The sequence below is a fragment of the Ahaetulla prasina genome, chromosome 8 (genome assembly GCF_028640845.1).
Source record: "Ahaetulla prasina isolate Xishuangbanna chromosome 8, ASM2864084v1, whole genome shotgun sequence".
NCBI classification, from domain to species: Eukaryota; Metazoa; Chordata; class Lepidosauria; order Squamata; family Colubridae; genus Ahaetulla; species Ahaetulla prasina.
Window position 1 is genome coordinate 29,001,247 of NC_080546.1, and position 144,179 is coordinate 29,145,425.

General features: G+C 40.1%; 1 protein-coding gene across 1 annotated transcript; it reads right to left on the reverse strand.

The window, feature by feature from the left end:
* Positions 1-55,040: 55,040 nt before the first annotated feature.
* Positions 55,041-119,114, reverse strand: LOC131203266 (collagen alpha-1(XXV) chain-like). The gene is made up of 3 exons (XM_058193291.1): positions 118,076-119,114; positions 116,166-116,235; positions 55,041-55,089 (listed from the first exon to the last, which is right to left on the reverse strand). The coding sequence occupies exons 1-3, from the start codon at positions 118,397-118,399 to the stop codon at positions 55,055-55,057; spliced, it is 429 nt and encodes a 142-aa protein (XP_058049274.1). The 5' UTR covers positions 118,400-119,114; the 3' UTR covers positions 55,041-55,054.
* Positions 119,115-144,179: the final 25,065 nt, after the last annotated feature.

A 144,179-nucleotide genomic window follows, 5' to 3' on the forward strand; every position in this document is an offset into this window, starting at 1 on the left:
ATCTGAGTCCAGCTGTAATACTTGAGGAAAATACTGACCTGTTTCCAGAATGCTTATGATAAGATTTTTTAGTCTGTTTGACACAATGCAGAAAACTACACATTTGTGCTTATAACTGCTGTGAGGTATATCAGAAGCCACCTCTTTTTATAGTTTTTCTTTCTTTTCTAATTTTGCCTTGTTTCTTTTCTTGCATTTTTTGCTTTTTCATTTCTTTCTTTTATTTTTTTTCTCTTCCTTCCTTCCTTCTTTTATATTGGTTTATATTAGTTTTTATCTTCTTTAGAAGTTTTAATAAAAACTATATTTTACCAAAAAAAAGGAACGTAGAAACCTTTGTTAAGAAAGAATACAAAGAAATCATTGGCCTAAGCTATTGAATAAATATAGAATTTTGTTTTGATTAATGTTAATTTAAAGCAATTTATTTTGGGATTTTATCACGGAAGTTCAATTTCATACATTACAAGTTTCTTTCATGCCTGATTTTTTGTTATATAGCCCGTTACTTGTAAAAGAGCCACTGTTGTTAATCCAATGAGAATGAACACAGTGAGCCAATAGTCAAGGAGTTGTATGTGACCTATTTATTGACCCAAATGACTGTCCATGAATTGGTGTCTTGACCTCTGAATGAGCTGAGAGAACACTTACCATGGTCATTATGATTAATAGTTTTTCCAGACAATCCTTAATGTTTCAACTGGCTAGGAGGAAATTAAACAAATATTCTTCTACACTTTTCCCTGATGTTTTTCTCATCATGGGATTTAAATTACAGCCAGTTCCTTTAGCAGACTGGAAGGCTGTTGCATTAAATATTTCAATTACTGTATTAAAATAAGTTTCCATTATGTAATTATAATCAAGTAGTTTATGTTTAGAGCAGATAATGTGCTTTCAGCAAAGGTAAGGAAAAGAATTGAAATTATGTATTCTCATTGTTGGTTTAACCACCTTTAAGTTTCTATCCTCCAATCTGAATTCTAATTTTCTTTTTGCAAGAGTTTTCAAAGCAACTGTTTAAAAATCACAGCCTCATCTACAGAAGATAAATGTGAAGGAAACATCTTGGGAGGTGGGCGGGGGGAAGGGGGCGATGGGGATAAAAAACCCCAAAGGCTGATCAAACACTTTTCATATGCAAAGAGACATTCATTTCAATATTAAAATGTATAACATTAGGAGGAAACACTATCAAATTATTTTGAAATTAGGCATCTTCAATTAAGCACAAACAGTACAGACTACCCCGCAGACATATCTAATTATATTGCCATTTATTTTAGAAAATAATAAGGCAGTTGTGATTTTAGTTTCAAACTCTGTGTTTCTTAATAATATAAAATATCATGCCTAATAACAGCATACTTAGTTAGGAAGGCTTGCAAGTCTCCATAGTAAATGAACATATATTTTATATCATATGTAAGACTTTTGATACCAGAAAAAACTTTGGAAGGCACCCTTTTTTCTTCAGATAAAGTTTAAAGAATATAAATAAAAAGCCTGTGAGAAATACCAAAGTCGCTCCCCCCTCTACTCTAATACACTTGAGAGAACAGATAAATCGCCACCTTCCCCAGGGAGACGATAGACAGAAAAATATCCAAGCTTTGAATCAGTTCTTGCAAGATGACTGTGGATATCTAGAAGGATGGAGAGATGAGTACCTTGAATTTCTACCCCAGACTTTTACAGACATTTTTTCTTTGTTCTGATTCTTTGGAAATCCTTTCCTTTCCCTTCCTTTCCTTTTAATTCCTTTCTCCTTTCCTTTCTCCTTTCCTTTCCTTTCCTTTCCATACCATACCATACCATACTCAGATACCCAGGCCAAATGGCAAATGTCAGATCACACTCTGATCCCCAGATCATCTGGAAGAGAGAGTATTGATCCATATGGCACTCCACAATTTCAGGTCTGAGGACACGATCTTTTGCCCCCAGTCAATACCAATTGAAACTGGCCACTTCTGATCAAAAGTCAATTGTTAAGAGATGTTGTGGTTCAACTTGTATTAAAAAGGTCTGAACAACAAGTGCTTCAGAGATATTCACCACAGAGATCTATGACTTTGGGGAATGAGACACAATTGTTTGGAAAGATCCCACTTAAAAAGTTAAGAAAAAGTTTTATTGTTAAGAATCAATCAAAGATATTTGATCTTGGACAGGTCAGAGACAATGACTGTGTAGTGGTTTATGGTAGATTAGAAACTGTTGTGGAATTTCTGTATATGAAATACAATATTAGATTGTTAACGGGAACTTTGAAGTTTAGCTTTATTATTGGTTTTATCTTTGGAAATAAAATAAAATAATTATCAAAAAAAAGAAACTGGCCATTAAAAAAGTAAGAGAACCAGCTGAATAGAGGACCATCCACTGACAATCCCCAGCCAGTCCAGAAGGATATCATGGTGGATAGTACTGAAAGCCTTTGAAAGGTCAAGAACAAGAAGTATACATGCATTAGCCTCATCCTGCTTTTGCCAGAGGTCATCAAAAATCATAATAAGATCCTTCTCTGTGGGGGCCCCCACTCTTTGGAACGAACTCCCCCCTGGTTTACGCCAAATACCTGACCTTCGGACTTTTCGCCGCGAACTGAAAACATATCTGTTTGTTCGTGCGGGGCTTTCTTAAATTGTTTAGTTTTAACTTCTAAATTTCTCTTTGGTTTTAATTGGGGTTTTTTAGATTCTTAATTATTTTAAATTCGGCCACATTGTATAATAAGTTTTTTAACTGTATTTTAACTGTATATTGCTTTTTTTAATTCTGGCTGTACACCGCCCTGAGTCCTTCGGGAGAAGGGCGGTTTATAAATCTAATAAATAATAATAATAATAATAATAACCAATGCTGTTTCTTTCCAATATCTAGGCCTGAACCCTGAGTAAAAGGGATCCAAATAATGGACTTCATCCAGTGAAGCTGTTGCACAACCACATTTTCAATAATTCTTTTCTAAAGAGGGAAGATTGTATGGTGGATAAAAATTGTCCAGAATGGTTGGGTCATGTAATAGCTACTTGAGGAGATGACAAATTAACACCTTTTTAATGGTTGCTAAGTCCACTCACTCTTCTCAAAGAAGAATTCACCATCAGTGAAATCCAAACCAATGTCATATCCATGGAAGCTTTTGCCAAACAAGAAAAATGGCTGAGCTTATAAGGACTCCATCCACTTGCTTGGGACTATCCAGTTCAAACTCCTCCCAGATAACATGGCAAGATTGTGCCCCAAGCATCTCCAGAAGACTATACCAAGATTGGCATCCAGCTGAGAACAAATTCAAATGATTTTGTCCAACAGATGCTCTCCTCAGGTGGCTCTGAAAATGTATCCCAGAATTCCCTCTATCTAAGAGCGCTGTGATCACTCCACCATTCACTATATGTGGATACAATAAAGCAAGGTGCCAATGTTTCAGCATCCTTACTGCCACAAGAAGACAGTAATAGTGGCTCTCTCCCATGTTTGGACATCTATGCTCCCCATCAGCAGCATGCTAAGCATCTTTTAATCCACTTCGTGTACTGCAGCTCTTCCATAAACCACAGAGAATGAGAGGATTTATGAAAAGGGGAGAAATCTCCTAGGTAAAATCCAACCCAAGCTTTGGGTGCCTTCCTAGTAACAACCAGGGCCTCAGTTCAGACCACACAACAGACCCTCAGGAATAACCCCAACTCCCTTTGAAACTCCTCAGGGTCTATCAATCACTGGGGGCAGAGTGGTTCAAATGGTTCCTGACTCCCTGAGGTAGGGGTGAAATCCAGCAGGTTCTGACAAACCCTGGAGAACCGGTAGCGGAAAATTTGAGTAGCTCGGAGAACCAGCAAATAACACCTCTGGCTGGCCCCAGAGTGGCATGGAAATGGAGATTTTGCAGTATCCTTCCCTTGGAGTGGGATGGGAATGGAGATTTTGCAGTATTCTTCCCCTGCCACACCCACCAAGTCATGCCCACAGATCCTGTAGTAAAAAAAAATTTGAAGTGCGTGGTAGCATTGAAAAATCCCATGATTAACAGATGTGATCTTACAGGGAAGCCACAGCGATCCCCCCACAATTCCAGAGCACATTGACACTGCAACAAGAAAACCAGATCAGGTTTGTAATATCACATTGGGATAATGTGGCTGTAGGCAGGAGCTTTACTGTCCTGTTTTATTTCTTGGTTTTCTTTTCTTTTTTTCCCTCCAGATTTTACACACTGGAAGTTCTGCTTTAGAAAGAATGGCTGAAAAATGCTATAGAGTTCCCAGCATGCCCATTTAAATTTTACATTATCAACTTGAGCAGGCAGAAGTATAAGCTGACCATACTATACAAAACTTTCCCCAAAACTTTTTCTCTTCTTCTATCCTAAGGGTCTATGCTAGCAATCAATAGCTAAGCTAAATCTGTGATGAGTCCCAGGCCTACAAAATATAGCAGATCATTAGTTTTAACATTACAATAAGCGTGTTGAATTTGTTTTCAAACCTGTTTTTTAAAAAAAATCCTACAAATAAAAAGACAGCAGCTATTGAAAATATAATTTTAACAGATTTGATGATTTGCAAATTCATGTTTGTGTGTCTCAGTGATTCTAAGGACACTACTGGTCCCCAAAGTTGATTCCTAATTGTCACCAACAGAAACTAATTCAACAATATCATGTTGCAGAAATTTGTAAAATTTAACAATTCTTACACCTAATGAATCCAATGCAAATGACCAATCAAGAACAGTTTTATTCATGCAATTTTTTTATTATGATAATGGCATTAATACCAAAAATTACATAGCACAGATTTAATACAGGTTAAGATAAGTATTTCATCTTTCTAAACAGTACAAAAATGTATTGTTTCATACTTCTGGTAGGTTTTCATGTCATGCCTTGAACAGCTGTTCTGTGCTTTGTAACATGACACTGGCCCTGAAATTCTTATAGGTCAGAGACACACAACTTTTAAAAAAAATACAAATATCAATAGAGATCTGGGGTTTTCTTCCTCCCTACTGAAGTCCTGATTTCCCTCAAGAGAATATAGTGGCTTTCCTAAAATGGGTGCTGGTTGCTGGATGAATTCTTTTGAAATTTAAGTTTGACTGGGAATATAGAAAACTGACCAATAACTTAAAACTACAGCATCAGTTTGAAACCAGTCTGAAATGAATACACAATTGAAAGTACTGAAGCTACATTATGGCTTAACACACAGTCTGTACCCAGACAAATGTCTCTGCAAATAGGTAAAATAATCCGTTCCACACTCTGTCTCCCAATGCCACAAATAGCATCTAACAAGCTGAAAGTAACAATAGATGAGAATATATTTTAAAAGGTAATAGTTCTTTCAATAGGAATAGTATTTACTTACTTTCCCTACCGGTTCGCAAATGTGAGCGTGTGCTCGTTTCACTCGTATGTGCCACTTCCGCGCATGCACACAGCCTCAAAAATGTGCCTAACTAGGACAATATAGCACCAGGGCAGGTGGGCAGAGCCACCCACGATTTCTGCTACCGGTTCGCCCGACTTGTCCAAACTGGCTGAAAACCACCTCTGCTTTCAATGTATATTTAATTTATGGATTTTACTTCCATAAATTGTCGTGAAGCTTGAGGTTTTAGATAGCCTTAAACTAAAATACCACATATGTGGTATTCCACATAGTCAGGGTGGAGAGAACTATTAGTGCCGTAGCTAGTTTAAGAGATTTCGTACCTGAAGTTTAAGAACTATGAGTCAAAGAATAATTCTGGAGTTATCATAGTTGCAGCCCATCATCTTTCTTTGAAGTGGTGTTTTGTCTAGTTAGTGATATGGGTGATTCTCATTAGATTACCTACTGGGTAAGTTGTTTGAGGACTATGCCCAGTAGAGATGTCAAGCTCTACCTGTAGTTCCTTGGGCCCTTTTTCTTTACATTTTTAAAAATATGAATACAGGTAGGCCTCGACTTATGACCACAATTGAGCACAAAATTTCTATTGCTAAGTGAGGTAATTGCTAAGTTAATTTTGCCCCATTTTATGACCTTTCTTGCCGCTCTTGTTAAGTGAATCACTGAAGTTATTAAGTTAGTAACAGGGTTGTTAAATGAATCTAGCTTCCCCACTGACTTTGCTTGTCAGAAGGATGCAAAAGGTGGTTACATGGCCCTGGGACATTGCAACCATCATACAGAAGAGTCATTTGCCAAGCGTCTAAATTCTGATCAGATGACCATGAGGATGATGCAGTGGTAGTTAAGAATGTGAAAAATGGTCATAAGTCACTTTTTTCAGTGTCATTGTGACTTTGAACTAAAGGAACTTTTGTAAGTCGAGGACTACCTGTATTCTATTTGCATACGGATCTTATGCCTCCATGGAAAAACTAGGCTCTTAACCATAGTACTAAATTGGCCCTGTATTTAATAGAAAGTGTGATAGTAGTGCATTTTTTACTGAAACTCCATTATGTTTTGCCAGTGCCTATTCAGGAGTTGGCTTCTAGCCATCTTTCATTACTGAACATTTTCAGTAATAGGAAGCAAGATTTGGTCATGGTACATTCATCCTACTAGTACCAGGAGTACATTTTACTTCTGGAAGACTGTGAAGACCTAACATATCCTCCATTGGGCTAAAATGGGGGTTGAGCTAAGGAGGGTTATTGGTCTGGAACCTTTCGTTTTTAATTACGTTTTAAAGATTGTTGGGAGCCACCTAGAGTCATTACATGAGGCAGCCATACATGCCCTGCAAATAAATAATAAATATATAAGTGCCATATAGGTGCTTAATGTTTTACTTGTGAGTTTAAAATAATATTTTAAAATTATATTTCTACACTAGAGATGTTTGGTGTTGTATCTGCTTTTATAAAGGAAAACAATCATTTACTATTATATCTAAACCAGGCAAATATTGTAGGTACCATTTGCTTTCCTCATTCTCTGTTTTAGTCTAACTTTATCTTATGAGCTAACTATAGCTGACAAACCTGGCATTCTGTGAATTGTCTGTGCATGATGATTTAAAACAGATCCATACTAATAAGGATGTGACAGCTCCTAACTAAAAACATTTTTTCTAAATAATTGAAAACTTCAGAGCTTGATGTGGCAGATAATGTGATTCATTGTTTAATTACCAAACACACAGCTATTATGCTTCCATGCATTCCCAACAAACATTATTCAACAGTAGTTTTTTTTTAAAAAAACCACTGCCTGCTGTCAAAATTAATTTCATAAATAATGCAAAAAGAGGAAATCTATTAAGGTTGTATTAGAAGAAAGCCAATGTTTGCCTTCCTCACTATAGGAAACCAATTCAATAAAGCTTAATTGTACCTGAAATATGTGACTCTTCCAAAATTAAGAGAATATAAGCAAAATGCAATTAAAACAAAACAGTTGCGCTTCCGAATATAAACACACCGTAATGTTTATTTACTTTGTTTATTTATTTATATTTCATTTCTTAACTGCCCATCTCCTCGGAGAAGGGAGATGTAATGCTCACTATCTAAAGGTAAAGATTTCCCTCTCACATATGTGCTAGTCGTTCCTGACTCTAGGGGACGGTGCTGATCTCCGTTTCAAAGCTGAAGAGCCAGTGCTGTCTGAAGATGTCTCCGTGGTCATGTGGCCGGCATGACTCAATGCCAAAGACACATGGAACACTGTTACCTTCCCACCAAAGGTGGTCCCTATTTTTCTACTTGCATTTTTATGTGCTTTCAAACTGCTAGGTTGGCAGAAGCTGGGACAAGTAACGGGAGCTCATCCCATTACACGACACTAGGGATTCAAACCGCTGAACTGCTGATCTTTCGATCGACAAATTCAGCATCTTAGCCACTGAGCCACTGCATCCCACCGCTCACTAACTACACAATGATAATAAATATCAATATCAATAAATATCAATCCTTTCAAAAAAACATTTTTCTTGAATATGAAAATCAGGCTTCCTGTGAATAAGTCATGTAGCTTGGACAAAAGTAATTTTAAACCATCTGGAATGATGTTCTAAGACTGTAATTCAAAAGCACGGTAAAGCTTATCCTAAGATAACCTTTTCTAACCCTTTTTATTCAACTTCCAGAATTTTCAGCAATGATTAGGTGGATTGTGGAATTCTGGGACTACATGCACACACATCTAGAGAGTACTCAATTTTTGAAAAGCTGGGCCAATGAAATTTGAGATTGCCAACGAAATGTATGTGCATTTTCAATGCAGTTTTTTTTAAGCAAAAAAAAATTATTGCAACCGTGTGAAAAAGGGTAAAGCATTTCCATCCCTTCTTATTAAGCCAGAGGAAAAACGTATATTTGATGTGGGTGGAAGGAAAATGTCAGTAGCTGGACAGTTAAATCTTCATTTAGTATGCTGCTGCCAAGAAACACTGAATTGCCAAATTCAGGGAAGAAGAACACCTCACTGAATAATCCTAACCACTGCATTGGTCACTTATTTTCCTATGTGAGCAGCTAGAAATTGACTCCAGATTCCTCTTTGGATGGCCTTTTGAATAGTGAAAACACTTTTATACCAGATTCCAAAATCTAGACACATCATATTCTGTTCCTTAAAACAGAGTAAGTGATATATAGCTTTAAGCACATGGTTTTCAGATTCTTTTAAAAAAATATATCAAAATCTGGTTAAAGCAAATTTGTTGGAAAGATGTAGGCATAAAATGTTATTACTGTACCAGTGCTCTGTCACAGAAATGCTTGATTTTTTTTTTAATGTTATCTAATCAATTAGAATATAGGAATCAGTCTAACAGAGCTTCTCTAGGTTCCAACAACAAAATTGATCAATGGTTAAAGATGAAAGTAATTTCCTAACCCTTGATTATGTTATTACAATACAAATTATTTATTTATAATTCCTGGAAGATAATGGTGACTTGCAACATAAAATAGCACAACAGCATTATTTAATATGAAATAAAATGAAGCCAAGATTCTAATGATGTATAAGAATATGGAGAAGGAATGAATGAAACATCAGCATAGCTTCCGGAAGGGAGAGGGCATCCATGTAATGGGAAGAAGAAATAACCTTTAGGAACAGGAAGAAGAGCCACAACTAAGATAACAGTCAGATAAAAGTAATCCCAGCCTGAGCCCTGTCAAGAGTTTGCAGCAATCCAACCAGCACACAAGTAAATAATTCAGCAGGATTCATGTATAAAAAAAACTTCTTTATATACAGTAATATAAAGCATGATGCATGTATACAATATCAATGCAGTAGAATCAGAACCAGAACTAGTAATTCAGAAACACAGAATTAATATAATCACAGAAGCAATAATGCAAGGACAAACCAACTCTTTTATACATAACAGTCAAGCTAAGCCACACCCAGGCTCCAAACTGTCTGAGTCACCAAACAGTCCCCATTGGCTGACCTGTTGCCAAGTATATTCCAATTTATGAACTTTTATACACTGACAAACCCCAAGAAAGCATCTCAGGCAAGACCTTCAGGAAGAAAAAGGAGCAGAGGGAGGAATGCTTTCCAACTTTCAAGATTTTTTTGCTACTTTATAACTTTATAATCAAGTAGTATTAGCATCAATGACTTTGGTTTCCTAGTTTGGTCTACCCTGAAGAACTGATAGTGAGAAAGAAGCTCAAGACAATTTAACTTTGTTGTTGTTTTACTTGAGAAAAACAAAGGGAAACTGTCAGGGTTTCAAAATTATTTTATTATAGCCTGTAACTATTTAATAGAGAGGGCATGCCAGTGGTGGGTTTCAATTTTTTTTACTACCGGTTTTGTGAGTGTGGCTTGGTGAGCGTGGCATGGCTTGCTGGGCGTGGCAGGGTAAGGATACTGTAAAATCTCCATTTCCACCCCAATCTAGGGGAAGATTACTGCAAAATCCCCATTTCCTCCCGATCAGCTGGAATTTGGGAGGCAGAGACTAGATGGGGATGGGGCCAGTCAGAATTTTTACTACCGGTTCTCTGAACTACTCAAAGTTTCCGCTACCGGTTCTCCAGAACTGGTCAGAATCTGCTGAAGCCCACCTTTGGGGGATGCCATACAGATACCTGCAAGTATCTCGTCACCAAGTCATAGAAGGCTTTGTAGATTTTTGAATTGTTTTCAGATTCATATTGTTAATCAATGCAGAACCTGGAGCACTGTTGTTATGTGTGAGTAGTAACTCTTACTCACCAGCAACTAGAATCACACATTTTGCACTAACTGCAGTTTTCCACTAATCTTTAAAGGCAGCTCCATGTAGCCTGCATTGCAGTAATCTAGTAATCTATAAAACAATAAGTGTGTGAGTTGCTGTTCCCAAGGCCTTCTTCTCCATAAGGGATCATAATTTTTCCACTTGCTGCAGCTCAGAAAAAGCTCATTTAGTCACAGCTTCTAGCTGCCTATCTAGCAGTGTTTATGACAATACAAAATCATAGTATTGATGATACCTCACCCCAGGCTGACAGATGACCCTTCCTAGAAGCTTCATATAAATGTCAAAAAATAAAAAATAAAAAACAATTCTGCAATATTTCATACTGGACTAGCTGACAAGTTTTCACACGAGAGTCGCTGTGAGCGAGTAGGCAGCTATATAAGATTTCTAACTAACTAAAATAAATAAGTTTTCACAGATTTTGCTAGCTGACAATGATACTGCACAGTCAGGGGTCTCATACAACTGACATGCCCAAATTAAAACAACACTTGGATTTTTAAAACAATGCTTCTTTTTCTTTTAACTACTGGAAAGTAAAGAAAAATCCTAAAAGCAAAAAAGCAAAGGTAAATACTTTTTTGTACGACTGCCAAGAAAATTACATGAAGGTGTCTATAAAGTCACCAAAGGTTGAGGCTGACTTTAAGAAACTTTCCCTTTTTATTTCAGCTATTGAATTAATACTGAAAACTTTGCTCAGATTTATTTTACATCGTTCCTGTAATATACAGTCAAATTAGACCAGCCTTCTTATTTAGTGCATTCCACTATTGAGGAACACTGTAATAATGATTTTGCACTTTGGTTTTGCATACTGTTTCAAAGCCCATTCTTTGTTGTGGATTGCTTAATTATTTCCTATTGACAACTATTTTATTTTGTCAACACGTTAAACTATATATCATAGTTTATTAAGCTCAATGTTGCTTAACAACATTGTTAAGCCAAGGAAATCTTATTATTTTGCAGTTCAATGTGTGGACCAATTGTATATATTATTCTCCATATTTTATCCACAGAGATGATGGGATGCACGAGCAGCGAGGGAGAGTTTTGATAATACAGAGCTTTCTTAGCTTAAGTGACTGTGCAGTCCTGAGCTGGATGGGTGAAGAGCAAAGAGGTTCAGGGTAGCCACACCCTAGAATCTCTGAGACTATATCTAGTAAGTAAGAAACTTAGTTTTCGTTTGTCAAGATTTTGTCCATTAGGTGGATTGGACTTGATTGGATCTTGCTGTCTTGTTTCTGGGCTTCAATCTGATACCAGAAATGCTTCAAGAAGAACCAGGATACTTACTTTTCATCTTAGATTTCATTTTTTAAAATGAAAATTAAGGTTATAGGAAATGGCAACACATTTAGTGGTATATTATTCAGCAAAAGCCAGTAAGCATAGCATGGCTACATCAGCTTACATTTTTATATATTTCTCACATTTACATACAACCACTATATGCTTAGCTGTTCAAAACATCAAAAGATGCTCTTCCTCCTTGTTTACTTTGAAAACAAATACTTGAGCAGCACATAAGTAAATAAAACTTTTTGCAGTGGTATAGACACGTGGGTTAATAAGCAGCAGTTTGCGGAAATAGAAAGTTATTGGCCTGACCTTTTATATTCCCATTACTCTGACGTGGCAAGCTTAGATATTTTATTACATACTTTAGTAGACAGAAGCAAGCAACTCTTAGGGATTATATAACTACCACATATAGAGGAACTGGTTGTGTAAGTGAAACTCATACTTCCGCCATGTTTATTGGCCATATGCTGTTCTTATAGCAGGTGCTACAATAAAAAATTGTTGGTCAGCAAAAAGATTTCATTTGTTCCCACTTCAATTCAGTGTATTACATTTTTAGTAGCAGCTAGTGCCAGATTTGGAGCTCACCCAAACCATTCAGGGAATCCAAATCAAGGAAGTTCCAGCCCAGTTCCTGATAATCTCCAGCTTTTATTACCTGCAACATGACTAATGTCACTTTTTTTAATCATTTATAAAAAGAAGATTGGCAGTTGACATTCTCAGATTGTCTTTTTCCATCCTGGTCTAGGAATGCAGAGAATCATATCCTTAAATCCTTCTCAGCATGTGCCAAAGACTCCAACTTTGCTCTGAGTACATCATGATCACCAAAGGTGATGCCAACTGCATCTTGCTAGATTGATGTCTTGGGCATCCGAGCTTGGAATTTCTCCAAGCTGGCAAGAGCAGCACATCCTCCATCACATCATAGCTGGCCTTCCAGACAATTTTGTTTAACTAGACTTTGTAGCACCGGACACAACTATTTGGACAGCTCCAATCAATCTCCTAGTTTCCAAACCCTTTACGGCTGAATTATGCACATGAGTTTCAACCTGATTTCATTGCAGTTATATGAGCTCTGCTGTGTTATTCTGACCTTAAAAACATACTGCAATCTCTTTTTACTTTATAAGCATCTGAATATGAAAACTAAAGATATGCCTGTAGATATAATTTATTTTATTTAATTCTTCTGAGAACTATGTTGCAATGAATTCAGATCTTTGCTTCATCTATAAAAATGGTTCTTATAGATTTTTTTAATCATAATTTTGTGACTAGGAGTAAAAAATACTCTTAAAATATTTACATGTTGTATTCCTAGTTAAATTACATGGAACTCAGTTTTTATACTACAGCCCTTCATGCAATATTTTTTATTATAAACTGGATCACAGCTTCCTAATCTGGAGGCAGGGCTGTAGAGTTATTCCAGGGGATCTGTGATAAACAAAAAACATGAAAAGGAACTAAGCTAAAAACTCTTCCAAAATAGATTCTAATCAAACAATATTTCTCTTCCTGAGATAAGGTAATAGAAAGAGAAATTCCCAACTGGCCTAGGAGGAAACTTGGAAGGAACAATACCAGCTGAATTGAAATAGTGTCAAGGTTCCAGAAATACCTCTTCTGCGTAAAAGAAACTCAGAGGCATTTTTTCTTTTTCTCAGAGTCCTTTACTAGCATGAGGAGACTGGCACACGATGAGTGCAATTCCCAAAACTGAAGTTCCGGATTCGTTCCCCCAGTTATACAAACCCCCATAGTCCCACCCCCCTGACCCCTCTGATGATCACACGGTCCCACGTTCTTCCAGTTCATTCGAGTAACTTCTTGCCACTCTTCCTGCAGACGTGAACACCATCCGACCTTGACCGCTGGAAGAATGTTACCATACCCCTCAACCCCCCCTCCTCCCCTCAGGATAAAAATGTGGCAGCGTCTGGAAACCTAAAGTTTAATATGGTTTCCAGGCCTGGCCGGCATCCTCTTAGAAAAGAAACTATATCCTAGGAAAGAAAAACAAAGAGTTGATAAAGAAAAGTGCCAATGGTCCACAATTCCCTTCTACCCCCCCCCCCTCTCCAAGAGGTTTCTTAGGTTTGTCAGGGAAAGTGTCGTGAAATTGTTTAATTAAATTGTCCGCATTCACTTTCCAACTTTTGACCCAAGTAGATTCAGATAATGGGTATCCTTTCCAGTGGACTAAGTATTGTAATTGACCTCTGTAGAGTCTAGAGTCAAGAATTTTCTTGATTTCATAGTGAGTTTCACCTTGGATTATCAAGGGGGGTGGGGGAGCGGTAGGGTGAGGCCTTAGGCGGGATTGTTTAGCAGGTTTTAGTAAGCTGGTATGGAATACCGGGTGTATTCTTCCCAACATGCGAGGGAGTTTGAGTTGGACGGTAACGGGATTAATAATTTTTACAATGGGGAAAGGACCCAAAAATTTTGGACCGAATTTCCTGCTGGGTATTCGTAATCTTAGATACTTAGTAGACAAAAAGACTTTATCTCCAATGCGAAAAGGGGGTTGAAGGGAACGGTGTTTGTCAGCTTGGGCTTTGTAATTTCGAGCTGTTACAGCTAAAGCCTTTTTTGTATTTTCCCAACCTTTTTTTAATGAATTCATCCAGTCTGTTAGGGAGACTGAAGTGGGGGGTTGAATGGGGAGTTCAGGCATTGGAACGAAGTCCATGCCACTGGTTACTTGAAAAGGGGTTAACCCCGTGCTACTGTGTACCGCATTATTATATGCAACCTCTGCAAATGGTAACAAGTCGGACCAGTTTTCTTGTTGGTAATTTACGTAACACCGTATGTATTGTTCCACCATGGAATTAAGTTTTTCAGCCGCTCCGTTAGTTTCCGGATGGAAACCAGAACTAAGTCCTTGAGACGACCCAATGGACCGTAGGAATTCTCTCCAGAACTTGGCTGTGAATTGAACACCCCTGTCGGATATTATCCTTTTAGGAACTCCATGTAGTCTGTAGATGTGTTTGAGGAAGAGCTTTGCTAATTTTCTAGCCGATGGCAATCCGCTGCACGCAGTGAAATGGGCCTGTTTAGAGAATAAGTCCACTACGGTCCATATCACTGTATTTCCTCCACTAGGTGGGAGTTCAACAATAAAATCCATGGCAATCTCTTCCCATGGTCGGGTGGGTTCGGCTACGGGTTGTAGGAGTCCCGGGGTTTTTCCTGGTCTGAACTTCATGGTGGCGCAGGTAGCACAGCTCCTGACGTAGTCTTCAACATCTGATTTCATTATCTGCTACAATGTACTTCCTATCAATGACTACTTCAGCTTCAACCACAACAATACACGAGAACACAATAGATTCAAACTTAAAGTGAACCTCTCCAATCTAGATTGCAGAAAATGTGACTTCAGTAACAGAGTTGTTAATGCCTGGAAAGTGCTACCTGACTCTGTGGTCTCTTCCCAAAATCCCCAAAGCCTTAACCAAAGACTATCTAGTATTGACCTCACCCCATTCCTAAAAGGTCTGTAAGGCGTGCATAAGAGCACCAGCGTGCCTACCGTCCCTGTCCTAATGTTCCCTTTAGTTGTATTCCTTTTATGTATTCAATTCATGCTTATATTTATATAATTATTTAATATGTATTTGACAAAATAAATGAATGAATGAATGAATGAATAGAATAGAATAGAATAGAATTTTATTGGCTAAGTGTGATTGGACACACAAGGAATGAATGAATGAATGAATGAGTGAGTGAGTTACTTCAACAACATTGTCTCACAGAAATTGACAATACAACTGCAAGCATGAAAATGAGTCCTCCTTTAGCTTCCAAGGGACCAGGGTGCCTCTGAAGGTCAGTGCTCTAAGCACTAAGAACCCAGCACAAATCTAAGCCTGTATGCACACCAATAGTGAAAATACCCTGCACAGTGTCTCTTGGCAGAGAAGGTTAATTTTCATAGACGTTGGGGTGGCTCTTTTTTTTTTTGGCAGGGCAATAAGGGTCTCTAATATCATTAAACCCAAGTGTGAGGAAAAAGACAGCAGCTAAAATGTTAAGGCCAGTTGTGTGACCTTCTCCAATACAGTTGGCCTGGCTGTTTGCCAAAACTTAAAACACCCTCCCATCCCCCCTCCCTGCTAAAGCTTCTTTCTTAAAACAATTGTGGTCTTTGCCTTTCATTGTGCCAATCGACTTTAGAAGTCTGTGTGTGTGTGTGTGTGTGTGTGTGTGTGTGAGAGAGAGAGAGAGAGAGAGGGAGGGAGGGAGTGCAAAAGGGGGAAGGTGGATTCCCAGCTCTAAACAAAGAGAAATCCCGGAATGCCAGCGCGAAAGGCGGTGCTCATGTTCCTCCTCCCTTGCTCAAAAGCCCCAACATGATATTGGAATTGGATGCCATTATATACCTGCTGAGGGGATAATTTGAATAACTTGAAAGATATAAAAGCTCTAAACATATTTGTTTAAAAATCTAAAATCTATACTTAAAATAAATGAATATAAAGTAATAAAGTTCTTTAAAGTTGTAATTCACTTTGCTGCTGAAAAAGAAAAGAAGCTTAACACCTTAAATGGTATTTATTAACTGAAATATCATCAAATCAAATATATAATGAGGTATATTATAATGACCTTTGTTTTCAGAAAGAAGCATGATGGAAGTTTTTCAATAAAGGGGGAAATATAGAAAAAACTTAGTGTCATGCTCATATATCATCTTTACAGATGTTGTTAACACTATACTATGGCAGCATATGATGGTACAATGTTTCAATCAATTTCAGGATGAAAACTCATCAATGAGGAGGAGGAGTATAATTTATTAACCTTGTATGATATCAGTTTCTCAAGGACTCTAGAAGGACCCGAGGAAGAAATCTCTGCCCCTCCCACTTTCCCTTTCCAACCCAGCCTTCCAAGGGACCTTTGAGGAGAAATCTCTGCCCCTCCCACTTTCCCTTTCCAAGGCAGCCTTCCAAGAGGACCTCTCGAAAAGAGCGAAAGCTTTCTCCTGGCCGTTTACCACCACCACACCTCCACGCCCGGCCATGGCACGAGCTCAGATTGCCGGCTGGGGATGATGGGCGCTGCAGTGCGATCTCGGGAGAGACTAGGGGAAGAAAGAATGACTGTTTCCCACACCCTAGTATTCGAGTAAGTACACCTCGAATGGTTCTTTCGCCCCTTCAAGGAAGTGCCTCCAGGAGAGGAGTGCCCAACATACCGCAAAGGCTTCCTTTTCCCAAACTGCCCATCTGCGTTCAGTGTCCATCAATTTTTTAGACACGTACGCGCAGGGCATAAGGTTGTTCTCGGTATTCTGTTGTAATAAGACAGCGGCTATTGCTACATCACTTGCATCAGCTTGGACCACAAAAGGTTTATTTGGATCCGGGTGTTGAAGAATCGGTTCCATCGAGAAGAGGCATTTCAGGTGTTCAAAGGAACGTTGGCAGTCCATTGTCCAAGGTAGGGGTTGGTTAGGTTTGGGTTTAGTGGGTAATGGTCCAGTTTTTAGTAATTCCGTTAATGGTAGAGCTACTTCTGCAAAAGAAGGAATGAATTTGCGGTAAAAATTTGCGAATCCCAAGAAACTTTGAAGTTGCTTACGTGTGCGTGGCGGTTGCCAATCCAACACTGCTTTTACTTTGGCTGGGTCCATTTCGATACCTTTGTTTGATATCCGGTAACCTAGGTAGTCCAGGGATTCCTTATGGAATTCGCATTTGGAAAGTTTGACATATAGCTTGGCGGCTAGGAGCTTTTAAAATACTCACATCAATATCCAGACCTGTTCTTTCACACTTCTTTATTTTCTTTATTTCATAAATACTGACACCTGAAACCTAAACCTAACCCACAGAGCTGCTCAAGTGGCTTCCCCAAACCATATCCACACTGAAGGAACCCGGATTAGAGGCAGCACTGCAAATGGACCATGAACAGACCTTCAGGAAAAGGGCCAGCTTTCTCTTGGACTCAATAAACTGGGTGAAGCAATTAAGTATTCCCTTCAGTGCACTGCAGTAGAGGCAGCACTGCAAATGGTCCATGAACAGACCTTCAGGAAAAGGGCCAGCTTTCTCTTGGACTCAATAAACTGGGTGAAGCAATTAAGTATTCCCTTCAGTGCACTGCAGTAGAGGCAGCACTGCAAATGGTCCATGAACAGACCTTCAGGAAAAGGGCCAGCTTTCTCTTGGACTCAATAAACTGGGTGAAGCAATTAAGTATTCCCTTCAGTGCACTGCAGTAGAGGCAGCACTGCAAATGGTCCATGAACAGACCTTCAGGAAAAGGGCCAGCTTTCTCTTGGACTCAATAAACTGGGTGAAGCAATTAAGTATTCCCTTCAGTGCACTGCAGTAGAGGCAGCACTGCAAATGGTCCATGAACAGACCTTCAGGAAAAGGGCCAGCTTTCTCTTGGACTCAATAAACTGGGTGAAGCAATTAAGTATTCCCTTCAGTGCACTGCAGTAGAGGCAGCACTGCAAATGGTCCATGAACAGACCTTCAGGAAAAGGGCCAGCTTTCTCTTGGACTCAATAAACTGGGTGAAGCAATTAAGTATTCCCTTCAGTGCACTGCAGTAGAGGCAGCACTGCAAATGGTCCATGAACAGACCTTCAGGAAAAGGGCCAGCTTTCTCTTGGACTCAATAAACTGGGTGAAGCAATTAAGTATTCCCTTCAGTGCACTGCAGTAGAGGCAGCACTGCAAATGGTCCATGAACAGACCTTCAGGAAAAGGGCCAGCTTTCTCTTGGACTCAATAAACTGGGTGAAGCAATTAAGTATTCCCTTCAGTGCACTGCAGTAGAGGCAGCACTGCAAATGGTCCATGAACAGACCTTCAGGAAAAGGGCCAGCTTTCTCTTGGACTCAATAAACTGGGTGAAGCAATTAAGTATTCCCTTCAGTGCACTGCAGTAGAGGCAGCACTGCAAATGGTCCATGAACAGACCTTCAGGAAAAGGGCCAGCTTTCTCTTGGACTCAATAAACTGGGTGAAGCAATTAAGTATTCCCTTCAGTGCACTGCAGTAGAGGCAGCACTGCAAATGGTCCATGAACAGACCTTCAGGAAAAGGGCCAGCTTTCTCTTGGACTCAATAAACTGGGTGAAGCAATTAAGTATTCCCTTCAGTGCACTGCAGTAGAGGCAGCACTGCAAATGGTCCATGAACAGACCTTCAGGAAAAGGGCCAGCTTTCTCTTGGACTCAATAAACTGGGTGAAGCAATTAAGTATTCCCTTCAGTGCACTGCAGTAGAGGCAGCACTGCAAATGGTCCATGAACAGACCTTCAGGAAAAGGGCCAGCTTTCTCTTGGACTCAATAAACTGGGTGAAGCAATTAAGTATTCCCTTCAGTGCACTGCAGTAGAGGCAGCACTGCAAATGGTCCATGAACAGACCTTCAGGAAAAGGGCCAGCTTTCTCTTGGACTCAATAAACTGGGTGAAGCAATTAAGTATTCCCTTCAGTGCACTGCAGTAGAGGCAGCACTGCAAATGGTCCATGAACAGACCTTCAGGAAAAGGGCCAGCTTTCTCTTGGACTCAATAAACTGGGTGAAGCAATTAAGTATTCCCTTCAGTGCACTGCAGTAGAGGCAGCACTGCAAATGGTCCATGAACAGACCTTCAGGAAAAGGGCCAGCTTTCTCTTGGACTCAATAAACTGGGTGAAGCAATTAAGTATTCCCTTCAGTGCACTGCAGTAGAGGCAGCACTGCAAATGGTCCATGAACAGACCTTCAGGAAAAGGGCCAGCTTTCTCTTGGACTCAATAAACTGGGTGAAGCAATTAAGTATTCCCTTCAGTGCACTGCAGTAGAGGGCAGCACCAGACAGCTCCGATACCACTTATAGTATCAGAAAGTGATTGCGTCATGATGGGGGAGTAATATGTTTTCTTCAATACAGATAACATTGTCACTTCTCCTACAGAAAATCAAATCAGGCATATAACCGCTATTATGTGTTGAGTTCTCACTGATCTGAGATGGCGTTGATTAGGCTTCTTTCTGATGGGTATAGATGTTACATTCATCCTCGCTAAAAACATCTGATAAATCCATGTATGCTTTAGGGATGCGGGGTTCTTTAGGAGATGGCTTGGACATGGTGGTTGTTGGTTCCATCTGGTGGTCATTTTGGGTAAGGGTTTTTTTTGTTAGCGGGGGGGGATTTGGTCTAAGGGTCCGAAGGTCCATATAATTTTCCTGAATCCATCCTCCCATTTAATTGTGGGTTCCCATTTGTCCAACCAAGCTAAACCCAGGATGATGGATTCTGACATTTTAGGAATTACTATGAATCTTATAAGTTCATGATGGGCACCAATTTCTAAGCGAACCAGTTGTGTGACTCGGTTGTTGGAACGCCACCAATCAAGGTTCCATCTACTTGGTGGAATTTAATTGGGTGTTTCAAGGAAATGTTTTATATGGAGTTGGGCGACTGTGGAGGTTGAAATCAGGAATATCATCTAAGTAGACAAGAACCCCATTGTAGAGATGGGGTGCAGGGGTTTAGCTGGCCTGCTTGCGGCTGCAGAGGATTTGCGGGGGTGGGCTGCTGCTGTTGTAGCTGGCTGTTGGGTTGCAAAGGGGTGGAATTCTGGCTGCTGAGAAGAAAGTCCTTGAAACGCTTCAGCAGATGAAACACCATCGCGTGAGGCCCACAGGAAAGGAAGGGCTGAACTAGCTGGTTGCCATTGATACTGAATCCACCCTTGTCCCGGATAGAACGCCCACCCAGGCGGGATAGAAGCTGCTGGAGGCAGCGAGGCCTCTGCTGGCGGGAAAGATCAATTGAGGGGGAGTTGCGATCCCCAGGCTTCTGGTGCCGCCTGAATTCCCTGCCATTTGAAAGAGGGAGGGGGGGTTCTCTTGCGTTCATCGGAACAGCTTCGAGCTTCAGTAGTTTCTCTCTCTCTGGTGGGAGGGAAGGTGAATCTAGGCTGAGCTAAAGGCTCTCGAGGTCTCACCTCCAGCTGCTCAAAAGTTTCAGGGAGGTCTAATAGAGACTGGGATTTCAGGGGGTTTCTCAGGTCCCAATCCAGGGACTCTTCCGATTCTCCAGGTTTTATTACCCTCCAGTGAGGTTGAGAAGAGGGAGGGGGTTCTCCATTCCCCCCCCGGGGAAATGTTTTCTCCCGACTGGCAGCTCACCCATGAATCAGAGTCCTTGGGGCGTGCTCCAAGCGGACAAGCAGGCTCTTCCTTTTCGGGGCTTCGGGTCCTGTCGTCAGATGGGAAATAGGTGACTTCTACTAAATCGTTAGAATCCTGTTTCGTGGCTCCTTCTACGCTTTCAACTTGCTGCTCTTCCATCTTCACTGGGTCTTTGCACCGCTGTGGAGGTTGCGGAGACTGGGGCCCAGCACCCCTCTAACGGGCCCCCTCTGAGAGGAGGAGAGAGTACCATTAGCAAAAGAAAGTTTTTAGAGTTTTGGGAATAATGTCAAGGTTCCATCTACTTGGTGGAATTTAATTGGGTGTTTCAAGGAAATGTTTTCTCCGACTGGCAGCTCACCCATGAATCAGAGTCCTTGAGGCGTGCTCCAAGCGGACAAGCAGGCTCTTCCTTTTCGGGGCTTCGGGTCCTGTCGTCAGATGGGAAATAGGTGACTTCTACTAAATCGTTAGAATCCTGTTTCGTGGCTCCTTCTACGCTTTCAACTTGCTGCTCTTCCATCTTCACTGGGTCTTTGCACCGCTGTGGAGGTTGCGGAGACTGGGGCCCAGCACCCCTCTAACGGGCCCCCTCTGAGAGGAGGAGAGAGTACCATTAGCAAAAGAAAGTTTTTAGAGTTTTGGGAATAATGTCAAGGTTCCAGAAATACCTCTTCTGCGTAAAAGAAACTCAGAGGCATTTTTTCTTTTTCTCAGAGTCCTTTACTAGCATGAGGAGACTGGCACACGATGAGTGCAATTCCCAAAACTGAAGTTCCGGATTCGTTCCCCCAGTTATACAAACCCCCATAGTCCCACCCCCCTGACCCCTCTGATGATCACACGGTCCCACGTTCTTCCAGTTCATTCGAGTAACTTCTTGCCACTCTTCCTGCAGATGTGAACACCATGCGACCTTGACCGCTGGAAGAATGTTACCATACCCCTCAACCCCCCCTCCTCCCCTCAGGATAAAAATGTGGCAGCGTCTGGAAACCTAAAGTTTAATATGGTTTCCAGGCCTGACAAATAGCTCTTCTCTTCTCCAACTCAAGTATTTCTCTTGTTTTCAAAATATATAACATTTGCATACCATTACTTACATTTTGCCTTTCACATAAGTTGCTTTTAAAATACTCACATCAATATCCAGACCTGTTCTTTCACACTTCTTTTATTTTCTTTATTTCATAAATACTGACACCTGAAACCTAAACCTAACCCACAGAGCTGCTCAAGTGGCTTCCCCCAAACCATATCCTCACTGAAGGAACCCGGATTAGAGGCAGCACTGCAAATGGTCCATGAACAGACCTTCAGGAAAAGGGCCAGCTTTCTCTTGGACTCAATAAACTGGGTGAAGCAATTAAGTATTCCCTTCAGTGCACTGCAGTAGAGGGCAGCACCAGACAGCTCCGATACCACTTATAGTATCAGAAAGTGATTGGGTCATGATGGGGGAGTAATATGTTTTCCTCAATACAGATAACATTGCCACTTCTCCTACAGAAAATCAAATCAGGCATCTGGTGCATCCTGTGTCCACAATAGCGTCTAAAAGTTTTTGGCCCTCCTGGAATTATTAAGTTTACTTTGATGGCAAAAGGAGGAATAGGTGCACTCACCATTGGGTCGTTTTCTGGTTGGGTTGAGTCGTCGGCAGGCGAATTGGACGATGGAAGGTCAGTGAGGAGGTCTGTGGCTTGCCTCGCAGCGACTGGTATTAGGATTCTTTCGAGACACACGCACACACACGCACACACACAAAAAGGCCTTTCCACGCCACTCCTCTTGCACGCCTCAACCCCCACACAGCCGGCAGCTCCGCTTCCTCCCACCTTCCTCCTTGCCAAAGTCCGCGGTGCCCGGCGTTCGCTGGCTCGCCGCCGCCTCCCAGCGCAGGAGATCGGAGGACGGAGGCCAGGGCGAACGGGAACACTGCACCACCAGGGCTTCCCCGCGCCAATGCACAGCCCGCCAAGTTTGCGCCGTCCGCCCACCAGACACGGGAATGGGGGCCGGCCTGGGGGCGACAAATCCCGCGAGACCTCGGCGGGCCCGCTCCCCGTCCCTCCCATGGGAGTCCGTTCGGTACCCCCTCCTGTGCGGGGTTCCTGAAGACGTAGACTCGAGTATAAGCCGAGGGGACGTTTTTCAGCACAAAAAACGTGCTGAAAAACTCGGCTTATACTCGAGTATATACGGTAAGTTGCTTTTAAAATACTCACATCAATATCCAGACCTGTTCTTTCACACTTCTTTTATTTTCTTTATTTCATAAATACTGACACCTGAAACCTAAACCTAACCCACAGAGCTGCTCAAGTGGCTTCCCCCAAACCATATCCTCACTGAAGGAACCCGGATTAGAGGCAGCACTGCAAATGGTCCATGAACAGACCTTCAGGAAAAGGGCCAGCTTTCTCTTGGACTCAATAAACTGGGTGAAGCAATTAAGTATTCCCTTCAGTGCACTGCAGTAGAGGGCAGCACCAGACAGCTCCGATACCACTTATAGTATCAGAAAGTGATTGGGTCATGATGGGGGAGTAATATGTTTTCCTCAATACAGATAACATTGCCACTTCTCCTACAGAAAATCAAATCAGGCATATAACTGCTATTATGTGTTGAGTTCTCACTGATCTGAGATGGAGTATTTCTGTCATGATGACCATGGTCTCCTGAACTACTCCAGAATCTGTGCTCAGAGAAGGCAAGTTTAAGTCCCCCTGGATCATAAACCTGGGGACCTCCATTGACAGCTACAAAGTCCAGTCACTTCTGCAAGGAGGATACTACAATGCAGGGAAGCTGACAACAATGACAACTGATCCCTAAAGCCCAACCCAACACTACCTCAACCTATGGAACAGTTACTAGAAATTCTCAGATAACCATAGTCATTCCCTCACCATGCTATGGATTCTTGGCTAAACCACAAGTGGGCGTATCTTAAAGAGGGGAACACTTCTCTTAACCAAGTTTCCTAAAATGTTTTTATTGTTTTATTTTTTCCTTCTTTTTTTGTTTATTTTCTTGATAATGATAATACATCTGATGGTTAGATGTAGATCACTTGCTCTTTCCTTCATTATTTTGTGAGGAATTAAAACTGGAGGGAAAATGGAATTTAATATAGCTACATCTGTTTATATCACTGCCCTATCCATCCCATTGCATTGCCCTTCCCAGAACAATTCCTGGCCATTGAAAGGCTACAAAGTGACCCTTTGCTTGTTGTCAATCAAGCCTGACATTTCAAAAAATGCTTTCAGAACATAACAATCAAAATAAATTATAAATTTGTCATTTATTTAATATGATATAGTCTATAACCCAAATTATTATTTGCGTTTAAGGTCTATTAGGCTTATGATCTCATATGCTTCCATGTTGAATTAAATACATCCTCAGGGAGGAAGCTGGATATCAAATTGACCAGTTTCAAGGTATCTGGCACTCTAAGCTGCATAGGACAAAGTTCAAAATTCAACCGAGACCTAACTAAAATGTATAGTTTTGCAGAAACTGTAATCCTGAATACTTCATGACACACAGAAGCCAAGGAAAATAAATGAAGTTCATGTTTTACTGGGTCCCACATGCTGTGATATTTTCAACCCTACTAACATCAGCATGAAACACTCAAAATTCTGGATTCAGCAAACAAATCCATAACAAGAATGGTGTTATGACTCAACAAGTCATTCCATGTGTTTTTCATCTAGCTAAAGTCTATAGGGGAAGTGAATATGGCATAAGATATGTTTGGTTCACATGTTGTAAACCTCCAACTTTTTCCCTTCCCAGGGCATCTCATGTATTTAGCATAGTCTCTTTCTATCTCAACTACCTTACAATTCCTATATAATAGAAAAAAAGGGGGGGACACCAAACTCAGAGGACACAATCATCTGGATTTAAATGTTCTGCTCAAAAATATACATGTGTTAAAACAAAAGAAGTCTGTTTATATATCACACACAAATGATGGATGGATTGTTTAAATCAGCATTTCTTTAAGAGCTGGAAAAATTAGGAACCACATGGAGTAGAAGCAGAGATTAAGGAAAAGTAAAGAGGAAGACAAAATCTCTTTAGGACTTTGAAATTGCAACTATTAGAATGGAAATAGGATTTGGAGGTCACCCAATTTCTACCATGTGGAGAGAGTCTTTGACATCATTTACATAACAATATAGATTATGCAAGCAGAGAACCCACATTTATTTTTATTTATTTATTTTATTTGTCACAACAGTATATATAAGCATAAGCATGAAATAACTATACATATAATAGAGGGAAACAATAGGACAGGAACGGTAGGCCCGCTTGTGCTCTTATGCACGCCCCTTACAGACCTCTTAGGAATGGGGTGAGGTCAATAGTAGATAGTTTTTGGTTAAAGCTTTGGGGATTTTGGGAAAAGATCACAGAATCAGATAGTGTGTTCCAAGTATTAACAACTCTGTTTCTGAAGTCATGTTGTCTGCAATCAAGATTGGAGCGGTTAACATTAAGTTTAAATCTATTGTGTGCTCTTTTATTGTTGCAATTGAAGCTGAAGTAGTCTTCAACAGGAAGGACATTGTAATAGATGATTCTATGAGTTAAACTAGGTCATGTTAAAAAGACCTCTAACAACACATTACCAGACAGTGTTTTCACCTGATTTGCATTCTATACTTAACAATGCAATAAAGAGTTACAATGCAGTAAAGACTAGATTACTTCGTAGCCAATAAGGAGAAGCATATTGCAACTGGAAAGCATTATCCTAGGTGGAATTAGAAGTCTTGGGTGTCAATTACTTCAGAATCTGATTGTGATTGCTAGGTTTTAATTATTCCAACAAATATAGCTAATCTTTGACATGTGACCATTTCTTCAGCAGCCGTTTGAAATTACAATGGCACTGAACAAAAAAACTTACAAAATCTGAAGTTATGGCTGCTCAGTACCCCAAATTACATAAACAAATTTCAGTGTATATAGAGCATGTGTGTTTCCATCTTGGAACCAGGTGTCATTTTGGGAATGGCCATAATTACAAGAGAGAGAAAGAGAGAGAGAGGGAGAGACAGAGAGAAAGAAAGAAAGCATGCACGCAGGGATTGTGGTCATTAAATGATCACATTTAATGTATTATAGATAACAGCATATAAAGCCAAGAGTTCACTTGGTTATTTAAATTATACATTGACACCAGTGTATTAATGGTATGAGAAAAATCAACTTTCTTTCCCATTAAAAATGAACAAATCAAATACAGATTATCCTCAACTAAGGTGTGCTATAGTCTTTAATTATACTCTGTACTCTTTTCTCTGGAGTTAGTTGGGTCTCAGCTCTATAATATGTTTGCTATTGTCTTTTGTTCTGATGTTCAACCTTGGGAAAATATATTGGTAAAGAGGCTGGTGGTTACAGAAGGTAGATGAGATTAAGAATGGCTCAGAATATGTTTTAATTGTAAAGATTCCAGGACTCTCACACAAATTGTAACAAATTTATAAATTCTATATTCTAGTTTAGTCAGCAAGATATGATACAGCTTCCATATGACAAAATAAGATATGCATTTATAATTATAAAGGAGATTGATATATTTTTACTGATTAAATTATATAATAAACAAATGGAAACAGAAGTTTAGCAATTACAGCATCCAGCAATTAATCTGCACAATATAAGCAAAAACACCTCACAAAATTCTTATAGATATGGATATGGTAAAAAATACAGGCAGATTACTTTCTTTTTGAATTCAAGACTTTAATAATAGATAAATACGATAAAATAATTATTGGTTAAAAAAAATACCAAATATTATAGTGAAATATGCTTTCATTGAATAGGTAACACGCAAAAGTTAGAGAAATAGTAGTGAATAATGGTTTCTATAGTGCTATATTTTTGGCATAAATATCTTTTTTGAGCCTTAGAATTTGAGCAAAATTATTTATCTGCTATATATCTGCTCTAGATACATTTACACCTGAAACCCAAAGAGATTACAGAACATGGGATGCTACAATAAACTTTTCCTTTTAACACTTAAAAGTCCCATGAAAATAAAATGCTGGGTCCCCTTAAGCAATGAATCTCATTCTCAATATCAAACTTGAACAAATCTTGGGGGAAAAATGGACATATGGTATTGTAATACAGCAGGCAAATTACATTCCCTCTACTCAGTATATATCTTCATTTATCTGTTGAATGTTTATCTTCATTTTCTCCTCCAAAAACTGGCTGTTAAAAATCCAAACTACAAATTTGGCATTCACTTTTTTAGCAAAGCAAAAATGAATGACCGATACCCCAAATTCTGCCCTCTATTGTCCCAATCTTTCCAAAGAATTCCAAAGAGAATATAGGCTAGTGGTAGTATGTGTAATGAAATGGAATAAATGCTGTTTTATTGAAATAATTGATATTCCCAATGATACAGCTTCTATAGACTGACAACACATTTTCGTGCTTCCTCAGATAAACTATATAGGTGGTCCTTGTATAATAACCACTTACTCAGTGACTGTTTGAACTTGCAAAAGCACAAAAAGCCATTCTTAAAGTTCTAACCATCACATCCCTGAAGTCATGTGATTGTGAATGAGGCATCTGGCAATTTGTCCAGATTTCCACTGCTGTGTCCCAAAGTGACATGGTCATGCATTTATTTATCATACTGTGCAGCCCTGTCCTGCCCCCCAAATACACACATATATACAACAGGAGTTCTACAAGTATTTATTCAAACAGGTCTTCGGAAGGCACCTCCTTGTGCAGATCCAGACACTGGGTAATTGAGTCCAATGAGCACATACAAAGTCCAAGAAAGTAGTCCTTGATTCTAATGATCAGGATACAAGCACAAAAGGCACAGAACTGGGCACATTGTTCGAGCAACTCTCCAGTCCTCAGGGAAGGATTAAGTAGGCAACGCCAGTGCAGCTTTTCATGAGAGGCAAGGTTGCCTCCTAATGTAGTCTAGCTGACTGGCATTGTGTCTGTCTCCTCTCCTTGGATTAGGAGGAGGTATGGATTCCACCTCCTCCTCATTGGTAACTGGTAGCAACTGCTCCCAGTTCTCACCTGAAGCCTCCTGGCCAACTTGCTGCAGCTGTGGCTCGCCTCCCTCAGCCTCAATCTATCACTTCTCCAACTGAAGCTGCTCCATCAGGCTACCATTCTCTGACCCCAATACTGACCAATACGCGCTTTCCTCTGCAGACTCAAACTCACTCTCCTCCGCTGAACTCACAACTGGAGAGGGATGCAGGGGCAGATCCATGGCACGTATTTAGAAACCATCCATCTCCCTCACAGATTTACAGGAGATTGATCTGCAACTTTCCCTGCCAACTTCCCACTAGCAAAGTCAGTGGGGAAGCTGGCAGGATGTCAGAAGTCATGATCAGGTGAGGCTCTCACTTAAAGATCAACATTATCATCATTTAACAACAGTAACTGGGAATTGCCAGAGCTGTTGTCCCTAGGAGTGTGGTCATGTGACATCACATTTTATGACCACATTACTTAGTGATGGAAGTTCTGGTTCCAATTATTATAATTAAGGAAGGACTAACTTTACCTGCCTACTGTTCCAAAAGGTCTTAGCCTGCATAGCTGCACCTGAATTAATATGTACATATACTTGAATAAAACTCAAGGGAAGCTCCTCAAGACATTTATATAATCTTAATTTGGAGATTAATAGTATTTTTAGTCTGTTACTTAGGTGTGTTAGGCAGCAATAACAGCAAATAAACAAGTATGTAAAGTGCATTGTTATTTACACCTAACTAAAGTTAGTGTGTAAAATTATAAATGCCTTATTCATTTGTATTTGATTTTTTTATCTTTGCATTTTTAAAAAGTGTTTTAATGTTCAATAAACAAAGAATTGATATACTAAAAGGAACATTGTAATAATGAAGTCCTAGCTAAGAAGGGATAGGAAAACTGATCCCAGAGCATTTGAATTCCTGTTTGAACTCTTTTTAATATTTTGTAGCCAATATTCAGACTAATTCCATTTATTAGCTGTTCTACAGACTGGTCCAGCATCTGCTTAAGAACTCCTAGATAAAGAACAGCAGATCATAAATGTTTGAATCAGCAGTTCTATCTTGATGGAAAATGTCTGCTTCCCAGCAAAGATGTCTACATTTTCACCCCCAATCCTGAAATGAGTATGGCTAACTCCCCACTAGAGAGTTACAGTATATTCACAGAATCCTTCAGTTATTGTTGAGGTGATAGAAAGCCTGTCCACATGACAGCTGCTTTGACAACAATTGATGCATGATTCCACCAGTTACTATAAGTCATCACTTGGAAATGATGTATATGTGCATGCTTTTTCTCTTCTCGCTTTTGACTTTCTATTCTGCGAAATACTATTCTGAGAAAGACAAGCATCCAAGTCTCCTTCAAAAGCTCCTCCTGCCTATTATTCAAGAGACTCCTTAACCTGGTTTATCTTAATTCTCAAATTTTCTCTACTCCATCTAATCTTTCTCAAACAATTCCAACTTCCTTGATTGCCTCAGATCTCAGTAAATAATGAAAGCTTGAGAGACCCAACATGCTTTAGAATTTTTAATTTTAGAAAATATTTTTTTCTCTTTATACTGCTCTTGATTTTCTCTTGATTTTACACAATTGTTACACAATTGTAAAAAGTAAATAAATTAAGCATAGTATTCATAAGTGGGAGTGATCTTGGAAGACCAGAAGAAAAGTGATACTACCTAGGGCAGGGGTCTCCAACCTTGGCAACTTTAAGATTTGTGGACTTCAACTCCCAGAATTCCTCAGCCAGCAAAGCTGGTTGAGAATTCTGGGAGTTGAAGTCCACAAGTCTTAAAGTTACCAAGGTTGGAGACCCCTGACCTAGGGAACAATCAGATAAAAGAGGGAAAGAGCCTATAATTGCATAAGGGCAGAGAAAAAACTTAAAATCCACCCTAATTTACCAGGCTGTAAAAAGAGACAGTGGAAGAGTTGCACTTTCGGACTTACAAGATTGATTAATGTAGCCTTGCAATAAAGTAGAAGTATTTCATCTGGTCTGTTTTCTGTCCAGTCTTCCTGAGAAGGTTGACAGGTACCTTCAACAATTCCAGACTTTTAAACCTTTTATTTCAGAGGCTTGGGAACTTCAGAAGTTTGTGAGTTCATAAAAGAGATTCTTTTCCAACCCATAACTCAGTACCTTGGCTATATTCTGCTGACATCATGATTTGCAAGACCCTTATAATACTGCGTATTTTATGTATATTTGGCAATAATCAAATTTACAGGCCCTTTATTTTTCTTCCTTTTCTCTCCCAATACAGGGTAAATGTGAAGATTTGTTCACATCAGCTTTTGCATTTATTTAGTCCTTTTTGAAGAACTTAGTCAAAATGATAGTTAAAATAATTTTAGTTAGCCTCTCAAGTGAAATGGTATATATAAAAGTATATAAAGATGGAACAAGCCACAAAATGAAAAAGAGACACCAGAAAATATTGAAGCTATCACTGCCTGGCACATAAAACATCTATCATTCACTGAACTGAGGAAATCTAGACTGAAGTTTGAAGATCAGATAAGGTATCTTTCCCTAGGCCATAATACATAAATAAATCAAAGTGACTATAAATGGCAGTAATATTATAGAATAATGTTGACTTAATGAAAATGATTATAATCATTTTCCTCATTAATAGTTTACAAACATAAATCCTGCTTATCTGCTTAAAGAAGACAATGACTATAAGTAAAAGTAAAGGTTCCCCTCGCACATACGTGCTAGTCGTTGCTGACTCTAGGGGGCGGTGCTCATCTCCGTTTCAAAACCGAAGAGCCAGCGCTGTCCGAAGACCTTTCCGTGATCATGTGGGCGGCATGACTCAACGCCAAAGGTGCACGGAACGCTGTTACCTTCCCACCAAAGGTGGTCCCTATTTTTTCTACTTGCATTTTTACGTGTAATGACAATGACTATAAAATATCGCATATCCTATGCCAAATATCACACTTGGAAATAAACATATCCTTTTCCCTCAGCTCACATAATGTTACCCAGAGGATTATACTTCATTGAATCACTTCATTAAATTCATTGGTAAAATAGAACAGAATAATTTCACCGCCAATCACAAAACCTCTCTTCCTATAGATATTGACAGTGTATGCCATGATTCAATGCAGTGGGGTTAGTGGAATCCATGGCAAGCCATGATGGCATCAAACTGACAATACTTTCAACATGACACATCAGTCAAAGAGTAATTTAGTACTTGTATCACTGTGTCTGCAATGGAATGTAATCCAGAGTAATAGGATGGAGAGGCCTTTCACAGGCAGCAAAGAGACAGCAAAGCTTGAAGACCACCACATTATCTGTCATACGTTCATAAGTTGCTTTATTTCATGTCATCATGTATATGTTATCATGCCTCCCCTTGCCTCTCCCCATAAATATTCATCAGTGAGACTGACATGTTGGTTTTCTAATTTCATATTGAAAGTGTGATATTGTGCAGATACAAATACTTTGTTCTCTTTGTTTTTTTACTCTTCCCCACAAGTTGACTAGGATAGACATTTTTTGCAGTGGTGACACGATTGTTAGATTCCTGCTGTTTTTCTTTATTTAGTAGTTTGATCAGAAGCAGAGAACTATTTCATCACATGTTTACATGAGAAATATGAACACTGATATGTCTATACCTCTGAAGATCAGCCATCATCATGAACAATATTTTACATTGTCATATACAATGTTTTTGTAACTTTTCACTCCAGCAATACATCAAGATGCTCTTAATATTTGTGGCCATTTGTAAAAAAAAAGTGCAATTCATTTTTAAAAATAATTTACTTAATATACAACAATTTAAAATGTTTACAATACAGTGCTATGTAACTTGGGAATATAAAACCAATATCTTTAACAACAAAAAGCTACAATAATCTTATTTAACATCACCTAAAGCAGAGTAAAACATTTACATTTTATATACAACACTTCCTAAAATTAACTTGCCTTCCTGAGTTGATTGCCCCATGGAAAGAAGCCAGCTGAAATTATTCCCCAAATGTTAAGAAGTTGGAAAGAAATATATTAGCATAATATATTAGTATATATATTAGTGTAGTAAACCCTTGATTCAACATAAAGGATTTTAATGTTATAGTCAAAATCTGAGTCCAAATACCTGTCCATAATAAAGGATAAATATGCAAAATATGCAAACTATATAACTTTTTTTAGAGAGTGAGATAAGATGTTTTGGTTACTAGACTTGAGAAACATCAGTATAAAGCTTCATTGAGCATTCAAGTAACTTATACATAATTCTCCAAACTAAATAGCAATAGCACTTAGACTTATATACTACTTCACAGTACTTTACAGTCCTCTTTAAACAGTTTACAGAGTCAGCATATTGCCCCCACCAATCTGGATCTTTATTTGACCGATCTTGGAAGGATGGAAGGCTGAGTCAACCTTGAGTCACTCAGAATCGAACTCCTGGAGTGAGCAGTGAATTCACTTACTTATAATCTTTTAATTTCTTTATTTTTAATATAGATGAATCACGACGGTTTTGTTGTTATGACATGCAGAACCCACAAACCAACTAATCAAATTTTAGCCTATTGTATTGTGTTAACCAAGCCTGTAATGTTAGCTTGTGGTTCTACATGAACCTAGAAAACAGGAATAATTCATTAATTGATTGTTATCTTAACAATTGATAGATTTGTTGTGCAGGCGCAAACATTTCCTTTTCCTACAACTCTGTGAAGGAGTTGTGATTGATGATATGGCCAAGTAAATATGAATCTTTTGTATTTTTGCATATTTGCCTAATAATAAAGTATTATTATTATTATTAAATAATAAAATATTTAATCATTGGTTTAACTCAGTATTAAACTACTGGGGTGAAATGCTTTATCATACTCTTATGTTTTTATCAGTGCCATAGTTGTTTTTAGTGACATTGTTTATCATTAGATTTGACACTTAGATATTTTACTGTCATTTCAAAGCCTTTCAAATGTCTGAAGAATTTAGCTTCCCACATTTTGTTCTTGAAAATGCAGCATTAAATACGTCATTAGTGAATTCAGTAAAAGAAATACTACTTAAACTTTCACATTTTCTTTCACAGCTTCAATAGGTTGGATTTTACTGGATTTTTTTTTTTTTAGTATAAGTCAAATTAAAAAAAGAGAAAAAGAAAGAAGTTTCCTTCTTTTCTACTGCCATTTAAACTTCATGTATCATTGAAACTCTAAAGCTGAATTAGATATACATCAAAATATACATCTGGGATCCATAGATTTCCCTGCATTGCATTGCTTTCAACAGAAAGTAGTTTGATTTGCATCCTGCTATGAATAATGCACTGCAGACAGGCAACACCCCCCCTTTATGATGAAAAAATTCATACACTTCCTAGTATCAATGACAGAATGGGACTCTCATCTTGTATAATGCATACCATTCCTCCTTTCCATAGTCCTGCAGATTCCTCAGAGGAATGTTCCTTTTTTATGAAAACACGGTTATAAATATAATATAAGTAGAAGTGATATCAAGTTACAGAGAAACTCCTTAACTTGAACTGCTGTTTATATAACGGCCATGTTATATTTTTTATTGGTCTTTTGTGTATGTGATTTCACATCCAAGCCTAATACTTCATTTATCAGCCACTGTGTTTATTTAAGTGGATTTCATTATTGTTTGAGGAGGCAATAAAGAGAAATTAGATTATGTAAATCCTTTTCAACTCTACTTTGAAGTTGTCCACTCTATACAAGTGTATCAATCTAGCTACCATTCACTAAAAGCTAAATTGAATTTGTCTTTTGTTTTCTGACTTCATCCTGTAAACCATTTTGATATACTTTTATTGTCATTATCCCATCTACAGTTGCTTCTATAATATTATTCACCAACTGTTCATGGAAAGAGGCCAAAGAAGGTAGGTGTCAGGCCTGGAAACCATATTAAACTTTAGGTTTCCAGACGCTGCCACATTTTTATCTTGAGGGGAGGAGGGGGGGTTGAGGGGTATGGTAACATTCTTCCAGCGGTCAAGGTCGGATGGTGTTCACGTCTGCAGGAAGAGTGGCAAGAAGTTACTCGAATGAACTGGAAGAACGTGGGACCGTGTGATCATCAGAGGGGTCAGGGGGGTGGGACTATTGGGGTTTGTATAACTGGGGAAACGAATCCGGAACTTCAGTTTTGGGAATTGCACTCATCGTGTGCCAGTCTCCTCATGCTAGTAAAGGACTTTGAGAAAAAGAAAAGATGCCTCCGAGTTTCTTTTACGCAGAAGAGGTATTTCTGGAACCTTGACATTATTTCCAAAACCGTAAAAACTTTCTTTTGCTAACGGTACCCTCTCCTCCTCTCAGAGGGGGCCCGTTAGAGGGGTGCTGGGCCCCAGTCTCCGCAACCTCCACAGCGGTGCAAAGACCCAGTGAAGATGGAAGAGCAGCAAATTGAAAGCGTAGAAGGAGCCACGAAACAGGATTCTAACGATTTAATAGAAGTCACCTATTTCCCATCTGACGACAGGACCCGAAGCCCCGAAAAAGAACAGCCTGCTTGTCCGCTTGGAGCACGCCCCAAGGACTCTGATTCATGGGTGAGCTGCCAGTCGGGAGAAAACATTTCCCCGGGGGGGAATGGAGAGCCCCCTCCCTCTTCTCAACCTCACTGGAGGGCAATAAAACCTGGAGAATCGGTAGAGTCCCTAGATTGGGACCTGAGAAACCCCCTGAAATCCCAGTCTCTATTAGACCTCCCTGAAACTTTTGAGCGGCTGGAGGTGAGACCTCGAGAGCCTTTATCTCAGCCTAGATTCACTTTCCCTCCCACCAGAGAGAGAGAAATTACTGAACCTCGAATCCGTTCCGATGAACGCAAGAAAACCCCCCCTCCCTCTTTCAAACGGCAGGAAATTCAAGCAGCACCAGAAGCTTGGGGGGGATCGCAACTCCCCCCTCCAATTGATCTTTCCCGCCAGCAGAGGCCTACGCTGCCTCCAGCAACTCCTATCCCGCCTGGGTGGGCGTTTTATCCGGGACAAGGGTGGATTCAGTATCAATGGCAACCAGCTAGTTCAGCCCTTTCCTTCCCTGTGGGCCTCACATCGATGGTTGTTTCATCTGCTGAAGCGTTTGAAGGATTTTCTTCTCGGCAGCCAAGGGGAATGCCGCCCCCCTTTGCAGCCCAACAGCCAGCTACAACAGCAGCAACCCCACCCACGCAAATCCCTCTACGCGGCATCAAGTAGGCCAGCTAAACTCCCCGTTCAACCCCCCACTTCAGTCTCCCTAACAGACTGGATGAATTCATTAAAAAAAGGTTGGGAAAATACAAAAAAGGCTTTGGCTGTAACAGCTCGAAATTACAAAGCCCAAGCTGACAAACACCGTTCCCTTCAACCCCCTTTTCGCATTGGAGATAAAGTCTTTTTGTCTACTAAGTATCTAAGATTACGAATACCCAGCAGGAAATTCGGTCCAAAATTTTTGGGTCCTTTCCCCATTGTAAAAATTATTAATCCCGTAACCGTCCAACTCCAACTCCCTCGCATGTTGGGACGAATCCACCCGGTATTCCATACCAGCTTACTCAAACCTGCTAGCCAATCCCGCCTAAGGCCTCACCCTACCGCTCCCCCACCCCCCTTGATAATCCAAGGTGAAACCCACTATGAAATCAAGAAGATTCTTGACTCTAGACTCTACCGAGGTCAATTACAATACTTAGTCCACTGGAAGGGATACCCATTATCTGAATCTACTTGGGTCAAAAGTTGGAAAGTGAATGCGGACAATTTAGTTAAACAATTTCACGACACTTTCCCTGACAAACCTAAGAAACCTCTTGGAGGGGGGAGGGGGGGTAGAAGGGAATTATGCACCGTTGGCACTTTTTTTTTATCGACTCTTTGTTTTTCTTTCCTAGGATATAGTTTCTTTTCCAAGAGGGGACGCCTGTCAGGCCTGGAAACCATATTAAACTTTAGGTTTCCAGACGCTGCCACATTTTTATCTTGAGGGGAGGAGGGGGGGTTGAGGGGTATGGTAACATTCTTCCAGCGGTCAAGGTCGGATGGTGTTCACGTCTGCAGGAAGAGTGGCAAGAAGTTACTCGAATGAACTGGAAGAACGTGGGACCGTGTGATCGTCAGAGGGGTCAGGGGGGTGGGACTATTGGGGTTTGTATAACTGGGGAAACGAATCCGGAACTTCAGTTTTGGGAATTGCACTCATCGTGTGCCAGTCTCCTCATGCTAGTAAAGGACTTTGAGAAAAAGAAAAGATGCCTCCGAGTCTCTTTTACGTAGAAGAGGTATTTCTGGAACCTTGACAGTAGGTCCTCTAGAATCTATAATCTTTATGACCTCTAAATCTCTGATTTAACCATCATAGTGTGAACTCTCTGCTGGTAGGGCTATCTCCTCCATTTTTATTTTGTTCCCCCATTAAGGATGTTTTTTAGCACTGTAAATAATTTTATTGCACTAAGAGGGACATTCTATTTAAGGAAGAAAATTAAAGAGTAGTTTGATGCTGAGAGGAGGGGGATTTGTAAAACAGAGAGAGAAAAGGAAATAACTAAAACACTTAATTGATGATAACATTTGGAGCAAAGCAACAGAAACAGTTGTCCCTAATTTTTATAGCTTTAGCAGCAATTTTCTTGAAAATGTGAGATGTTGAATTATGATTTATATAATTCTTGATATAACACGAGCCTCCCGCGGCCAGTTGGCCACTCCAGCCCACTAACTTTCGACTTTCCTGCGGCCCATGCAGCAGTTCCGGATCATGTGCGCCCTCCCCATGCCTTTGCATCCCTCTGCTGCTTGGACAGGTTATCAACTCAGCGCTGAGTGGGCTGGCAGCCCCAGAATACATTAACCAAGGGGCTGGCGGGCTGCAGTTGCTACTAGACACCATTGGCCCCCATGTGCTAGCTGCCTCTTGTGAGCCTGGGAGTGGGGCGCCCAGCCGGGCTGATCACCCTGATATTGTGGGCCTCTGGTGGCTCAGACTGCTAAGACAGTCTGTTATTAACACAGCTGCTTGCAATTACTGCAGGTTCAAGTCCCACCAGGCTCAAGGTTGACTCAGCCTTCCTTTCTTTATAAGGTAGGTAAAATGAGGACCCAGATTGTTGGGGGCAATAAGTTGACTTTGTATATAATATACAAATGGATGAAGACTGTTGCTTAACATAGTGTAAGCCGCCCTGAGTCTTCGGAGAAGGGCGGGATATAAATGCAAATTAAAAAAAATTGTGTTTCCCCAAAAATAAGCCTTAATGCATCTTTTGGAGCCAAAAAAAAAAAAGATTTTTCTTATTTTTGGAGAAAGATAAGTATCAAGGAATGGTGATACAGAATGTCAGTTCTAGTCTCTCACAGAAATCTAATAGAAAAATAAACTAGGTCAAGTTGAAAATTTCTTCAGCTTGAAGAATGCAGATTTTCATGTTGAATGTCACATGATGTATAAAACAGCTAACTGAAATAAGTGGGCAGCATGATAAAGTATTCTTTATCTTTTTTTAATCTTTGCATCTTTTCATTAGGGATCAGTCTACAAAAGCTGCCATGAATTAAATGAATCAGCAAAAAATGTTGATTTCATTTGTTATGTTAAGGGGTTCACATAAGCTATAAAAAAATAAAAGATGGTTGATAACATCATTCTGCACAAAGCATCATCAAGATGTCTGAATTGCTTTTATCAAATGAAATCTTTGTTTGCTTAACAAGATAGAAAAGGGGAGAGGCAGAAAGAGAAATGAGTTAGAAAGTATGAGAAACCATCAAGCACGTATTATGAGAGATCTTGAGTTGTCTGAGATATTATAGTATGATCTCAGCTCTGCGAACTATGGTTTCTTTATTTGGTTGCATGAAAAAAAAAGACTGACTGGCTTGGGCCCCAACAGATCCTTCTTCACAAAGTTTAAGTCTCCTTGAGAATAAACAGGCTTCTCGTTCCCATTAGGTACTTTATTAGTCATAGATCTCATACTGAAGAGACATTCAGAAATGACAGTGAAAACATCTTTTTTTTTTTTAACAAAACTTATCAATTGAGACAATCTGATCCTGTGCAAAAGGGCATTCACAATGACTTTTAGAATGAAAAGATTTTTAAAAACCACAGAATCTTAATGACACTGAACCAATTGAACAAGCTGAGCCAGGCTGTTGGGTTCATGTTAATAGCTTTCCTTCAAGTAGCTAAAATGCTATGTTTAACTAAGCTTTTATTCCAAACTGATGCATTGAGTCTCATTGTTGACTGAGTTTTCTCCTGAGAAAGAGTTGGGAAGAAGCAAAGTTTTACAGCTGTTTTTTTTTCTGGTGTTTAATAATCTGGAACAAAGGGTTTGTGCAACCTATAATTTAAATATGGTGTAGACGATCCATTGCCTATTCTGTTGAAAATAACATTTCTTTCTTCATTTTGTTTGTATTTTTGTGAAGTCATTATGGCCCTATCTTAGCTGATTGACTATTATTTTGGTGTGACCTAATAAACTTTGAAGAAATGTACTATCAATCCCTTACTTCATAAAACTTCTCCCTTTAGAGATTAACAAGGTATTATTTTTTCATTAGATGAACAGACATCTAAACTTTGACAGGTCCTTTTTGCCAATATAATATTCCAAAGACAGATCTGGTTTTGAAACTCTAATATAACATTCAAGCTTTTCTGTGTTTAGGATGTCTACAAAATTTAGACATTTAACCAACTTGGTCTCATCCCAAAATCCCCAAAACTTTAACCTAAGACTGTTGACTTCACCCCATTCCTAAAAGATCTGTAAGGGGCGTGCATAAGAGCACCAGCATGCCTACCGTCCCTGTCCTAATGTTCTCTTTAATTGTATTCATTTTATGTATTCAATTCATGCTTATACTTATATATATTATCTAATATGTACTCAACAAAATATACAAACAAACAAAAAACAAGCTTTTTGAGCAGCCTTGCAGATCAAAAGATTCCATACATCATCACTTGTCAGATGCAAATAACCAAGAACAGGAGATGAGTTCAAATTACTAAATCTAAACCTGCTACTTTTACATAAGAAACTGACCTACCAATGGTTATGACAACTTGGTGCTAGATAAGAGTATCACAAGGAATTCACAAGGGGCTGGAGTTGGACTTAGGTCTCTTGTGCTGCATAAGGATTCCAAATTAATGACACATTTGACCTTGCCTTCAGGCTCTTCCTACATCACTTAAACTTTGCATATACTGTTGAAAGATCTGTACAAAATACATGTGTATATTAGGAAAAAAAATGTCTATATGAGGAGAGAAACTTAACAACTGTTTAACAATAGCACTATTCATATGCATGAATGGTAATAGATTTTTATTTAGTTCAAATAAAATCCCTTTGTACGTGACTTGTGGACTTTATAGATGCTTTTTTTTTATTTTGTCACAACAGTATATATAAGCATGAAACAATTATACAACATATAAGCGTATATATAATGAAAGGAAACAATAGGACAGGAACGGTAGGCACTTCTGTGCTCTTATCCACGCCCCTTATAGTCCTCTTAGGAATGGGGTGAAGTCAATGGTAGACAGTTTTTGGTTAAAGCTTTTGGGAGTTTGAGAAGAGACCACAGAGTCAGGTAGTGTGCTCCAAGCATTAACAACTCTGTTGCAGAAGTCATATTTTCTTCAATCAAGATTGGAGCGGTTAACATTAAGTTTGAATCTATTGTTTGCTCTTGTATTATTATGATTGAAGCTGAAGTAGTCTTTAACAGGAAGGACATTGCAATAGATGATTCTGTGTGTTAAACACAGGTCTTGTCGGAATCGGCGGAGTTCTAAGTATTCTAAACCCAGGATTTCAAGTCTGGTGGTATAAGGTATTTTGTTGTTTTCATGCTTGCCTGCAGAAAGTCCTACTTTTTCTGGAAAAAAAAACTATAGTTCTGAAAAAAGCCATTCAGATTCTATCCCCAATATTACTGTTTAAAAACTAAAAGTTATGTGTCAGCTGCAGTGAATGATAAGTAGATATGATCAGAAAGTATACAGATATTTCTTGAAATGTTTTTTTTAACAGTTCCATACTGTATTCCCAAAGCAGCTTTTTAGAAAAAATACAGAAAAGAAACAAATGGTAGAAAATTGAGAGTTTTGGAATATTATCCCAGGTTTAATATAATCCATGTTGGAGTGAATAGATTCCCATTAAAATATTGTCAAACCTTCTCTTCTTCTGGATGAATACAAGTTATGTCAAGCATCCAATAACAGGAAGAAAAGAGAAAGGATTCCATCATGATTAATGGGGTATTCCCTACCAGGCAAATTTGTGCAGTCATAAAGCTGTACCAAAGCCATGGAGGAATCATGCTGTTTGTCATTATTGGTCCGAAGCCATGGAATGTTTTTGCTCCAAGAATATGTTTAATACAACTACTGGATGAATGTGGTAGAAATTATACCCATATAAGTCATTGATTGTAATAACATTTGGGAAAATGTTCAGTATCCTTTAACTGTCTGGATTTGAAGAAATAGAAAAACATCTGAAGTTAATTTTAACTGCAAAGTATAACAAATTGTACTCTGTCATCTTTGAAACTAAGCAAAGAAAAACAGTATTATTTCAAATACTAAATATAATTGTTTGGTCTATATTAAAATGTGTTGGCATTAATAGAAACCCTTTGACTGTAATGGATAGTATACAACCCATTTTATTTTAATTGAAAGACTTACTTTACTTTAATTGAAAGATCTTTCTCTGTGCCCTTCTATTAAATTTGACAAATCTATAGTACAAGCAAGAAAAATGAGTGTTGCATTCAGTGGAAGATTTATGTAAGTCATTCTAAAACATTTGCAGAAGCAATTTGTATTGATTCTCCCACCTATAACTTAGACCCCTTGTGGTTTACCTGTATCAGAATACATCTATCATTTTGGACTGCAATTATTAAGGGATGGATGGATCCGTTGATAACTCAACTAGCAGTTGTCATGTTTTTATATACAGAATACTTTGTTTCCTTTTTCCACAAAAAAAAGATGAACAGGAGATAGTAGCATAAAATAAAGCCACCCCATTGGCTAGGAGTAGACAAAGTGGATCATAGAAAGACAGAGCTGGAAGGCATTTTAGGGGTTATATACTCCAATCCCCAGCTCAGTGCAGAATCTTCTAGAACATCTTTATCAGATGACTATGTAGCCTTTGTTTGAAGACCACTAGTAGAGGAGAACCCCCCATATCATTCAGGAATCTGTTCCAATGGCTAACAGATCATACAATCAGGAAGTTACTTGTGATGCCTAGCTTGATCCTTCTTCCTTGCAATTTTAATCCACTGATTCCCCTGGAGCAATAGAAAGCAAGAACAACCAGATATTTGAAGACTGCAATCATATCACCTCTTAATACTTCATTTCTATAGGCTAAACATACAGAGATAATTTAATGACTCCTCTTAAGGCTTAATTACCATATGTCATCATTTTGGTAGCCTTTCCCTGAATTTCAGATACCTGTACAATTAGCACAGGGGGCCCCCCAAGGCTGTGTGCTCTCCTCACTTCTCTCTGTATACCAATGACTGCATCTCTAATGATCCATCTGTTAAACTACTGAAGTTCACAGATGATATAACAGTGATCAGTCTCATTCGAGACAATGATGAATCCGTATACAGACGGAAGGTTGAACAACTAGTCTCGTGATGCGATCGGAACAATCTGGAACTGAACACACTCAAAACCGTAGAAATGGTGATAGACTTTAGGAGAAACCCTTCCATCTTCCACCTCTTACAATACTAGACAACACAGTATTAACAGTAGTAAACCTTCAAATTTCTAGGTTCTACCATATCGCAAGATCTAAAATGAACAGCTAACATCAAAAACATCATCAAAAAAGGACAACAAAGAATGTTATTTCTGCGCCAACTCAGAAAACTCAAACTGCCCAAGGAACTGCTGATCCAGTTCTACAGAGGAATTATTGAGTCTGTCATTTGCACTTATATAACTGTCTGGTTTGGTTCTGCAACCCAACAAGATAGACACAGACTTCAGAGGATAATTAGAACTGCAGAAAAAACAATTGCCAACCTGCCTTCCATTGCGGACCTGTAAACTGCACGAATCAAAAAGAGGACTGTGGAAATATTTATAGATCCCTCACGTCCTGGACACAAACTGTTTCAACTCCTACCCTCAAAACGACACTATAGAGCACTGCACACCAGAACAACTAGACACAAGAACAGTTTTTTCCCTAAAGCCATCACTCTGCTAAACAAATAACTCCCTCAATACTGTCAAACTATTTACTAAATCTTCACTACTATTAATCTTCTCATCATTCCCCATCACCCATCTCCTTCCACTTATGACTGTATGTCTGTAACTTTGTTGCTTGTATCCTTACGATTTATACTGATTTGATTAAAATAAATAATATAGTGATTGTTTTCTGATCAATTTTCTGATCAATTAAGTAGCCTATGACTATCATTAAGTGTTGTACCTTGATGAAGGTATATTCTCTTTTATGTACACTGAGAGCATATGCACCAAGACAAATTCCTTATGTGTCCAATTACACTTGGACAATAAAAAAAATTCTATTCTATTCTATTCTATTCTATTCTATCTGTGGTGGTCAGAAATGAACACAATACTTCAAATAGGGTCTGAAAAAGGTAAATACAATTTAACCATTATTTCAATACATTTCAAATATACCCTGCATTGAATATGAAACTGCTGTTTGGTCATGAGTGTTTTGGGCATACTTCTGAAGTGCTTGAATTAACCCAATTGGTTCTTAAAAAGCTGTTTCACTTAAAAACAGTGATTTCACATTCAAAACTGTTATTCTTGTCACCAAACAGAATGTTTTAACTTTGAAAAGATTCAGTTTAAAACATTTTTCACTAACTATTTTTACATACACATGTACCTAAAAGGAAGAGAAATAGAAAGTGACAACAGTGTTGGAAATCAGTACTATTGAGAAACAGATGCTATTACGGAGTTTTCTTTTCTTTTAATGGTCAGTCTTCAATACATGAATGATTTTAAAGCTGTAAGTATCACTGAACCAATTGAAATCATTATATTAAAATTAGAACTCTAGATTCTAAACTGAGATAATCTGTTGAGATAGCAATAGCACTTATATACCATTTCATAGTGCTCTACAGCACTCTCTAAGCGGTTTACAGAGTCACCATATTGTCTCCAACAGTCGGGGTCCTCATTTTACTGACCTTGGAAGGATGGAAGGCTGAGTCAATCTTGAGTTGGTCAGGATCAAATTTCTGGAAGTCAGCAGAGTTAGCCTGCATATAACCACTGTATTTTTTTCATTGGATGTTTAATCAATTGATTTTTCCGCTGAGTATTCACTAATATACGAAGATTTACTAAATGTTATTTCTTTCTGGTATCATATCTGCCAGGGATTCATTGATTTTATTCCAAGAGTGTTACCTCAATTCCGTGATTTCTTCCCTTAATCATTTTCAATTAGCAAGGGTACTTGTAATTATTTGATAAAACTGACTTGTTTATCCATTTTTTAGAGGAATGTATACCACGTATTTTAATGTGTTCCTATTAACTTAATTTCTTTTTATTTTATATTTGAAACCCTCCTTCACTTCCACTTTGGAATTATTTATAATTAAAATTAATATATTTTATAAAGATATACATGTATATGAATTAATAAATGAAAAGCAAATAACAGTTTAATTATGATTTAAGGTAGAACCAAAGCAGAAATTCAGAGAATACTTATAGAAAGATAAACAAATGGCAAAGTATACCCTTATGATATTGCTCATTATAAAATGCTAAAACTGCCAATATATGTCATAGTCTCAGTTCAACAGGTGCATTCTTTGAAGCAACAGAAACTGAATTTGGTCAGAACTGAAGGAGCAGCTGGTAATAATGGTATGTGCAAAAGAATGCTCCCCCCAAAAGTTCAAGCATGTTCAGTGATATCCATCATGTGTCTCCTTCTAAGATTTCAAAGTGTTTTAAGAAAGTGCTAATTACTGTTCTAAGAAAGAGGAAGTCCACTATATAGTAGGTAGAATTAGAGAGGATACTTGAGTCATTTGGCTGTGATTCTAACATCACAGCTTTGTTCTAAGAGTCACTAAACTTAATATAAAAGATATAAAGTTCTGTATCCTTTTATGTCAACAGTATTCCATAAAAATTAAATATTTATTCTGTTCGGGGGGGGGGAGTAAACATAATACAGGTATTGTTATTTCTTCCCATTTTACTGTGAAAATTGCACTATATTTTCACTATAGGAAAGTTTTGGAATGTGCAGAAATGAATAAGCTTACAAAGGAGATATAGGAAAAAGAGGAAACAGAATATTACCAAGTCTGGGAGAAATGGTATAAATGGTTGGAGGAAAGAGATAAAAGGCAAGGAAAGAGTAAATAATGGTTGAAATAGGAATAGAAATACAAGAACAAAGAGGTGGAAACAAAAATTGTAGAAAGGAATTTGTGTACATGCTTATTTATTTATTTATTTATTTATTTATTTATTTATTTATTTATTTATTTATTTAATTTGTATACCGCCCTTCTCCCGAAGGACTCAGGGCGGTTCACAGCCAATAAAATCCGAAAATACATATGATACAGGTTAAAAACAATATAAAAAATTAATTCGATATATGTCCTAAATTTTTTTGGATACAATTAAAACCCCTGTTTAAAAAACCCAATTAAAAACCCCAATTAAAACTACATTTAAGCTAGCCCTGCACGCCGAAACAAAAGCATCTTCAGCTCGCGGCGAAAGGTCTGGAGGTCAGGGAGTTGACGAAACCCCGGAGGCAGCTCATTCCAGAGGGCAGGAGCCCCCACAGAGAAGGCCCTCCCCCTGGAGGTCGCCAACCGACATTGTTTGGCTGACGGTATCCGAAGGAGGCCCTCTCTATGGGAGCGAACCAGTCGGTGGGAGGCTACTGGTGGCAGTAGGCGGTCCCGTAGATAACCAGGTCCTAAGCCATGGAGCTCTTTAAAGGTGATAACCAGCACCTTGAATTGGACCCGGAAGACCACCGGAGCCAGTGCAGACTGCACAGGAGGGGTGTCACATGGGAGCCACGAGGTGCTCCCTCTATCACCCGCGCAGCCACATTCTGGACCGGTTGGAGCCTTCGGGTGCCCTTCAAGGGGAGCCCCATGTAGAGAGCATTGCAGTAGTCCAGGCAGGATGTAACAAGGGCATGAGTGACCGTGCATAGGGATACCCGGTCCAGAAAGGGACACAACTGGCGTATCAGGCGGACCTGATAAAAAGCTCCCCTGGCGACAGCCGTCATATGTTCTTCTAAAGACAGCCGTACATCCAGGAGGACGCCCAGATTGCGAGCTCTCTCCATGGGGGCCAATGACTCGCCCCCAACAGGCAGCAATGGAATTAGCTGACTGTACCGGGCTGCCAGTATCCACAGCCACTCGATCTTGGTGGGATTGAGCCTGAGTCTGTTTGTTGTGTCTTGCCCGCCCTCAGAGCAGCCGGGGCCTTCTTACCTGCTCCCCAACACTGAGGAATGTATGCCTTCCGGCCCAAGTCCTGGCTCCATGCCCCCACAAACTGCAGAAGAAGGAGCATCTCCCTGCCCCAGCCCTGACTCCATGCCCAGGCAAACGGAGCAGCTAGACCCCTCCCCCTCATCCACAGCAGGTGAGCCTGAGGAGGGTTTACTCCCAAGAACAGCTGATTGGAGTGACCCTCGCATCAGAAGATTGGAGAGGCGGAGGCAACAAAGGGAAGGGAGGGGCAGGCCTTAATGAGTGCTGAGTCATGGAGCCACACCCCATGGCCTATATAAAGGAGCTACTTTCTGGCAGTCTCTGAGTCAGGCAAAAGTCAAACTTATCTTGCTGAAGTCACTTACTGGTCTCCTGCCTGCTCTGAGGACTTTGCTAGGACTTTGGGCAGAGCTGCAGAGGCAAGCCTGATTCGGATTTCCCGGACCCAGCCGTCAGCGGAGGAGTGGGACACGACACTGTTTCTCCCCATCCAGACCCGTATGGCTTCCAGACACTGGGACATCACTTCGACAGCCTCGTTGGGGTGGTTGGGGTGGAAATATACAGCTGAGTATCATCAGCGTATAGATGACAACTCACCCCAAAACCACGGATGATCTCACCCAGTGGCTTCATATAGATGTTGAACAGAAGAGGCGAGAGAACCGACCCTTGCGGCACCCCACACAAGAGGCACCTCGGGGCCGATCTCTGCCCTCCTGTCAACACCGTCTGCGACCGGTCGGAGAGGTAGGAGGAGAACCACCGATAAACGGTGCCCCCTACTCCGAGTTCCCCAAGCCGGCACAGCAGGATACCATGGTCGATGGTATCAAAAGCCGCTGAGAGATCTAGTAGGACCAGGACAGAGGAGCAACCTCTGTCCCGAGCCCTCCAGAGATCATCCACCAATACATTTATATGTAAATATGTATTTAGAAGCATATAAATATGTATTTAGAAGCATATAAAATATGTATATGTAAAACTTTATATGTATAAAAGATACATTAGAAGAAGGGAAAAAGAATGTGTAAGTAAAAAATTTGTTACCGATGCGAATCCGTTGAAAAGAAAAAAATTGTCAAAATTTCTTTTTGTTTTTAAAAAATGTTTAATAAAAATATTTTTTTAAAAAAGAAAATTGAACTATATTTCTTATTCACTCAATTCTACCTGCAATTTTTTTTAAAAAAATCTATAATTATGTCAGGCGTTCATTTTAATTCATGATACCATGTTATTATTGGTGTATATTGTCAATTTATTTTCATTCAAAACTAAGTCAATCTTTATTTTAAAGTACATTTATTTCATTAAGTTAGGTTCAAGCCTGTAGAACCCTAAGAAGAATCCTTTTAGGTCATACAAAAAGACACTATTAGCCCAGTACCATCTATGAATGAAGGATCAGCCTGACATCTCTGGAAAACCTAAAAACAAAACATAATGGCCATCATTCTAAGCCTCAACCTTTATACTTTATTACATTATACATTATCCTAAAAATGCATGTGGCTATACAAATCCCATAACAGTTCTTTGTCAAGAGATGAGACTGATAACAGGTGACCATTTTAGTTACATAACTATGCATTGTTGCAAATTTATTATCATTGCATTTATATTATATATTTTCTGCATGAATTTGCAGTTGCATACATGAGGGCAGGGTACATTCTACTAATTCTATTCCTCCCAAAATAATCTTGTGAGCTAGAGAAAGCCACAGAGAAAGTGGCTGTACCAAATTAACACATGGTGTTGAACATCAGCATACATATTGAGAAATGTTCCCTGACTTTCATCAACAGATCTTAAGCTACAGTTGTACTATATGAAGACATACCTATATTGATTCTATCACAATTCCAGCAATTAGGTTTTCTGCACTTGGCAAATATTTGATGATCTATCACACTGATTCTACTGAACAAATATTAACTAAGAAGAAAATCAGATGCCTAATTTGTCCATTCTGCATCAAACATAATTGCCTCTGTGATGTGTGATTACTTCTACTTTGCCACAAAGAAAGGATTTTAAAATAATTGCAACTTGCCGAAAACTATTTTCATTGACAAGAAAACTAAAGCATTATTGTTTCAAACCAAGTTTTGTCATATGACTTAGACTACTGAAACAGAATGAGAATATGAATACAGTATGATGATTAATCATTTAAAGGCTGTAGAATTTACAGCATATGATTTATTCACAGTGCATTATCTTGAGCACATATAACAATATATTTGTTTTTTTTCACATTATAGATAATCTATATTTTTCTGTATAAATGCATTTAGAACATTAAGTGTCTTTTACTTAATTTGACTATCCTGGTAAATTTGATTGTGGCAAAAGAGCAAGGAAAAAAGCCAAGTCTTGCATAGATTTTCATTTTTGAATTAAAAATGAGTACTTTGTATTCATTCATTCATTCATTCATTCATTCATTTATTCATTTGGTGTTCACCTCAACACAAGGGGATGGCTTACAACATTAAAAACAGTGAAACTACTGTACACACACAGTACAGTACAAAATATTGTATAGCATTTCATCTCTTGTCCTATTTCATGGTTGTGATCTTCAGATTGTCTAAAATACATTTTGTCATCAAAACTCTCCAGCAATACTGAATGAATAATATATAAATCTATGGAGTTTCTTTGTTTTATTTGAGTAAAGATTCATTGTCTTACGATATCTTCAGGTCTGTCTGTTGTATCCACTTCTTGTCTCCTGCACATTGCCTGCAAATGTTTTCAGTCTTGCGCTGCATTTTCCATTCTGGAGTGCATTGAATACAATATGACTTTGGTTCATGACTACTGCAGTTAGACACTGAAAATAATTTAATAGTAATTCTCTTCTACATTGTTCTTCAGTAGCCATTAATTAATAAAGGCATTTTTATATCCATTACAATTCCTGCCGTATATTAGAGAGGTACACAGTCCACAACTATCAATTATCTTGCTATGTCTTTTATCAAATATACATTCATTCTATATTTTGATTGTTGCCGTTAACCGAGTTTCTGAATATTTTACTTTCTTTACAGAAGAATCACATTTAAAGTTTACCAAAAGAAAACAATTGTGAAAAACAAATAACTGATCTTTTAAATATTCCTCCCTGCAAAGTAAAAATTATAAATTATAAAACCTCAGGTTTTAAAGGCATAAAGAAGAACAGATAACCATCTATCGAATTTGGTTTTATAGGCATAAACCATGGATTAATCCAGGCAAGGAAGACCTGCTCCTTGTCAAGACAGTGAATTTGAATTAAAAACCTGGTTTGTACTGATTAAAATTGTATTCTCCTTAAACAACTTCCTTGCAACGTAGCAGTTTATTTGTATTAAAATGCTCAAATGGTGGTGGTAGCCAAGAAAGTATCAACATAGCTTAACTTGGCATGACAGGTGTCCTACGAAGACAGTGGTACTAACTAACACATGACATAGTTATAACTAGATCAAGCTTTTGCACCACATTCAGTTCGGGACAAATATTTGATACTTTGATTCCAAACACAATGAACACAAATAACCTACCACAACACTATACGCATCCAGCATTATTTGCACAGATTCTTTGTCTTTTTCAGATACAGTTCAAAATGTTGCAAATTATCTCTCAAGCAATAAAAATCTTGGGTGTAATATACAGTATGTAGATAAAGATTGATAATTCATCCATTTTACATTTACTTTATTTGATTTCTTTAGCTGATATATTTGATTTCTATAGCTGCCTCAATATTCCTTGGTTGATAGGATCATTGGCCAACCTGCCTGATTGAATAGACAGATAGAAACAGCTGGGAGAAGATAGCCCTAAGGTAATTCAGCTCCATGCCATGAAAGCCTTAAAGATGACAACCAGTCCATTGAATTGTATCCAGAAACACACTAGCAACCAATGCGGCTCATAAAGCAATGGTGTTACATGTGTTGAATATCCAACACTACCCATGCAGCCACATTCTGCATCAGCTGAACTTTCCAAAGGCTCCATGTAGAGGGTATTGCAGTAGTCCAGAGAGATCACAAGGGCATAACATAATACAAAATCCTACTCTTTGTTCCTATAAATAAATTCTTTTCTTGCATGGTGCTCTGCCTTTGAAAACATCAAGCATTGTCCCTGAAGCCTAAATCAGTCCTAATTATTCCCCATCTGATAGAATGATATCAAAGTAGAGAGAATCTTCAGGAGGCTGACCAAAATATATTAATTTTCCAGAAACATTTTAAAATTAATTCTTAATGGAAAATTCATCTCTTGGCTTTTCCCCCCCTAAGACATTGCAACATTGAAAAATCAACATGTACAAAACAAAATAATCACATCACGAAAATTAACAATTGCCATGAAGTTGTCAGACCTGAACGACCAGGTCTACATATGAAGGTTCAATTAAATTTATTTATTGCTAGAAATCTATTTATAGGAAACTTCTCAATTAATGGTCAGCACCTGCTTAGAATTAGATAAGCGTTAAGCGCACTCAAAGGGACTTAGTTCTCCCGTGGTTACAGAGAGATTCTAGACTGTTTTCTCTTTTTACTCCAGCCCCCAATTCTGCCATTCTTCTACAGAAGTGGATTTTTTGCTAAAAGAACTATGCAGTTATACATCTTATTTTTACTTTTACACTACCCTTAAATTCCCAGCCCTTTAGCATTCCTAAAGACATTAATTGGAGTATAATTCATATCTGCAGCATTGGAAATGATTTAATTTGTTGATTCAACAGAATCAGTGAAAACCTTGACTTCCTCCTACCTTGGAAATTTCTTTCAAAATTTATGTGTTGAAAATGTGTTTTTAATTGCCCCAGTTTTAATACTGTCTGCCCATCACCTGAATCATAATTAACTACTTACTTCACTTTTACAACATGTCATCTTGCTTTTTTATTTCCTTTATTTCTTAAATTTTCATGGCAGAAATTAAACTAAAAAAAAAACACCACAGTTCAGAAATATAAATATTGTTATGTATTGTATATAGTTATCAGTTGAAGTTCTCAGTCTGGTCCTCTGTTGAGGTGGGAAAATACTCTCTCCAGATTGGTTGTGGGCTGATCAGCTTCCCTATAAAAGGAGCTGTGTCAGCCAGGGAGCAGCAGTTGCCTCACAGACAGTATTGAATAAAAAGCTGTTAGAAATCTAGCCTCACTGCCAGTCTTCACCCAGAACATAACAAATATAAGTGTTTTTCTTCTTCCTTTTTCCCATCTACTCCACATTCTATTACTATGACATAATCAAGATTTTCCATAAAATGGGTGGGGTTTTTTGCACTGGATTTCCATGTTTTTTCCAAGGCTGCTCCTCCAAACAATTTCCACAAACAGCTGAGAAAGTCCCCTGTGTTTCCTCAGCTTTACACCATGTTTGCTCTCCACATATATTTAGAGCAGGAGCATACAAAGAGTGCTTTAACTGCCCTTTAACATTAGGGTTTAAATATTGAACCAGGCTTCCATACGCATTATTTCCAGAAAAAGAAATAATCTGCTACTTCATATAGCATACATAGAATAGAATAGAATTTTTTATTGGCCAAGTGTGATTGGACACACAAGGAATTTGTCTTGATGCATATGCTCTCAGTGATTTGCATATTTCTGTTTCACATTCAGCTTTGTAATGGTAATTTTATATGTTTGGTCCAGTAGTCAGCAAAAAAGCTCAGTGAGGTTTACGCACGGACTATATACTATGTAGAAGCAAAGTCTAGAGTTAAAATGACTGAAGGAATGAAATTAGATTTTACTAGGTACTTTTAGAATATGTTAGAAAATCCTTTAAATTTCATGGTCTGTTTGTTTTGACTTCTCTGTATTGAAAAGATTTACCGGTAGTTGCATTGCAGAAGAAAACACACAAATCAGCAACACTCGGTAATCAGTGACTGTTCAGTTCCTATATAAATAGTTATTCTTATTAAACTGCAGCCTAGCTTGGCATAATGCACGAAATATGGCTTACATTATGACAGAGGTTTTAGAATAAGTTATAGCTCAACTAAATTTTGTACTCATACATAAAGGGAACCACAGTCATTTTTTAAAACTAACTGAAAAGGTCCTGAGAAACGGAAAAGGTCAACCTGCTAGACTTTTGCCATCTTTCTTTCATGATTTTCTTTTTATCCAGCATCCAGTAGGAAGAAAGCAGGGGGGGGGCGCTTTAGTAACAGCTATTGTCTATTGTGTCAATGGATTTATTGTAATAATAAAGGGAATTCATGTCTATGCATTAAAAGGTAATTATAAAGTTGTAGGCTGACATACATTAAAATCTATTATTATACATCAAAAAGAGGAAAAATAGACCGAAATAAAGTCTTCATAAATAGCACTTAGAGTAGCTCATAATAACGTAAATTATAAGTTAGGCAAAAAGTTCCATATTTCATCGGTTATGCAGCTCTGGATTTAATTAAACATTTATCTGTGTGTGCTTGTGATGATTATGTAGCTACAAGAATAATTCAATGCTGTGCAGCACCATAAAAGTCTGAGTTATAATTTTACAATTTTCTTATGCAATGTTAAAAATGCATTTCATTGTGATATATTTAAAACAACAGGTGTTCCATGAAATGTGTCTTTTAAGACACAAGCTGGCAAAGTAGATAAGCAACTGGAAATAGTGAATAAGGTAAGTGATGAGCCTTTAAATTTAAGAAATAGGAATAATTGCATTGATTCAAGTTGATCTTAAAAGTGAACTAAGCCTTTGAACCATTCATAGAAGCAATTTATATCAATGGACACTAGAGCTATCTTGCCTTCAGGCTTTTTATTAATATAAAGAGGAAAAAACATCCACAGGTAGGTGTGAATGAATAGCAACTTATGCTTATCATCTATTCCCTTAGAATATCAGATCATTTGCTCAAAAGAGCTTTGCAGTAATGTAATAGAAAAAAATTGCATCCTATTTACAGCCATATTTCTTTCAGAGATAGGATTTTCTTAGATCTCTTCTGTCTGCTATCGTAGTTCTTCAGCTTTGCTCTGATTTCACAGCATCCTGCAGCTGTGGAAATCATTAAGCCATTTGCCAGAAATTTGAAAGAGTGCTATAGTTCAACACTGAGAAGAAGAAAAAAACCCAATTCCTTCACCAGGTATAGATGAATATACAGCATTTGCAAGTTGAAACAGCTAAATAAGTTATAAGCTCAACAATTCACCTAGCCATGAATTTTTGTATTATGGCTGATCGCACAGTCATCCAAATCTTGGAATTTTTGCCTACTTTTCGAGTCCTTCCCAAAGACCTGGGATAGGCAGACAGTCAAATCAATCTTTAGACTGCAAGACAAACAGTATTGTTAGTATGATTTCATCCATATTCTATCTTGATGCTATTTTTGATGAACTGCCAACTCTTGATCACCATAACTTAGCAAAATCTGGCTGTTGAAGAATCTGAACTATGAAAAAGTACACTTATTCTCACTGAAAAGCAGCTTAGTCCACTGCACAGCTAGTTGAAGGGCAGGAAGAGGGTTTCCATTGCAAGAGTGATCAGATCTTATGATCTGGACCTATTTCAATCAGGTTTCAAGCTAGGAAATAACTGTATGGAGATAACATTGATAGCACTTTTGAATGGCTTCTGGCAGGCTGGAAGAGGGTTAGTATAAACTCCTGGTCCTTCTTAATACTTCAGCAGCTTTCAAAGCCATGAGTCATAATAAATTTATTGAAATAGAATCCATGATTCTTCAATATTTCTCCTCCTTCCCTCTAGGTAGGTCCCAGAAGGGGTTCTGCTTATGGAGTGCCATAGGGCTTAAATTTTCCCCCACTTCTATTTAATACCTATTTGAAACTGCTAAGTGACATCATCAGTTAAATGGATTAAGTTGATGATGGTCAGTTATGCATCTCTGCCTTGGCCTTCCAAGTGATGCTACTGGGATGTTTTCTCAGTGCTTGGACATTGTACAGGTCTCAATGGGGAAGAACTGGTTTTGATTCAACTGTGACGAGACTGAGTGACTATGGAGTTTACAGTCCCATTATCTAGTGATTTTCCATAATTAACTCTGGATGATGTAAAGCTCTCCCTGCCAGAGTTGGTATGCAACCTAAAGGTTTTGCTGGACAAAGCCTCCCCAGAATCATCTTAGAGGGGAGATGGGCAACATAAAATGGATGGATGGATGGATGGATGGATAGATAGATAGATAGATAGATAGATAGATAGATAGATAGATAGATAGATAGATAGATAGATAGATAGATAGATAAAATAAATGTCCCAATTGATTATTATAATACATTCTACATGGGGCCCCTGAAGAACATTCAAAAGCTTCAGCTGATCAGAATATAGTGGAATGAATAGTATGTCTCCAATACGCCCATGTAACATTGCTGCTACATGTGCTGAAATGGCTTCCAAGAGGCTTCTGGATGCAATTGAAGGTACTGGTTGTCTAAAGCTCTACATGGACAGAGCCAGGTTAGTTGCAGGACCTCCTGTTTTCAATGGTTTCTGCCTATTCAGCTCCATTGATGGATCCTAGAAAGCATGGCTTCTCTGTCACAGTGTCTGTCTGTAGAATAATCTTGTTCCTTAGATGTAGGCACAGTGGTGGGATTCAAGTAATTTAACAACCGGTTCTCTGCTCTAATGATTTGTTCCAACAACCAGTTTGTCAAACTGTTCAGAAAGTTAACAACCGGTTCTCCCAAAGTGGTGCGAACTGGCTGAATCCCATCACTGTGTAGACAGTCTCAACCATGTTGCCCTTCTGACAAGCCGTGAAGACCTGTTATTTCCTGAGGCACAGGGGTAGGAATTTCAATGGAACTTTGAATTGATAAATTCAAATGATGTGGCTGCCTTGATACAGTTTTTTTTTAACAGCTCTGTACAGTATATTTTTTATTTCTATTTCCACCCAGACCTCCTTGGGTAGATTAGCAGCTATATAAATTTGATTAATATATAAACTCTTATAAAGAGTTCTCTGTATATATTTGTGAATAAATTTCCATTTTTGATTCCCATCATTTTAGCCCTCAAAAGGCTGTGTAGATGTCCCAGAACTAAGTCTGTAGCAAGTGACTCAAGAGCTGAATGCTGGGAAACACAAAACAACATAAATGAATAGAATAGAATAGAATAGAATAGAATAGAATAGAATAGAATAGAATAGAATAGAATAGAATAGAATAGAATAGAATTTTTATTGGCCAAGTGTGATTGGACACACAAGGAATTTGTCTTGGTGCATATGCTCTCAGTGTACTAAAAGAAAAGATACGTTCATCAAGGTACAACATTTACAACACAATTGATGGTCAATATATCGATATAAATCATAAGGATTGCCAGCAACAAAGTTACAGTCATACAGTCATAAGTGGAAAGAGATTGGTGATGGGAACTATGAGAAGATTAATAGTAGTGCAGATTCAGTAAATAGTTTGACAACATAAATGGGTAAACTGATCAAATGATCATTCACTAATGATGATGAGGGAAGGACCTTGTTAGACTCAGACCAGAGCAAAATCAGTTTACTGGTGTTATTGAAAAGTTAACTGAAGAACAATCAACAAAAACAATTGATTCACACAATAAGAAACCCTTATTGTAAGAGATCCCTTCCATCTCTTACTGATGGAAGAGATTAGAAGAAAATAAAAAACCTACACATGAGGAAAGAAAGAAAATGAAAGGAATTATATTCACAAATAAAAAATCTTCATTGGACATAGGCAATGAGTCAGTAGTGGCTTCAGTATGACTCAGTTCTAATTGTAGAAAAACTACAAAAGCTGATTTACTAAAACTATTAAACCATAAACCATAATTTACAAACTATGATATATGAGATTACTTAATATGTTGAGGAAGAAATATAGAAAGTCTTTTTGTGGCTTAATATAGTATTGAATACAGCTTGAATCTCAATCAAGCCGGAAATTGGATTAAGCACATAGAACTGCATGGCCTATATCATTTAGATTGAGAGGTGATAACAATTCAGTACAGCTCATGAAGTTAATGGAACTAAAATATAACAAGAAGGAATTATTGGTTCAATGAAGACTCTCTGGTCATATCCAATGGAGCAATATAAAATCAGACTTGGAAAAACACTGCATAGTATTCAGGATTTAGTCATATGTACTAGGACTGTGCAGCATTTCATATTTGATTCCAAAATATGCTGCGGAGTGCTTGGGAATACAAATGCAATGCCTCCCTATAACACTTTAAAACAGCTGTGTCTTTTTATGAAACCAAGTGACAATTGCATAAGAAAGCAACTAGGCCCTGAGGAAAAAGAAAAAGCAACAGATTTGAATAGTTGTTCATATTTCTTTGTTCTAATACATTCTACCCCTTAATTTATATTTATATATTTATTAAGAGCCAGGTCTCAGAACAAACAAGGTTTAATTTTGTTATATACAATGTACAAAAACGATACTTATGTACCAAAAAGCCTTGTTCAGAAAGATTCCTACTTAACCTTAAAATGAAATATTCTATAATCCAATACATAATATTAAAATATGCATATCTCAGAGCAATATTAATGTATCCCTCAGATACCTCGGAAAGCAAGCTTTATAATTTGCCCATCCAAAAAGTCAGATGATTTTATTATCTCTTATTTAAAGATACTTCCATTGTAAACTATATTACCAGCAGAAAATTATACTTTCATAAAGAGAATATACACTTAGAAAGCAAAACATTCATTTTTCCATTCAGTAAGCCCATATTAACCTTGGGGATATATTCATCATACAGTACAAAGGAATCAATTTTGGACACTTGATTTATAGCTTGTCTTTTTAAATTTCAGACTGAAGTTGGATCCTTTCTGGGATAATTGACTTTTCCTGTGACACTTGATACTACTAAGTGTGCCATTTTGCACCTTTGAAATAATTACACTGAAAAAGTCCACCAATTTCTAACAAAAGAAAAAAAAATTAAAAATGCATCTTATACAATTTAACAATATCTCTCTATTTTGTTTTTTTGTTTTTGTTTTTTGGTTCCATATCCATTTAATAAATTATTTGAAAGAAAATAGCTTCAGGTTTATAATCTAAGATGCGTAAGTGATTATAATGTACAATGAATTATGTTGATTTATGGCACAATGTTGATTTGATCATTACTGTTGTTCCGTCTTGTCTCAGTCCCCGCAACCCCATGGACCACAGCACACCAGACCCCCTATCCACTGTCTCCCAGAGTCCACCGAAACCCATGCCTGCTGTGTCCATGACATTATCTAACCACCTCATCCTCTGCCCTCCCGTTCTGCTTTTGCCTTGAATCCTTCCCAGCATCAGAGTCTTCTCCAAAGAATCATCTCTTCTCATTTGGTGGTGAAAGTATCAGCTTCAGCTTCAATATCTCTCCTTCCAAAGGACAGTGAGGGTTGATTTCCTTGAGAATTGACTGATTTAATCTCCTTGGAGTCCAAAAAACTCTCAAGCGTCTTCTCCAATGCAATTCAAAATCTTCGATTTCCCTGCAGTCAGCCTTCCTTATGGTCCCTACATCAGGGGTCACCAACCTTTCAGACCTCAGGGACCACTAAATTCATAATTTTAAATCCCGTGAACCACTAATATAATCTGCCTAATGACTGGCTGGGTGGGTGTGGTTAGGTGGTCTTGTGACTGGGTGGGCGTGGCCAATTCAATGTCACTCATGTCAAGGGGTGCCTCACCAGCCTCTACTCGCCCCTCCTCTCCCTGCCTGCCCAGGGTTCCTTAGGGCCTCAACAGGAAGCAGTTGTTGGAGCTAAGCAGCCACCAACAGAAAGAGTTGGCAAAACAGCTGGCTCAGTTCAAATTGGATCTGAACAAGAAGGAGGCTCAGCAGAAGCACCGCACTGAGGTCTACGAGCATAGACTTTCCAAGCAGAGGGATGACCTGCAGGAGTGCAAGGCCAAGTGACGGCGCCTGGAGGCTCAGCGGGCTGAGATGGTCAGCCAGTTCCAGGCCATGATGCAGTCCCACTGGAACAAGGCCCTCCGGCTCTTCGTCACCAGTGCCGCTTCCCTCCAGTCTTCGCCCAAAGCCCCGCACCAGGAGGTTGAAGCAGACCCCAAGTCAGAATTTCTCCCCCCCCCCTCCGACCTGCAGAAAAAGACCCCGAAGGGTAAGACTCTGCAGCAACACAAATGTTCATTGCATGTATCTGTCCCAGGGGCTGTAGTTTGATGACTTCTGATTTAGTGCAATATAAAAAATTCAAATAATTTTTCTGCAGACCACCAAAAGTTTCTCGCGGACCACCAGTGATCCACAGACCACCACTTGGTGAACGCTGCCCTAGGTCCTTGGGAAGGACGTAATAGGTAAATAAAAGTGTCAAATACAATTTAATAATCTAGTTGAGTGTGCAAACAACCATAATAATTTTAGATAGTGATTAACAGCATCTCACCAAATACAAAATGATAAAATTTCCAGATTTGGAAGCCAAACCTCAATATGGCTTTCTGTGTCATTAGATTGTGATTTGTGAATTTGTGAACTGAAACCATTGTACGAACTCCAGTGCATTTAAATGGGTTACATCCTTTGTACAAAAGGCAATTTTACTTCAATTTGGGAAATCAATCTTATATAAGTTCAATGTGATACTGAGGTTCAATGTGATTTCTGCCCTGGAAGTAGCTACATATATAATGGTTGCCTAAAGTATGTGAGTTTTTTTTTTTTGCTGGTTCAAAATTTTATCCAAATTTATTTATTTATTTATTTTATTTATTTATTATTTAAATTTGTATACCGCCCTTCTCCCGAAGGACTCAGGGCGGTTCACAGCCAAGTAAAATGCACAATACATACAATTAAAATACTAATAAAAAACTTATTTAAATTGGCCATAATTAAAATTTGGAAGTAAAACCCATTTAAAAACCCATAACTTAAAACTAACCCAGTCCAGCGAGATAAATAAATAAGTTTTGAGCTCATGGCGTAAAGGTTCGGAGGTCCGGAAGTTGACGAAGTCCTGGGGGGAGCTTGTTCCAGAGGGCGGGGCCCCCCACAGAGGAGGCCCGTCCCCTGGGTGTCGCCCGGCGGCATTGTCGCGCCCGCGGCCCCCCGAGGACGCCCTCTCTGTGTGAGCGCACGGTCGGTGAGAGGTATTTGGTAGCAGCAGGCGGTCCCGTAAGTAACCCGCCCTATGCCATGGAGCGCTTTAAAGACGCTCACCAACACCTTGAAGCGCACCCGAAGGCCACAGGTAGCCAGTGCAGCCTCTTGAGATAGGTGTCACTGGGAGCCACGAGGGCTCCTCTATCACCCGCGCAGCTGCATTCTGGACCAACTGCAGCCTCGGATGCCCTTCAGGGGAGCCCCATGTAGAGAGCATTGCAGTAGTCCAGACGAGACGTCACAAGGGCGTGAGTGACTGTGCACAAGGCATCCCGGTCTAGAAAGGGGCGCAACTGGCGCACCAGGCGAACCTGGTGGAAAGCTCTCCTGGAGACGGCCGTCAAATGATCTTCAAAAGACAGCCGTGCATCCAGGAGAACGCCCAAATTACGCACCCTCTCCATCGGGGCCAATGACTCGCTCCCGACAGTCAGCCGCGGACTCAGCTGACTGTACCGGGATGCCGGCATCCACAGCCCCTCCGCCTTGGAGGGATTGAGCTTGAGCCTGTGTCTCCCCATCCCGACCTGCACGGCTTCCAAACACGGGACAGCACTTGATAGCTTCATTGGGGTGGCCCGTGTGAAAAGTACAGCTGGGTGTCATCAGCGTGCAGCTGGTACCTCACACCAAAGCCACTGATGATCTCACCCAGCGGCTTCATAGATGTTGAACAGAAGGGCGAGAATCGACCCCGCGGCACCCCACAAGTGAGGCGCCGCGGGTCGACCTCTGCCCCCGTCAACACTGCTCATGCATCGGGTCGGAGAGATAGGAGGAGAACCACCGATAAACGGTGCCTCCCACTCCCAACCCCCAACCGGCGCAGCAGGATACCATGGTCGATGGTATCAAAAGCCGCTGAGAGGTCTAATAGGACCAGGGCAGAGGAATAACCCCATCCCTGGCCCTCCAGAGATCATCCACCAACGCGACCAAAGCCGCTCTCAGTGCTGTAACCGGTCGGAAGCCGGACTGGAACGGGTCCAGATAGACAGTTTCCTCCAGGTGCAGGGGAAACTGATATGCCACCATATTCTCTACAACCGCCGGCGAAGGTTGAGACCGGACGATAATTACCTAAAACAGCCGGGTCCAGGAAGGCTTCTTGAGGAGGGCCTCACCACCGCCTCTTTCAAGGCGGCCGGAAAGACTCCTCCAACAAGGAAGCACTCAGAATCCCCTGAGCCAGCCTCGTGTCACCTCCTGAGTGGCCAGCACCAGCCAGGAGGGGCACGGGTCCAGTAAACACGTGGTGGCATTCAATCTACCCAGCAACCTGTCCATGTCCTCGGAGTCACAGGGTCAAACTCATCCCACACAACATCACCAAGACCGCCTCAGATACCTCGCCTGAATCGCCACAATTTTGGTCCAGACCGTCCCTAAGCTGAACGATTTTATCGATAGATAACCGTTAAACTCCTCAGCACGCCCCGCACGGGTCATCCCGCCCCCTGGTGAAGGAGGGAGCGGTCACCAAACAGGGCAGCTGGGCGGTTATCTGCCGACGCAATGAGGGAGGAGGCGAGAACGCCGCTTCCCTCAGTGCCACTAGGTAGGTCCTGGTATAGGATCTAACTAGTGTCCGATCAGCCTCTGAACGGCTGGACCTCCAGGAACTCTCTAGGCGCCTTCTCCGGGCCATCCCCCTCAGCCCTCGGAGAACCAAGGAGCCGGTTGGGATCTGCGCCGGGTCAGAGGTCGCAAAGGCACGACACGGTCAGCCCCAGCCGCAGCCCGCTCCCAGGCTGCAGCTAGTTCCTCTGCCGTGCCGTGAGCCAGACCTCAGGAAGTGGCCCAAGCTCCGTCAAACCTCTCTGGGTCCATCAGGCGCCTGGGACGGTACCACCGTAATGGTTCCGTCTCCTGCGGTGTTGGGTAGCGGTCAGAAAGTCCAGGCGAAGAGAGAGTGATCTGACCATGACAAAGGTTCAATGACTATTTCCTTTAAGTCCAGATCTCAACCACTGACCAGAGACAAAATCAGGTCCAGTGTGCCTCCCATGTGAGTGGGGCCATCCACTACTTGAGTCAGGGAACTCCCGAGCTACTGCCGATGACGAGCCGGCAGATGGCAGTTAAAGTCCCCATGACTAAAAGTCTGGGGTCTCCACTGCCACCCCGCAAGCACCTCCAGGAGCTCGGGCAGGGCAGCTGTCACGCAGCAAGGAGCCAGGTACGCCACCAGCAAGCCCATCTGACATCTATGACCCCACCTCACAAAGAGGGATTCACACCCGCAATCTGAGGTACACGGCTCTAGACTCTCTTTAATAGCAACCGCCACCCTCCACCCCTACCCTGGGCCTCGGCTGATGGAATGCACGGAAACCCGGTGGGCACATCTCACCAGGGCACACCCCTTCAGTGCCCAACCAGGTCTCCGAACGCTTATAATATCCGCTGCACCCCTGAATCAGATCATGTATTAGGGGCCTTATTGCCACGGACCGTGCTGCATAACATCAGACAAGGCCCAGGCTCTGAGGGTCTTGGCCATCCGGGAACGGAGAAGTCAGATCGGGCACGCGATCGCCTGCAAACATCGAACGCGTGACCCCTATGTCGATACGATCCCCTTCCGCCATATCTGCCCCTCCCACTTACCGTGCAAATAGACTCACCTCACACAAAGGAACACACTCATAACCTCCGAACCCATTGATAGTCGCCACGAGCATGCGCTGAACTGGTTTCCTCCCGACGGGCTACCCCTCACCCACCCTAACCTCCACCCCACCCAACACTACCTCCCCTTCCAACCCGCCCAGTTCTACCTCCTTAAAAGTCCCATTAAAATTCCCCTTAAAAACCCTATTAAAATAATTAATTAAAAATCCCCTGAGTCTCCTATTTTTGGCATGCCAAAGTGTTCTGCAGTGAAAAGTAATTAATATTTTAATCCAACTCCCAAGGTCTAATGTATGAGAGACATGTATATTCAAAGCAAATAAATTATAGAATGTAAACATGAGTAGTTAATTCATCATAATTTAAAGTTAATCTGATCATTTGCAAAATCATTTTTAAAAGTGTAATAAAACTAAGGCATGTATCCATACATCATGTTCATAGTTTGACATTTTTGACATTTCCAATTTTAACAATGTCACTGAGATGGAAAAGCCTACGATTCAGTAATTTCAATAGGAACAAGTGACATTTTGATGTTCAGCTGGAAAATCAGAAATTCAAACTAAACTATTGTTGAATGTCTTTATTTCACACTCATTTATGAAAATGAATCACTCCAATATCCTAGAATTTCAGGCAAATACTTTTCGTCTGATTTAAAATAACCATAACACTGATTATAAAGCTAAGTATGAAGAATTCATATATATCTATTGATGACAAGATAATTTCAAAGAGACACCAAACATTAGTCTACTAATCTACTTTGCATTGTCATACAATACAATAAGCAACATACGTTGACTTCCGGTTTGGCCCCACCTTTCTCACTGGGTGCCTAACTTAAGGCACTCCGCACTGGATATCGTAAAAGCCGGTGAAAACAGCGAAAAACAGCTGTTCCCGGCTTCGATTTCTCTCTCTGGTTGAAAGAGAGAGGATAGAGCTGCAGGGGGGAGTGTGTCGTGTCCCACTCCTCCGCTGACGGCCGGGTCAGGGAAATCCGAATCAGGCTTGCCTCTGCAGCTCTGCCCAAAGTCCTAGCAAAGTCCTCAGAGCAGGCAGGAGACCAGTAAGTGACTTCAGCAAGATAAGTTCGACTTTGCCTGACTCAGAGACTGCCAGAAAGCAGATCCTTTATATAGGCCATGGGGTGTGGCTCCATGACTCAGCACTCATTAAGGCCTGCCCCTCCCTTCCTTCTGTTGCCTCCGCCTATCCAATCTTCTGATGCGAGGGTCACTCCAATCAGCTGTTGTTGGAAGTAAACTTTCCTCAGGCTCACATGCTGTGGAGGAGGGAGGGGGTTCTAGCTGTCTGCTTGCCTGGGCATGAAGCCAGGGCTGGGGCCGGGGGATGCTCCCTCCTCTGAAGCCTGCTTGGGCATGGAGCCAGGGCTGGGACCGGGAGGTGCCCCCTCCTCTGCAGCTTGTCTGGGCATGGAGCCAGAACTGGGGCCGGGAGGCATACATTCCTCCGTGTTCGGGAGCAGATAAGCAGACCCCGGCTGCGGTGAGAGCGGACAAGACACAACAGAGTGGTAGATTCCCCTAGGGGCTTTGTTTTTCTTATGCAAAGTCCCGAAGGGTTTGAATCCCATTGAAATCCTGCTATCTCCGGTCTTCAGTGCGCGCCTGCAAAAGCAGGAAAAGAGGAAGGTGTCAACCTCTGCTCAAATGATTTCTTTTTGTGGATTTCTATATGCAGACGGAAGAAGCACGAGTGAACAATTATTGGATTGCAAGTATTTTTGATTTCCTGACTTCCACCTTTTAAAAAGAGAAACTTTTTTTTCCCTTGCTTTAACTGATTGTTTAAAATGGCGTTTGAGGAATTGAAAGTAAAGAGCAAGCTGCATAATTAAGAAGCTGGGAAACACTATTTGTGGATTGTAACGAATTGAGCTCTCCTATACTTAAAGGAAAAAAGGCGTTTATTTGCTGAGAATGTGAAAGTGAATGGAGATTTTATCTTATTGTGTTGGACTGTGGATTGTTGGATTATATTAGTTTGTTTAAGTATTTCATAAGGGGATTCTCCATAAGAACTTCGCCATGAAGGTTCTTTCAGAAGAATGGATTCGTGACTTTATACAGGATTATACAGAAAGAATGTATTTAATTATTCAAAAATACGAATTGATACAAAATGGGGATGTTTTTGATGAAAGCTTGGAGGAAATTAACCAGTGTAATCAGTACTTGGATGGAATGGAGGTACAAACAAAAATGGATAAAAATGAAGATATGATCGTGAATAAACAAGATGATCTAAGTATAGATGAAATGCCTGAATCTGTGTTACAAGAGGTTGTCTCGAATTGGAAAAATTCACAGGGTTAATGCTTTCCAAGAGTTTTCTTCCGGCTGATGGAATATATGGCAGTAACTTGTGGATTGTTGGACATAAGGAACTATCAGGAAATATTGTGATTGACTTTTTAAAAGGAGTAATGAAGGAAAGACAGAGACTAATGCATCAAATAAAATGGCAAGAGATAAAAGTATTATCCTTGAAAGAATCTTTTTTTGAAATATTAACAGATAAAAACATTAGCGTCCCTGAAAGACTTTATGTGAGAAAGATCTGGAAGAAATGGGTTGATTACATGTTTCACATCTATCATAAAAGACTAAATATTTGGATTTATATTGGATTTTGAATATAAAGTTGAGATACTGTAATTTTTTGTATTCAAATTATATAATGTGTTCTACTGAATTGCAAATAGAATATTCTTGAAAGATCTTATGTAAGAAAGATTTGGGGGGAAAATTATATGTTTATAGAAGCTATAAGGGAGATATTCTCTGAATTGGATTGGACTCTTACGCATTAGCTGGCTTTAAATACTTTAGGATTAATTTATTTTACTGATTTATATATTTTATTATTGTTAATTGTTAATTTTTTTAATTTTATTTTTTTTGGAGGATTTTGGTTTTGTAAGGAGGAAGTCAGAGTTAGAGAGGGAAAATTGGTATAATAGTTTTGGGAATTTTTTTAGCATATGTTTGTTTTATTTTTAACTATACCTTGTGTTTCTTCCAGGAAGTCAGGGGGGAGTGGGGAGGGGGGTTTGTGAAGGGAGGAGGGATGGGGGTTGGGGGAAAGCGGGGGAAAATTTTTTGTAAAACTTTTTGAATTAAAAAAAAATAAGCAACATATGTTCCGCAATTTCATAAATGCCAAGGCTAGTTTGAAACTATGATTAATTACTGAAGCTATTATTAATATATAATATTATCCGAATAAAATTTTATTTCTACTACTAGAGCAATCACCTTTTCTTATGTAACTAGACTTATGTAACTAGTTCATTATAGAATCAGCAGTGATTCTGGAGGGCATCACATATCAAGCAAACTTTCTCATATCAAAGAAATGTAAGAGGGTCAACAATGAACTTAAAAATGTTCGATAAATGTATCATGTCATACTATAGCCATACTGACAACTGTAATAGCACCGAGAATCAAAATAAAGATTTAAGCACGTATAACCAGGGGTGCTATTCAGAAGGTTCTGACAGGTTCTGGAGAACCAGTAGTGGAAATTTTGAGTAATTCGGAGAACTGGAAAATACCACCTTTGGCTGGCCCCAGAGTGGGGTGAGAATGGAGATTTTGCAATATCCTTCCCCCAGGAGTGGGGTGGGAATGGAGATTTTGCAGTATCCTTCCCCTGGAGTGGGGAGGGAATGGAGATTTTGCAGTATCTTTCCCCTGCCATGTCCTCTAAGCCACACCATGCCCACCAAGCCACGCCCACAGAACCAGAAGTAAAAAAAATTGAATTCCACCACTGCATATATTAAAATGTGTGTCTATGGAAGACTTTAGGTATTAACAAAATGCTTAATTAGCACATAAGGAATGATAGCCTTCAGTCTAATAAGAGTATGGCATCTAATCAAAATAAGGCTAATGGCTCTAAGGAGACTTTTATGGCAGCAAGGCACTATATCATCTTACTGTAATTAGTTAGAGAAGAGCATATTTTAATGAATTTGCAACAGCCTCTGCAACAGTACATTCCAAAATATATCACACTTGGACATACTTGCCCATATGATACTGTTGAGAATGTTCCATATCTTTTATGTTATTACTGTATATATGATACCTCTCTTATCTAAGGCTCGAGGAAGAATTGAGTACAGTATAAAGTTCTTACATCAAAAGAACTTTACATCAGAAAAAAATTGCCAACATTTTGTTTTACAATAATTCAAACTTTTGAACCGCCCATCTCCCTCAAAATGGGAGATGCTCATATGTTAAGCGATTATATAAATGGAGCATCAAGTATAGTTGTTTGTATGGGTTCATTAGTGAAAAGAGTAAGTTGCTTATGTATATGAAATTAAAACTACATTTTTTGCAGAGGTTTAGAGATTTCTTAAAACTACTAATTAGAAATCAATTTGTGCTTTATTAGCCAGGAGGCTACCACTCCCCCCCTCAAAAAAAAAATACCACGAGTTGCACTACAAACTGTTTATTTTGGAGTCACAGCTGTGCAGGAATATATAGTGACATTCAAGATAATTGTACAGCAGCAAATTGTAATGTAATGATTTATCTTGAAAGGTATTACTTCTTACTAATTTGGGCCAGTTTTTCACACTTTCTAAATTTTCAATCAATCTTTCTTTAAAACAAATAAATTCTGAGCATATTTCTTCAATTAGTGCTATTCTCAATTCTTCAGACTCTCTCACACTATCTATCCTCTATCTACCTACCTACCTAGCTTCCCATCTCACAATTCAATGACTCTGTTCAGTTTATAACACAATAGTTAAACACATATCTGCCTGCCAGTCTGCTTGGAAGTCACCTGGGACTCACTGAACAACTTGCAATCCTTGCTTAACAATAGCAATGGGGACTATTGGAATTGCCATAGTTAAACTATTCAGTCACATAATGTCGGCTTTAAGATTGCATCCCTTAGTGATGAAAATTCCAGTCCAATTGCCATTGTTAATCGAGGTGTACCTGCAGTCACGCACGTCTAAATTCTGTTATCTGCAAAAATTATAACTATATTTTTCTTTCACAGGGAGGAAGTTCAACATTTTTACTACCCCATAAAAAGTAAAAGGAAAGACATCCTTGAGTCAGTTTCAATTTGTTATGACTGCTTGAGAAAAACTTTGCAGGTGTTTTTGGCAAATTCATGAAGTGATTTGTCTCTGTATTCTTCCAGTATGGTTTGAAACTTTTCAGACTACAGTAATCTACCAACCTGGTATTCTCCCTTGGTCTCTAGTCTAGGTGATCCAGGCCAGGCCTAGCTCTTCTTAGCCTCAAAGACCATAGAATAGATCAGGGTTCACCAACCTTTCAGTCCTCAGGGACCACTAAATTCATAATTTTAAATCCTGCGGACCACTAATACTGTTAAGTTCGGGAAGTAACGAGGCTGGAGACCAGGGTAGTGACAACAGCTCTTTAATATAGGGTGAACCCAGCAACAGGCTGGGGCAAAAACCTCTCCTTTTATACAGTTCTGCTGGAGGCTTCGTCCAATCAGCAACGTGCTGATTTCCCGCTCAAATATTTAAAGGCACAACTGTTAATACATAACACTCCTCCCCTCCCAGAAAACACTTGGTCTTATTTACATATTTATTCACATGTTATTTTTCGACGTAGTCACGCAAATAACCTGGGCGTCTCCTAGTTCTTTCTGACCTGCGCGGTTCAGTTCTGGGTGGTGTTTTGAGCTGGTCGGAGGGGCTGTTTTCTCCTCCCAGCTCTTTCTCTGGGCCATCGGGCTCTGGATTATTGGCCGACTCTTTTTCTTGGCCATCCGGCCTTGGATTAATTTTGGAATTTTCCTTGCTGTTTCCCTCGGGGACCTGATGGCGTCGCTGGAACTCTGGGACCTCAGCTAAGTCTTGCGCCTCCCCCGGGTCATTGTCAGCTGTGGATTCAAAGTGGTATTGGTCATTACCTGTCTCTGTTGGTTTGGTTTGGTCAGTTATTCGTTTCCTTAACTGATCTATGCGCCGCCACACATTCGGTTGTCTGGTAGCTCTACCACGTCGATTTTGGCCCTGTTACTTTTGTTACTTGTCCTGCGACCAACTAGGGCCGTCCCCATAGTTTCGGGCCCACACCGGTCGCCTATGCTCATTTGTTTTTTCTAGCTCCCCTTGTAACCCTCGGGTGTGTAATGGGGTTCAAGCGTCAAGTGGGCACGGAGTTTCGTCCCATTAGCAATTCGGCTGGGCTTTTCCCGTGGCTGTGCTTGGGGTTCTGTGCTGGACGGCTAGGAAAAAGTCTATTTTGTTTGCCAGTCACCTGGCTTGAGCCTGGACAATGCCTCCTTAGCGCTCCGGACGGAGCGCTCTGCAAAACCATTCGGCGCAGGGTGGAAAGGTGCAGAGAGGGCATGTCGGATGCCTTCCTCTGCCAGGTACTCTTCAAACTGGGCTGCCGTGAATTGGGGCCATTGTCGGACACCAGAGTGTCCGGCAACCCGTGAGTTGCGAATAGGTGGCGCAGGGTTGCGATTACTGCTTGGCTGTGGTGGACTTCATAAGTATGATCTCTAACCATTTGGAAAATCGTCCACCACCACTAGGAACGTTTGGCGTGAAAGGGCCAGCAAAGTCAATGTGGATTCTTGACCAAGGCCCTTGGGGCTTTTCCCATTCTCTGACTGGGGCTGTTGGGGTAGCGGTCTGGACTCTTGGCAAGCTTGGCATTTCCCTACCCTCTCAGCAATCTCTGCGTCCATGAGTGGCCACCATACATAGCTTCTAGCTAACCCCTTCATCCTTACGATGCCTGGGTGACCTCGTGGAGGAGGTCCAATACCTGCCCTTAACTTAACAGGAATTATTACACGATCACCCCATAACAGGCACCCCTTGAGCCGAGAGCTCATCACGTTTCTTAACAAATTCTTTGAACCGTCAAGCCGCAGGGGCACCCTCTCTGTACCCAACCGAGTACAGTCCTTAACACAATGTCCCGGTATGATGCCCGAGCCACTTCCTTTGATGTGACTGGGCCAGAGTCCAACGAGTCAATAAGGAGGATGGGTGTCCCGGAGTGGGGTCTTTGCCCCTGGCAGTGGGCATCGGCTCAATGCGCCTGCATGCCCCACTTCTTTCCCGGTCGATGCTGCAGCTTGTATGAGTAAGCTGCCAAAAAATATAGTCCATCGAGTCAAGCGTGGCGAAAGTGCCACAGGCGTTGGCGGTCGCCAGCCAGTAATCCCAGTAACGGTCTGTGGTCAGTCACGATTTCAAAATTCCGCCCAAAGACATACTCATGGAATTTTTGACCCTGATACAATGGCTAATGCTTCTTTGTCTAATTGGCTGTAGTTCCTCTCTGGGAGGACATCGTTCTAGAGTAGAACGCTATAGGGCTTCTGTGCCGTTTGAAGTCTATGGCTGAGTACAGCCCCACCCCATAAGGGAGGCATCGCAAACCAGCACTAGGGGTAATGAGTCGTGATATTGGATGAGCAGGCTATCACTTGAGAGCAGGTTCTTTACTGCTTCAAAAGCCCTATTTTCTGACTTTCCCCAAGACCAAACAGTATTTTTCCTAAGAGCCTATGCAGCGGTTCCATAGCAGTTGCTTTGTTCTTTAAAAGACCGTAAAATTAACCAATCCAGGAATGCCTGCAGCTCTGCTTTGTTTTTGGCGCTGGAGCCTTCCTAATTGCCTTAACCTTGCTCTCAGTAGGGTGAATTCCTTTCTTGTCTATCCGGTAGCCCAAGAAATCGACCGATTCGACCCCTATCTGCATTATTTGTCTTGACTTTTAATCCGGCTGTCCGGAAAATGCTCAAGACCTTTCTTAACTCCCCAATTCCTCCATGTTTTCCCTGAAATTAGGACATCGCAGTAGGAACTACCCTGGGAGCCCTTGCAGTAGTCGTTCCATCAGGTTTTGGAACAGCCCTGGTGCCACACTAACCCCAAATTGCAATCGGGTGCACTTGAATGCCCCCTGTGCGTGTCGTTTGGGCTTGGCTGTGCGGGCGTCTACTGGCAGTTGTTGGTAGGCTTGGGCCAAGTCTAACTTTGCAAAGACTTGCCCTTGCCCCAAAGTGCAATAAGTGTTGCACACGGAACCGAAGCGCTTTTCTGTAAGGCTTTGTTAAGCGTCGCCTTGTAGTCAGCGCAAATTCTAATTGACCCGTCCGGATTTGATGGGGTGACGATTGGCGTCTCCCACTTTGCGTGATCGACTGGCACCAAAATCCTGATTTATGAGCTTGTCCAGCTCCTTATCAATTTTGGTTTTAGGGCAAAGGACTCTCCTCGCCTTAAGCCTAATGGGGCTACCTGGGGTCTAAGTTGAAGGAAATAGGGGTCCCCTTGTACTTGCCCAGGCAGTCCTTGAAGACATCTTGAACTCGTTAAAGAGAATGTCTTTCAAATTGCAGTCACTTCTGTAGATGCCAGTCACTCCCATGCCCAGGGACGAAACCAGTCTAGTCCCAACAGACTGGGCAGAGTTCCTTCGGCGATCGTGATGGGCAGGGTCTTTTGTGAGGGCCGTACTCGACTCGGACGGAGGTGGTCCCTCGAACAGGGATGCGATTCCCTGGTGATGTCGTAGCCGTTGTGCTTGCAGGTGGCGCTTGACGGACGGCAGCGACTTGCCAAGTGTCCCAGGACATGATGGTGATCGCTGATCCCGTGTCTACTTCAAGCCTGCACCGTACTCCCTCGATCTTGGGCTTTGAAGATCTTCTTTTCCACTTTGGTTGGAGCGCCTATAATGACAGTCGTTTGGTTAGAACTTGGCGCCTTTCTTGTTTGAACCAATCGCGGGCCGCCTTTCCGGTTCCGCGTTTTGATTGGCGATTTGAATTTTCGGCGGAAGGTTGGGCGCTCTGCAAACTGAGCTAGGTGCCCTTTCTTCCCACACCGCCCGGCATCTTTAAACCTGCAGCGTTGGCGCTGGATGACCCTCCGCAGCTTCCGCACTTCGCGGTCCTCAGTGTCGCGTTTCTCGGTCCGGCAGACCCCTTCCTCATCTCGCCCTCACCCGGATTCGGACTGAATCTCCTCCTGGTGTACTGGCGTTGCTTGCGCTCGCCTTGGATTGAAGAGGCTTTGCAGAGTCTCTGCTGCTTTAGTAGACATTTCATGTGCTCTGGCCGTCCAGGCGGTGGCTAGTGTCAGGTTGCTCTGGCTAGCAGTCGCCGTGGCGGATGTCTTTGACCCCTCGGATGAGTTGCTCGAGTAGCACCTCGTCTGGTATCCGCAGTCCTTGGGCGCTCTTCTTAGCCATGTAGTCACCGATGGACTCGCCCTCCATCTGTCTCGTTCTCCGAATTCAAACCGCCGCGTATTTGGACGGCGTGGTGCGAAATGGTTCTTCAGCAAAGTCTGCAGAGTTGGCCACGATACCGATTGTATCGGCGTTGGCTCTGCCAGCTTCCGCAATCTCGACCTCCGGACCGCAATGGCTTAGAAAGCCCTTGCGGTTATCTGGAACTCCTGTGCAGTTCGTTGGCTTCTAGAAAGCTTTAAGCGGGTCATATATGTTCCCCATTTCTCCTTGCCGGGTCAAGCGGTGCGGGTGGCGTGTAACTGCCATCTCCGCTTTTCTGCCCTGAGTTTGCTGGGTTCGGGACTCGTGCTTCAGCTCGGTTCTGGTTCTCCTTAGCCTCGAGATCCCACCTCGTCGCCAATGTTAAGTTCGAAATGAGGCTGGAGACCAGGGTAGTGACAACAGCTCTTTAATATAGGGTGAACCCAGCAACAGGCTGGGGAAAAACCTCTCCTTTTATACAGTTCTGCTGGGCTTCGTCCAATCAACAACGTGCTGATTTCCGCTCAAATATTTAAAGGCTGTTAATACATAACAAATACATCTGCCTAATGATTTGGTGCAAGGTGGTCTAATGGGTGTGGGCACATATGTCAATCTTGCCAGCCTGTACTGCTATTCCTTGCCTGTGAAGCTAAACAACAGTTGCTGCTAAGCAGCCACCAAGAAAGAGTTGGCAAAAGCTGGCTCAGTTCATTCTGACCAAAGGCTATAGCACCTCACTGAGGTCTGAGCAGACTTTCAAGCAGAGGAAGATTGCAAGGCATACTGGTGCCTAGGCTCAGCAGGCTGAGATGGTCAGCCAGTTCCAGGCCATGGTCCCACTGAGGTCTGGCTAGATCAGTGGCACTTTCCAGCCTTTAAAAGACCAGGAGGTTGAAGCAGACTCCAAGTCTTCTGTAATTTAAGACAAGGGAGAGACTCTCTGTAATCATTGCAATTATCAGCCCAGGGCCTTTAGACCTCTAATTTAGTGCAATATAAAAAGCAAATAATTTTTCTGGCCAAAAAATTTTGGTCCACGGACCACTAGTTATGACCACTGGAATAGATGATCTGGCAGATACTGTTGTACTGACACTAAGGAGGAGAGAAAAAAATTCAAATGAGCTACCAATTGCTAATTCCTGACCATAAAAACAGACTTTTAATTGCCTCTAATATTTACTTTTTTCATGAATTATTATTTCAATAATAACCATACTTTATGCAACCATCAAAATATGAATCAAGATTATAATACAGAAACTGCAGGGTCAGTAATGTTTGATGTAACCTGCAAAATGATATCCTGGCTATTTTTCCAGTTTTATGCACAGCAATTTTGAAAAGAGGAAATCTGTAATAGATAAAAGATTTTCACCCTCTCAATTCCTCCCATTCAGAGGTGAAGGGAGTATACAAGAAGAAAGAAATATTCAGCCCTGTGATAAACGTTTAATCTAAATTCAATTCCATTCAACTAGCACAAACACTTAAGAGGTACCAGGTCATGTGCTCTTCTTCAATCGCCAAATACCAAGCCCATACAGGATCCAGAAATACTGTTGGCAAACTAAAATTGTGGAGGGCTGAAGCCCCTTGATCATTTGAAACTCTGCTTATCTGTCCAGAAAATAAAGTAAAATAAGCTGGTTGTGAACTCACCAGCTTGGTATATTTAATTGGATATGTGACTGGACATGCTAAAATTTGGAGAATTTACTGGATGGTAGACAACTGATAAGAATATATTTGCCATACCTCAAATATTCCAAATGCATCAAGGAACTATACTTGGTTTCAGCCCAGCAAGGTTACAGATGGAGCTTTGAAGCGGGTCATATATGTTCCCCATTTCTCCTTGCCGGGTCAAGCGGTGCGGGTGGCGTGTTTGCCATTTCCGCTTTTCTGCCCTGAGTTTGCTGGGTTCGGGACTAGCGTGCTTCAGCTCGGTTCTGGTTCTCCTTAGCCTCGAGATCCCACCTCGTCGCCAATGTTAAGTTCGGAAGTAACGAGGCTGGAGACCAGGGTAGTGACAACAGCTCTTTAATATAGGGTGAACCCAGCAACAGGCTGGGGAAAACCTCTCCTTTATACAGTTCTGCTGAGGCTTGTCCAATCAACAACGTGCTGATTTCCGCTCAAATATTTAAAGGCACAACTGTTAATACATAACAAATAGATCTGCCTAATGACTATTTGTCAATTCATTACTATTTAATCAATGTTCAATCTGCCAGCCTGTGCTGTATTCCTTGCCTGTATGGGCTCCTTATAACAAAGCAGTTGCTGGAGCTAAGCAGCCACCAAGAGAAAGAGTTGGCAAAACAGCTGGCTCAGTTCAAATTGGATCTGACCAAGAAGGAGGCTCAGCAGAAGCACCTCACTGAGGTCTACGAGCATAGACTTTCCAAGCAGAGGGAAGACCTGACGGAGTGCAAGGCCAGGTACTGGTGCCTGGAGGCTCAGCAGGCTGAGATGGTCAGCCAGTTCCAGGCCATTGTTACTGTAACAAGGTCTGGCTCTTGATCAGTCATTCCTCAGCCTTTGGTAAGAGGTTGAAGCAGACTCCAAGTCAGAATTTCTGTAATAAAGACAAAAGACTCTCTGTCAACACAAATGTTCATTGCAATGCATGGTTTAACCTCTAATTTAGTGCAATATAAAAAATGCAAATAATTTTTCTCGGGCCACCAAAATTTTGGTCCACGGACCACTAGTTGGTGACCACTGGAATAGATGATCTGGCAGATACTGTTGTACATGACACTAAAAGGAGGAGGAGAAACTAGCAAAATTCAAATGAGCTCACACCAATTGCTAATTCCTGACCATAAAAACAGACTTTTCAATTGTGCCTCTAATATTTACTACTTTTGTCATGTATTATTTCAGTAGCAATAACCATACTTTATGCAACCATCAAAATATGAATCAAGATTATAATACAGAAACTGCAGGGTCAGTAATGTTTGATGTAACCTGCAAAATGATATCCTGGCTATTTTTCCAGTTTTATGCACAGCAATTTTGAAAAGAGGAAATCTGTAATAGATAAAAGATTTTCACCCTCTCAATTCCTCCCATTTAGAGTGAAGGGAGTATACAAGAAGAAAGAAATATTCAGCCCTGTGATAAACATTTAATCTAAATTTAATTCCATTCAACTAGCACAAACACTTAAGAGGTACCAGGTCATGTGCTCTTCTTCAATAGAAATGAAGCCCATACAGGATCCAGAAATACTGTTGGCAAACTAAAATTGTGGAGGGCTGAAGCCCCTTGATCATTTGAAACTCTGCTTATCTGTCCAGAAAATAAAGTAAAATAAGCTGGTTGTGAACTCACCAGCTTGGTATATTTAATTGGATATGTGACTGGACATGCTAAAATTTGGAGAATTTACTGGATGGTAGACAACTGATAAGAATATATTTGCCATACCTCAAATATTCCAAATGCATCAAGGAACTATACTTGGTTTCAGCCCAGCAAGGTTACAGATGGAGCAGCAAAGTCAACGTACATAAGGATAGTAGGATTTAGAGATCTGAATATATAGGGATAATAGGATTTGGCTAACATTACAACCCATTTCTCTTAGTATAACTTTCAGACCTAGTTCAGAATTACCGTATATACTCGAGTATAAGCCGAGTTTTTCAGCACGTTTTTTGTGCTGAAAAACGTCCCCTCGGCTTATACTCGAGTCTACGTCTTCGGGAACCCCGCACAGGAGGGGGTACCGAACGGACTCCCATGGGAGGGACGGGGAGCGGGCCCGCCGAGGTCTCGCGATTTGTCGCCAGGCCGCCCCCATTCCCGTGTCTGGTGGGCGGGGGCGCAAACTTGGCGGACTGTGCATTGGCGCGGGAAGCCCTGGTGGTGCAGTGAGAGGGCTGGGCAGGGAGCCGCCAGCCTTCTCGGCTGAGGGAGGAGGTTTCCCGAGAGCTCGCCGCCGAGAGCCACCCAAAGGCCAGAAGAAAAGGTCATTAGTAATGAGGCTCCTTCCTCTCCGCCTTACCCATGCTGTGCGAGCCGGCTGGGCTGCAACCCGCCGCCGCTCCTTCCTCAGCCTCCCGGGCTCGCGCTCTGCAGCCGCCAAGCTCAGGCCGGACTCGCAGCTCCCCATCAGCACTCTGACGGGCGCGATTCGGGCAGGAGGTCGGGCTCGCTCTGTGGCGGGAAGTGGGTGACGTTGAGCGCCTCTCCGCCTGCATGCCGTGAGGGAGCTCTGGTTGCCCATCGCCGTTGCTCTGAGCAGCCGCACCACGGCAGAGGCTGCGCGAGCGGCGGTGGCGGCGCCGCGCTGCAGAGCCACCCAAAGGCCAGAAGAAAAGGTCATTCCATCGAGTAATGGAGCAAGGCTCCTTCCTCTCCGGAAGGAGCCTCCATTACTCCGGCTGGAATGACCTTTCTTCTGGCCTTTGGGTGGCTCCGGCGGCGCAGAGCGCAGCCATCCCGCGCGACCCTCAAACCTGCTCCGCTTTCTGGTAAATTGAGACGCCCGGTGAACAAACAATGCAGCAACTCAGAGCAAGCGGCGATTGGAAGCTCAACCAGTAGAAAAAGGTTCTCCCGTGTCGTCATTGTTGCTAGGCAGATGTTCAGGCGCAACGGGAGAGAGAAGAGGGGAAAACCTCCTCCTCAGCCGAGAAGGACTGCACCGCCAGGGCTTCCCAGCGCCAATGCATAGCCTGGCGGAGTTACTGCAGCTCACCGGCTCCGCCCCAACTGGTGGTGTTGGGGCAGCAGCTGCCGCTTAGCAAAAGGTCGCCGCCCAAAACTCCTCGCCTTCTCCTGGGAAGGGCTGGATGGCTAGCCGGAAGGGTTGAATAAGCAAGCCAACCTCCTCCTCCCTCCCTCCTCTCCAAGCGAAGCGTTTTCCCGTTGGAAGAGAGAGAGAGAGAGAGAGAAAGGAGGGGCCGTTCCTCCCCTTCTTTCATTCTTTCTTCTCCCTCCGTGCTTCAGAAGCTGGGCGTGTGTGTGCGCGCCCTAGTCCCCTTCTGTTCCGTGGCGCTGGAAGAGAGAGAGAGAGAGAAAGGAGGGGCCGTTCCTCCCCTTCTTTCATTCTTTCTTCTCCCTCCGTGCTTCACCGTGCTGGGCGACCTGGAGCAGCTGCTCTTCAGCCAGACCGTGGGGGTCTGCCTTGCTGGTGAAGGTTATTGGGGCTTTTGAGCAAGGGAGGAGGAACGCGAGCACCGCCTTTCGCGCTGGCATTCCGGGATTTCCCTTTGTTTAGAGCTGGGAATCCTCCTTCCCCCTTTTGCACTCCCTCCCTCCCTCCCTCTCTCTCACACACACACACACACACACACAGACTTCTAAAGTCGATTGGCACAATGCTAAGCAAACACAGCAGTGGGTCAAGGGTGAAGGGCTAGGAACCTGGCAGGTGAAAGGTTGAGCGACATGAAAGGCAAAGACCACAATTGTTTTAAGAAAGAAGCTTTAGCAGGGAGGGGGGGATGGGAGGGTGTTTTAAGTTTTGGCAAACAGCCAGGCCAACTGTATTGGAGAAGGTCACACAACTGGCCTTAACATTTTAGCTGCTGTCTTTTTCCTCACACTTGGGTTTAATGATATTAGAGATCCTTATTGCCCTGCCAAAAAAAAAAAAGAGCCACCCCAACGTCTATGAAAATTAACCTTCTCTGCCAAGAGACACTGTGCAGGGTATTTTCACTATTGGTGTGCATACAGGCTTAGATTTGTGCTGGGTTCTTAGTGCTTAGAGCACTGACCTTCAGAGGCACCCTGGTCCCTTGGAAGCTAAAGGAGGACTCATTTTCATGCTTGCAGTTGTATTGTCAATTTCTGTGAGACAATGTTGTTGAAGTAACTCACTCACTCATTCATTCATTCATTCATTCATTCCTTGTGTGTCCAATCACACTTAGCCAATAAAAATTCTATTCTATTCTATTCTATTCATTCATTCATTCATTTTATTTTGTCAAATACATATTAAATAATTATATAAATATAAGCATGAATTGAATACATAAAAGGAATACAACTAAAGGGAACATTAGGACAGGGACGGTAGGCACGCTGGTGCTCTTATGCACGCCTTACAGACCTCTTAGGAATGGGGTGAGGTCAATACTAGATAGTCTTTGGTTAAGGCTTTGGGGATTTTGGGAAGAGACCAGAGTCAGGTAGCACATTCCAGGCATTAACAACTCTGTTACTGAAGTCACATTTTCTGCAATCTAGATTGGAGAGGTTCACTTTTAAGTTTGAATCTATTGTGTTCTCGTGTATTGTTGTGGTTGAAGCTGAAGTAGTCATTGATAGGAAGTACATTGTAGCAGATAATTTTATGAGCTATGCTCAGGTCATACCAAAGGTGGCGTAGTTCTAAATTTTCTAAAGCTGGGAATCCTCCTTCCCCCTTTTGCACTTTTATTGTTTTTCGTTCAAATAAATATTCATGTTATTTTACTTGGCTCTATCTTTATTTTTTACATTGACCAGTAGCTGCCTCATTTCCCACCCTCGGCTTATACTCGAGTCAATAGTTTTTCCCAGTTTTTGTGGTAAAATTAGGTGCCTCGGCTTATATTCGGATCGGCTTATACTCGAGTATATACGGTAATCATTGGTCACAGTTGCATTGTTATATTTGATATCTTATTTATGTAAATATTGCCCTACAAAGTCCCAGATTTGTGGAACACTGTGTTATATATATGATACAAGAAAGAAGGTAATGTATTTCTTCCAAGTTTACTTGTAGTTATTTATTTTAAGTTATTTCAAATTACTGGAATAAATTTCTCATATGTTGCATTTACAGAGTGAATATATAGAAGAATGAATTTTAAATATACCATCTCACAAAACTGTAATTATATTCAGCATAAATGATAATCAAGTCACTTTATATTATAAATAAACACTGCCTTATAAATTAATGTAATCTGCACAGTAATAATATTATATGTAATAAACAGCATTTATTTAAACAATCTGTTTAAAAGGAAAAATGTTTATTAGATCAATGTCTGATCATTTTTACAACATAATTTATCTATGTTTTGGAAAATACTAAATACATTAAACAATACTGATCTTAGCCAGACCTACTTGAAATGAAAATAAACTTTGGCAATTTCACTAGGGATGTTCTTTGTGTGATAAACTATGCTTCCAAAATTAAAGGATAAAAATAGATGCTGCCCATATAACCTAACTGAAAACTCACACGGTAGTACAGGGACAAGTGATAAATTTGAATAAACATGCCACACCTAGAATAATATATGGTATACAGGAAGGTTACTTTAGCTGGGATGACACAAGAACAGTTTTTTCTCAAATGCCACCACTCTGCTAAACAAATACTTCCCTCAACACTGTCGAACTTTACGAAGTCTGCACTACTATTAATCTTCTCATTATTCCCATCACCCATCTCCTTCCACTTATGACTGTATGACTGTAACTTTGTTGCTTGTATCCTTGCGATTTATACCGATATTGATTGTTTCCTGATTGCTTATTTGTACCCTACGACTATCATTGTGTTGTATCTTATGATTCTTGATGAACATATCTTTTCTTTTATGTAAACTAAGAGCATATGCACCAAGACAAATTCCTTGTGTGTCCAATCACACTTGGCCAATAAAAAATTCTATTCTATTCTATTCTATTCTATTCTATTCTATTCTATTCTATTCTATTCTATTTTTCCATTCCCTTTTAAACATAATTAAGCTCTATAATTTAAGGGAGGATCCAATTGCCAGGTTCAATTCATTAATTGAAAAGATATAGAGTAAAAACATAATGCAGTAATCCGTACTGTAAAACATAAATGTAAAAGATAGATGGAAGTAAAGGATATATCCAAATATGTAATTTATGTAAATGATTGTAATTTATGTAAAATTCACATAAATCATGCAGATTAATTTGCAAAAGCAATGTACTTTTCCATTATTTTGAGGCAAAGTCAGATTTTGGCTGTTGCATGAGATAGCTACCAAGTAGACTCCTAAGTCAAGATTTCAATACAATGTGATTTCTTTGGATTGTTAATAACATAATTCACATTTTGCACTAAGTCTTATTTAACAAGGCTTGATTAATTTTCTTGTTTAACTATGGTTAATTAGTTCTTTTGGCTGGATTCACACAACACATTAAACCAGTGGTAGTCAACCTGGTTCCTTCCGCCCACTAGTGGGCGTTCCAGCTTTCATGGTGGGCGGTACGGGTTTTGTCTGATACTGAAGCACTTTCCTTTTTTTTTAATTTAATTGACTAAAAAAAAATCATAGCATTATTTAAAAACATTTTCATTAGGTTTTCATAAAATTCCTTGTGACAATTTAAATTCCTGAAAATATACTATTTCTATTGCCTGTGCATAAGTTTAGTTCACATTACATAAGTGAAACTAAATGGCGCTAGTGTGACCGCAAACAAAAGAGTCTCATCCCAGAATAGCTCGCGTATCTTCCCCCACACCACCCAGCTGTAACAGACAAGCAGAGCTGGTAGCCGGCACCCTCCCCAAACCCAATCCACGATGCGTGAGAGGCATGCACAGACAATGATACACGGTGCATTACTGTGGAACCGGTGGGCGGTTAGAAAATTTTACTACTAACAGAGTTATAAAAGTGGGTGATAGGTATAAAAAGGTTGACTACCCCTGCATTAAACCAAAGCTACATAGATCTTATAGCTATGCAACGTTAAAGTAAAGAGTTGTTGTAAGAACTAAGTTAGTTTGAGTAAAGAAGTGAAGCAGCCACACCTTTTGTAAGACTTGCAGGGCTACACAAGACAAGACTTCAACTTGATCAGCTAACAGTTTTTCAGGCACACATATATGCAGCCAGTCAGCTGGATGAAACTTTCAAAGGATTTGGTATCTGCCAACATTCCAATGGGCACATCCAAAATCGATTTAACACTTCAAGAGAGATGAGCAACTACATGTACACCAATATGCAAAGTCCTTGTATTGTCACAGCACAATATGTCAACTATGGTCAGTTATCTGACTTAGACCATTGCACATAGTCAACCAATTTTAGTTTATTCAATGAATTAATAAATCTTAGACAGAGGTGGGTTTCAGCAGATTCTGACCAGTTCTGGAACGGTAGAGGAAATTTTGAGTAGTTCAGAGAACCGGTAGTAAAAAAATTTGAAACCCACCACTGATCTTAGGGATATGTAATCCTAACCCTAGGAGACACAGCATGTGCTACATCTCTTTCTGATAAGATTCTTTCCTAGTTTTTTTGCCAGAAGCTGGAAAATTTAATTTGAATTGTAGCTACGTGTTAGCTTTAGTGTGTTATATTGTTCAAATTTGGGAAAACCAAATTTACCAAGTACCCATTATATATTTAGCAGTAATAAAACAAATCTTAAAGGCAGAAAAAGGGCAGTTAAAAATGTAAATGATGACTTATTCATTTATTTACATTCTGCCTTTATTATTTTTAAAAATAACTCAAAGTAGTGAACATATCTAACATACCTTCCTTCTCCCATTTTTTTCCACCACAACCACCCTGTTAGGTGGGGTGGACTGAGAGAGAATGACTGGTCCAAAGTTATCCCGCTGGCTTTCATGACCAAGGGGGGACTTGCACTTATGTTTCCATCTTTCTAGCCTGATGTCTTAATCACCAGACCAAATTGGCTTTATTTTCATATGTACTTGTCTCTAACGCACCATTGTTTCTTGCAGTTTTTCATCTGTTATAATCAGTCCTAAAGTTTTATTTAAAAGAAGTATGCCCTGTAAGTGGGTAGCTCATATAACTTACATGTATTTTATCTGGTGTCTCTAGCCACCAGTCCTATGTAGTGTGTGTGTGTGTGTGTGTGTGTGTGTGTGTGTGTGTGTGTTTGCATGTGTGCATTCAAATATTCTCTCTCAAATATAGAGAGAGAGACAGAGACAGAGAGAGAGACAGAGAGACAGAGAGAATGAATGAGATAATTTCTGCTTTCCGTCATTAATAACCATAAAAACCTTTCACATACTGCAGAGCAGCTACAGTTTCTCATCACCATGGGGGAGAAAGGCCAAAAGGTATGTTTTTTTGTTATTCAAAAAGTTTTTATTAGTCAAAAAAGGTTTATACAAATACATATCAGGTATGGTAAATTTTCATTTTTCTTATCTAAAATAAGAATTTTACTCAAATTTTTTAACACATACAACAGCCATAAGGCAAGCAGGTGACACGAAGTAGCTAAGTTTGCAAATTTTAAATACGTAATAAAGAAGAGTCAAGAATAATCAGAATATCGTACAAAAGAGAATAAGGAAAACCAACACAATCCCAAATATCTTTATCACTTCCTAGTTTTGGATCTCAGAACTCTGGGTTCAGCCTGACCCAACTCCAGGGCCGCAACAGCGGCAGCCGCTTCAGCCCCATGATCTATAACCTCCCCTTCTTCAATTCCTGGATCATCTAATTCCAGGAAGGCTTTGTGTTCCTCCACATAGGCCGTAGCCTCCACAATTGTACTGATTTTTTTCGTAATGCCCTCCCGGAAAATCATCAATCCCTCTGGCATCAGCCATCTGAAGCCCACTCCCTTCTGGTACAATTTGCTTGACAAAAAATAATATTTCTTTCTTTTTTCACGTACCTGTCTGGGAATCTGCCTCAGAATGGCTATCTCCCTGCCCCTGTAAATCAGTGCCCCACTCCTATGTTTTCTAAGAATTTCATCTCTCGTCTCTCTTCTCACAAATTTGACATGAACCTCTCTGGGAACTGCATGCGTGCGTGCATATTGCGAATTAACTCTATAAACTCGATCCACATCCCAATTCATGAAATCAACACCTCTCCCAAGAAATTCTCCCAACAATTTAGTCACAACATCTCTCAAATCTTCTTGGTCCACTTCTTCCAAATTTTGAAACCTAAGGAAATAAGACATTTTATCCATCTGTAGTCCAAGCACAGCATTGCCTGTCGACTCCTCTCTTTTCTGCACTGCGCGCATATCACCCTCCAGACCTTCCACTTTCTGCTTGTTTTCTGCTGAGACTTGTTGAGTATCCTTTAAATCCTTTTGGATAGTCACAATTTCTGCTCTTATTTCCGTTTGGCCTCTTTGCAAATCATCCAATTTCTTGTCCATATTGGATAACTTTTCCAGAATTCTCTCCATCTCTCCAGCAGTTGGTCTCTGACCTTTGCCATTTGAAAAAAAGTATTCAAAATCCTCAGGCAAGCACAGTATCCTTGTAATTTCCTCCGGATCCACCAGGGGCACTCACAGGAGCAACGAGTCCAGAGTACAGTTAGTCAACCAGGAAGTCAAGGAAGTGATGTCATCAAAATTCTCATAGTGAAGGCGAAGCTGGACGCCACCACTGTTCCCCAGAAGGAGGGGCCTCAAACCTTCCCTCCTAAATTTCTCCATCACCTCTTCTCTCCAGAGCTCCACAAAACCGGTAATCTTCTTATTTTAAGTTCTCCTCTCTCCAGAATAACTCGTGCTCCTTCCAACCGCAGGGGAGAAAACCCCCGCACTCCGGAGCACTCCACCACGCCACCGATATTCCCTTCCTTCTCCTCCTCAATTCTTCTCCGTGCCCTGTTCACCACCAGGCTGCTGCAATTATAAATCCAATGCCCGGTATCACGGGCACAGCGGCCCAGGCGACGACCAAAATAATGGCCGCGGCCTGTGGCCTCCGAACCCCGCCAAGCCTAGGACGCGCCAGCATCGGTCCCCACAGTCCTGTATATCGGCTGGGAGACCCCTGGCGAGCCGTCCGTACGGCAGGTGTCCTTTTCGGAACACCTGGCCCCTGAGGGCCTCGGCGGCGGCCGGATTCGGGCGCTGGAGGCAGGAGAAACCTTCCAGACGTCCGTTGCCGCTGGATACCGGAAGTCGTCTCCCAAAAGGTATGTTTAATGAAGCCAAAGAAAAGTCTGTTTAAATGTTAATCATGTTTTTAAAGGAATTGGAAAAAATAAAAAGAAGGATTTTTAAAAAATGTACAGAAAACTGTTTAATTATATTAATTTATACAATTCAATTTTCTGCAACAGGCACACACTTTCTTCGGATCCTTAGGTCCTAGCAGAAGGTCATGTAAAAATCTCACCCACAATCTTAGCTTTATTCTACAGAGAGGACAAATGAAAGAACTTATGCTAAAATTAAAAAACTTACATTCAGAAAAAAACCTAAATGTTAACAATACTAATCATTAAAACATAACATTCTTTAAAATATAGAAAGCACCTAAAATATAGAAAGCACCTTATTCTGGAGATAATCTTGGTATATTATACTCCCATTTTTATAGTCAAAACAGTTTGATCTAATTTTTCAAGGAAAGGAAAGATTTTATTGTTTACAATGAAATAGTTATCATGTACAATACAATGCATTCCACAATGAGGGATCCTTGGTGCTCTCTGAACTTGGTTATTTTCTTGCTGAAGTTTCATTATTCAAACTAGGGTAATGAAACTGATGATGTTATCAAGTTCAGAGAGGACCCTTCATTTCAACCATGAGCTGAGAACAAATATTTTCCTTTATTAGCATTTCACAATACTAATAATCTGTAAGGAAAAAAATGCAACGATGCCCTAGATACACACATTTATTGTACTTTATAGTACTTATAACCTTCTTGAAAATCCAAAACCTAAACCTGCTTTTTCTGTTTTCTGCATTTTAATTTTTGTATTATGATAGAAATTTGTTCTCAAATTATGTTTGTTCATCCATTCAGAATTACTTGTTGAGATAGACAGCCATACCAATTGATTAAATAAATATGTATATGTATATGTATATCTATCTATCTGTCTGTCTATAGATAGATAGATAGATGGATGGATGGATGGATGAATAGAATAGAATAGAATAGAATAGAATAGAATAGAATAGAATAGAATAGAATAGAATAGAATAGAATAGAATAGAATTTTATTGGCCAAGTGTGATTGGACACACAAGGAATTTGTCTTGGTGCATATGCTCTCAGTGTACATAAAAAAAAGATACCTTCATCAAGGTACAACATTTACAACACTTAATGATAGTCATAAGGTACAAATTTAACACTTAATGATACAACACTAAATGATAGTCATAGGCTACAGATAGATAGATAGATAGATAGGTAGGTAGGTAGGTAGTTAGATAGATAGATATAAAATTCTCAAATAATGGCAGTAGACAAGCAAGTGTCATTTGGAAGAAGGAATCCACATGATGATCTCAATCTAAGTAATCTAGTAATTTAAATTTTAAACATAGGATTATAAAGTCAAGCACCATCAAATTCTGACACATTACAAAATAACAATAGCTTCTGAACATTCTTCAAGTTTTTTATAGTAGCTAATTGAATGTATTGCCAGTTTAATATTCTAATATTTATAAAGTCATTTTGAATTATTCATCAGCAACTGACTTTCAAAAGCACAATTCCTCTGATTCTAGGTATCTTGTAAAGCTATCGGAAAGAATAACCATTAGTAGGTTTATCACTATTTTTTTTTTTATTTGAATTTATATCCCGCCCTTCTCTGAAGACTCAGGGCGGCTTACATTGTATAAGCAATAGTCTCATCCATTTGTATATTATATACAAAGTCAACTTGTATTGCCCCCCCCCCAACAATCTGGGTCCTCATTTTACCTACCTTATAAAGGATGGAAGGCTGAGTCAACCTTGGGCCTGGTGGGACTCGAGCTTGCAGTAATTATAATTGCAGGCAACTGTGTGTTAATAACTGCATTAGCCTGTTGAGCCACTTCCCAGCCCTCTATTTATAATTAGAGCAGTGATTCCCAAAATGGGGCCCAGGCCTCACAGGGGGGCAATTTGATTTTTAATGGGGGCAGTTCGAAAATGTGTGATGTCTGGAATCTAGATTCTAGACTTTAGCAACACTTTTTAATATATGCATAGACAAGACTTGAAGAATTATATGTCATGGGGGGGCATCAGGATTTTAGAGATGTTAGGTGGGGCATAGCCAAAAAATGGTTGGGGACCAAATTGCATTGCAGCAATAGATCTAATTCTCCCATTGGATTAAAGACATTTTTTTCTTAGTAGCACTGTGATGGCAATGTGGAAAACCACGAATTTTAATTTCTCCTTCATATTAAGAAGATATTTAAATTTAGAGTTCAGTTTGACTTATGATAGTGTCTAAATTCCTTGTTCTTTCTTGCTTCTGCCAAGAAAGAGATCTTAATACTGCTGTAATAAATTAGGGAAGACCCCAAAGTTGCTTTAACATCTGTAGTCATGAAAACCTTTGAAAGGCTAGTGCTTTCCTACCTGAAAACCATCACGGATCCGCTCTTAGACCCCTTGCAATTTGCATACCGAGCAAATAGATCAACAGATGATGCTGTTAATATGGCTCTGCACTACATCCTACAACATCTTGAGTCTCCAAAGACCTATGCAAGGGTCCTTTTTGTAGACTTTAGTTCAGCATTCAATACCATCATTCCAGACATTCTCCTAACTAAGCTAAACCAGCTACAGGTACCGGAACAGGCTTGTAAGTGGATCACAAGCTTCCTAACAAACAGGAAGCAGCAGGTGAAGCTAAGCAAGATCACATCAAATACCTGTACAATTAGCACAGGGACCCCAAGGCTGTGTGCTCTCCCACTTCTCTCTCTGTATACCAATGACTGCATCTCCAATGACCCATCAGTTAAGCTACTGAAGTTCGCAGATGACACAACAGTGATTGGTCTCATTCGAGACAATGACGAATCCGCATATAGACGAGAGGTCGAACGACTAGCCTTGTGGTGCAACCAAAACAATCTGGAACTGAACACACTCAAAACCGTAGAAATGGTGGTAGACTTTAGGAAAAACCCTTCCATACTTCCACCTCTCACAATACTTGACAACACAGTATCAACAGTACAAACCTTCAAATTTCTGGGTTCTATCATATCGCAAGATCTCAAATGGACAGCTAACATCAAAAACATCATTAAAAAAGGACAACAAAGAATGTTCTTTCTACGCCAACTCAGTAAGCTCAAACTGCCCAAGGAGCTGCTGATCCAATTCTACAGAGGAATTATTGAGTCTGTCATTTGCACCTCTATAACTGTCTGGTTCGGTTCTGCAACCCAACAAGAAAAACACAGACTTCAGAGGATAATTAGAACTGCAGAAAAAATAATTGCTACCAACTTGCCTTCCATTGAGGACCTGTATACTGCACGAATCAAGAAGAGGGCCGTGAAAATATTTGCAGATCCCTCGCATCCTGGACATAAACTGTTTCAACTCCTACCCTCAAAACGATGCTATAGAGCACTGCACACCAGAACAACTAGACACAAGAACAGTTTTTTCCCGAAGGCCATCACTCTGCTAAACAAATAATTCCCTCAACACTGTCAGACTATTTACTGAATCTGCACTACTATTAATCGTTTCATAGTTCCCATCGCCAATCTCTTTCCACTTATGACTGTATGACTATAACTTGTTGCTGGCAATCCTTATGATTTATATTGATATATTGATCATCAATTGTGTTGTAAATGTTGTACCTTGATGAACGCATCTTTTCTTTTATGTACACTGAGAGCATATGCACCAAGACAAATTCCTTGTGTGTCCAATCACACTTGGCCAATAAAAAATTCTATTCTATTCTATTCTATTCTTCAGTTAGCACCTGTTTTTCTATACAGTTATCAGACTCATGGTTTACATCCCAAGTCCTATCAGTTTGTATGAGGAACACAGGTACGATCTAATTAAAGTCAGGCAGTTGTGTCATGTAAACAGGTCATAAAATTAGGGACCAGGTACAGGTAGTCCTCAACTTATAACAGTTCATTTAGTGACTGTTCAAAGTTACAATGGCATTGAAAAATGTGACTTATGACTATTTTTCACACAACCACTGCAGCCCCATAGTCACATGATCAAAATTCAGATACTTGGCAAGTGGTTCATATTTATGACAGTTGCAGTGTCCCTGGATCGTGTGATTAGCTTTTGCGACCTTCTGACAAGCAAAATCAATGGGGAATCCAGATTCACTTATCAACCGTGTGACTAACAACCGTGTGACAAATGCAATGATTCATTTAACAATTCTGGCAAACTCATTTACCGAATGTTTTACTTAGCAACATAAATTTTGGGCTCAATTGTAGTCGTATCTCAAGGACTACCTATACAACAATCATATGGTCTCTTGCAAGATAGGGTTAAAAGATCCTGATCTTGCCCTTCAGTTTGAAGTTTCAACATAGACCTGGTGCTGGGTGAGTGGGCTGTTTTGTGGTCTCTCCATTGTTGCTCCACTAGGGCTCTCAATAGCTGAAGGGAGATTTGTTATCGTCTTGCTTGGTATGTAATGCTTTTGTGTTTCTGTTTAAATCTCTCTGCTAAAGTTAACAGTTTAAAATCTCCTTATATACTGGTAGTTTATTGACTCTGGATCCTCTAAGGACCAATTGTCTGGCACTTGGCAATTGCCTGACACTTGGAATAAATGCACTTCTAATAAAAAGCGATTGAGTACCCAACATTAAAACATCTTAATAATTTTTTTTCTAAATGGAATTCTTTTTTTTTTTTTTTTAAATCTATTTCTTTTTTTATTATCTTTTTTTTTACAGTGTTTAAGAAGAAAAATTTATTGGGTTTTTTTTTCTTTTTATTCCCTCCCCCCCTTTTTTTTTTCTTCTTCTTCTTCTTGATATTACTTAGTTTAAAAATGGCTTTTAAGCAAAGAGATTTAACCACTTCTAAATTATTGGAAATATCTTCACTTCAGGTACGGAAATTGAGAGAGGATATTAAAGAAAGTCTAAGGAATTTTTTACAGGAGCTTATGGAGGCTCATCTTTCAGAAATAGATCAAAAATTTAATGAAATGGAGAAAGAAATACTGGATTTTAAAGATTTGGTGGAAGAGCAGAGTAAGGAGATGAAAAAATTAAAGGAATCAATTACTCCATTATTGTTATCTAGTACACAGACAGAAGAAAGACTGAATGAATTTAACCAAATTAATTTAGATTTGCAAAGGAAAATAGATGAAGTTCAAATTAATTTGAATTTAGAAAATAAAATAGATGATATTCAGGTTAAGGCTGATAAGGCAGAGGAAGAAAGGGTTATATTACAATATAAATTAATGGAATATGCTATAAGGGTAAGGGGTTTAAGAGAATTTAAAGAGGAAAATTTGAAAGAGATTTTTATTCAGGCCTTTGCCCAGATAGTGGAATGGAACCAGAAGATTTTGAAGTTAATATTGAAAAAATTTATCGTGTTAATTCCTGGTGGGCAAGGCAGAAGTGTTTACCGAGAGATGTGGTTATTTATTTTACAAATAAGAGGATTGGGTATGGAATTTTGCGAGCATTTTATAAAAATAAATTTCAAATATTAGGACAAGATATAATAATGATGAAGGAAATTCCTCCTAAAATGTTAAGAAAGAGAAAAGAATTTGCCTTTCTGGTGGATGAGCTTAAGAAACATCAGATATATTTTAGATGGGAGGTTCCAGCAGGTTTAACACTGAATTATAAAGGAAGAAAGTATTTTCTCAATACAATTTGTAAAGCACGAGATTTTTATACTAATGTATTAAAGATTGGGAATTCTTTGTTAACAGATGTTAAGTTGAATGGTGAATAGATGGTTGAAAATGTGTAAGATAGAAGAAGGAGGAGAATGTTTAATTTTATTATATATGATTATGGTTAATTTTTGTAAATGATTTATTGTGGATATAAATGTGTAATTTTAGGGGTACTATATGATATATTAAAGGTATAAAGGAATAGGAAGATGGAATATTGTTTAATTTTGGAGGATAGATAGTAAAATTTAGGAACTTGGATTAAATATTATATTTAAGAGATGGATGTAATGTTAATTAGAATGTAATTGTTATAATAGATATATTTTGGATGTTATAGGTGTAATTTTAACAATGTTATTTGACATAAGTAAGGTAAAGTGAAGATTTTAATTATTACAATTGACACTTTGGATATTTGTAATATTATTTGTTGTATATATAAATGTTAAAGATGTGAAAAGATGGACTATTGCTTACCCTGAAGGTTGGACAGAAAAATTAAAGAAACTAAGTTGGAAATATGAACTATTTTGAGAGACTGCTAAGGAAGAAAGACATTTTAGAAGAAACCTTGGTGAATATTGGAAGATGGAACGTTGTTTTGATATTGATTGATGAAGGTTGGATATTAAAACTACGTACTTTATTCAAGAATAAACACTAACTCAATCGGAAACTTTTGAGAATTCTAGGAGTGGAATGGTCTGATATATAATGGAGTGGAAGAAAAGTATCTTCTTTGTCTTTGGAAGGAGTGGAGGTTTTAAGGAACGACTATGGATTATGATTTGTGCTAGATTTTAATTTTGTTGTTAGTTTTATACCCTGTACTCGGTTCTCGGAAGTCCTGGGGGTGGGGAGGAAGGAAGGGAGGGGAGGGGTAGAAAATGGATTGATAGTTAATGTACAAAGATGATTGAAGATGTATAATTAATGTAAGATCGGACCTGCCTGGTTACTACTTTAGAATGAAGGGAAAGAAGGAGTAGAAGAGAGAAAGAGAAAAGAGAAGAGGAGGAGGAAAGGAAGGAAGGAAGAGGGGAAGAGGGAGAAGAAAGGAATAGGGAGGAAAGAGGAGAGGATGTAGATAAGAGAGGGGGAGGATGGTTATGGAAAGTAGAAGAAGGTAAAGAAGGAGAGTAAAAGGAAAAGGAAGGGGGTGGTGACCAGGCAGATCCGATTAATTGTATATGAGGGTACATTAAATATGTTATTGGATATGTTATTGGATAAGAATGTCAAAATAAAACTTTTTAAGACAAAAAAAACAAAAACATCTTAATAATTGTGCGATTATATAATATTCCTTGGATGAAGGAAAGGAAAAACTATGGCTAGTTGCACAAATATCACTAAGCTATAATAGGGCTTCCTTACTTGTATCCTGGAGTAATGTGCATATTCAGACATTATGGCATGATTTAACTTTAATGTGTAATCCTAAATCATTTGTGATTTAATCAAGATAAGACTTTTCCAACCATGGGACACATCCTATGTGTGCCAACTTCCATAATAAAACATGACCAGACAATTTGTTGAATGCTGTCATTTGCTAGAAATTACAAACATTTAATATAAAGGGAAACATGCTATTCACACTTCAATTTCTGCTTGTTCTTGCACTCAAAGACAAATATATTATATTATTTAAGTTAATGTAAATTTGTATACATTCCTATTTATGAGACATTTGAGATGACTAATGGGAGAAGGAAGACCAGATAAGTTTGATCTGATAATTTTCTTATGGAAAATAGAATCTTGCCGAACATCAGCAATAAACAAGATATAATTCATGCAACCTTCACTCCATAAATGAGACTTCAGGGAGGGAAGAACCTGTTTTCACATTGGTAAGAGAAAATAATTGTCTGAGGAAAAAATGGAAAGGACTTTTAAAGCTATAAATGAGACATTAAAAAAGAAGAAGAAATAAGTTTTTGCACATAATATGACTTTGTGGTTTACATTTAAATGAGGTTTGATAATAAGAGGGAAACATGAACATCTGCCCTCATCAAAAGTTTTTCCAATGTAATCCTCTCTCTAAATGATATACTAAACTAGAATAAGTTTGTTCTGTAGTCCCTTTGCACTGGCAGACACCAATGATAATAAATCAAAGAATGTTTTCCAATGTATTACATACTATTGTGCTGGTGCAAAAACAGGCCATATTTTGGTGGCTGAGGACCAACCATAACATTGCAGAGGCTGCAAAGGACAGGACCATATCCCTTAAAAATAGGATTTTCTCTTTTTCTGAATCATTTTCACTATGATTTTGGTAGGTCTTCGGCAGTGGTGGGCTGCAAATTTTTAACAACTGGTTCTCTGCCCTAATGACTGGCTGGCTGGGTGTGGCTGGGTGTGGCTGGATGGGCATGGCCAATTCGATATCACTTACATCGAGGGGCACTTCACCTTGCCCGCCCTTTCATGACCATGGGGATGCTGCAAGGGTCGTGAGTGTGAAAAACGGCCATAAGTCAATTTTTTCAGTGCCCTTGTAACTTTGAATGGTCACTAAACGAACTGTTGTAAGTCAAGGATTGCCTGTAGAAAAATACAAAAAGCTTCTTTGCTTTCAAAAAGCTGCCCTAAATACCAGTCATTAGATTAGAAATGAGGGAATACACGTTGAAGATCAATGAGTCACAGCCCTCATGGAAACCTCAACCATTCTGTCTGAATACCTTCCTTTTCCTCAGCAATAGCTATAACCCGGAGTTACAAATCAGGCAGGTTGACAGAGCACATTGAGTAATTAAGATAGTTAAAATACAAGGATAACTATCAGCAGCCAAGTTACTCTTGCTCATAAAGTGAAACCCTTTAGCAGAGAGGTCATTTAAGATCTCCAGAAGGTGGGTGAGCGTATTTGGGCTACAAAATGCCGAGCTAAAGAGACAATTAACAAATTAACATCTTGAGTGAGGGCTAATCCCATTCTGCCTTTGTTCAGACCTTGCGGCAGAGAATATTTACTTAAGAATATAGCTATCTATCGCTTTATCTCTTAACTGCTGACATCTTCTGTGGGCTATTAAAAAGGTGGGAGCTGCGTTCTCCCTCTAAGAAAACATGTTTCTCCATTTCTCATTCAGAAAAATATATTCTTCCTTTTTAATATTTCTCAAAATATTTCATTCTTCTAGGAGAGGGGTGGATGCTAACTTTCTACAATTGGTGCAATGTTACTGTTACGTTCGGGCAATGAAGAGGCAGGAGACGATACAAGTGACAGCAGCTCTTTAGTTTATTGTGGTCCCAGCAAAAGCCAACAGGCAAAAACCCCTCTTTAAATAGTATATTGGCTGAGGCATCAGCCAATCAGCAACGTGCATTTTCCCGCCCAAATTTCCCTCCTAAAATTCAAATACATTACAGTTACTATGCCATATCATGACAGAAAACTAAAACGAATTGGAAGGAGGATCCACTTATTATCAGTGAGCAATCATGTGCCTTGCCCACTCCAAAGCAATGTAAGAGACTCCTGTCCCAAAGGTGCTTTTTCAAGAGGCAACTGTACTTTCTGGAAACCAGGAAAGTCCAGTTGCCTCTTGAAAAAAGCACCTTTGGGACAACCATGACCTGGATGACTGAAGAATCCCCATAGACAAGAGACTTCTGTGGTTAGTGAACTGACAAAGCACAGTTTCCCACCCAGGAGAAGCAATCATTGGATCCATTTGCACCATTTAAAGATACCAGCTGATCTCACTCACCTCATAAGGTGACTCACACCAAGCAAGAAGAGAATCTTCTGCGCACAAATTCCAATCGTGCCTTTTATAATTTTGTTAACAATAAACTTAAAGACTCTAGATCCATCCCACCACTAAAAGATTCTAACAACAAAGAATGCAATGACGAAACAGTTAAAGCAAACCTCTTCAACATTTTCTTTGGCTCAGTTTTTGTTAACTCCGATAACACATATCCAACTTTCCACAAACGTACCAGCAATGATTATGATGATTTAACTCATATAGATTTCACAGAAGACAAAGTTGGAAAAGCTCTTCACAACTTAAAACCATCGCTATCTATTGGACCCAATGGACTGTGCGCATACTTCTTAAAAAAACTTTCCATTAATATAGCAGAACCCCTAAGTATTATCTTTGAAAAAGCTTTCACTACCAGTTCTCTTCCCAAACTTTGGTCACTAGCCACAGTCATCCCTATCTTCAAAAAAGGAGACCCCAGCTTAGTCGAAAACTACAGACCGATCTCCCTTTGCTGTGTCACCTGCAAAGTCATGGAATCTATCAACCAATCCATTACCTCATACTTAGAAACAAACAACCTACTCTCCAACAAACAATTTGGTTTCAGAAAAAAATTATCATGTAACTTACAACTTCTGCTCTGCAAAAACATATGGACTTCAAATCTTGATCAAGGCAAATCAATAGATGCAATCTACATAGACTTCTGCAAAGCTTTCGACTCAGTAGTACACGACAAACTTCTCCTAAAACTAATATCCTATGGCATCTCAGGACCCCTCCACAAATGGATATCTGCTTTTCTGTCTAACAGACAACAAGTGGTCAAAATTGGCAATGCTCTATCAAATCCTGTTCCTGTCAAGAGTGGCGTTCCTCAAGGCAAAGTTCTTGGACCAACACTCTTTATACTATACATTAATGATCTTTGTGACCATATCTCAAGTAATTGTGTTCTCTTTGCTGATGATGTCAAACTATTTAACATCACAGACAATACTTCTATCATTCAAAACAACCTTGATCATCTAACCGCTTGGTCTAAAAATTGGCAGCTCCAAATTTCAACCAGCAAATGCTCAGTCTTACATATAGGAAAAAAGAACCCAAAAACTAAGTACATACTAGATGGACATTACCTTACAGATGACCCCCATCCCGTTAAAGACCTTGGATTTTCATGTCAAATGATCTAAGTGCCAAAGCCCACTGCAAGTACATAGCAAAAAAAGCTCTAAGAGTTGTAAACCTAATCTTGCGTAGTTTCTTTTCCAAAAACACCACACTGTTAACCAGAGCATATAAAACATTTGCTAGACCAATTCTAGAATACAGCTCGCCTGTTTGGAACCCTCACCACATCTCTGACATCAATACAATTGAACGTGTCCAGAAATATTTTACAAGAAGAGTTCTCCATTCCTCTGAAAACAATAGAATACCCTATCCCACCAGACTTGAAATCCTAGGCTTAGAAAACTTGGAACTCCATCGCCTTCGACAAGACCTAAGCTTAACTTACAGAATCATCTATTGTAATGTCCTTCCGGTTAAAGACTACTTCAGCTTTAATTGCAATAATACTAGAGCAACTAATAGATTTAAACTTAATGTCAACCGCTTTAATCTAGATTGCAGAAAATATGACTTCTGTAACAGAATCATCAGTGCTTGGAATACTTTACCTGACTCTGTGGTCTCTTCCCATAATCCTAAAAGCTTTATCCAAAAACTTTCTACTATTGACCTCACCCCATTCCTAAGAGGACCATAAGGGGCGTGCATAAGCGCACAAACATGCCTACCGTTCCTGTCCTATTGTTTTTCTTTTCTTCTTTCTATATATATGCTTATACCTCCTTATATTTACCCATATATGTTTATATACTATATAATCTTTTGTATGATTCCTACATATATTGTTGTGACAAAATAAATAAATAAATAAATAAATAAATAAATAAATAAATAAATAAATAAATAAATAAATAAATAAGAAAGATATCCTAAGGTAATCATCCAGATCTAAGGAAAGATCACATGCCCACAGTAAAAAAATAAGACAGAATACAAGCTTGCATCCTGCCTCTCAGCCATTTCTTCTATGGCTATACCAACCCTTCTGTAAATAGCTGTTCCAGCCGTGTTGAAAGTATATTCCAAAAAGCTTAAAACAACCCTTTAACAATCTTTAAGAAAGTCAAGCCCAGGAATAAAAGTACCACAAAAATCTCCGAAGGGGCGGGGGGAACCACTCTGGAGAAGTTCAGTCTACAGACAGAAAGTCTGGGCATAAGGCTTACAATGTAACAAGCTTAACCCAGAGGCAGTTTCTGAAAACACTTAAAGCAGCAGAGAAATTAAGATAAGGATTAGGCTAGAAATACAGGCATATCAGAATGTTTCCTTCCTGCCTCCCTTGCAGGATTAGCCCTGTAAAGTGGGACAAGATTTCTTCCAACAACTGGTTCTCCGGACTACTCAGAAAATTAACATCTGGCTTGGGAGAACCGAACCAGTAGCAGCCCACCTCTGGTCTTTGGTCTGGAAGATAGGAAACAATGCCACTACTTTTTGGCAAAAGGAATGAGAGACCAACAGAGGCACAAAAAAGGTATCAAAGGCCACATGTTTCCTTGAGGTGTCAGGTTGTCCACCTGAGAACACAAAATAACAGAGTTGGAAAGGACCTTGGAGGTCTTCTAGTCCAACCCCTTGCTCAAGCAGGAGACCCTATACCATTTTAGACAAATGGCTGTCCAATCTCTTCTTAAAAGCCTCCAATGATGGAGCATCCACAACTTTTGAAGGCAAACCATTCCACTGATTAATTGTTTTCATTGTCAGAAAATTTCTCCTTAGTTCTAGGTTGCTTCTCTCCTTGATTAGTTTCCATCCATTGTTTTTTGTCTTGCCTTCTGGTGCTTTGGAAAATAGGTTGATCCCTTCTCTTCTTTGTGGCAGCCCCTCAGATACTGGAACACTGTTATTATGTTCACCTTTAGTCCTTCTTTTCATTGGATTAGACATACTCAATTCCTGCAACTGTTCTTCATTCATTTACAAGAGAGAAAATTAGACCGTACTGAAAAAAGTACAGGAATGAAAAATAGAAGCATATTGTTATTAGATACTATATAATTTTCATAACTGTAAAAGGGAAGGCAGAAGTGAAAAATGATGATATCGAAATAATGACAGTCAAAGATTGCTCTCTTCTAGCTTCTATATTTTGACAGTGAATAAAATGATAAGATAATATTCTGATTAATTCTACTATAGTACATTATCAAGATAATATCAGAAGAATATAACACATTATCAAGATTTTTCAGGCAGAGAATCATATATCCATACATCAGAAAACAATATCATTCTTGCAGTTATGTCTGGAGAACTTAGAAAACTGGAGAACTATCTATAACACAGTTGAACTTAGGAGGCTATTTAGATGGGATTTTAAAAACAAATATCCATCATATTTAACCTCCAACATAAGCAAATGCAAGTAATCCTTCAGGGTAGACAAGGTCAAGAAAGACCTAATCTTAATTGATATCTTGCAAGACTGTGTTTTACATGCCTTCCCTCATATATCCCAGTTTATTAAAAGTCTTCCAAATACTAACTATCACCCAGGACCAGGGGTGAAATCCAGCCGGTTCTATCCGGCTTCGGGTGAACTGGTAGCAGCAGCTGCAGGAGGCTCCGCCCACCCATGAAGTCATCGTGTTGCTTTTTTGTGACATTTTAAGTCTCTGCACATGCTCAGATGATGGCGCATGCACAGATGACGGCACGTGCTAGTGGAGTGACTGCACTCACGGCGCATGCACATTGGCAAACTGGTAGGGAAGGTAAGTAAATTTCACTCCTACCCAGGACTAACATAATGTTTTACCTTTTTTGCTTATATAACAGTTCTTGCCTATACTCAAGATCACCGCCCTTACTTCCTGTATTAACTATTCTACCTTCCCTTAATTATCTCTACCTCAAAAACTGACAGCACAATTTAAATATGATTATTTCAATGCTATTTTGTTATTTTTCAAAAGGAAACCAAATGAAGCATCTTCAAAAGTATTTAACCATTTCTGTCAGAATTTTAATTGTAAACTGCCCAGAACTGCTTTGCAGACTGAGATGAGCAGCATACAAATAAATAGAAATAAAGCGCTTTAATATATTTTTGAATCATATTTTTATTATATTCCCATTAAAATGTGTTCATTCTTAAATGCAGAAATGAACATTTTTGCCTAAGAATTATTCCATGCATGTATACTAGCACTTTTTGTGTAAACTTATTTTATTAATAAACTGATGACTCAAAAGCAACCTCACTTTGCTAATTCATTTCTACCAGGTTAATAGCAATTACTACATAATGGATTTAAAAATGTTTGAAAAGGTTACCAAAGAAGCTAATAACTTCCTTGGTAAACTAATCACCAGATATCCAACAGGATTCACTATTCCTCTTTATGAACTTTAAATTAGCAATGTTCAGAGATGTGCAATGAATTGAAGAGTTAATGAATTGAATTATAACTTATGCGTTCCCCTTCTCTTGCTATGAATGTTTAAGAATACGACCAACAGGGAAATATGAGTTGTAAGAAGGTGAAAAAGAAATATATAATACCTTGCTTCCTTTTTTATATTTTTTCATAATTAATTGATACTTTGGGAACTTGTCAGAAGTACTGCATCTCTCCATAATATTTTATACTACAGTATCTTTAGGAAATACCAATATACAGGTACCCCTCTGCCAATCAAGATGAAATGAGTGAGTCTCCTCAAACTGATGTTCTTGGTGGAAATATCTTGACCACAAAATATGTACCTTCCTATTTTGAAGTCAACAGACTGGCCTTTCTTTTCATAAACTATTTATTTTAATCCACATGTTCTACTTCCTCTGTTTTGTTATTGCTGTTGTTCCTCTCTTTTGGTTGTTTCAATGTCCTCATTAATGTTTTTATTAATTTCTGATTATTTTCAAGTCATCTTAAGAAATGTTGGAAAGTAAATTTCTTGTAATTAAATCAAAGATAACTTAAAGCTGAACGTTTTTCACAGGATATGAAGAACCAGTTTTTACTTTTAAAACATTGTAAATCGCTGAACAGAAAAGTGGGTGGAGGGGAATTATAAAATAATTGTATTTAAACTCTATAACCAAAAGGGAAAAAAACCTCTCTATTTTCTGTGGATAGTTATTAATTTTTTCATATTGCTAAGTTATGGTGGCTGTATGTTTATGTTTCCAGAATACAAACATAGTAAATTTCTCTGATAAAAAAATCCAATTAATTCTTCCCATTATTCGCTGGCACAGTTTAAACAATGAATTACAGAACTGCAAAATATAATAATGATAATTCAGTTCTTATCATAGTTCTTTTTACTGCACTTCAAGAAATTATCTTTACTGTTTAAAAAAATACATTTATATATTTCTCTCTCTCGTCTGCTCTCCCTCTCTTTATATTTATGCTTATCTGATAGTAAATTAATGCTTCTTAATTTAATTACATAAAAAGTAAACTGCTAACCTTACTATAAAAAAATCAATAAAATCAGAACTCCCATTATTACGCATGTAAAACATTTATAATCCTGTCATGCACAAACCTCCAAATCCATATTGTAGGTATCAAGTATTACAGTCAATGCACTTCTGCATATAAAAAGTATCTTGGCCAGCATCAAGCTCTTTCTCAGTGAATGCCATAATATCTTACCAGATTTTGAATTGAAGTCTCCATGCCAAATAAAGCTCTTCTTAAATCTACTCTACTCAGTGGAGCTTCATAAGGTTTAGATTGAGGTGACCCATCATAGCTCATAAACAAATAAATTAGTGTTTATGCCTACAATGCAATAAAAAGATAGCAATAACCTTCACTGTAAATTCTAAATTCACCATCCTATAAAGAACACTGAATGCAGTGAGAAAGGATATAGTCAGATACTCCACAAGCAAGAAAGAACATTATTAGGAAGGTGGGGAAGAGAAATCTGGCTTTAGTTAGAAACAAATGCTTGTTAAGACTACCATGTATTTTCCCAAAGATACTGACAATCAATGGGCCATTATTCACAGTCCAAGAGCTATTTATAGTACTTCATTAGGTTAAACCGAATGGGCTATCCACTTGAATTCTCAGTATGATCAGTGGCAGGCAGCCTACTATGTTATGTCTGCTCCTGACATGAGAGGCTGTGCTGTTTGGAAGATATGGGTAATTTGCATATTAGAAGCATTTGTAATGCTTTAGAAAAGATAGGCAGAGGAGCTTAGAATATTCTGATTTATGTAGGGTTTGGATAGAAAGAAAAAAATAAGATACATTTTCAAAATCAGTAAATTCTTCATACGATTATTTCCAACTATCCCCACCCCCACTCTTCTAAAAGCTTTTTCAGTAAATGTAAATTTTTTACCAGATAAACAGAGAAAGAAGGAGAGAAGATGAGAGGATAGAAAATATAGTAAGCTATTTTACATTATCCGTAATAGAGTGCTGAATACTAATAATGAGAAGAGTCTCTATCAAGTTCAGAGATGAGATGGGAATTGGCATATCGGATTATCTGTGAAAATACCAAGTCATGAAATGCAATACAAAAACAGAAATTACATGTAACATGTATAGCAAATGGAGCCTGGATATTTTGAAAGTTTCCTTTTTTTAGTTGGGGAACTTAAATTCATAGAAATACATTCTTTATGATTATTTAATATTATTAATTAATGTTGTTACTGATTATTTAATACAATTGAATATTTTACATCTTACATGAAATTGTTAGGAATACTACAAATTCTTTAAGACACTAAAAATGATTGCAACGTAATGGAATAGATAGAAATTTCAATATTCTAATTTTTGCTGAGCTTTGCATTTTATATCAACAATCAGGGTTGGGCTTTTTTCCTGTGACTGAGTTCAATCTATAAGAGAAAATGTTTTTTTTTCTTTCAAGAATAAATTTAACCTAACTAGTCTATGGAGATTCTCAGTCATCCAGCTCATTGTTATCCCCAAGCTGCTTTTTCGGGAGGCAACTGCACTTTCTTGTTTTTTCTTTTCTTTCTTCAGAGCTGAAAAAGCTTCTTGGATGAGGAGCAAAACATCTTCAAAAGAAAAAACAAGAAAGTCCAGTCGCCTCCCGAAAAAGCAGCTTGGGGATAACCTGACTAGGAAAATATTGTGGATACGATTATGGTTAAAAATATTATTGTAGACAATAATTGACAATTTATTATATGTTAGATTAAAATTAGGAAAAGAATTTGGAGGCCTATTTAGTTTTATATTTGTTTCATGTTTTTTTGCCATTTTTTAATCTATCCTGTTACTTCTCTCCCTTTTTTCCCCTTTATTTTATTTTGTATTTTATTCTGTATTTAATGTTAGTTTATGAACTGCAATAAAGATACTTGAGGAAAAAAGAATATCTCTTAATTATGCTATCCCACATATGGATAATTATAGACTCTAGGATAATTCAACCATGTTTTCTACTATAATTATTTTTTATTAAATATTTAATGTCAAATATTTATCCAAAAGTGATGACAGATGTATTTGGGTCACTGAATAGTCTAAGGTGGCTTTTTAATCACAACAAAATGTAATCAGCATTGTACTATGACATTCATTGGATTTACCTATTCCAAATGTTGGGAGCAATTCCTAATATCATTTTGCCTTTCAGTAACATAAATTCAAGGAATTCAAAATTTAATTGGATGTTCAATTTATACTCTACATCTGGCAACAAAAAAGAGGAGTAGGATTGTACATGAGTTATTAAAGCTACAACTTGCAACTGTTATAAATTAGGAAGGGGTGGAAGAAAGTCATGGTGATATATGAGGATTAAGTGGAAACAGAGAATGTTACACCATACCAGTGGATTCAAGAAAAGCAGGGTACTATGTCCCATGACAAAGTCAATGGACAGGTTCTGTCTCCGTCCTCACTCTGGAGTAACGAGCTGGCCTACAGCCAGTGAGTTCACAGCTCCTATCAGTCCTGGCCGAGAAAACACAGCTGCCTGCCAAAAAGTTCAAACAGATTAAGACTTCAGCTCACTTCGACACGGTTCAGCTAATTTGCTTCCCGTGGAACTGAGAGCAGTCCCAAAGCTCCTTATATATCCTTCCCTCTGATGACGCCGCTTCTCTAATCTTCTGAAGCGCGGTTCGATCCAGGCTTGATTAGTATGATTATCAGCTGCGTCTGTGGGCGTAGCCTGAGGAAGGGAGGAATCAGGGGATGTCGGCCTCATTACGTCCTCTGACTGGCCTGGTTCTGGCTCCTGGAGCCGGGCTAAAGGAATCGGTGCTTCTGAGGTAAGCCTTACCGGCCCTTCCCCCTCACACTCGGAGTCACTTTCGGGCATGGGGCCAGGTTCGGGGGTTGGAGCCACAACAGGACATGTCAATAGAATGTAAGATACAGTATCTCTTCATGATCTCTTGCCTCTAAGTTACTCAATGTTATTTGCGTAAACATGGATTGTACTAATCAGTGAAAAACAAAAAAAAACTATGGAAGAACTTGCATAGTCCTGATCTTCTGTGCTAATTAATGGTTTTATTCTGAATATTAAGCTGCAGAGTCCATATTAATTTACATACATAAGACTTTGCTAATGTACAGTATAATGAGTTTATATGATCTTGTATATTAATGTCAATATTCCAAATTTTGTCAAGTGAAAAATTAGTTATTAAAATGGAGGTCCCACAATTTTTCATGCTAGAGAAAAGGCATGCTCACAGTTGCACCTTATTTACTATCTCCAACCAAAATATGAGGAGACAGAGGCTGCAACAAGTGATGAAATAGTTAGGAAGCAACAAAACAAACAGATTGTAAGCTTAGGCTCAGCCCTCTGTAAGTTCTTCAATATTAAATCTATCTCCTTCCTTATTTAAAGTGTCTGAGTTGCAAAACACTTACACTGCTCCAAAGGCCTCATTAGAAATTCTACTTTTTAAAAGATTCAGCAAGATAATAAAAAAATGGCCTCCCCCAAGCTCTGGAGGCCTTCCAGAGGCCGGAAACGGACTTCCAGTACTTCTGGTAGGCCCATTTTTCACCCTCACCAGACTCCGGAGGCTTTCCTTGAGCCTCTGGGAGGATGAAAATGACCTCCCCCTGGCTCGGAGGATCTCCGGAGGCCAGAAATCGTCCCATTTTTTGACTTCTGGTACTTCCGGGAGGCCTGTTTTTCGTCCACCCAGAGGCTTAGCATGGGCCCTGCACTTAACTGGCATCCAAAGCAGGCTGCATGGAGACTCCTGGAAGGGGCAGAGTGGAATGGGCAGGGTCAGCCAGTCCTTGCAACTGCTGGTTTGGTGAACCAGATTAAAATTAATATCTGATTCATGCGAACCAATCAAAACCGGCTGAATCCCACCCCTGTATATGTGTGTGTGTGTGTGTGTGTGTGTGTGTGTGTGTGTGTATACACATATACATACAAGCATTAAATGCTTGTATAAAAAGCATAAAAATACGGCACATATTTTTTTTAATTTACCTTATTTTGTATCTATTTCTGACCTCCTGTAGACATATAGTTATAAGGCATACCTGTAAACGTAATATCATCAAAATGTAAAAAAAAAAAAGAAACTAATACTGCTATTCCAATTGTTTGATTTTAAAATATAAACAGAAATTGAGGTTGGAAGCAGATAAACAGTATTGTTTTACCAAGTCTATTATCTGATGCCATCTGACCATATCCTCTAATATCAGAACTGGGTTTTTTCCAGATGCAGCTTAAAGTATGATAGGTTGAGTTATCCATTAATCAGATGACACCACAAATGGATGAATACCACAGCAGGTTTTCCCAGAATATACCTGAGCCAGTTGCAAACACTCCGCTAATCAGCAGCAAATGCCATTGAAAGACCTTCTGTTCCAATAAACAGTCTGGTGAGCATTTATTGGCTGGCGGTTTTATGAGCTTCACTGTTGGCTAAAAAACGCAGTTGCTGATTGGCTATCACCGTGATGATATGGCACGTGTGCCAGAGTCGGCATGCAGAGCCCTCTCTGTGGGCATGCATGCCATTGCCAGTTGCTCTTTGGAGCGCTAGAAATCCAAAGACCAGCTGCCACCTGATTTTCGGATTTCTGGTGCGCATGCCCACATGCATTCAAGTTTGGGCCCTCAGTGCCAAAAAGGTTCGCCATCACTGGACTATCAAAACTTGCACAGTTTAAATTTTTTTAAAAAACCACAAATCAAAAACAGAAAGAAATCAAGAATACTGATCCAGTTACAGAAGCCTATTTATTTAGCATCACTTCACTTGTCCCTGTCCCCAAAATAGTAAATAATACCTAGCCACCCTAATGTCCTTCTGGGCTGACCAGTCAGTAGCTATATACTAGTGATGATGAACCTTTTCAGCACCAAGCGCACATGCACGCTTATATGGGCTGCAACCTGGAAGAGGAGCTGCCCAGGACGATACGTGCACCTAAAAATGAACTTCTGGTTACCAGTGCTCGCATGCGCACTGGCCAGCTAGCCTTCTGTTTTTTGTGAGCATGTGTGCGTGACAATCAGCTGGCCGACGCGGATGATCAGGCAGGAAAACAGAAGACCAGCTCTTCTAATTTCAGGCACTGCCGCATGCATGAAGGCCAGTTGATCATCATGCGCACATGCACACCAGAAACCTGGAAGAGGAATGGATGATGCTGCGCGTGCCAGGTTACATGACTCCATGAGTCAATTTGGGCACACATGCCATAGGTTCACCATCGTGGCTACATACTGTAGGCACTGAGACACAAACTTTCTTAATACGCACTGAATATTCAGAGCCTCATCAAAACCATTTCACTTAAACATGAAGGAAAAAAGGGTGTATGCTTGATGTTTTCCCACCATATTCTAGTTGTATATTTGCTTAAGGCCAGTCAGTGCAAATCTAGACATGACATTAATTTTATAAATGCAGGTGATGAATACTTTTTTTGTGCATTTACCATATTTTTCAGCGTATAAGACGCACTTTTTTCCCACCTAAAAGGGGGTGAAAATTTGGGTGTGTCTTATACATTGAATGTAGCCCCTCCCACCCACTGGCTCCCATCCTTTGGCCTTTCCCTCCCAGCAATTTACCTCTGCAGCAAGCAGCAAGAAGAAACAGCCCATTTCAGCTTCAACACAGCCTAATTAGCACAAGTTGATTGTCCATTGGATTGGCCTCCCAACTCTCAGCTGTTTCAGGCTGCAGGGATTGCCATTGCCTATTGCTGCACGGGCCTCTGCTGCTTGGTCCAAGGAGGTGAATTGCTGGGAGCAGATTTTTTTTCCTTGTGCTAATCAAGCTATGCTGAAAACAAAAATGAAGGTAAAGGCTGTTTGCTGTTTGCTGCAAGGAAGGAAAATTGCTGGGAAGCAGAGGCAGATTTCTTTTTCTTGTTTTCCTCACCAAAAAAGGTAGGTGTGTCTTATAGTCTGGTGCATTTTATACTCCGAAAAATATGGTAATTGACACTTGAAGGGAAACCAAATCAGCCTCGGAATTGCAGAGGTTGAAGGAGGTGCTTAAGTTATTCTCAGCCTAGCATTCCCAGCCCAGAAATCATCTCTCTGAAGTTCATATTTGCATTTCAAGGGGAGCTCCCACTGGGGCCCAGTAAGGCTTTAGAGCAACTTATCCAGCTGATCTATAATTTGTTCTAAATCTTTAATTTGTTCTAAATTCATATTAACATTTCCCTTGAAAACTATCACTGTTGGAAATTTTGTTCTAGAAGTAGCATTTCACATGGTGTTTTTTAAAACAATTGGATTTTTTAAATTGGATTTTTTTTAATTTTTATCTAATTTATTTTAATAAAATGCTTCTGGAGTAAAAATCTATCTAAAGATAGTTTTCTATTTAAAATACATCAATAATTTAGTTTATTCAGCATGAAATGGAGCTTAATTATGTAGCATGAGGCTGTATATTCTGCAATATTTACATTTTTGGTAAACTCATTCAATGAATCTCCAAGCTGAGATAACATGCACTGCATTGATGCATTCACACAATTTCTCAGTAACCATGACACAAATCATAAAACAACGTTCAGGAATATTCCTTTATCTCATTGTTTTGCAAATCTATGTACACTACAAACTCTATGATTGTTTGAAGAAAAATGCATCTATACCACCAGGCTCTAAATGTGAGGAGGAAGGGCAAGCAGTAAAAATGAAAGTGAAACTTTCTAAACAGATTATAAATATAATATTAAAGAGCACCTGTCATTTCAGATCCATCATAGCAGCGCCTGTTAATGGGCATCCACTCACTTCCTGCCTGCCACGCCCCTCACCTTGATGTGTCACCGCCATGTCGCCAGCCGTCCCATTAAAGTGAATAGGACTGTTGGTGAGTCAATAGCGGGTCAGAGAAGGAGCCACTGCGGGACAGAGATGGCAGTTGCTCTTTAAAAATTACAATTTAAATCGAGTTGATTTAAATCAAATCCAGCCTGCAGCAAACAAAAAGTTTCTAATGTCATTTATTTCATTATTAGCTTGAATCCAACTAAGCTGGTTCCAAGATTCAAGAGAAGCTTTTTTGTGGGTTTGGAATCTATTCAATTTCACAAGCCAAATAAAACATGAATGAAGGGGATAGGTTGTTTCAGATGTCATCATGAAACAATTCAGAGAGGGGTGAGGAGGAGGTGCTCCTACAAGTCTTCTGGATTAAAGTTCATAGACATAGAGTATAAGCTTTTAAATAAAAAAAGTGCTGAAATTCCTGTTGCGTTTTCTTTCAGCAATTTTTTGAGAAAGTGGTTTTTCAACCATTACGACAACCAAGAAAAAATTCACTCCAGGCATTGTTGAAATATGCCATCAGAAGTAAGCTCACAAATCTCATTAAGATTTACAACTGATATATTAAAGTAAAGAGGCAGGAGGAAGACTATTAATGAAATATATATTATTTCAATACTCTTGTTTATTGTCTTCATTTAAAAAAATAGTCCCAGATGTTCTATGGTCTTGAAAAAGTTAAGACATCCATTAGTGCTCTGAACTGCTTAAATTACTTAAAATCAGTAGCACATTTTATTCATTTGAGAGAGGGAAGAATTTAAAAGTTACAGCTCTGTTTACACAGCACATTATAACAAAATAGAAAACTACATTATGGCTTATCGTATTATGTGAAATCAGTTTCTAAATCCAATTTTTGAAAACTGGACTTTGAGTGATCGAGCAAATGCACATTAAAATATCTTTCATATTATATCAATTTTAAAAATATATTTCTAGAAGTCTATACCTGACTTGTGTAATTCTGATTTAAAATATTAACGACAAATGAATTTTAAGCATATACACTATTGTTCAACTGTTTATACATTTTCTGATATCAGAAATTACGTTTCTTGTTGAATGAGACTGATAAAAATAGAAAACACTATTTTAAATAGACAGTTTTATAGAACTGTAATCATTCAAGTTAAACAACTTCCAGCATTATTGCCTATAAATGACAACAATGAACCACAGTTAAAAATTAAAACTGAAACTTTCAATTAAATCTTCTTTTAAGGTTCTTCTAAGATTACCCCAACACATGGCAAGTATAACCAAAAGATTTTTATCTTAACCAATAAAACAAATTTATTCCTACTGTGAAGGAAAGAATCAGTACCCTTAAATTAATAGTGGCTACAGACTACTCTGCTGTACATCAACAGACATATGTATTAATAAATTATTTAAATACTGACAAAAACCCTCACAATTTTTAAAAGTATTATGCCTTAATAAATAACAACAGGGAAATAGTAATGAAACAACTCTGCTACTAACAAAATGGCAGTGTCCCATTCCTTTCATTATACCAGCGGTCACCAACTGGTGGTCCGTGGACCACTGGTGGTCCGTGAGAAAATTTTGGTGGTCCGCAGAAAAATTATTTGCATTTTTTAATATTGCACTAAATTAATTTTCCTTAAAACTACGGCCCCTGGCCGAATACGTGCAATGAATATTTGTGTTGCTACAGAGAGTCTCCCCCTTTGGGGTCTTTTTGTGCGGATCAGAGGGGGGCAGAAATTCCGACTCAGGGTCTGCTTCAGCCTTTTGGTGCAGGGCTTTGGGCAAAGGCTGGAGGGAAGTGCTGCTGGTAGCGAAGAGCCAGAGGGCCTTGTTCCAGTGGGACCGCCTCATGGCCTGGAACTGGCTGACCATCTCAGCCCGCTGAGCCCCAGGCACCAGTACCTGGCCTTGCACTCCTCCAGCTCTTTCCTCTGCTTGGAAAGCTTATGCTCGTAGTCCTCAGTGAGGTGCTTTTGCTGAGCCTCCTTCTCGGTCAGATCCAATTTGAACTGAGCTGTTTTGCCAATTCTTTCTCATGGTGGCTGCTTAGGGCCCCAACTGCTTCCTGTTGGGCCCTAAGAAGCCCGGCCGGGCAGGCAAGGAGTAGCGAGTAGAGGATGGCAAGGCACCCCTCGATGTGAATGACATTGAGTTTCCCAGGCCCACCCAGTCACATGACCACCTTGCCACACTAACTCAGCCGGTCATTAGGCAGATCATATTAGTAGTCCACAGGATTTAAAATTATGGATTTAGTGGTCCCTGAGGATTGAAATGTTGGTGAAGCCCGCATTATACTATCAACTCCTCTTTTGCAGCATCTCTGTCTGGCTTTAGTCATGATATAGTATAAAATCCTGCTGATATCAATTTCTAGACTCTTTTAATCCACGAAATTGATTTTGTTCTCTTAATAGTAATGCCTTAGGAAGCAATCTTGATGAAACCTGAGAAATTAGAAATAGTTTGGTATAGAACTGAATTGTCAACATTATATCCCTTTATATGTTCCCGTTAAATACTGTGCCCTAACCTGCCTAATCATTAACAATTAAATGAATGCTGTGGTACTTAAAAAAGTGATGCCTTTGGAGGAATTTAGAAAGTTTTGCTGACTTTGTTCCTTTTTATTTGGATTTCTCTTCCTTCCCTTGTGCTTTTTTTCTCAACTAAACAACATTATGCCACCTTGTTCTTCTCTAGTTACTAAGACCCAATACTTCTTTTTCTAAGCTTTATAAACCTCTAGGAATAACTCACTGATTCAGGAGGTGAATATCCTGGAGTGCTCCAGAAACTGCATTTGGTCCTTATACCATGCCCCACCACCTCTCATACTATGCCATTCTGGGATCAGTTCCTGAAAGTATAGTAAATTCTCCAAAGTGCAAATGTTTTGGGTTCGCCTAGGCACAGTATCCCAAATCTTCAGGTTTTGTACATCTCTAAAAATATCTACTAGCTCCACTCCATTCTTTTAGCTCATCTTCAGGTTTCCTGACCATCTCTTTCCTTTCCTCATTTAACTGAGGAACTGCTGTTTTCTTTTATAATAGTTTCCTCTTCCACCTCTCATTTAGCTCACTTTTCTGTATAATTTATCATTCCTGGGGCCTCTTCAGTTCCTCCCAATTATATGCCATACCTGTTTTGTGTTTAGTATAATTTTTATATACCATCTTCCAAGTTTTCCATGGTCTTTTTAAATTTTTATTTTATTAGACAATATGTTTTTGGTATAAAATGCTCCAATTTGCAGAAGTAGATATTCTATCATGATTGAAAGGCTGAGTTTATACCTCACTCTATCTGTAAGGATTATGTCAAAGGCTGGCTTTAAGTCAATAACGGTAGCATACAGTTTCTGTTTAGTTGGGTTAGGCTCCCTCCCTTCCTGTGAAAAGGGACAATAATAGCTAAGTCCTACACTGGGAACACAGTCTGTTTTGTGTATGTATTTAAAAAGGGCTGCCAAGAGCTGAATCCAATTCAACCAGACTTCCTTTTAACCAATTCAGAGAAGCATATGATTTCCACCCAGGATACTTCCATCTTTAATTGACATCAGTTCACATCAGTTTATGAAGTATCCATTCAGGCAGCAAATCAAATATTATCCAGAAATCAATCCAGGATTCAGTTTCAATAGATAAAACTTGAAAGAATTCTTTCTCCAAACTATTGATGACAACTTAATCTTAGTCCTACAACTTCACCATCAAACATTAGGCATTTATGATTTTTTTTCTTCCATGATCAGCTAACAGTTTTTGACACTTATATTTCATGGTTGAGTTTCCACTTCATGCTAAGCCTTTATTTATTTTGCCTTATTCAAATCAGTTCTACTCTGAGTGGCTTATATAGTCTGCAATGTTACCACTGGGTTAAGGATTATATCATTAAAATGAGCAACAGTCCTTCACTATGGTACCAGCTGTCCCAAACAAGGGCATCAGGAAGAGCGATCCCCCTCCAGGATCACTGAAGATGACATTTTCTAAAAATTGAAACTCACAGAAAACCCCACTTCCCAATTTCACCAAATGTTTACTTGGAACACACCATCTGGAAGATACCCAAGCCCTGAGCCATCAAGGACTTAAAGAACCAACATATTTTATCTGATTGGTTAGGCCTATGCTTAGAGCAATTAATGAATCCAACTATTGTAAAATTTACAATGAGTTAATTGTAGTATAATTAGAATATGTGTAATATTAGTGTAATATGAATCAGGCTTAGATGGCTGGTTTAAAAAGCCACGGTAAAAATAAACCATGGTTTAGAACCATGATGGCAAATCTAGGGCATGCGTGTCAGAGATGGCACGCCGCGCCCTCTCTGATAGCACATGAGCCATTGCTCCATTTCAGCTCCGCTGTGCATGCAAGTGTGCCTCCCACCAACCAGCTTGTCTTCGGCCCTCTGCCGCACGTGCGCAGGGGTCATGGCATGTATGAGAGGGTTCACGTGCATGTGGGGGGGGAGCATGTGGGGAGCCACACACGCATGTTCAGGGGACAAGGGGCTTGCGCGTGCATGTGAAAGTGGGCACATGCGGGGGGCGCATGTACATTGCATTTTGGAGGTTTCTACGCACATGCGTGCGCTTTGGGCACTCAATCCAGAAAAGGTTAGTCATCATTGGTTTAGAATGTTTGGAATCAAAACATATTGGACCTTAAACTCTAGAGCTCCAGTTATCTTTAACCTCCCCCCACTTCCATCTTTTATTCTATATTTACAACTTCGTTCATTTCCCCTTTCGTTCTTTATGAATGGCATTTTAGAAATGAATATACATGTGCTGTCACCTTTCTTTTTAGTCCCCAAATCAGAAATTATTGTAAATATAGAATTTTATTAAAGTTTATGACAAGTTTTTTAAAATACTATAGTGGTTATACAGATCGCTTTTTCAACAGCAGCATTATCCTTGACTCTAAAATGAATATTTTGAAAAGTTACAGAAACTTTGAATAACCATATAACATTCCACTCTTGACAGACTATAAAAGCTGTCTGTAAAGCTACTATGTGGTCACATAGTGAACTTCAGTACTTGCTGCAGGATGACTCACTCTGTATTTGAGGGTTTAAATCTTCTGAAATTGTCTGTAAACCTCAAGAAACCATAATGTCTGCATATTTTCTGCCCCAGCCTTCTGGTCTATATAAAGGAATAATTATTTCATTAAATACAAGATGAGTTATTTGCATAACTATTTGAATAGAAATCGGGAAGTATTCAGTTAATAGGTTCAGTACCACCAGAAATAGTTCTTAGAATGTAATAATTTCATTTAAAAGAGAGAGTTGAGTCCAAGGCCTTGACTTTAGCAAGATTAGTACACTGGTATTAACTAGTATGTGTTTTCACATTTGTGATATTACCCTACCTTAAATTACGTTTCTATTTTTTTTAAGATGAATTCAACTAAGGCTGAGAATACGATCCTAAGTAAGTTTTGTACAGAGTAAATCCTAGTGAAACGATAATGCATCAAACTGGCATTAAAATCTAATCCTGCTTTCATTTTTGTCAGTGAAGTTTTCTGCTGAGAAAATATATGTAGAATATAAGATTATGACCTATAATCTTAATTCAAGTAGTATCTTCCTAAATTATGACCAAACTGAGAAAAGAAAATTGCCTTCTTTAAATCTAAAGATTTTGTACTTAACATCTACATATCAGAAAGAAAGACATTTCCCTGACTGCTTCTGCTTGGATTGCAATAGTTATGGATTCAGTATATGTGTGTTTGTGTGTGTGTGTGTGTGTTGCATTCATAAACAAATTTACTATAAGTCATCTGTGAATAAGGGGGCCTGCTAAAGGGCTAACAACCCTAGCAACACTTCTAAATATTAAGTCCAATGATAACTCTTAATTATATAACATCCATTAGAACCAACATGATTACATTTGTACTAATAATCTTACGAGGGGAAAGGACAACAGCAACAGTCCAAGTAAGTGAATTACCAACAGTCACAATCTGCATTGTGAACACCGCAGCACTTTAATAATATAATAGACAGTACTATCAGAAATTCCCCAAATGAATATAAGTTAGCAAGTTACAAAGACGATATGCTTATCATCAACACAATCATATACAGGTAGTCCTTGACTTACAACCACAATTTAGTTCAAAATCTCTATTGCAAAGCGAGACAGTTGTTAAGTGAGTTTTGTTCCACTTTATGACCTTTCTTCTCACGGTTGTTAAGTGAATCACTGCAGTTGTTAAGTTTATAAGATGGTTGTTAAGTGAATCTGGCTTTCCCCATTGACTTTGCTTGTCAGAAGGCTGCAAAAGGGGATCACATGATCCTGGGTTACTGCAACCGTCATAAATATGAACCAATTGCAAAGCATCTGGTATTTACACTCAGGTAACTATTCAAAGGATTCAAAGATTATGTATTTTTTTAACTGTCTTCTTTCTTCATGTGATTTTAATTCAATATAAAAGTAATCTTGATATTGCTTTCCCTTGTATGTCTGGAAAAAAAACGTAATCTTGGTTGAAGAAACTATTTACTCAGACTAATAAGAAGATTCACACGGATAACAACAAGAAAGCCAGAAAGATACGACATTGTTGTAGTTCAAGTCTTATTTTAAAAAAATAAAAACAGTAAAGTTATCTAGCCCCGGATTTTCCCTACCTTGGAACACCATGAGACAATGATTATATTTTTTCAATATTATATTTCCAGAGCTTCAAACAGACTTACAAGATAAAGAGACTGTTGTTGTCAAACAGAATATGGGGAAAAAAATCCCTATCAAATAGCAAAGTAGCAGAAAGTTAGAAATTACATGATAGGTGTCAAAAACTGTCCACGGTTGACCTCACCACTTTCCTAAGAGGACTCTAAGGGGCGTGCATAAGAGCACAAACGTGCCTACCGTTCCTGTCCTATTGTTTCTTCCCCTATGTATATATATGTTTATAGTACCTCGTTTCTCCTCATATATACGTTCATATATTATATAACCCTTTATGCAATGCTTGTATATATTGTTACGACAAAATAAAATAAATAAATAAATAAAATATAAATAAATAAATAAATAAATAAAATAAAATAGGTGAACTACAGAATATGTATATAAAAGACAAGAGCAAAATGCTACAGGAACTCTATTTTAATAAACCTAAAGTACCGGTAGATGTAATTTTAAAGTATACAACTCAAGTGAAGGCATAAAATATAATTTAAAAAAAACAATCCACACATTACAGTATTCATCACATAGACAACAAACCTCCATCGCATTCAGAGTTCCTACAGTTCTATTTCTATTTACCTCAACGTTTTTCTTGGCTACTGAATTTAAATCAAAGTTGTGTTCAGATAAATTTAACTAACCATTGTCTGTAAGTTCATTTTTCAAAAAGGTAAGATAAATTTTCATACAAGCATGAAATTCCCCAAATAAACGCAGCAGAGGATACTCAGGTATTTGTCACAAGATATGGAATGCTTGTGATGACCAAGAAAAGCATCATGTATAACAAAGAGGCTCTGTCTGAGTTAGACTTTCCCACCTCCAAATTAAAGTGATATCCATTCATTCTCAGTTGTGGTGGCGCAGTGGTTAGAGTGCAGTACTGCAGGCTACTTCTGCTGACTGCCGGCTGCCTGCAATTTGGCAGTTCGAATTTCACCAGGCTTAAGGTTGACTCAGCCTTCCAGCCTTCCAAGGTGGGTAAAATGAAGACCTAGATTGTTGGGGGCAATATGCTGACTCGGTAAACCACTTAGAGAGGGCTGTAATGCACTGTAAAGTGGTATATAAGTCTAAGTGCTATTGCTATTCTTCAGCTAACACAACAATTTCTAATAGTTTGTGTGTGTGCAATTCATTATGTGAGATGTGATTAAAACAACCACAGATAGGAGTGTTTGAGGAAAAATTAGGTCGGTCCGATTGTAGGAGTCTGGCTTGGATTCTCTAGGGCAGTGCTTCCCACACTTTTTCCTTCATTACTCAAAACCACTTATTAGAAAGTCTTTTTTATCCAATGCTGATAAACACTTTAAGTCAATTTAATGTCACTGTCATGATTGGGTAATGTGCTTGTGTGTGGCTACCCAAAGAAAACCACTTTTACCCAATTTTGGATAATCTATCAAAATTTGGAAAGCACTGCTCCAAGTTGATTTCTCTGCCCTCCTTCTCATACCCTATTTAGATAACACTCCCATTAAAATAAAGTGAAGTAAAGGAACGCTGGCATACAGTACATCATGGCAAAAACAGTCCCAGAAATCACAAAGACAGACCACCCATGTTTGTTTAAATCTTGTAGGGCAGAAGAATTGAAACTCAGATTGATTGTTATTGTATTTCAAGTGGGAAGAAAGAGTGACTGATTTTGACAAATATATACAGAAACTACAAATAAACAAAGCCCAGTTCAGTATCCTGGTTATTTTCTGGACACTGCATAGAGAACAATAATCTGTAGCATTTAAAGTTAGACATATGTTTCATTGTATTGTCAAAAAGCCCCCTCATCTTCCTCAGATAAAACATTGGAAATTTGGTCACTTCAGATCACTGTAAAGCAGAATTAGATTAATAAGACCTCTCTTCTCTTACTTTCTGAAGTTCTGTGGCTTGTTCTCTTTTCTTGATCAAAAGCCTAGAGAAAACTTGGTATCAAAACAGGGAGTCAAGCTGACAGGTATGAAAGGAACTTAAGAAACAAAGTGCCAATGAAGAAAATGTTGAGGAAGACGCTAGCTAGTGACCAGAAGGAAAGGGGCATGATATCAACATCCCTCAGAAGAAGAAGAAAGAAAAAGAAAAACCTCTGATCACACTTCAGTCCAAAATAACAGGTAGCAAAAGATTATGAATTTTATTCATCTTGAAGCTTTGGTGGGATAGTGTCAATTTAAGGAGGGGAATGGTACTTTAATATTAGTCTCATTACTGATCACTTGTTTGTTTAACTCATAGGCTGGGGTCTAGGTAGCGATGAAAAAAAGGATAAACATTGAAATTATATTAAAATAAAAGTAGAACAGGTTTGCAAGGATCAAGATATTCGTCATGCTATATATCAGATCCACATATGAGATCATAGCATTTATAAAAGAAACAGGATATTCTAATTAATTTCACTTCATCCATTACTGTATACACAGTAATATGCATATATATCTACACCCAAATCAGAACATCCCTTCTATTGTATAGAAATAATTAAAATACATACTATTATTTTTTCATTTTTCAGAGCATGCAAAATTATATTAAAACACTACACCTGTTTTTTATTGTGATTTAAAGATTCTTATACTAGCATAATATTATCTGCCTCAAAACATTTGTTTGCTTGCTTGTATTCCAATATCTATATTTGAAAAACAATTCAGAATAAAGGCTCGGCAATTGATACTCAAATGTTACACATATCAGCATTTTGAATATTAATTGAGCCAATAAAAAGAATCATATCCTCTTTACTCTTTATTTTTGATCTGTAGGATTAGCACGATTATCAAACATCTTATTTAGCATTTTTTTACTTGGATATTAATACCTAAAGTATATTAATACCAGCATAATTTTAGTTGGATATTAATACCTTTCAAAGTTCAAATATGGCCACTACATATCACAATAAAATTTCTGTGATTAATGTATTTGGATACACTTCAAGATATTTTAAAAACACATAAATAACACATACATTTGAAAAACACATCTTCAGATATATATACCATACATATATGCTCATTAAGAAACCATAATTGCTTGCAGATTTCTTTTGGCAATATGCTCAAAAGCAAATGAGTTGCTTCTCTACAATATGCCCCTTTTGGTGTCTAAGAATTATAATTAACATTTCTTGGGGGAAGGAATAAGAACTACAAAGTGGATGGAGCCACATTACACATGGGCAAGGCTGGGTTTGGGAGATCTTTCTTGATTTGTGCTATTTTAACATAATCTGTAGTTTTCAAGTATTTTCCACCTAAATTACTATCAATTTTCAGTAGTCATGGTATGAGGAGTTTCTACAAGCTGCAAACTTTTTTCCAGATACAGATAACTGATTACTGTAGTAATAAGTGAAATGATTTTCAGGTTATTTTATTCTCCAAAGCACTTTCATATTCTTCAATGGACCATCATATGGTAGATTGGACAAGCTCTTGGCCAATGTTTCTCAATCTTGGCAACTTTAAGTTGTAATGAGCTTCACTTCTCATAATTCCTCAGCTAGAATTTTCAGGTATGAAAAACACTGCTCTAAGCCCTGGTCTCAGGCACACTTTCTGTCTCTGATTCCAATATCCTTACATTATTCTATCCATCTGCAGCAAAGAAGCTATATACCCGCAGAACCTTAGACTTACTCCATAATGTTTGTATGAATGAAATATAGGCTGCTTTAATGACCTAACTACCAAATTAATTTTATTCCTAATATATCCCTGAAAAGGTCAATACTTCTCTTTAAGTCTTGATGGTGAAATAGTTCATAGGATCCACTTTTTTGTGTGAGCATCATCCTGGCAGAGAGTACACCATAAATAAGTAACTGTAATAGCTTATTTGCCACTCTAACTTCACAAAACCCATCAAAAATAGCATTATTTAGACTCTAATTTCTGAAGATAGTTAAAAATATATACACATAAACAGTACTGTACTGAAAATTTTCTTTTTAAAAAAGGGAAGTAATAAATTCCCACAATTATTGATCTCATTTTTACATTTAATAATTCCTAATTCAAAAATACACACATGCACACACATTGTATGCAAATGCAACACAAATGCACATATTCTACAATACAAATTGAAAAACAATTATTAACTAAAGTTTTGTTTGGTTTTAACTTGTGCACTTGACTTTCTCCTTTTTTCAATAAGGCAAGTCACAGATAATGACTTCTACTGTGTATTAACAGAATATGTGAATCTACCACTAAAATGCAAACATTTCTGGAATGCTTCATTTACTTGTGGTCATTCACTGAACATTCTTAAATACATTTATTTAGAAATAAGTTTCTAGGTGCTTTGAAATAGATGAATAAACAGCATGAGCCTATGAACATTTATCTACTTAAAGCAAGCCACAATTCAATATGATTTAATGCTAAATAAATGTGAGAGGGATTTTAGCTTTATAACCTTCTTCTAATGCTTATTTACTTAAAAGTGCATCCCACTGGGTTCAATTATTCTTTATTTATTTAAGTCATTTTTATATCCTTTCCTATGTTAAAAACATCTCACTGCTTATGACAGACAGAAACCCAAGGGATTGTAGTCACACAGTGCAATCAGATATATTTCTACTAAAAAAGAAATCATTGAATTCAGTAGGGCTTCCTCTCTGATAAGGAAGTATTAAAATGACTGACTATAACCTTAAACAGGATTTCCTAGGGAATAATCCCATAAATTTTATTGTGCTTTAGACAAGAAAGTTTAAACTCACGTTGAACAGTCATACAGGTTCAAGGCCTTATCACACATTACAGACAATAAGATTCGTTTTGCTATATTTTGTTTATGATTCTCTTTAACTATTATTGTGCAATCTTACCCATGCCCATCCAGAAATAACTAACTGAATTAAAGGAACTTCCTTTCGAGGACTGGAGCAGGAGGTAAGAAATTGCTTAGCATAATTAATATTTTCCCTAATCTTTCGCTTATATTAACTTGTCTGTACAGTATTTTATTCCTGAGTCTTTCACCCATAAAATAATCAAAGGAATAGTGAGAACACATTGTTCAATATCTGGCAATACTAAATATACATCTATACATACTACATAAAAGCAGCATCAAATTGTTTTAGAATATTTTTAGATGCTCTTCTCGTTTACCTGGTGGGCAGTTGCATTCTGAAGAAGCTTCTCTTACTGTTCTGATTTTTGCCATATGTTCATAGGTCTTCTATAGGGAAGAAAAAGAACATCTGAAAAACATTCCTTTGCAGCAAAAGCTGAATTTGACTAGTGTCAAAAGTTCTACACTATTTATAAGGAGTAGATATACAATAAACTGATATTTATTAGCCCATTTAACTTGCATCGTTTCTAGTTTCTGTATGTTCACTTGCTCACTGTAATTGTAATCACAGCTTAAATCAGAAGTGAATCAAGCATATATTTCCAGATGTTCTTAAAGGCCCACTCTCTCATCCGTAATGATTGGCTATCCTGGCAGAGGATATGATGAGCAATAGAGTTTAACAACTTCTGGAGTCACACTGATTGCTGCCCCTGATTTAAATATCACACATAAACTCAAAAAATAATAATAATTAAGCATCACCCATGTCCCCTTGCGCTATCTCCTACGTATGAAAACAATTGCTTAACTTTCCCCATAATATCTACGCAGATACAGAGAATTTTGTTTGGGCAAATATCTGAAAATTAGAGATTAAAAGCAATGAATATTTTGTATATGCAGGTCAGCTGCTTCCACATTTATAGAAATAGCTCCTGCATGTTGAATTCTAATTGCTGCTGCCAAGCAATCTCCTGGACTGGTACTGGCTGCCCATTGAAACTTAAATATCTACTTTACAAACACATGTCTGTGTGCCACTCTCGTCAACCATAATGCTAACCAAGTAACCCTCGTGTAAGAGATGACGGGTCAGGCTGGTCATCTCCTACACAGCATAAGAAAACATAATGCAGTTGGAAGAATATCATTCCGTAACATGTAACACGGAGCCCCGCTAATGTTACCGCTGTCTCTTTTTCCAAGCTATTTCTGGAATGCAACAAATGCCCCATATTGCCTCCAGTTCATAGCAGTCCACTGAGCACTATAATAACCCTTGTTTTAAAGAATTTTGTTCAGGCAACTGATAGCTACCACTTGTTTATTTAGTTTATTCAACTGAGCACAATTCCCATGTCCAAACTCCAGGCAGCATACTTGTTTATAGATTCATGGCCCTCTTTTTCTTCTAAATTTTTGTGGAGGTGGTAGATGGTAATGATAACTTAAGGAAAAGTCCATATGGGCCTAGGATACTCTTTGTTATAACTGTTATTCTACAAAAAGAGTGATGCTAATAGAGAGAAGAACCTATTCTGGCATTCCAAAAAAGACTGAAGTGCATTCTAACTTATATTGTCCTCAAATTAGTTAATATAGATAAAACCAGTGTAGGGTAGTGGTTAGAGTGCTGGTCTAGGATTTGGAAAACAGGTTTCAATCCTCACTTAGCTGTGACATCAATGGGTCACATGGGGACAGCCACAGTTTTCTCACCTAATACTGAATGCCACATAGGAAGGTACTGGGGTATTCTACATACTGTCTTGGTGCAGAAAAGGGGAGAAGTAAATGCAGCACATACTATTACAAAGTGAATAAATTTGATTGCCGCCTTATCTCTTCAATCAGACAATTCCTAACAAAAGCATTTTGCTCTCCTACTTTTCTCCACCATACCAGCTCCCACCACTACCAAGATGCACACCATCGCTCTGTCTGACACGTTGCCTTTGGTTAAAGACCAGGGCAGGAGTTAACAATGTGTGGCCCTCCAGATGTTGCTTAGCTGCCGCTTCCATCATCCCTCACAACTAGGCTACGCTAGAGCTCATTGATGTCTGAAAGACGACCCGTTGCCCGCTATTTTCCTAGAGGGGACCTAGACGGCCCAATCCATTTCACAAATACACAGGTTATCTCTGAGCTGACTGGTTGGCTGATAGCCTCTTTTCCTCGGGACGGCCAATCCCATCCTCCATTTTCAAGGCCACCTCACCTGAGCCAGAAGTTGCTCCACTTTTTCCTGCATCAGGGAATTCAGCTGATCCAACGAATAGCTGGGCAGCGCCCGGTAGGAGCCAGCAACAGCAGCAGCAGCAGCAGCGCCCATGTCCCCTTGCGCTGCCTCAATGGCAAAGACCCTGGCCTGAAGGTCGTTGGTCTTCATCCCCAGATAGACACAGGAAGCTATGGATCCCACCGAGAGAAGGAAGGCAGCCAGCAACGAGTTGAAGGGCGGAGCGGACCTGACGGAGCAGAAGCCCTGTCCGCCAAAGCAGCCGGCTTCCCCCTTGGCATCGGGGTTTCTTTTCCCCACCATGCTTGGCTGGGAAGAGGCAGCAGAGAAATCCCTCTCTTCCTCCTCCTCCTCAGTGGGCGGCTGCTTTGCCCGAAGATCTCCGCCACACACAAAAAATAAAAGAAACCAAGAACAGGAACCACAAGAACGGGACAAAAAAATTCAAACGGGTCCCTCCAAAAGCCGAGAAAAGGCACTTTCGGGGCCAAAAAAAGCGGCGGGCAGGATTTGCGAAGCGGCTCTCAAACTGCTGCCCAAAGAGGCTCCCGGGGAGGGAGGGTCCCCCCACACACCCCGAGAAGCAGGGCAGCCTTTCACCCACCCGCCAGCCGCTTGCCTTTTACGGCATCTGCCGGCCAGAGGCGGCTGGCAAACCTCGTCAGGTGCTGCTTTTTTTTTTGCCAGGCTCTTTTCCCCGACGGCGCCGACGGACTTGTTGCTTCTCCGGCTCCCCTCCCGGGTTTCCTCGGCGCTTTTCTCGCCGCCCTGCGAAGCCGGACAACTTCGGAGTTTACTTCAGCATCCACACACACACACAACGCCCTTTAAATCCAAGTCGAGAGCGGGCGAGAACAGAAGCGTCCCCCTTCGCCCGGGAGTCCGTTTGCAGCCTGCCTGCCTGCGTAGGCGCCTCTAGTAGCGGCTGTCAGGAAAGTAGCAGCAGCAGCAGCGAGAAACGTCTGCGAAGCCTCCCGCTTGGTTCTCTGGGCTGAACGCCGCCGCGCACGCCGCCTTCGAGCGCCTGCCAGAACCTCGGGAGTCTTATTAGCATAATTTATTCACCTAGACCGAGGGGGGCGGGTCCGGGTGCCCCCCTTCTCCTCCTCCTCCTCCTCCCCCCCGCGCTCCTGACCCGGGGAGGCGGGAGATTCGGCTTTTAAGCATAATCTATGCAAAGCTTGCGGCCGCCTGCCCGCCCGCCCACCCAAGGCACCCAACCCAGGCACCCAGCCGCTGAGCCACGCTCCTCTCCTCTGGCTGCTTGGATTCGGCGGGATCGAGCCGCCTGTTACTACAAGAAAGAGGTGACTGCGGAGTGGTGGGGGGGCGGGGTCAGGTCTCCGAGCTTTGCTAAGGAGGGCTCCGATGGCTTTCCTGGGAAGCAAAGAGGATGGACAGACGGACGTCCTGGCGCAACGGGGGCTTGAACTCCAAGGCGAGAGAGACTTCACGTCGCGATCAGATTTACGACAGAGAAAAAACGGTTGTCCCGTAGAACAGGGGTCTCCAACCTTGGCAACTTTAAGCCTGGCGGACTTCCACTCCCAGAATTCCCCAGCCAGCTTTGCTGGCTGGGGAATTCTGGGAGTGGAAGTCCGCCAGGCTTAATGTTGCCAAGGTTGGAGACCCCTGCCGTAGAAGACCAACTCCTGGATCGTTTATCGTGGCTTTGTCCCATTGAACTCAGCGGCTGTCTTTGCATATCACCTTCCTTAACCCATGAATAACTTCCCCTGTGGTGACTCCTGTCATTCGGCGTTTTAGAGCCCTCTGACACAGAGAACCACCTCATAGCAGGCAAGGTAGGCTAAGCTGCAGTCGCGTAGTTCGGCTTGGTAGAAGTCCGTGTGGCTGTGGGCAAGGGTATACGTAGAGGTACCGTTTGCTGCGCTTGCCTCTCCTTTCTCATCCCTTGCCCTTCCTGGAGGATTAAATAGTCCCGGCTGGGATTTTCTTTTCTGGCAAAGAGAGACCCCCAAATTCTCCTTGAATAAGGTATGCGTCCCTGCATGCTTAAAGGAGGCAGGGACTTATATTTGGGAGGAGTAAAATATAGCTGGTAAGGATAGATAGGACATAGGAGATAGATGATAGATGATACCGATAGATGGTAGATGATTGATAGGCAATCGACAGATGATTGATAGATGATATAGAGACAGATATACTGATATTGATATAGGATAGATATAGGATAGATATGGGACAAGAGTATATGTACATGTATATGTAAGAAGATGGTATTGGGCAGTGGTGGGATTCAAATAATTTAACAACCGGTTCTCTGCCCTAATGATTTCTTCCAACAACCAGTTCACCAAACTGCTCAGAAAGGTAACAACCAGTTCTCCCGAAGTGGTGCAAACTGGCTGAACCCCACCACTGGTATTGGGACTATCTACTGTACCTTGATAGGTGATCTATCCTCGAAGTGTGTGAGTCCCTGCTACTTCCCATGGACCTCTGGGTGGTTTTTGATGCCATCAACCATGACACCTTCTGGACCATTTAGAATAGAATAGAAGTTGGAAGGGATTTTGGAGGCCTTCTAGTCCAACCCCCTGCTTAGGCAGGAAAACCTACAGCACTTCAGACAAATGATTGTCCAATATCTTCTTTAAAACTTCCAGTGTTGGGGCATTTACAACTTCTGGAGGCAGGTTCCACTGATTAATTGTTCTAACTGTCAGGAAATTTCTCCTTAGTTCTAAGTTGCTTCTGTCTTTCATTAGTTTCCACCCATTGCTTCTTGTCCTACCCTCAGGTGCTTTGAGAATAGCTTGACTCCCTCTTCTTTGTGGCAGCCCCTGAGATATTAAAACACTGCTATCATGTCACCTAGTCCTTCTTTTCATCAGACTAGACATACCCAATTCCAGCAATCGTTCTTTATACATTTTAGTCTCTAGTCCTCTAATCATCTTCGTTGCTTTTCTCTGCACTCTTTCTAGAGTTGCAATATCTTTTTTACATCATGGCAACCAAAACTGGATGCAGTAAGTGTGGCCTTACCAAGGCATTATAAAGTGGTATTAACACTTCACACGATATTGATTCTATCCCTCTGTTTATGCAGCCTAGAACTATGTTGGCTTTTTTGGCAGATGCAGCACACTACTGGCTCATATTTAAGTGATTGTCCACTAGGACTCAAAGATCCCTCTCACAGTTACTACTAGTGAGCAAGGTACCACATATACCGTATCTGTGCATTTTGTTTTTCTTGCCTAAATGTAGAACCTTACTTTTTTCACTGTTGAATTTCATTTTGTTAGATAGCGCCCAATGTTCAAGTCTGTCAAGATCCTTCTGTATTTTAAGCCTATCTTCCAGAGTGTTGGCTGTTCCTGCTAGCTTGGTGTCATCTGCAAATTTGATGAGTTCCCCATCAATCCCCTTGTCCAAGTCATTGATGAAGATGTTGAAGGTTACTGGGTCTAAAACAGAGCCTTGGGATACTCCACTGCATACTTCCCTCCATGTAAATGCAGTTCCATTGAGGACTACACACTAAATGTGATTGGTCAGCCAGTTACAAATCCATCTGGTGGTGATAGAAGGGTTGGTCTTTGGGAACTTGCAATAGTTCCAGTAGGAATAGACCAGAAGACAGGACTGAAGGACTATTGCTCCAACACCTGCTGATCTATAATGTTCCAGATATGTCTTGTCTCCCATGCTGTTTAGCGTCTACAGGAAATTGGGGAGGGGGGGGTTAAAGAGTGGATGCCAACGATATAAAAACCCACATGAATTAGCTGTATTACTCCATGTCGTTCCAAAGGTGGAAAAAATAAGCTACCTTATCTTAATAATGGGCTGGATGAAGAAAAATCAACTGAAAGAAAATCCACATCACATGCAGGTACTGTTTGTAAGGAAAAGGATAGATTCTGGGACTGAATAAGTCTATTCTGGCTGGGGTCATGCTCCTACTCCCCACAAAACCTCAGTTCACTCTTTGGGAGTGCTTCTCAGTAACTGCTAGTTTACAGGGAGCCTTCAACTTAAAACCAGTCACTAAGTGACCATTCAAAGTTAGGCTGGACCAGGGGCAAAATGCTACCGGTTCGCACTAGTTCGGACGAACCGGTAGTGATAAAAGTTACCGGTTCGAGTGAACCAGTAGTAAAAAAAAGCTACCGGTTCGTCTGAAACAGTAATTCTGACGATCAGCTGTGCCACGCGATTTAAATGTGAGCAAATTAAATTGCGCGGCAAAGCTTTTCCCTCCTCGCTGTTGTATTTACCTTCCCAAGCTTCCTCTTTCTGCATGAAGTATGCGTTTGGTGCACACTGCACATGCGCATGCAGTATTTGGTGCACACTGCACTTGCGCATGCAGCATTTGGCACACTGTGGACATGCAGTATGCATTTGGCACAGACCGCAGATGTGCAGGCACAGTATGCACACAGCGTACACCGTGCATGTGCAGGCAGCAAACCAGTGGCAAATTGGGGAGGATTTTACCACTGGCTGGACCCCCATCCAAAAGTTGCTTGTGGCCCATTTTCAAAGTTATGATGGCAACACACACACACTCTGGTCACGTAATCAAACTTTAGCCACTTGGCAACCAGCTCCCCTTTACAGCTTTTTATCCCATGGTTACATGACCCTGTTTTGCAATGTTTTTGGCCACTATCTGGCATTTGCTTCTACTCTGCAGCAAAAAATTCACATTTGGGAAAATGGATTTAATAATAGCAATAGCACTTAGACTTACATAACTGCTTCACAGTGCTTTACAGCCTTCTCTAAACAGTTTACAGAGTCAACCTATTGCCCCCAACAATCTGGGTCCTCATTTTACCGACTTCGGAAGGATGGAAGGCTGAGTCAACCTTGAGCCTGGTGAGACTCGAATTGCCAAACTGCTGGCAGTTGGTAGTGAGAAGAATTAGCGTACAATCCTGCATTCTAGCCACTGTGCTAATCATGGTGTGTGTTTAATGACTGCCATGTTCATTTAACAACCACAGCAAAAAATGTCAAAAATCAAATACAATGAATTATGACTGTAATTCTGGGCTCAATTATGATCCTAGGTCCAGGGCTACCTATGTGAAAGTACACAGTAGTCTTGAAAACTGTCCAGAAATTGCAGTTGGTGCAAGATGTAGCTTTCAGTGTCAGAATGAACAAACAGCAGGATCTAAATTTATAAATACAAAATAAACATACAGTAGATATTTCAATTGCAAATGACCACTGGAAAGTAGCAATGAGTTTTCTGTATCTCTTTCCTATAATCTAGATACCGGATACTGATCATGTGACCATAGGGATGCTGTAATAACCACAAGTTAGCCCCATCATAACTTTGCACAGTTTGCTGTACGAGTGGTGTCATGCCCCAGCAAATAACTTTTATATACTGTTGTTGCTCTCTAGCCCCATCTAGTAGCAGAGAGACAAATACCAAGTATATTGTTTGAAGAAGACCCAACCCGTTTACCCATCAGCCCACACTCTCAAACCAAGTGCACGCTGGGAAGCCAGACTCCATTTCCTTTAGCATTTGGAGAAGGCAGAAACACAAAGAAGAATCCATCTTAATCTGTGGCACATGGTCATCCAAGGACAAACCTACATCCCACACACAGAGCATCGCTGGTGAGATTTAAGTTGCTTGTATTTATTAATTGTTATGTTCAGCAGTAACATAATACTGTCTACCTTGTGCTTGCTTCTCATTGTACGTATCCCTATTTTCCCTGATTTCACCATATTCTGTTCTTTCAATAAAGCATTCAGATCTACGCACACAGTCTGTTTTATTGGAGGATAGGTTGAGCTGCACACAGACTAACATGTAGTGGGGACAGAACAAGTGGTCAGTCAGTGAGAAACTACACCTGCATTTCTTTCTCAGGTATGCCAAAAAAACTGAATATGAGTACTCCGTTTTTATCTTGCCTGCTTTTCTAATTTTTCAGAGCACTTTACATGGTCTTTGTTCCCTCAATCTTCTCTACTGTGTCTCTTCATGAACCTTTGGAAAGTTGGAGTTAAACTGACAAAAGTCTGAAGACTAAGGTCACATTCATGAATATCACGGGGAGGGACCCAAAAGATCAACATACTGTATGGTCACAACCACGTGATCAAAGCTTCACCTTTTCGTGCATTAATCACATGGCTGTGACTGCCATCTTGACTTTTCTGACCTTGTTTCCCTGTGGACAGCCCTGCTATATGATGTTTGCCACAGAAAATGCCATTGCTGCTGCTTTTAGCCACGGTGGTACAGCAAGATGCCATGGTGGCGCAGTGGTTAGAGTGCAATATTGCAGGCTACTTCTGCTGACTGCCGGGTGCCTGCAATTTGGCAGTTCAAATCTCACCAGGCTCAAGGTTGACTCAGCTTTCCATCCTTCCAGCCTCCTTGAATTACCATCCAAGGTTGGTAAAATGAGGACCCAGATTGTTGGGGGCAATATGCTGACTCTGTAAACCGCTTAGAGAGGGCTGTAAAGCACTCTAAAGCAGTATATAAGTCTAAGTGCTGTTGCTAGTGCTATGGTAAACCCAGTGGAGACAATTGGGTTATGAAATATAATATTACAACAAGGGCAAGATATTTCCTAAATATATTTGAAACAGAACGAGGCGGTGTCGAATTAAAGTGTTTTCTGCTTTCCTTTTCACAGCCCCATATGTCCAGTTTTAACTACTGCAGGCTGGCTTTGACAAAATTGCCTGGGTACAAATTGGGAAAATAAACAAAAAAATGTACCATTTGAGCAAGCCACACATTATCTTTTGGTTAACCAAAGCAGTGTTTTACCTGCTGAAATGAAATGAGAGAAGGAAGGAGTGTTTATCTCAGCAATTGTCCACTGAAATATTGCAGTAGCTGATCCTGATCCAAATTAGAATCTTCCAGTTATGGAACTAGGGGGATGGAATGTGATTTATTTATTCATTAACAATAATCCCCAAAGGCAGCATATTTCCCCACTCAATACTGTGTAACATAGTCAGATGGCAAATGTGCTATTTTACCATACATGTGTTTAGCAAACTCTGCAAAATCTAACAGATTTACCTGTTCATAGAGTTGATGTGATCATGTAATGCCTGGAAAAAACATGGGATACTAAGTAAGATTATTATAGCCAGCTAACTATGAAATTATTGTTAACAAGGGCAAGAAAATGTTCGGTAATAAAATTAATAAATCATGTTTAGAGCATGATTATTGATCTTGTGGTGCCTGACAGGTACCTTCTCCCACCTCACTTTTTACATGTACATGAAAAACAAGCTAATATGCTCCAGCTTCATCCTTATTTTAAGGATTCCTTTGGGTCCCAAATAATCCTTATAAAGCTGATTAGAAAGTAAAAGTGATAGGCAACAACATCCCAGTGCTTTCTTTGCAAATTTGCCCACTAGCCTCATAAGCATCAGGAAAGAGAAATGGTAAGGAAGGATTGCAGAGAGCATTTGGGAGATGGGACTAGAGAGAGATCATTCTGGAAAATCTACACTTCATAAAAACGTATGTCTTCCCACCAGTCTTTTTATGTTGAGGGTCACAATATATTCTCAAAACTGAGAGTCTTTGTTGCAATCCATCATAATATATAATCAATAGTAATACCTATAAAGCATGGGAATACACAAGATACAGAGAACTGGGCAGAGAGCAAATATATCAAGATACGATAAGGGCTAAAATAGACATTTGCCAGTCCTATAACCAGCAGAGTATATTATGTTTCATAGACAATTGATGGAGATCAGATGTCATCTAAAAGAATGTTCAGGATGCGTGTCCCACCACCGTTGCAGCTTATAGAGCCCTCCAGAGGTTATATACATGCAATCTCTAATTCTGAATCTTGGAGTGTGGGAATTCCTCTATGCATCATTATAAAGACATTTGGCGGTCACCACAGTTCAGCTATAATGACCCAGTATTTGGTAATATCTTTTGACACTGGGGTTAAATACTGCAGCTAACACTGCAATATCCATTTGTCTACCCTGGGCACATTGCAGCTATTCTTGTTGACAGCATTTGGTAAGTCAGCAACTAGATTTATTACAGCAAGACTATAAAGAAAAACAAAATATAACAGGTTAACATCATTTTGACAGGAAACGAGAGGATAAGCACAAAAATAGAAGTTTCTAACAGACTTCTATTTGTAGCATGTTAATACCAATTTTGTTTATTTATACCTTTTTTTTTTCCAAAAAAAAAAGTGTGCAAGAACAATGTGGAAGTGCTTCTGTAGATAAATAAATTAACCTGTAAATTTAAAAATAACATATTTTTCCTTGGCTCCTGCTCCTTCGTTTGGAGGGGAAAAAGAATGTTGAGCAAGATTTATGCATGCCTTATGTATAAAAAAATATATACAAAATCTCCTTAGAGTTGAGTTTGATTTTTAAACATCCAGCCTGAACGTTTCCTGGTGATTTCTCATCTAAGAACTACTCTAATTGTGTGTGGTAGAACTTGAATCAGTATGGGGGGTTTTTTGGTTCTCGTAATGACAATTTGTTGGAAGTCAAAAAAAGGCACATTTTTGTGAGATGGGGTGGCCATATAAATCTGATACGTTAAAAAATCCCAAATAAATGTACATCGTAAGTAGGACTACCGCAAGTGGGGGATTGGGCAACGACCACAGTGGAAGAAGTTATCCAAGCTGTCTCATTTTGACACTGGCTTTATTCAGCTTCAGGCAACAAAGTAGGAAGGGGACAGGCTGTGCTTGATAATGATTAGGTGCCACAAGACATCATTGACTCTTAGATTTTCTCCAGGAACCAGCAATAACTGAAAGGCTAAAAAAAATCCCTTTATAATCTGCTATAATACATACTTACTAATATATTTGTTTGTCAAAACCTTTTCCTCTGCCTTGACTCTTTAAAATGCAAATGCTGTATAAAAAGAAATCATTTCTAACTGATGGTTGTAAGATAGAACTTTTGCTTTCTCTTAAAGCTTAAGTACAAAGCAAAAATGCATGCCATCTGCGTAAAATGCTACCGTAGCAACCAGTTTACAATGATGGGACTAAGCAACTGTTTTTTAAAAACAAAACAATATATTGTTCAAAAAGAAGAAAATACGGAGAAAATGGTAATATGTTCCAACTTTAATTCTAAAGTCCCAGAAATTAATCATTTGTGTTATTTGTTTTCTTTCATGACAAATGACACGGAATGACAAGTCCCTGCAGATTTTTAGCAGGGTTTCTCAGAAGTGATTTGCCATTGCCTCCTTCCTAGGGCTGAGACAAAGTGACTGGCCCAAAGTCACTGTCCCTGCTAGCTTTGTGCCTAAGGCAGCATTAGAACTCACAGCCTCCCAGTTTCTAACTCGCTACCCTGTTTCCCCGAAAATAAGACCTCCCCGGATAATAAACCCAATCAGGCTTTTGAATGCATGCGCTAAAATAAGCCCTCCCTGAAAATATTAAAACGCATGCGCAGCTAGTCCCCGCCATTTCCTCTGGTTAGGGTTAGGGAGACAGAGCTGGAAATCAGGTAATATGGCAAGAGGAGCCCCGTTGTGCTCCACGCGCCCTAAAATAATAAGACCTCCCCAAAAATAAGGCCAAGTGCTTATTTTGGGGCTCAAAAAAATATAAGACAGGGTCTTATTTTGGGGAAAACACGGTACCTTAAGCACTACACCAAACTGGCTTTCCATCCATTTTTTCCATTTTTGGATGACAAAAACCCTGTTTTAAATTAACTCAGCAAAAAAAATCATTATTTTGACACATATATTACTTGGCTCAGTAAGTCAAGTAACATGCCCTCTCTTTATTAGGCAGAATACTCTCTAGTCTCAAAAGTGCAAAGGAATTTCAGTATTTTGAATGCTACTTCAGAATTCCCTAGCTTGTACCTTTAAGAACCAATGTGTCCTTACATACCTCTCTTAGCATTGTTCTTTTCAGACTTGGTGCACAATTGTGTGTGTGTGTGTTCTGCTAGACTCAGCCCTCTCTTGAAGAACAGTTAGTTGTTGCACTTGGGGGTCTTGGTATAACTATGGCTTGGACACCAGTTATGCCCCTCCTGAACTGAAGCCTTGCTCATAGTCACTCATGCTTCAATCCCTTCCCAGTTGTACTACTGCCACACACTTTCCATAGGACTATCCTTGAAGACCATTCAGAAGCTTCAATTGGTCCAGAATGCAATGATGCAGGTAGTTATGGACACCGCCCATTACTCTGGCTCCCAATAGGCTTCCAACTGTGCTGGTTATCACCTTTAAGTCACACATGACATAGGACCAAGTTACCTGCAGGACTGCCTTGTCCCAAAAACATCTAACTGCCCCCAACACATTACCATAAGGAGGATGTACCCCTGATTCCTTTTTTTAAAAACTGCCACTTTATGGCTTCTAAGAACCATGCCTTGTTGATGGGTGCCCCCTGAGAGGAAGGAATTTCTATTTCTGTTATTATCCTTAAACCACATTTTTGGAAGCTTTTAGTATACCTCTCAAAGGTCAAGGGTAGGCTTTTGTATCGTGAAGTCATGTACCCTCACCCTAATCAAGTATGCAAACACACTGGTCAAAGTATAAATAAAGCATGAATTTCTGAAACAGAAGAACTGTCCTTGCTATGTAGTGTTTTAGAACAGGGGTCCCCAACCTTGACAACTTTAAGACTTGTAGACTTCAACTCCCAGAGTTCCTCAGCCAGCTTTGCTGAGTTCTGAATTCTGGGAGTTGAGTTCTGAATTCTGGGAGCTGAAGTCCACAAGTCTTAAAATTGCCAAGATTGGGGACCCCTGTTTTAGAATGTCAGTCTTTTAGCACAAGAATTTGATTTCTTTCCTTACTAAAGTGCCACGTGCATTTGCGACCGTAGGCTATGTACAGCTCAAGTTAAAAGATGGCGCAACATTATTCTTTATGGTACCAGAACATTTGGATTCTTAACCATAGTGGATTGAAAGTTCTGTTCATTTACTCAGTGGGTAGCTTTTGAAATTATTTTGCATGTTCATGACCTGCCTGATGCTCTCCAATCATCTCTAACTGCTGCCATATGCAACCCTAAGCTTTGGCAAGCATCTGCAAATGTTCAGAGAAATGACATTTGGGATTGCTGCAGAAAGCCTCATCCTTTGCAAGGGCTTCACGTGATCATCTGAAAGCAGTTACCCAACTGCTTTCCTGTGGATGTTAATGCAAGAAAACAGAAGGTACTGGTGATATAGTCAGATCTTAGATTTGCAGAGTTTTACCAATGTCGAAAACTTACTGACGAGATGGTACAAGAATACTATTTTTCATTGACCAACAAGGGGCCAAATTTGCCTATATGCCTGAGATCTTGCCTCTGGCAACACTTAAAGGCTTTCCTGCCAAGGTTTCATCATACTATGTGATTTTTGAGAATCTCTTCTGGAACTAATTTTTAGGAAGTTTACCCCCTGGAATATCTAACCATATGCTTAGAATGAAATTCGACTTTGTCTTGTGGATACTAGCATTGGCTTACATACGATAAGAAACGTTGTGTTCCTCTGCATTTTCTGCACAGTCTGTTGCTGCAAAAAAATGGAATGAGTTGCAGGAGATTTATCTTGCTTGTTATGCAAACATATTGGGTGGGATGCTTTTGTTATTAAGTTGCAAAATGTTCCATTAATGCGCCCTGTCTTTTTTCCAGTACACACAAATAGATGAATGGGCTCTTAAAAAAAAAACAAAAAAGGATGTGGCTCTGTGGCTCAGACTGCTAATGCAGTCTGTTATTAACAGCAGCTGCCTGCAATTACTGCAGGTTCTAGTCCCACCAGGCCCAAGGTTGACTCAGCCTTCCATCCTTTATAAGGTAGGTAAAATGAGGACCCAGATTGTTGTGGGGCAATAAGTTGACTTTGTATATAAATATACAAATAGAATGAAGACTATTGCTAACATGGTGTAAGCCGCCCTGAGTCTTCGGAGAAGGGCGGGATATAAATGCAAATTTAAAAAAAAAATTTAGATCAGGGGTGTGAAACTTGATTTCATTGAGGGCTGCATCAGGGATGTGTTTGATCTCAGGGGGCTGGGGTGGGCGTGGCCAGCTCAACATTACCCATGTCAGGGGCACCTGTGATGGCCCAAGCACTCTGCAAGTGAAAATGGGCTTCCAAGCTCCATTTTTGGCTGCAATGGTCTCCTGCAACCCTCTGCTAGCAAAAATAGAACTTGGGAAGGCCGCAGACGGCCCTCCCTAGCTCCATTTTTCCTGGCAGAGGCACTGCCGGCCGGTCCTTTGCTGTTTCCAGGCAGCCTCATGGGTCAGATCTAAGGACCCGGGGCCTTGAGTTTGACACCCCTAATTTAAATGATTTTGTATTTCCACCAGTTATCTTTCTGGATATTTACCCCACCCCCCTCTCTTTTCTCATCTGTGTCAAATTTTAGCATCCATAAAGCAACCTGACAACTAACATACCAATTGCCCTCATTTTGGGACTGTTTAGAATAATTAAATTTAGAGTATAGTTTTTGTTACATCTTGTTTGTGAAGAGACTAATTAATTAACCATTGTAAAACAATAGAAATAACCTTTCAGAAATAAACTTTTTATTATTTCAGTGTTTGCTGAATATGCTACTTTTACTTCCCAAAATATTGAGAAAACAATAAAAATTGCAATGGGCAGAAATTGACTGCGATCACTTCCAATATTAAATCTTAAAACTGCCAGACAACAGCAAGTAAATCACACTGCAGAAATGCACTGCACATTTATCCATAGTATATAGGAGAATGGATTGAAAATTATGGAATCATAGAGTTAGAAGTCAACCCCTTATTGATTGAAATAACTCAAAGTAAAGCATTCCCAAGCGATAGCTATTTAAAATATGCTTGAATATATACAGTGTAGGGAAGATGATAGTCTCTGTGGTTAAATAATTCTTCAACTTGCTGTTAATGTTAGAGAGATTTTTGTTTTCCTTATGTTCAATAATAGAAAGGATTTTTGCATGTTGGCTGTGCTTCAATTTTCTATTACAAAATAGGACAAAAATATCTGGGGGATTAATGTATCATGATTGCTATCTTAATAAGCACTTTGATAGAAGGTTACATAGACAAAGGAGATTTGCTAGGATAATAATATAATACTTCTGCTTCATGTAAAACAATGTGCTATGAAAACAATGGATAGATTGGTCTTCTTTTCCATCTTATCCCAGTCAAATGTACTGAATGAGCATTGACCTTATCTGTTAAACTGACATACTCACTGAATTTTAGAATATTAAAACGCACTGATTTCCAAATGTAAGAGGCAAAAATTCACTTAAAGTGTCAATTGGATTAAAAAATGGGTTTCATTTTCTTTTTCCTAACTTTTTATTTACACCGGTAGAAGACTGCTAAGGGACTGAAATGTGAATCCATCTGTTAGAGTTAATTGCACCTTAATCCATAAAACTCCACATCTGTGAAATAGCAACCTACCACATAGAAATTCTGTTTTTGAGGATCTGTGCCCCTTATGTTTCCTTTTTAGCTCCACTGAACCATTGAAAGGGGAAACTGGAATGGAATATTTGTTGCAGTTGATTTGCTGTTGTACACATTCTGTTTTTTTTTTTAAAAAGAAGCTCTTTTACTTCCTTTTAATAAACTCACTAGAGAACTGAGAAATCTGAAAAGATACCACACACAATTGCTTCATTTTAAAAAAAAATCTTTGGAGAAAAACTGATTGCTTCCACAAGGAAAGGGGAAACGATTAACTCCCATTCTATTTTATTGGCTTCTTTCCTGATACAGTTAAAATGTGTAACATATTGTATGAATAGGTCCATGTATATGCAGATTGAAAAACAAATTGGCTTTCCCAAAAGCCTATTGGGAATAAAGGTAATGTTGTATGGCCGCTGTTTAGTACTACTGATTTTAAAAACCGATATACAGGTAGTCCTCGACTTACGACCAGAAGTTATGTTGCTAAGTGAGACATTTGTTAAGTGAGTTTTGCCCAGTGGTAGGATTCAAGTAATTTAACAACTGGTTCTCTGCCCTAATGATTTCTCCCAACAACCAGTTTACCAACTGCTCAGAAGGTTAACAACTGGTTCTCCCGAAGTGGTGCGAACTGGCTGAATCCCACCACTGGATGTGCCCCATTTTACGATAAATAAACCATTGCAGTCGATAAATAAACCACTGCAGTCGATTAACAGGGTCGTTAAGTGAATCTGGCCTCCCCACTAATTTTGCTGGTCAGAAGGCTGCAGTAGGTGATCACATGACCCCAGGATACAGCAACGGTCATAAATATGAACCAGTTGCCAAGCATCAGAATTTTGATCACATGATCCCGGGGATGCTACAAAGGTCATAAGTGTGAAAAACGGTCATAAGTCACTTTTTTCAGTGTGGTTGTAACTCTGAATGGTCAGAAACGGAACTGGTGTAAGTCGAGGGCTACCTGTACTTTCATATTTCTCCTAAAAAGAAATCCAGAGAGATTTTCACCAAAATGATAAAGCAACTTTGCATGGTGGTAAAACAACCTTCACTCTTTTCATACATTCCTCCAACATCACAACAAAGGTACAGAAGTAGATCAAATGCAGATCACATTTGAAACTCCACTCCCACTTGCAGATGGCTCTGGTTGCCTGTAAAAAAAAACTGGTAACACAACCAGATAGTAATTCTAATAAAATAAATAAATAAATAAATAAATAATTTTTTTTTAATTTATTTTATTTTATTTACATATGAAAGGGCCTCTGGTGGCTCAGCAGACTAAGTCTGTTATTAACACAGCTGCTTGCAATTACTGCAAGTTCAAGTCCCACCAGGCCCAAGGTTGACTCAGCCTTCCATCCTTTATAAGGTAGGTAAAATGAGGACCCAGATTGTTGGGGGCAATAAAAGTTGACTTTGTATATAATATACAAATGGATGAAGACTATTGCTTAACACAGTGTAAGCTGCCCTGAGTCTTTGGAGAAGGGCGGGATAGAAATTCAAATAAAATTTTTTTAAAAAAAATTTAGAAACTGCCCATCTCACTCTGGGCAGCACACCATGAAATGCATCAAAATAGACCACATCCTTAACAGAATTAAAATACAATAATAACTTCCATAAAAACCAAAATAAAGGCACAGGTGTCAGAAATAACTTTTAACTTAACAATAAAACGCAGAAAAGGTTCTTCAACTGAACGCCTGGTAAAACCTCAGAGTTGAGGATCAAATGCCTCTGATTCAATCCACAGGTGGGTTTCAGCAGGTTCTGACCAGTTCTGGAGAACTGGTAGCGGAAATTTTGAGTAGTTCAGAGAATTGGTAAATACCACTTCTGACTGGCCCCGCCCCTATCCTCTGCCTCCCAATTCCCATCTGAACAGGAGGAAATGGGAATTTTGCAGTAACCTTCCGGGGTGGGAATGGTGATTTTACAATATCCTTCCCCTGCCCTGCCCACCAAGCCATGCCCACCAAGCCATACCACACCCACCAAGCCACGCCCACAGAAGCGGTAGTAAAAAAATTTGAAACCCACCACTGATTCAATCTGATCGCCTTCTGATATGTAGTACAATAATCTTATCATGGAGGTGAAGGGGCTTGAAACCCAATAGATTTGGAGAATGATACCATGGATCAGTGGGAACTAAAATAGTAGAAGGTTTGCTTTGCAAGTCTTAAGTAGAAGGCGAGGCTACAAAGTAGATGTTGAACATCTGCAGGGCTGCCTATGGAAGCCAGATTCTGCCCTTACAGTCTGAATAATTATAGAACACCTGATAATGGTTCCTACATACTGCAAAATACAGAAGGAGAGGGTTTGAAAATACACATTCTCTATGAGGATCCCCCCAAGGAATAGCTTATGTCCAAGGCAAGGGCTTCCTCTCCCCCCCCCCATTTCTCTCCTTACCACTTTCCAGAAAATGGCTGTTTTGGAATACTTTTAGTCCTAATTGGTAGGAAACACAGGCATCGTAGGTGATTTTCTAATTGTTAATAAAATATTTAATATAATTGTTATAGTCCTATATTTCTATGGCTTCATTGCTGCAGTGTCTCATTTCTGTTCCTCTCTTTCTACTACCTAGGATCTTTTAAGATTGCAAGCAGTTTAAAACTCGTATAAATATTCAGTCTTTATGACCGGAAACAATCTGTGTAGGGGAGGCGGGGAGTTTTAAAGATGTGGTTTAATATTTTTGTTCACAGGTAACCTGCGAAATAGCATTGACTGAAAGTGGTTAAGAACTACTCAGTTTCCAAAGATCCTGGATTCTTCAATTGCTTGTTTATACCTAAGTACAATTGTATCAGGGGTCTCCAACCTTGGGCACTTTAAGCCTGGCGGACTTCAACTCCCAGAATCCCCCATCCAGCAAAGCTGGGAGTTGAAGTCCTCCAGGCTTAAAGTGCCCAAGGTTGGAGACCCCTGATTTATATCACCTCAGATTAATATATCAGTTAGAGCCTGTCGTTACAACCCCAGGCAGCATACATAATGCTTCTGCCTACTTTAATGTGTTTCTCACAACAATGAATCCTTATAAGGTTGTTGTTTCTCACAACGATCCCATGCGATGGTTTAGGATGTGAAAGTGTGACTGGCCCAAAGTCACCTTGCTCCATCCTGAACTCAGGGTTTTCCAGTTTCTATTCCAGTTTCTATTCCAATGGACAAATTTTGATGGCATATTATGGTTGCCATTGTAGAAAGTTAGCACCAGTGGTGGGATTCAAAAAAGTTCTGTGGGCATGGCTTGGTGGGCATGGCATGGCTTGTTGGGCGTGGCATGGGAAGGATACTGTACAATCTCCATTCCCACCCCACTCCACGGGAAGGATACTGTAAAATCTCCACTCCACCCCACTCCACGGGAAGGATATTGCAAAAGCCCTATCTCTTCCCGATCAGCTGGGACTTGGGAGGCAGAGAATAGAGGGGGCGGGGCCAGTCAGAGGTGGTATTTATATTTTTCCGAACTACTCAAAATTTCCACTACCGGTTCTCCAGAACTGGTCAGAACCTGCTGAAACCCACCTCTGGTTAGCACCCACCCCCCTCTCCTAGAAGAATGAAATATTTTGAGAAGTATTAAAAAGGCAGAATATTATATTTCCCTGGATAAGAAATTGAGAAATATGTTCTTGGAGACAGAAAACAGACCCCACCTTTCTTGATGGCCCTCAACAGATGTCAGCACTTAAGAGATAAAGAGCTTATTGAGACCTAGGTAGCTCTATTCCAAAGCAAATTCCCTGCAGCAAGATCTGAACAAAGGTAGGATTAGCCCGCAGCCACAATAGGAATTGCCCAACAAGCCCCTTCATTGCATCAGCAGACCAAGCTTAAACTAAGCTTGGCTCAGACAATCTATAGAGCCAGCTATGACTCCCTACAACAGCCAATAGAGTACATGTTCTTGCACAGGAACAGGAAGTTCAAGTGCAAAGGCCAAGGGAAGGTATAAAAACCCCACATTCTCAACTCCATATGGTCAGCTGCATCAGGATCATGTGCCTGATGGTTCTGCTTCATCATTAAACCATCTTTCCAACCAGCCTCCATGTTTCCAGTGTCTTTCTCCAAGCTTGGAACTGAAGCAGATGGATATTTCTTCCAACATCATCTTAACTTTCTTGACCACGCCCTATGGACACCCCTCCTCCACTCTTTTCAGTGGAGAAAAGCAATGAAGAAAAAAAAAACATATATTGACATAGGAGTCAAGGAGAGAAAAAAAGTGGAAGTTTTTCTCCTGTACCTCTTGGGATCTTAAAGAGGTTCTGCTTACAATCATAGATACAATCCGACACACTGCTATTTGTAATTAAGTTAATACAATTTAAAGAGAAACATGCTCTTTTTAATGTGGCAAACTCCATCGCTCCAACTAACTTTATTCAATATAATCCAGGCTTACACGGTGTAATCCAGACAATTTTACTACCATGCAAATCTTGTTCATTGTTAAACAGGCTGAAAAATTGGCCCATTTATGGCAGGATGTTCTCAGATGTCATCGCTTGACAGAACTAATTTAACTCTGGAGCCTGCTTTGGTCCCGTTATTTGATTCTCAGTTCAGAGAAGCATTTTAAATGAGAGACATAAAAGACAATCCCTTGCTTCCCAAATGTGTGTACTACTTCCCTGTGTCAGATTTACAACATACGGAGGTAGAAAACCTTTTTGGCAGCACATGATTAGTTTCTGGCATCTTTGCAGAATGCTGGGGTAGCTGACCTTGCAATTCCTGCTCCATTATATATATATATTTTCCCTTAACACAAAAGAGAGATCAGATGCACAGCTGCTGTGAATTAGCAGAGATCTCTTGAAGAGCCTGCCTTTAGTGTATTTTTTCAATCACTTATTCTCCCTCCTGGAGGAAGGCATCTGTATGAACTTCCAAACACATTATTGCTAGGTAATAGATAATTATGAGACAACTAGGAGTGAAGGGCAACATCAAGATGACAAAAGGGGAGTCACAATTGCTGACTCCAACAGTCATTACCTTAAGATTGTTAATTCAGAATTGGCTGTGCCTCCAGTTTATTTAGAGTTCAGCACAATCCTGTGTCTAGGAAAGCAACTTCCAAAATTTTCTTTGGCTTCCCTATTTATTTATTTTTTTCACAGCTGAGAAAAAGAAACCATCTAAAACTTGGTCTTCTTAGTTTGACTGTAAGCTCCCACTGGTAGCTGCTGTCTAGATTCTCCAGCTTTGGCTCTCGTCTTGCAAATGCTGATAGTTGTTTAATAAGGAGTTTATGTAGTCCCTTTTCCATAAGTCTGAAAGCAGTTTACAAAGAGGAAGAAAATACAAGCACTAAAATTGGGAGTAAACAATATCCTAGCTATGTGGTCACTAGCAATTGAAAATGGCTTGATAGCTAATAATGACTATTATGAAGTATGGAATAAAATGTACAGTTGGCTCGAAAATAGAAACCAAACTGTTATGTATCTTTAAATATTTAGGCGGGAAACAAGCACGTTGCTGATTGGTTGAAGCCGCCGGTTAAACAGTATATAAAGGGTTGTTTTTCCCCAGCCAGGTTGCTGGGTTCACCATATATTAAAGAGCTGTTGTCACTACCCTGGTCTCCAGCCTCGTTACTTCCCGAACTTAACACTGGCGACGAAGGTGGGATTTCGAGGCTAAAGAGCACCAGAACCGAGCTGAAGCACGAAAGAACCGAACCCAGCAAACACAGGGCAGAAAAGCGGAGATGGCCAGTTACACTCCGCCCGCACCGTTTGACCCAGCTAAAGAGAAATGGGGAACGTATATGACCCGTTTCGAAAGCTTTCTAGAAGCCAACGAACTGCAAGGAGTTCCAGACAACCGCAAAAGGGCATACTTCTTGAGCCACTGCGGTCCCGAGGTCATCGACATCGCGGAAGCCCTGGCAGAGCCAACGCCGTTACAATCGGTATCATGGCAAACTCTGCAAACCCTCCTAAAAAACCATTTCGCGCCAACACCGTCCAAATACGTGCGGCGTTTTGAATTGGAGGCGCCGACAGTCAGAGGCGAATCCATCGGCGACTACATGGCCGCCCTGAAAGCCTCCAAAGACTGCGGGTACCGAGACCTGGACGAGGTGCTGCTGGAGCAACTCATCAGGGGGGTCCGAGACATGCGTTTGCGGAGGCGGCTGCTATCAAAGAGCAATCTGACGCTGGCAAACGCCCTGGACGAAGCCAGAGCGCATGAAATGTCCACCCAAGCGGCGGAGACACTGCAAAAGCCTCTCACGCCAAAGGCGAGCACAAAGTCAACCCCGTGCACCAAGAAGAGATTCAGACCGAATCCGACGGTGAGGATGAGGAAGGGTCTGCCGAACCGAGAAACGCGCAAAGAGGACCGGACGAATGCGGAAGTTGCGGGGGTCAACACCAGCGCCAACGCTGCAAGTTTAAGGACGCAATATGTCGGCGGTGCGAGAAGAAAGGGCACCTAGCTCAAGTCTGTCGAGCTCCCCAACCTTCCCGCCGAAAATTCAAATCGGCCAATCAGAGCGCGGGATCGGCAAGGCGACCCGCGATTGGCTCAAACAAAAAAGGCGCGGATTCAAACCAAACAACGGTGGTCATAGGCCGCGCCTCAACCCGAGTGGAGAAGAAGATCTTCACCAAACCCAAAATAGAAGGAGTCCGGTGCCGACTCGAAGTGGACACCGGGTCAGCGATCACCATCATGTCCTGGGACACTTTGGCGAAGTCACTGCCGTCAGTCGCGAAGCGCCACCTGCAAACACAACGGCTACGAGTCCACGACTACCAAGGGAATCGCATCCCTGTTCGAGGGACCACCTCCGTCCGAGTCGAGTACGGACCACACAAGAAGACCCTACCCATCACGATCGTCGAAGGGACCCTGCCTAGTTTGTTGGGACTAGACTGGTTTCGTGCACTGGGCATGCGAGTGACTGGCATCTACAGAAGTGACTGTAACCTGAAAGACATACTCATGAACGAGTTCGAAGATGTCTTCAAGGACTGCCTGGGCAACTACAAGGGGACCCCTATTTCCTTCAACTTAGACCCCAGGTAGCCCCCATTAGGTTAAAGGCAAGGAGAGTCCTTTGCCCTAAAACCAAAATTGACAAGGAGCTAGATAAGCTCATAAATCAGGGATTTTGGTGCCAGTCGATCACGCAGTGGGAGACGCCAATCGTCACCCCAGTAAAACCAGATGGGTCAATTAGAATCTGCGCTGACTACAAGGCGACGCTAAACAAAGCCTTACAGAAAAGCGCTTACCCAGTTCCGTGGTGCAACACTTGCTGCACTCTTTGGGGCAAGGGCAAGCCTTTGCAAAGTTAGCCGTGGCCCACGCCTCCCAACAGCTGCCCGTAACCGCCAACCCAGCCGAAGCACATACGATTGTAACTCACAGGGGGGCCTTCAAGTGTACCCGATTACAATTTGGGGTGAGTGTGGCACCAGGGCTGTTCCAAAACTTAATGGAACGACTTCTGCAAGGGCTCCCAGGGGTAGTTCCCTACTTCGATGATGTATTAATATCAGGGAAAACATGGAGGAATTGGGGAGCGTTTGAAAAGTTCTGGGCATTTTCGGTCAGCGGACTAAAGGTTAAAGTGAACAAATGCCAGATAGGGGTAGAATCCGTCGAATTCTTGGGCTACCGAATAGACAAGAAAGGAATTCACCCCACTGAGAGCAAGGTCAAGGCAATCAGAAAGGCTCCAGCGCCCAAAAACAAAACAGAGCTACAGGCATTCCTGGGGCTAGTGAATTTTACGCGGTTTTTAAAAACAAAGCGACCGTTGCTGAACCGCTGCATAAACTTCTAGGAAAAATACTGTTTGGTCTTGGGGAAAGTCGGAAAGTAGGGCAAGCAGTAAAAACCTGCTCTCGGCGATAGCCTGCTCATCCAGTACCATAGCGATTGCCCTTAGTGCTGGTTTGCGATGCCTCCCCTTACGGGTGGGGCTGTGCTCAGCCACAGACTCCCAAACGGCACAGAAGCCCCTATAGCTTCTACTCCAGAACGATGTCCTCCCAGAGAGGAACTATAGCCAGTTAGATAAGGAAGCGCTAGCAATTGTGTCAGGGGTAAAAAAGTTTCACGAATATCTGTTTGGGCGAGACTTTGAAATTGTGACTGACCACAGACCGCTGTTAGGAATACTGGCTGGCGACCGCCCAACGCCTGTGGCACTTTCGCCACGTTTGACTCGTTGGACTATTTTCTTAGCCGCTTACTCTTACAAGCTGCAGCATCGACCAGGAAAAGAAGTGGGGCATGCGGACGCGTTAAGCAGATGCCCACTACCAGGGGCGATCGAAGACCCCACTCCGGGGACGCCCATCCTCCTTATTGACTCTTTGGACTCTGGCCCAGTCACATCTAAGGAAGTGGCTCGGGCATCATACCGGGACATTATGTTAAGGACTGTACTCGGTTGGGTACAAAGAGGGTGGCCCGCTGCGCGGCAGTTTAAAATTTGTTAAAAAACGTGATGAGCTCTCGGCTCAAGGGGGGTGCCTGTTATGGGGTGATCGTGTGGTAATTCCGGATAAATTGAGGGGAAAGGTATTAGACCTCCTCCACGAGGGTCATCCAGGGATCGTAAGGATGAAGGGGCTGGCCAGAAGCTATGTGTGGTGGCCACTAATGGACTCAGAGATTGCTGAGAGGGTAGGGAAATGCCAGGCTTGCCAAGAGTCCAGACCTCTACCCCCAACGGCCCCAGTCAGGGAATGGGAAAAGCCCCAAGGGCCCTGGTCAAGAATCCACATTGATTTTGCTGGCCCTTTCCACGGCCAAACCTTCCTCGTGGTTGTCGATGCATTCTCTAAATGGCTGGAGATCATACTCATGAAATCCACCACGGCCGAGGCAGTAATCGCAGCCCTGCGCCACCTATTCGCAACCCACGGGTTGCCTGACACTCTGGTGTCCGACAACGGCCCGCACCACGGCAGCCCAGTTTGAGGAATACTTGGCAGAGGAGGGCATCCGACATGCCCTCTCTGCGCCTTTCCACCCTGGGCCGAATGGCCTTGCAGAGCGTCCCGTCCGGAGCGCTAAGGAGGCATTGTCCAGGCTCAAGCCAGGTGACTGGCAAACAAAGATAGATTTCTTCCTGGCCGTTCAGCACAGAACCCCAAGCACTGCTACAGGCAGAAGCCCAGCCGAATTATTGATGGGACGGAAACTCCGGTGCCCACTGGACCGTTTGAATCCCCATTACACACCAGAGAGTTACAAGGGGGAACTAGAAAAAACGAGGGAAATGGGCATAGCCGACCGAGTGTGGGCCCGCAACTATGGGGACGGCCCAAGTTGGCTCGCAGGACAAATCATAAAAGCAACCGGTCCAAAGTCATACTTGGTCGAGTTACAAGACAACCGAGTATGGAGGCGCCACATAGATCAGATAAGGAAACGAATAGCTGAGCAACCCGAGCCAAATGAGACAGATCATGACAATTCCTTATTTGAACCCACAGCTGACCATAACCCGGGGGAGGCGCAAGACTTAGCTGAGGTCCCGGAGGTCCAGCGACGCCATCAGGTTCCCGAAGGAAACAACAGGGAAATTACAAAGTAATCCAAGGCCGGATGGCCAAGAAAAAGAGTCTGCAGTAATCCAGGGCCTGATGGCCTAGAGAAAGAGCTGGGAGGAGAAAAAAGCCCCTCCGACCAGCTCAAAACACCACCCAGGACTGAACCGCGCAGGTCCGAAAGAATTAGGAGACGCCCAGGTTATTTGCGTGACTACGTCGAAAAATAACATGTAAATAATATGTAAATAGTGGTAAAGTGTTTTCTGGGAGGGGAGGAGTGTTATGTATCTTTAAATATTTAGGCGGGAAACAAGCACGTTGCTGATTGGTTGAAGCCGCCGGTTAAACAGTATATAAAGGGTTGTTTTTCCCCAGCCAGGTTGCTGGGTTCACCATATATTAAAGAGCTGTTGTCACTACCCTGGTCTCCAGCCTCGTTACTTCCCGAACTTAACACAAACAAGGAATGTTTAACTTAGTACTGATGAAACCTAAATTGGAGTAATTAAACAACATTAAACAAAGAGATGTAAATGTAAATGAATATAAATCGGTAGACAAGAATAATGAATACTAATATATGTGTTAATATATACGTTGATGTAAGGTTATTGTACTACCATCGAGAAATAAATAGATATGATAGAATAGAGAACCACAAAAGCAAAATACATATGCCAATACAGAAAGCTGTAAACAGGGGTCTCCAACTTTGACAACTTTAAGCCTGGAGGACTCCCAGAATTCCCCAGCCGGCTTTGCTAAATGACCTTAGATGGTAGGTATTGTTTGCTGTGTTTTGTTTTGTTTCTTTGTATTTGTGGTTGTTTTTTATGTTGTTTTTAAAGATAAAACTGTTTAATAAAAATTATAAAAAGAAAAAAAAAGAAAATGCCTTCATGGCACATAATCATAATTATGTGATACCCCATATAATACCCAACTATCTATTTAATAGGCATCATAGATGCCATTAGATCCCAAATACCCAGAGTAGAAGAATCTGAAATGTAATGAGATTCAGAGTGTACCACACCTGAAGAAGAGCTACAGAAAAAGCATGTCAACATGTCCCCATATTCCCATATCGCTGACTTAAACGACATCGGGACCTTCAGTAAAATATCTTTCAGATCTCTGTTTAAGCATAAGCCAAATAATCTTTGGTTTAGGATTTCAGAAAATTTCAGATTTCATTTGCTACAGTCTGATTAGAATAAACTATATGAAAGCTTCCAATATTTGAGGGGTTGTTACACAGAGAGGAGGGGGTCAATCTATTTTCCAAAGCACCTGGAGGCCAGACAAGGAATAATGGATGAAAACTGACTAAGGAGAGATTCAGCCTAGAAATAAAGAGAAATGTTCTGACGGTGAGAACAATCAATCAATGGAACAGCTTGCCTTCAGAAGTTGTGGGTGGTTCATCACTGGAAGCTTTCAAGAAGAGACTGGACAGCCATCTGTCAGAAATGGTATAGGGCAGGGGTGTCAAACTCCCTGCCCACGGGCCAGATGCATTATGTGATGGCCCCGCCCCAGTTTAGCGAAGGGGAAAAAAGTCCCAGTACGTCACGTGACGCCACTGTGTCGATGTGAGTTTGACACACAGGTGGGTTTCAGCAGGTTCTGACCGGTTCTGGAGAACTGGTCAGAACCAGAGAACCAGTAGCAGAAATTTTGAGTAGTTCGGAGAACCGGTAGTAAAAATTCTGACTGGCCTCACCCCTATCCTAGCTGATCGGGAGGAAATGGGGATTTTGCAGTAACCTTCCCCTGGATTGGGGAGGGAATGGAGATTTTACAGTATCCTTCCCATGCCACGCCCACCAAGCTATACCAGAGAACCAGTAGTAAAAATTTTGGAATCCCACCACTGGCTTGACACCCCGGTATAGGGTCTCCTGCTTGAGCAGGGGGTTGGACTAGATGACCTACAAGGCTCCTTCCAACTCTGTTATTCTATTATTATTCTGTTCTAAAGTCTATATTATAGAACTCGTACTTAGCAGACTAAAATATGCTGTGTTTCTGTATTTATTTTATTTATTTTTTATTTATTTATCACATTTGTATACCGCCCTATCTCCCTAGGGACTCAGGGCAGTTCACAGGCAAGTAAAAAAGTACATATAAATACAGAATAAAATAACAGTTAAAAAACTTATTCTACATGGCCGAATTTTTAAAAAACAATATAAATAATAAAACCCATTAAAACCAATATAAATTTAAAATCTAATCCAGTCCTGCGCAGATGAATAGATGTGTTTTAAGCTCGCGACGGAAGGTTCGGAGGTCCGGAAGTTGACGAAGTCCTGGGGGGAGTTCGTTCCAGAGGGTGGGAGCCCCCACAGAGAAGGCCCTTCCCCTGGGTGTCGCCAGACGGCACTGCCTAGCTGACGGCACCCTGAGGAGTCCCTCTCTGTGAGAGCGCACGGGTCGGTGAGAGGTATTCGGTAGCAGCAGGTGGTCCCGTAAATAGCCCGGCCCTATGCCATGGAGCGCTTTAAAGATCGTTACCAAGACCTTGAAGCGCACCCGGAAGGCCACAGGTAGCCAGTGCAGTCTGTGCAGGAGAGGTGTCACATGGGAGCCACGAGGGCAGCCGCATTCTGAACCAACTGAAGCCTCCGGATGCCCCTCAAGGGGAGCCCCATGTAGAGACCATTGCAGTAATCCAGACGAGACGTCACGAGGGCATGAGTGACCGTGCATAGGGCATCCCGGTCTAGAAAGGGGCGCAACTGGCGAACCAGGCGAACCTGGTAAAAAGCTCTCCTGGAGACGGCCGTCAAATGATCTTCAAAAGACAGCCGTTCATCCAGGAGGACGCCCAAGTTGCGCACCCTCTCCATCGGGGCCAATGACTCGCCCCCAACAATCAGCCGTGGACTCAGCTGACTGTACCGGGATGCCGGCATCCACAGCCACTCTGTCTTGGAGGGATTGAGCTTGAGCCTGTTTCTCCCCATCCAGTCCCATACGGCCTCCAAACACCGGGACAGCACTTCGATAGCTTCGTTGGGG

Coding starts and splice junctions, on each gene's coding strand:
- LOC131203266 (XM_058193291.1), bottom strand. CDS start 118,399: ATGGTGGGGAAAAGAAACCCCGATGCCAAGGGGGAAGCCGGCTGCTTT. Junction 116,236..118,075: donor TGGAGCAACTTCTGGCTCAG/GTGAGGTGGCCT, acceptor TCTTCCCTATAG/AAGACCTATGAACATATGGC. Junction 55,090..116,165: donor AGAATGCAACTGCCCACCAG/GTAAACGAGAAG, acceptor CCTCATGTGTAG/GTTTTTTATTTTCTTCTAAT.